The following is a 115,174-nucleotide window of genomic DNA, read 5'->3' on the forward strand; positions in this document are numbered from 1 at the left end:
TCTACGCACAGTGAGTTCTTTCCTAATCTTCATACAAATGAGCAGCAACATTTCTGATGTATGGAGCAAAGAAATAAACAGTCAAATTATCTTAGCAGGATTTAAAAAGAGAGACAAGTAACTGGAAAACCAAGGTGTCAATAATGTACATTACATATTGCTGAGCCTATCTGCTCACATCAATGTCAACTTATAAAAAAATTTTGTGGCAAAATAGACGTTACACATATTGACTCCCCAATAGTGATCAGAAGCAGAGATAGAACAAATATCCACAGAAGACAGAAGGTTCTAAAAAATCCCTTTCCTATAAAGTGCCGGGATCACACAGTTTAACAGGTAGATTCTTCCATTTTCCTAAGTATCTGAGAAGCCAATGCCACTTACTTAAGACCATTCAGTGGTGTGGCCAGCCGGGTGTGGCTCAGCAGATGAGCATCGACCTAGGATCCAGGAGATCAGGGTTCGATTCCCGGTCAGGGCACATGCCGGGGTTGCGGGCTGCAGTCGATCAATGACTCTCATCATTGATGTTTCTCTCTCTCCATCTCCTTTCCTCTCTCTGAAATCAATAAAGATATATTAAAAAAAAAAAAAAGACCATTCAATGGTCAACAGAGTCCTCTACATTTACTTTTTGGTAAAATTTTTAAATTGAGACGAAATGTTGGTTAAGTATTCAAGTGCAAGTGTGCAGAGTGTGCAGGGAGTTAAGGTAGGCAAGATACTGGGACTGAGGGAGATAATGGTGCAGTCATGGAAACAAAAGTTCTAATGGGGACAGGAAGTTCATGGGAAACAGTGAGGAAAGGTAAGTGGCAGGTGGGTTTAGAAAATATGGTGTGAGACATGTATTCTGACTTAGGCCTGTACCATTACAGACTTTTTAATATGATTTTTCATCAAAACATTAGGAAATTAGATGGCATTTTGTGTTTATGATTCTAAATGGTATCAAGATATGTAACATTCTGCAATATTTCGTAATTTAAAGGAAAATGTGTTAAACATCTGCGGTCACAAACAATAAGGCAGTAAATGCCTGGGGGGTGTGGAATGGGAGGGAGGAAGTTAATGGCGAAAAAAACAGCATATCTGCAATAGTTTCAACAATAAAGACAAATTTTAAAAAATAAATCAACAAACAAGTACTGGCAAGGATGTGGAGAAAAGGGAACCTTCGTGCACTGGGTGGGAATGCAGATTGGTGCAGTCACTGTGGAAAGCAGCATGGTTACCTCAAAAAAACCTAAAAATATTACTGCCTTATAACCCAGCAATTCTACTTAGTATTTTATCCAAAGAAACCTGAAACACTAATTTGAAAGAATATATACATCTCTATGTTCATTGCAGCGTTATTTATAATAACTAAGGTTTGGAAGCAGCCCAAGTGTCGATGAGTAGATAAAACAGCTGTGGTACATTTTCACAATAGAATAATACTTGGCTGTAAAAAAGAAGGGAATCTGCCGGGCCAGGTGTAGCTCAGCTGTTGAACATTGACCTGGGATCGAGAGATTGCGGTTTGACTCCCGGTCAGGGCACATGCCCGGGTTGTGGGCTTGATCCCCAGTTGAGGCCGTGCAGGAGGCAGCCGATCAATGACTCTCTCATCATTGATGTTTCTCTTTCTCCCTCTCCCGTCCTCTCTCTGAAATCAAGAAGTATATATATATATGTATATATATATATAAAAAGAAAATCTGCTGTGGCTGGTGTGGCTCTGTTGGTCGAGTGTTGTCCCATGAATTAAGGGGTCACCAGTTCGATTCCTGCTCAGGACAAATACCCAGGTTGTGGGCTCCAGACCCAATAGGCGGCATGCAGGAGGCAGCCAATCATCTCAGATAATCTCATATTGTTGTTTCTCTCTCTCTCCCTTTCCCTTCTTCTCTCTCTAAAAATCAATTAAAAATCTTAAAAAACAACAACACACCCACACAATGGTTTTCGCTGATCTCTATTAAGGCAGTTCGAGAGATAATAGAGATCATTACTTTGTAAAATGAATGTGAAAGGAAATAGCCAAGGAAACTGTGGAGGAATCCTGGAGGCAAAAAGCACAAAGTGCATCTTCTATGACACACACTAGATAATACCTAACTACTTTGTCAGGTAGATAATGACTAGAGTATTCACATGAGAAGACAAAAAGGGTTTTAATTAGTTCCTTGAGGAAGAGGTAAAACGGATTTTGACCAGTTGGAGGAAGGTATCATCTAGTTTGTTCTCAACAGTCAATATCTGAGCCTCAACCTACTGTCCTGGGTCCCGCGTCTCTGTAGGCATACACTGGCCTATCCAACAAACAAGCAAAACAACAAAAAATCTGATTCCAAACTAAATCTGAAACATGAACCAGAGACTTCCACTAACTGGCCCCCAGGATTCTCCCTACCAAAGCTCCCAGTAAACTGCCATTCTGGCAAAGACGCCGTGTTCCCTGACGCTGACCTACCAGTCCAGTTCTGAATCACTGAGCCCCAGAGCATCACCCAGGGGGACAACAAACCCCGTTGTTCGCATTTTCTTTCTTTTTAAAAAAAATTCAGTATTTAAAAAAAAATTGATTTCAGAGAGAGGGAGGGAGAGAGATAGAAACATCAATGATGAGGGTGGGTGGAGGGGGAGAGAATAACCAAAGAATTTATATGCATATATACACAACCCAAGGACAAGGACAATGGTGGGGGGAGGGGCTGGGGAGGGGGAGGGGTCATTGGGGAGAAAAGGGACATCTGTAATATTAAAAAAAAAGAAAGAAACATCAATGATGAGAGACACTGATCGGCTGCTTCCTGCAGGCCCCCCGCTGGGGATGGAGCCCCAAACCAGGGCATGTGCCCTGACCTGGAATTGAACCCGCAACCTCCTGGTTCATAGGTTGTGGCGCAACCACTGAGCCACGCTGGCCAGGCTGCGTTTTCTGTCATTAACGTCTCCATACGCTTTATAATAACACTGACCGCCAAAGGGAGGAGGGCTGAAGCCAAGACTCCCCAGTGACCGAACCAAAAGTCCCCCCAAACGGCCCTTCTCTCGCCCCATAGGCCCCCCCAGTCCGCAGCGCCCCCGCAGGCCCCACTCCACCTGATGCCGAGCTTCCCAAGACTCCACGCGGCTACCGAAGGCTCCCCTCACTTCCAAAGCGACTCGGGTCGCGGCGTCCCAGCTCCCCATCCTCGCTCCCGCGGTCGCTAGGGACGCTAACGGACGTTCCGGTTCCGACCGTGGGCGTGGCCCTACGACGCAATGTGACCACGCCCACCGCGCCGGGCTGGCCGCCGTCGCCTCGGCGCCTCAGCGCGGGAGGAGGAATTGGAGTCTCCTGTTGGACGTCTCTCAGCCTCCCTGAGGGTCATCAGCACTGTGCTGCACACGCTTGCAGAGGCCCAGCCTACTCAAGGCCAAGGTGGAGCTAGTTGTATTCCTTTTATGCTTTTGGCAAAACGGAAAGATGGCGGCGCCCGAGAGCCATTGCTGGGCAACACCAGGGGGCGGCCATCTTGCAGGAAGTGCAGTTCCCGGGATGGAGAAGACTCCTGGACCAGATGCCGTGAGAAGACCTTGGAGGAACAAGTGGACGTGTATGAGCCCAGACCTAAGAGGCAGCGGTCAGACCTTACGCAAAGCACAGGCGGCCGGCCTTTCAGTCGTGCTGAGATGTGGGGATGGGGCGGAGCGGGGTCGGGCTGAGGAAAGCGGGTCCGGATGACCCTGGTCAGGCGCCTGTTGTAGGGGCGGAGCCGAAGGTGATGGCAGGGCTCTGGAAGAGGCCCCACAGGCCTCCCCGGCAGAGTGGTCCTGGGGACCCAGGAGGCGGGAAGGAAGAGGGCTTCCTCCCTCACGAAGGCCGGCGATACTTGATTAATCGCCTGTTTGGCAGGCAGTGTTTTAACCACATGTACTTCTCACAACATACCCATGAGGGAGATATTTTAAAGAGACAATGAGACATAGGTAAGCTGAGTAACTTGCTGGGCCCTCATGAACCAGCAGCTCAGGGTTTGATTCCTGGTCAGAGCACATGCCTGGGTTTTGGGCCAGGAGGGGACCTGCAGGAGGCAGCTGATCCATGACTCTCTCATCACTGATGTGTATCTCGCTCCCTCTCCCTGAAATCATTAAACACTTTTTTTAAAAAGTAACTTGCTCAAAGGCACACAGCTTAGGCAGTGTGACTTCAGAACGCACCCGACCCATTATTCAAGGTGAAGGGTAGGCCTCATTGGAACATAAGGCCCCTGGGTGTGGTAGCAGGCTCAGGTGTGCATTAGGCTGCCTTCACCTGGAGTTGTCAGGCTTTGGAAGGTGAGTCAGAATGTGGACCTAAGGTCTCACAGCCGCCTGGCCAGCCCATCCTTGCTAGGGCCCTGACTGTTCAGTCCCATAGTGTTGGAAAAAACACTGTAGTAATTTTGCCAACATAAATACTAGATATTTACAACTATAGTCTACATATTCAAATGCAAGAGTCACGCATAAACAATGTTTGGCACATGATCACACCAAATTGTACAGGTAATTGGTTCTTTGGTGATTGGTTCCGTTGTTGTATGGCGTGACTTTCTGCAGCAGTTTTAATGAGTCACAGCTGATGTTCCAATGTACACAAGCCATGCCCCAGCTGTGTAGAAGTATTCAGTATAAATTTTAAATTATGTATGTATGGTAAAACACATCGTGGTAACCCTAACTTTAAAATATGGACAAACAGCAAAGAGTTAATTTAAAGCTAAGTCAAAAATTAGAAGTCATACAAAAATTGGAGTCAGGAGTGTCTGTCTCTCGTACATGTGAGCAATATGGCATAAGAAAGCAAACTATCAGAGGTTAAGACAAAATTTAAAAAATTGTGTTAATATGTGATGTAAGTGCAAACACCAATCCCAGAAAACATGAAATTGGCACGACACTTCAGTTGAAGCAGCACTGTTGAAGTGCTATGCACAACAACGTTCTTGGGGGGTTCCAGTTCAGGCAGTTGAATTGAAATATGCAGCAATTAAATTAGCAAATCATATGAACACACCATTCAAAGCAAGTGATGAATGGCTTTAGCATTTTCACAAAAGGCACAGAATTATAAACAAATAAATTTATGGTGAAGCTTTAGTTGCTCCAACAGAAGATACTGAACCATTTCAGCAAAAATTAATAGAATATATAAATAACAAAATGCTATTACAGTCTTAGATTTACAATGCTGATGAAACTGGTTTGTTCTGGCATTCTGCGCCTGAAAACACACAAGCCTCCAAATATGAAAAACCAACACCTGGAAGAAAAATCAGCAAAAACAAGACCTCGGCGCTGCTTTGTGCCAACGCCAATGGGTCGCATAAACTGAAACTTGTCATTGTTGACAAATCTTGTAAACCTGAAGTTAAAAAAAAAACCATAGTGAATCATCTGCCTGTTTTGTATAATTCTAAAAAGGCATGGTTCAACTTGGACATTTTCCAAGACTGTTTTTTTAAAGAATTTGTACCTGTAGTAAGGAAGTTCCAAGTCGAATAACTTGCAATACCAGCAGATGATAGGAAGTATTTATTGCTTTTAGACAACACTCCTGCTTATCCACCCCAAAATATTTCATGTTCAGAAGGTGGCAAATTTAGATGTATGTTTTTGCCAAAAAATACAACATCGCTTATCCAGCCCATTGACCTGGGGATGATTCTGGCAAGCGAACAAATATAGTGCAGAAAGTTTTTAGAGGAAGTAATGGTGGTACTGCAGAATGAAGATAATGAAGAAGACACGAGAGGGCAGTATACCTTACAAAAATTAGAGCTAGTTTAAAACTGGCAATTTTAAATTTTGCTGCAGTATTGAAAGAAGTGATTGTGCAAACACTGGAAAATGGTTGGAAGAATGATGACAAAGATGCAGACTTGGACTCAGAAGGGCTAGAGGTTACTGATTACTGTAGGACTATACAGAATATTGGTGGAGAAGTAGCTGAGAAAGATGGTTGACTGTGGTTAGGAAATGGTGACCCTGGGTATCACATCATGGCTGAAAGTGAAATAGCAGATGAGGTTATGACCTTGGAAGATGAGAATGGAAGTGAAGATAATGAGGAAGAAACAACATGCCTCACCCCAGCCAGGCGTGGCTCAGTGGTTGAGCGTCGACCTAGGATCCAGGAGATTGCAGTTCGATGCCCTGGCACATGTCTGGGTTGCAGGCTCGATCCCCAGTTGGGGGTGTACAGGAGGCAGCTGATCAATGACGACTCTCTCATCATTGATGTTTCTCTCTCTCTCTTCCTCTCCTTTCCTCTCTCTGAAACCAATAAAGACATATTAAAAAAACCCAACCAAACAAAAAAAGCCTCAAAATAAAGTTATCACTGATTAGATCTCATCTTGACAATCTAATAACATTGACAATTCATCAGATAATGAAATTCAGCTTTATTTATTACCCCCTTTTTTTGTAATTTTGGGGAATTATACTAAAACCCTAGCACACTTCAAAAGTTCAACTGACACTTGATACTTTTTTCAAAGCAGGATTCCCTAAAGCAAGCACCTGGACATTGAACATAAATGTCACACCACAATGGGAATGTCTGGATATATCACCCAAAGACAATTGAACAGAAAAAATTTTTTGTGTTTTTATAAAATTTAAATTTTATTGTTTTTAAGAACATTGTTAGTTAAATATAATTAAAGTGAATTTTCAGAAAAATGTTTATTTCTATTTAGATCATATACTTGTTTATTACAGTCTCAAAACTACCGTGAGTACATAAGGAATTATACATATAGAAAACTTCTCCATGAAATTAAACTTTTCATATATAACTAATTACAGAAACATGTCTAAGTAAGGAAAAACAGTAAACTAAATTGTCAATTTTTTTTAATCTTTACTCGAGACTATTTTATCCATTGCTTTTGAGAGAGTGGAAGGGGGAGAGAGAAACATCAATGGGAGAGACACACATCGACTGGTTGCCTCCTGCACCCTTCCCAACCAGGGCTGGGGGTGGAACCAGCAACTGAGGTACATGCCCTTGACAAGAACAGAACCCAAGACCCTTCAGTTCTCGGGCTGATGCTCTAACCACTGAGGCAAAATGACTAGGGCTAATTTGTCAATTTTTTGACAAATGAATTTGGAAAACCTACTTTATTATATAATGGACTTTTGACTTTAATGGACATGCCCTCTCCAAATGAGTCTGTTATATCTAGGTTTTACTGTATAAGTTTTCTCTTAAGTATGAGTTCGCTGATGTAAAATGAAACTGCTTTTCTTGGTAAAGCCTTTTTCACACACACTGCATACATAGGGCTTCTCTCCTGTATGTTTGCGCTGATGTCTGATGAGGTAACTCTTTGCTATGAAACCTTTCCCACATTCACTACATATATATGGTCTCTCTCCTGTATGAGACCGTTGATGTAAAATCAGCTGCACCTTTGAGGGGAAGCCTTTTCCACATTCACTGCATACATAGGGTTTTTCTCCTGTGTGAATTCGCTGATGCAAAACCAGAGAACTCTTCATAGTGAAACCCTTCCCACATTCACTGCATGCATAGGGTTTTTCTCCTGTGTGAGTTCGCTGATGTACAGTGAGACTACACTTCATAGTGAAGCCTTTTCCACATACACTACATACATAGGGCTTCTCCCCTGTATGTGTTCGCTGATGTCTGATGAGAAGACCCTTCCTGGTGAAACCTTTCTCACACTCATTACATATGTAGGGTTTCTCCCCTGTATGAGTTAGCAGATGTGTGGTAAGATGGGTCATTATGGTGAAGCCTTTTCCACACTCTTTACATATATATGGTTTCTCTCCTGTATGAGACCGGTGATGTACAATCAGTTGTATCTTCACTGGGAAGCCTTTCCCACATTCCCTGCATACATAAGGTTTTTCTCCTGTGTGAGTTCGCTGATGTAAAACCAGAGAACTCTTCATAGTGAAGCCTTTCCCACATTCACCACATACATAGGGTTTTTCTCCTGTGTGAGTCCGCTGATGTAAAATCAGATAACTCTTCACAGTGAAGCCTTTCCCACATTCACCACATACATAGGGTTTTTCTCCTGTGTGAGTTCGCTGATGTAAAATCAGAGAACTATTTACAGTGAAGCCTTTCCCACATTTATTGCACATATAGGGTTTCTCTAAAGTATGAATTCGCTGATGTATAGTGAGACTACCCTTCGTGGTGAGGCCTTTTCCACATGCACTACATATATAGGGCTTGTCCCCTGTATGTGTTCGCTGATGCTTAAAGAGAAGACTCTTCCTGCTGAAGCCTTCCCCACACTCATTACATATGTAGGGTTTCTTTCCTGTATGAGTTTGCTGATGTCTGGTAAGACTGTTCATCATGGCAAAGTCTTTCCCACACTCATTACATACATAGGGTTTCTCTCCTGTATGAGTTCGATTATGTGCAATAAGACGACACTTCTCGATAAAGCCTTTTCCACATTCACTGCATGTATGAGGTTTCTCTCTTGCATGAGTTTTCTCATGTTTATTGAGATTAGACTTTGTAGAGAATGTCTTCCCACACAGACTGCATCCATGGGGTCTCTCTCCTGTATGAGTTTGCTGATGTGTGGTAAGAGTGTTCATCGTGGCAAAGCCTTTACCACACTTATTACATATATACGGTTTCTCTCCTGTGTGAGTTCGATGATGTGCAAAAAGACGGCACTTTTCGATGAAGCCTTTTCCACACTCACTGCATATATAAGGCTTCTCTCCTGTATGAGTTTTTTTATGTTTATTGAGATTAGATTTTGTAGAGAAGGTCTTCCCACATAGACTACACCCATGGGGTTTCTCTCCTGTATGAGTTTGCTGATGATAAATGAGCTGCCACTTTTTTATGAACACTTTCCCACACTCACTACAAATATAAGACTTCTCTCCCATGTGAGTTTTCTGATGTATATTGAACTGTAATTTCTTGAGGAAAGTTTTGTCACATTCAGTGCATTCATATTGTTTCAGTCTTGTATGAACTCTCTGATGTTCAGTGAGCCTGAATTTTCTGGAGAAGGCTGTCCGACACAAACTGCATCCATAAGGTTTCTCTCTAGTATGAACTCTCTGATGATGAATGAGCTGAGACATCTTGATGAAGGCTTTCCCACATTCAATACATACATGGGCTTTCTCTACATTGTGAATTCTTTGATGCTTAATAACCTGGGAATTGTTATTGATGTTTTTCATGCTGACAGGCAATTTAATTTCGTTATAAAATTGTTCATGGTTGACATGCAGAATGCATGTCCCACCTCCATTCAACTCAACAGCGTTAGTTAAGTTAGAGCTGCTGTTTTGGTTTTCAAAACATAAATTTGATTTTGAAGGTTCTTCACGTACCTCAAACATACCATGATTTTGCTTAAATAGGAAATGACCTTCTCTCTGATTAACAACATTTGCAGACATATTATATTCACAGCATTGTTCCACACTCTTGTGAATATTTCGATTTTGCAAGTGATAATGCAGAAGATCAACTTTCTTAAGTTCTAGGAAAAAAGAGAACAGTAACTAATTCTGTAATCTCTCATAATCTTAGTTTGAAATAAAACTGTTTTTATAAAATGCCTTCATGTGAAGTAACCGTTTTGTGACAATCCTGTGTTATAGAATAAGAAATATATTTGGTCTTCCTCCACAGTTCTTGACACTGAGCTTATAAAACCCTTGTAAATTCCTAATTGATATGAGAATCTTTTGTTGAGCATAGCAGCTGAGTTTATGCTAATAAAATGACATAACACAGGTTTCCTACATACACACAGGATGGAGCTAGTCACCAGAAAGACAAATAGATGAGAAGGCTGGACTTTTAGCACCACCCAGTGACCTCTGGGAAAAGAGGGAGAGCCTAGGAATTAAAGCTCTATAAAAACTCTTTACCAGATCTGATCAGCTTCTGGTTTAATGAACACAAACATGTGCCCGGAGGGTGATTCACTCCAGTTCCATGGGAACAGAAGCTCCTGTATTCAGGAATCCTTCAGACCTTGCCCTATGTACCTATTCATCTGTATCCTTTATAACAGACAGGTAAACATAAGTATTTCTCTGAGCTGAGAGCTGCTCTAACAAATTAACTGAACCCCCAAAAAGCTCATGAGAACTTCCAATTTATAGCCAGTTGATCAGAAGCACAGGTAACAATTTGAACTTGCAATTGAAATCTGAAGTGGGTGCAGTCTTATGGAACTGGCCAGAGCAATTTTTTTCCTATCTTTTTTTGTAGTGCTGTTAACTTCAAAATTATTAGGATATCAAAATCCAAGTATTAAAGAAATAAAGTGATCACATCAGTGGCAGAAGGCGATCACAAGTATAGAACACATCACAGAGTGTTTAGGAAGACAGAAACTTTCTCACCAAGATGATAGTGCATCATGGAGATCACTGAAATAGAAACTGCAATTTCAAATGACAGGAAACTTGGTTACCTGGGATTAAGTGTCATAAGAATATGATGGGAAAGTAATCAACTTTATTTTTATATCCTAGGAAAGAATAATCTAAAAATGCAATCAAGAGAACAATTGTATTTACTAAATAATAAAAGAGAATCTCATATTTAGGAACAAATTTAAGAAAAGGAACCGTAAAGCTTTTATTCTGAAACTTATGTTGTTGGAAGAAATTAAAGACCAAATTATATAGTAAGACAACCAATGATCATGGATCAAGATGTTTAATATGCTTAAATTGAAATTACTACCCAATTGAGATACAGGTTCATTGTAATCCCTACCAAGATCCTAGCTGGGTTTTTTGCAGAAATTCACAAACTGATTCTAAAATTCAAAGAAAATAAAAGGATCCAAAAAGTCAAAATTGTCTTGGAAAAGAACAGAGTTGGAGGATTCACTCTTTCAAATTTTGAAACTTACTACAAAGCACAGGCATCAAGGCTATGATAATGTGTACATATAAAATGTTCCCAAATTGATTGTGGTGATAGTTACACAGCTATTCAAAATATTATAAACCAGTGAATTATATAATTTAAATAGGTAAATTCTAAGGTATGAAAATTCAATCTAAATAAAACCATTAAAAAATGACATGAAAACAAAAGCTTTAGGAAAATGAATGCAGCGATAACAACTAAGAATGAAGAAAAATATGAATTAGGAAAACTAGGAAGTTAAGTCATTTGAAGGAGACATAGTTCTGATGTAGTTTGGGCTGAAACTCATGTAGCACGTTAACAAGATCTTTTCTTCTTAATGGAATGAAATGGTAGAGACCTTTAAGAAGAGAGCTCAGCATGTAAAGAAAATCCCAGGTGATGCCAGGATGGACAGAATTTAAAATATCTAGTGCAGAAAAAGAAAAGAATGGAGGAAAGATGATTCCTGCTCTCACACACAAAAATGAGACGTCAGAGGCCAGTTGCCATGATGATGAGTAAAACACACAGGAAGAAAGCTTACATTAGACAATATTGAGGGAGAAGTCAATTTGGGAGTGCATTTCACTGAACAGAAGGAGGTTAACTCAGGGCAATAGAGGAAACATTTAATAGTGATGAGAACTGAGTAGGAAGAGCCTAACAGGACGGCGTCAAAAAAATGACATAAATGCACCGTGAAAACCAGGTTATCACAATCTAAGGTGGAGTTGGATGTTATGGAGGAAAAATCACTATTTTCAAACAGAGCAGGGAGGCCCAGTAGTAAGAAAAAAGTGATGAATCCAAAGTTCTGTTATTCCAGAGAGGCCTAGAAAGTGGAATTTCATAGCAAGAAAAGTGGTAAAACAGGCAGAGACACTGTGGCTATGGACAAAGGAAAAAAAAGATCTGCGAATCCTACGCAAACAAAAACAAAATGCAGATAAAATAAACGGGTCAGAGCTCAAAAGAGAAAAATGGGGTATGTTTTCATCTAAATTTCTACAAAGAAAAGGGGTTCTCATACCTGGAGAAGTGGCTTGAGTTTTCTCATTCATTGTCAGAGCTCTGACTAGAATACGAATTCCTGGCCGCCCACCTTGCTGGTTCTCACCCACTCACCTGGACAGACTAGACAGTAGAGTTCATCCTGTACTGTCCACAGTTCTTCCCCTTGTTCCAACTTGGAGAGCACATCTGGTTTGCTGGCTTGATACCCTGCTCGAGAAAAATGAAGAAGACTTTGATATATTGAATGGTTGGGATTTGTTGAGAAGGGAAAACGAACAGGTTTCACATCTTTAACACAATGACTTTTCTATCAGGAGAGGGGATATTATACTCTCCTGTCTGGGGAAAGAGAAGGATCTGAGATTGTACCATTTCAAAGAACTGCAGTTATTGTGATGCGTTAAACAGCTTAGAAAGAAAAAGACACTAACAGGGCAGTGTCTCAGTGACACAGGGGAGCTGTCCTCACCCAGGGACACCAGGTGGCTATAGTTCTCCAAAAGCACGTCCCTGTACAGGTTCTTCTGATCAGGGTCCAGGAGCTGCCACTCCTCTGAGGTGAAGTCCACAGCCACATCGTGAAATGTCAGGGATTCCTATAACAACACCATGTTGTTTAATGGCGCGATGTCCTTCAGATGATATGGAAGAAATGTTAGTTTTTCTGATCATTTTCACTTTATAGGCTGCATCCATATAGTGAGTGGGGTTTTATTTTATATACAGCTGAATAATCACATGCCTAGTAAAATACTATTTTCTAATTGTTCATTAAGTCATCCATGAATTCATCCAATTAGATATTACTATAATGTAAAGAAGTTCAATGTTCTTGTTAACTTAGAAACACCTTTCATATATTCAAATTTATATAGTTGAGAGACAAGAAATATATATATGTATACTTTCCAGAACCCACAAAGGTGGGTTCTTTAAAATCCAATCCTGAGGATTTTTTCATTTTAATTTTTATTGATTTATGGGAGAGAGAAATGGAGAGGGAAAAGGGGTGGGGGGTGGGGGGGGGAGGGAAAGAAAGAAAGAGAGAGAAGGACACATCACTGTGCAAGAGAAACATCAATTGGTCGCCTCCCATACCTGCCCCCAGGAATTGAACCCAAAATGTAGGTATGTGCCCTGACCGGAATCGAACCCACAACCTTTTTTGGCGAATGGGACGATAATCAACTGTGCCACCCAGGTGGACACAAAGGTGGTATTCTACAGGCTCTACCAACCCACTACCGAAGAAAGAGAAAGATAAAGACAAACCCAAAGTCACCTGAGCCTGCGGCATTTTCTCGTTCTCTGAAAAGAGACAGAAATGGGCGGCTCTGTCTTGCTGTGTCTGGGTCAGCTCTAAATTTCTGTTCAGAAATCTGTCCTCAGTCAGGTGTGTCCCCGGAATTACTGATACCCAGTCTTGCAGCTTTTCCTGCTTCACATGATTCTATTGTTCCTGGTGTCGTCGTAAGATATGTCCAAACCTGTAGAGAATTTTTATGAGTTTATTTGAGCCAAACTGACAATTGCGGGGAAGCAAAAGAACAGATTGAGACAATGCTTTAGACAATAACGGTTCTGTACCTCATTTTACACATTAGAATAAAAGAAAAAGGCCCAAGAGGGTTACATGAAATCCATCGGTGATGGATTAGGCAAGGGGGAGAAAGCAAAGCAGGGAAATCTCTGGGATTGGATAAAAAGTAAAAGGAATAGACATACGTCTACCTAGGTGGCAAGAGGATGATTAACAGTTAAGAATTCACACGATAACAATAACAATGAGGGGCTCTGTAATCTCTTGCTCTAGTGGGAGACTGTGCCGAGTGGTTTGAAAAAAAAATTTACCCTGACATTCCAAACGTGTTATTCTTGATGCAAAACAACAATGGACAGGCTTAGTTAAGGCACAGAGTGCCCTTTGTTAAGAAATATACCAGTCTAGGACATGACTGCCCACCATGACTTGCTTTTAGTTAGAACGTTTTAATTTTAGATCGTCCTTTCTGGTTGCTTTCCCCCTCTCAGTTTGTAAGGCCTACGGTGCAGACCTCTCCTGAGCTTGTCAGGTTTAGTATGTGGTCCCTTTTGTGACCACACTGAGGAAGTTACAACCTGTGGTGGGTTGAGGAGAAAATTCCATGAGTAGAACATTTCCTCTGGGACCCCATGCTACAGGGCTCCTAATCACCGTGTCCACAGTATCGATGGTGTTCCTTTATTTGGTCTCCTGGAAGTATTTACTATTCAGGTCAATGAATCCTTAGGTTCTAAATTTACTGGAGGAGTTCCTTTATTCTCTGGAATTAAGAGGAGTGATTGTGAAAAAAGATGAGAGAAAGGACATTGTAGGGGCAGAACAATTTCTTCTTTTCTAGGTACTTTGGCTGGTCTAATAATTAAACTAATATAACACAGATTAATAGGGGAAAAACAATCAAACAGGTTACTGCATACATGGAAGTGACCTAAGAAAATGTCCAAATTGGCAGACGCCATCACCTGAAATACCACCTTCACCTAAAGTCAAAAGATGTTGGGGGTGGTGAGTCACTCATGGGAGGTTGCCAAAAAAAAAGCACAGTAAAGAAGCTTAAGGTTGTGCTGGGCCAGCGTGGCTCAGTGGTTGAGAATCAACCCATGAACCAAGAGGTTAAGGGTTTGATTTCCTGGCCAAGCATAGGCCCGGGTTTCAGGCTCAATCCACAGTAGGGGGCATGCAGGAGGCAGCCGATCGATGATGTTTCTCTCATCTCATTGATGTTTCTATTTCTCTATTCCTCTCCCTTTCTCTCTCTCAAATCAATAAAAATATAATTAAAAAAAGAAAAAGTCTAAGTTGTTATGCAGATATGTCTTGTTTCCTCCACTGATAGCTAAGGTGGGTTGGGTACAGTGAGGAAGACACCCTTGCAGATGTCATTGCCGGTACAAATTTAAATATCCTTCAAAAGGGATAACTTCTACTAGATTTTCAGAGCTTTTCCCAGGGCTGTAGTTTCTTCAAATTAAGCAGCCTAAAATAACCAATATCTCAAAAAGGCATATTTTAGGGTGGCAAACTGCTCCCCTTCAGAGTCAAGGAAATATGTATTTAAAAGACAAAATTCTCTGCCAAAACGAACTGATTTTCGCATATATAGCTGGCTAGAACTGCCCACCGTACCTAACAGCGAGAACGGGAACCACCACAATCAACTAAAACAGACCACAACTTACTAGTACCCTGGGATACGGGTCACCCTGCCAGAGGGATGGATATTACATTTTCTGGAAGAGACAGATGGACATGTTCCCGTCTGCAGACCAAAACGTCTCTGTCACAACGACCCAATTCTGCCTTCGCAGCGCCAAAGGTGCCACAGAGGACACGTGACAACGGGCGCTGCCGGTCTAGTCCCGGCTCCGTGGGTGGAGAGCTGCTGGGTGACAGGTGAAAACGGAGGGGCTGGAACTAGCGCCCTGGGCCCCGCTGCCTCCGTCCAGACGCCGCCGAGGCCTCGGCCTTCACCGAGCCCCGGGGCCCGGGCGCCCCAACTCCGCCCCCACGATCCTGCGGGACCGGACCCCGGGCACACCTCCTGGTTCACGGGAAACCCGGGCGGGCGCCCCGCGACCCCGACCCCGCCGGCCCCGCGCCACTCGCCGCCTGTTACACCCCCAGCCTGAACCCCACGCCGCGGTCACCTTAAATGCCACGCGCGCCCCCTGCAAGTGGGTGACCCGCAGGACCCCGCGCCCGGACAGTCGGGACAAGGGCGTCACCTCCACAGACGCCTCAGCTGCGCCCTGGGCCCCGGGCCCCCGCGACCTCGCACACGCGCGCCCCGTTCCCCTCAAGTCCCGTTCGCACGTGGGTCCCCTCCGCCACCTCCACTCGGGAGTCCTGCCCTCCCCCGGCCCCGGGGACCATCCCACGCTCCACACACCAGCACGTCCACACGTCGCCCAGGGAGAAACAAAACTCCTCCTGTGACGAAAAAACTTCTGGGGACAAAGCCACACACTCACCTGAGTTTTTCGCGCAGACCTTACAAAGAGCGCAAAGGCGGTCTCTCAGGAGCCCCTCAACCTCGGCTCGGGCCCCTCCGTCTACGGTGGCCGACGAGGACCTGAGGCTTTTGGAAAAGAGGGGCTCGGGCTTCCGGCGTTTGGCGGCAATATGTCCGCGCCCCTCCCGCGGCGCCGCCGTGGGGGCCGCCATGTTGGGGCACGTGACCGCCGTACGGCCGGCGGGGCCGCGACTCTCTCCCGTCCCGGCTCGTCTGCACGTGGGCAAAGTGAGTGTATTTTTAGAGATTCGCGCTTCCCAGGGAAAATACGGGGCGAGGTAAATAGCGTTCAGTGGGCTGGGCGAAGCCGTCAGATGGCCTCAGTCTTTATTTTACAATTTGAATTAAAAAAAAAAAAAAATTTTTTTTTAAAGTTTCAAAACGGTCAGGAGTTCAGGTGTCACTGTAGCAGCAGAGAAAGAAATCCTGCAGAGAAACGGCACGCACCCGACGCTCGGACACCCACGGGAAGATCCTGGTGGAAAATTTATTGCAGGAAGTGCTTTGTTTTTGTTTTTGTTTTTGAATCCTCACCGGGGGATACGCCAATTGATTTTTACGGGGGGGAGGGGAGGGGCCGCGCCCCCGGCGAGCCCGCCGAGCCCCGGAGCCCACGGGCCGCTGTACGCGGGACGCTGCTCCACCCACTGAGCTGCAGCGGCCGGGGCGGGAAGTGCTTTTTGGGAAAAGAGAAAGATTTAGAAACGGACGCGGCGAGCCTGGCCCTCAGGGCGCCTTGAAACTGTTATTAGGATGGGAGGGCGCCCCAGGGAAAGACCACTGCAAGTGAGGCCGGGAGGGGTCTGTGGCCCGTGAGAGAGGCACAGCCAGACTGGAAATCCAAAAATGTTAAAAGTCTGTTGCTTTTTGACCAACGTCCCAAGATAAGCCAATGTGGTAAGTCTTTTCAACAAAAGACGCTGGGATAATTGTATATCTATTTGCAGAAAAATAAAGTGAGACCGCCAAGTCTAAGCATAAACAAAAATTAACTTAAGGTAAATTAACTTAAAATAGATCAGAGACCTAAGTATAAGGGGTGAAAGTATAAAACTGAGAGAAGCCTACGGGAGATAATCTTCCTGAACCTGAGTTAGCCAAAGAGTTATGAAAGAAGACAGTAAAGGATGAGCCATAAAAGAAAAAATAATAAATTGGACTTGATTAAAATTTAAAACATTTTTACTTCAAAGCACAACGCTTAAGTGAAGAGTGGAGCCAGGGATTGAGACAAAATATTTCCACATCATACATCTGACAAAGGACTTGTATTCAAAATATATAAAGAATTCACAAAACTTAATAATAAAACAACTATCCAATTAGTTTATGTATGAGTTCATGAAATTTTCCAAAAACTAAATTCTGGTAATTACAGCAAAACTCTAAACTTACTGTCAATAAGTTGTAAAATTACTATGTAAATGTTATATATACGTTATGGCCCTAAAGCTGTTAAAATGAATTGCCATTATGTAGTACAAAATGTACAGGGTATGATTTTTTTTTTTTTAAAGACACCAAATACAATTGCAAAATTATAAACAACCTAGGATTAAAAGTAAGTGTAGATGTATGGGACATACAAGAAAAAAGGTACCAACAAACCATGGAATAAGAAAGTAATAATTTGGACAATGAGAGGATCATAATATAAATTGAACATGGTATTTCAAGTATACCCCACTTCCCCTGCAAGAGCTGTGTTCCCACTGAGAAGTTAGAGGAACCACAGTCTAGACAAGACCACCCTCACTTCTGACACCAACAGCAAGGAGTTCCCTAAAGCCACCCCAACTTCTCTAATTCTCTAGGACTCACAGAGCTCACTGGGAACTGCTCTGCTCACTATTACAGGGAAGCGATACAGACAGCCAAGGAAACAGCTACACGGCGCAGAGTCCAGGAAAAGCGCCAAATGTGAAACTTCTAGTTGTCCCTTCCCACTGAAGTCAAGGAGGTGTCAATGAGGGACACTCACCCAATGCTTGGTGCCCAGAGTTTTTACTGCAACTCCATCACTTACTTTCTCGATGATGTCCTCTAGTCTCCTCTGTTCCCAGGTTGCCCTGTCACCCTAGCTAACCCCTCCCCAGCTGCAATACCCCATTGTCCCCACTCCCCCAGTTTGCTGTTACCCTTCTTCAGGTGGAAGCCCTGTGTGGCCCTGCCTGTCCCCATTCTGTCTCATGGAGCTGTATGTAATAAAGAGTCTTGTCTTTCATCTCTCTGAGTGTCACTGTATTGTGCTCCGCCACCAAAAGAATCTTTTCGTCTTCTCAAATACATACACCTCATCCTGCCATGTCCCCTAACACAGTGGACATGACCTCTCCTTCGCCTTTCACCCGCCCCTGCCCCGTGCTCACCTGTGCCCTCTCACCCTCCCCAGTATCTCAGGTTCCTGTGACCTCTGCATCCCTCCTTCCACACGCCCATGTGGGCTCCACCCTTCCTTTCCTTGCACCGTCCCCTGTGCCCTTAAGCCCAGCTGTGCACTTTAAACACTCTGGATACACTACCCCGGGGCACATTTCAGCCCTCTGCACTCCCCACCACCCCAGCCCCCCACTGTCTCAGCACCCCCATGTTACTCTTACAGGTCCTGGTTTCTATGGATTTGTTGTTTAGACTTCCTGTCACCGCCAAAGGGTATTTTCCTAGAAAATTTCCACATCATTTCCAAATTAATTTACATTTGGTTGTACAAGTGAGTCCTGAAAGTAAATTTCTGATGTCATGTGTTTGCTTTTACTCTGGACTCATTAGAAATCCTTTTCCCTTAGTTTGTCTGATACTAAATATCTTGAATGTTTAAGTAATTGTGCAGTTTAGGGTTTTGAGGATTAAGAATAAATTTGGGGATGGAAGGAAAGCTGAGGGAATCTAGTCAATACTGTAATGAATACACATGGTGTCAGGTGGGTACTAAACTTATCATATGAATCACTTCCTAAGTAGCATAAATGCCTGACCACTATGCTGTACACCTGAAACTAATACAATATCAAATCAGCTGTAATGAATAATCACAGGTTTTTAAATTAAATTAAATTTTTAAAAAGAATGAGTTTCATTTTGGTAGAATTCCTCAACAAAGCAGGGAATCCAGTGAAATGCAGGTGACTCGGCCCCCAGTCCCCCTGAATCACCTCAGCACTTCCTGCTGGTTTCATGCGAGACCCTGCCTGCCATCAGGGATTACGGAAAAGTAAGCGTCCCTCCCCATCAAGTCAATAGCCTATTTGAAGATACAAGCAAGGAACTTGTAATTATTTTTGATAAGCAACTGGGGAAAAAGGTCTTCAGTAATGTTCTCAGCGCCCCAGCCTGCACTGTCATTGCCCCGACCGGTGAAATGATAATTGCAGGTCTGACGGGAGGTGAGGTCACAGAATCACAGCCCATATCCCGGTCTGGCCGCCTCCCTCCCACACGAGCACCGGCTGCCGCGACCTCACTGAGCCCAGCATCCTCCCAACAGGCCACAGGCGGGTGAGTGTCTGCTTCAGCCTGACAGGCAGAGGAGGGAGGAAGGAGGTGAACGCAGTTTCAGGCCTGGAGAGGGCTGTGGGGCAGGGACTGAGCCGGAGGCCAACAGGTGGGGGAGGGAGAACTCCTCGGGGGTGAGCTGCGCTTGTAAAGGCAGCGAGCATCCTACCCCTGCACCACACCTGACGGCTCCCAGTACGATTTCCTGAAACCCTCCCTGGGGACCAGTATTCATAACAGTCAGTACCAGTGACCACAGATTTTGTCGATTTGGGCGCATAAAGGCTGCAATTATGAAATCAGCCTGCTGTTCACAGTAGCGTACCTGAGCCCCAGGTCGCATTCTCCGAAGTTAGAGCTGTGCTGCTGAGCCCTCATGCTGATGATAAAGGGCGAGATCTATCAGCATGACCTCACGTGGTGCAGAAAAAGATAACTGTATCTCTGGAATAAAGAGTGTTTTTGTGCAATCTAATTCTGGGTTTAGAATGTAGTGAGAACATCACTGTGTCGCTACTGAAAACACCTGTGCTCCAATGAGTAGGGCGAGACTGCTTTCCCTCTCCAAGTTAGGGACGTAGCATTTAAGGGGGGAAACTCTGTAATCAAGGGTTCCACTAACAGTTGTGAAGGCCAAATGAACGCTGTGTTATGTTCTCTGGTTTAGTGACATTCTAACATCAATCCCAAGCTAAACTCGATTATGGGTTCCAGAAAGCAATTGTAAATGCCAAGTATATGCTGTTATTTTCTCTGCTTTAATATCCCACTGAGGAATATCTGACTCCTTCTGCTATTGATGAGCACGTGGGTGGTTTCTGGTGTGGAACTGTTATGAGTAGTGCAGGTATGTGAATTTTGTATGTTGGTCTTTGGTGACACGTACAAATTAATGTTGGGTATATACTTAGAAATAAGCTTTTTGGATGCAGGTTTATATCTGTTCACTTCAAGTAGTTTCTATCAAAAATGTTCCCCAAGTGTTTGTACCAATTATAATACCCACCAGCACTGCATGAGATTCCTGGTTTATCGACATCATTGCCAAAACTTCATGTTTAATGTCTTTTTTTTTCCCTTTCTTTCTTTTTTTAAATGTCATTTTTATTTTACCTTTCTGATTTCTGCATGATAGTACCAGGTAAGAGTTTTGACTTTTCCTGATTATTAAGAATCCTGAACATTTTAGGATTAACTACTGTGAATTGAAGAACCTCTTTTTGAATTTACTGTCAAAATACTTGGTCCAGTTCCTTTAATTCTTTTGTGTCTCTGAATTCTTTCCGTTGGAAGCAAGTCATGTGTGAATGTGTAAAAGAGATATGGGGGTGAAAGAAGGTTTCTTTTAGGAGACTTAGGTCATGACTTCAAAATAATGTTTCACTTGATCTATATGGTCAATGTAGTTTGGGTGAATTATGAAATATTTTCTTATTCTAAGGCCACAGAAATATTTTTTCTTATATTTAAATCAGTAACCCATTCAGAATTTATTTATTCTAGGGTGCAGATAGTGACTGAGGTTGTGTCCTATTTCAAGTGTGAGCAAAAAATTTCAGTTTTCTGAAAATGTCGTATTAAGCACTGTTTCCATTCACTGTCACTTGTCATTGCTTCCCTCAGGCTCACAACACTTCGTCTTTAGCGCTGACTTTTCAGTGAAATATACTGGTAATTCACTCTATCTCTCTTGCCACTTAAGGTCTGTGGCTATTGTACAGAAGCAGACAACCAAAGTTACTCTTGATGTCCAAAATTTCCAATGAGTCTATTTGTTCACAGAAATGACTGTTGTCCTCCTGTAAAGGAAAACGTGCTGAATGACAACAGCCTCCAGGGATTTGGCAATAGGAATAATCTTGCTGTCACAGACTATAATTGGAATCCTGGGAAATTTCTCTCTTCTTTATGATTCTCTCTTTCATTTCCACACCGAGTCCAGGTTGAGAGCCACAAATTTAATTTTCAAGCACCTGACTGTAGCCAACTCCTTGCTCATCCTATCTAAAGGAGTACCCGAGACAATGGCAGCTTTTGGGTTAAAACATTTCATCAATGATTTTGGGTGCAAATCTCTTTTCTATGTTCAGAGAGTGGGCAGGGGCATGTCAATTAGCATCATCTGCCTCTTGAGTGTCTTCCAGACCATCATGATTAGTCCCATGAACTCCTGTTGGAAGGATGTTAAAGTAAAAGCTCCCAAGTACATCGGATGCATCATTTCCATCTGCTGGATCATTTACATGATGATAAATTTTATTATGTTGACATATGTGGCTGGGCAATGGAGTAGCAAAAACATCACAAAGAAATGGGATTTGGGATACTGTTCTGCTCCTGGTCAAGACACAATCACAGAGGTGCTGATGACAGTAATATTAGTATTCCCTGAAGTTTCACTTTCTGTGCTCATGCTCTGGGCCACTGGCTCCACGGTTCTCATCTTGTACCGGCACAAGCAGAGGGTCCAACACATTCACAAGAATAATGTCTCCCCCAGATTCTCTGCTGAGTCCAGAGCCATACACAGCATCCTTGTCCAGATAAGCACCTTTGTGTCCTTTTTTACCCTCTCTTCCATCTTTAACATTTTAACTTCTTTTTTAACTAATTGTAGTTGGTGGTTGGTGAACATTTCTGCCCTACTTTTGATGTGTTTTCCAGCTGTCAGCCCCTTTCTGCTCATGAACCATGACTCCACTGACTTCAGATTCTGCTTTGTGTGGATAAAGAATAGAAAATCCCCTAATGTTACCAGAAATAAGTATATTCTATGTTTTTTCACAATATTTGGTTATTTATTCACTCATCCGCCTCAAAAACTCAACACAGAATCTTAAGGAGAAGCTCCATGTCTTCCTAATATAGTCCGTAATGGGTACTGAGGTTTCTTCAATGGCTGAATGTAAAAACTAAATGTGCATAGAAGAGGTGAACAGAGCAGGTTAGCCTCATCCTGATATATAGGGTCCTGTTGATAGTATTCTTAATTGAATGTTGCTTGAGGTAAATCAAATGGACTTGGTCCCAGCCCTTTGTCAGATTACTGTATGAAGAAATTGTGTATTCATGGGGAAATTGTGTCAGGAGCTGATAAGGTCAAGAAGTGTGTTGAATATTGTTTGAAGACAATTTTCCGTGGGTTTCTAATGTATGTGCATGCCTTATGGACAGAGGTGTTTAAGACTGTTTCCTGAGATGTTTGTGTAAAAAGAACCTCAGAAGATAGGGACAGTGTCACCTTCTGGAACAGTAGACAGGCTTATTTGCTGTACATAAAAATAAAAATAATATCTTCAAAATGTGGAGCAGGTTTGTTAGCAATTCACTTAAAAAAAAAAAAAAGTTTTCCTTTACACAAGCTTTCTCATGAGCAATGCAAACCTACTGCCTGTGAATATTCACCTGGCCCTTTCTGCACTCCGTCGACTGGAACTGGGGTTGGGGGCGGGGGGGGGGGGCAGGGGAAACTTGCAATCAGGTTGTTCATCCTCCCTGCTGTGCAGTGAGTAATGAAGTCCCTCGGTTTTGCCCTGGCAGGTGCTAATCTATTGGCTGAGCATTGTCCTACACACCAAAAGGCTGAAGGTTCAATTCCCTGTCAGGGCACTTGCCTGGGTTGCTGGCTCCACCCCCAGTAGGGGGCATGGAAATTTGTTACCCAGTAACAGAAAACAAATACATTGATTGATACAGAAAAATTTAAATAACAAAACTAATAAGAAACAGCTAAATCAGTGCATGGAGAGAAATTTATATGCACTATATTTCAGATACATTAGTTCACTTAATTTCACAACATCCCTTGGAAAGCCTTGTTCAAGACACACAGCTAAGGGGGAAAGCACTATAAAAATGAAAGATTTGCTCATGCCACTCTCTCTTCAGCCAAAGTTATTTGAAAATGATAAGACTGCTCAGCTAGAAAATGTAAAGGAATCACTTTCAGTAATACCAAGAGCAATGCAATTGCTCTATCAGATTACAAAGTTTAGAAGCCAGGAATTTTTAAAAAGGCACCACTTATAATTGCTTAGAAGTATACCTAGGAATAAGTGTAACCAGAAATGTCTGAGATATACAGAAAAAGAGACACAACAAATCCTATAGGTGGGTGGGAAACCTGGATAAACAGAGAATCACAATGGGTTGCAAAAATCTATAAATGAATATAAGTCAAGCCTATTCAAATTAATGTACACATTGAAGGTGACTCTAGTGATCTTTTCACTAGTTCACCTGCCTGATGAGACACTATTGCAGACATAAGAAAATCTGTAATCATTTTATGCTATAAAAATATGTTTAGCCCTAGCCAGTTTGGCTCAGTGGTTAGAGCATCAACCCTCCGACTGAAGGGTCTCTGGTTCAATTCCCAGTCAGGGCACATACCCAGGGTGCGTTTAACTCCGGTCGGGGCAAGTACAGGAGGCAGCCCATCGATGTTTCTCCCTCTCTCTCCCTTCCCCTCTGTCTAAAAAACCTTTTTTTAATCTTTTTTTAAAAATTGAAAAAGGGCACACACCCAGTGTTCACTGATCAGAGCTTAGGGTAATAAAGATCATTACTTGTGTACAATGAGCATGAAAGGAAATATCCAAGACAATTGTGGAGGAAACCTGGAGGCAGGGAACAAGACATCTTTTATGACACACACTAGGTCATACCTCACTACTTTGTCAGAAAGATAACTAGAGTATTTACATAGTTACAAAAGAGGTCATAGAAGACTAAAAAGGTTTTAATGAATTCCTCGAGGAAGAAATGCACTGGATTTGGAAAAGCTGGATGAAGGTATCATGTAGTCAGTCAACATCTGAGTCTCAACCTCCCTGCTGTCCAGGGTCCCTGGGTCTGCAAAGCTCCAGCCTCATGCGTCTGTCTCTACGGAGATACACTGGGCCCCCCCAAGAAACAGAAAACAAAAACCTATTTCCAAGTTGTCTTAAATCTGAACCAGGGGCTCCCGTTCATTAACGTCCACAGCCCCCGGCTTCCGATATCTGGGCCCCCAGTAAACTGCGAGTCTGTCAAGGCCTCCGCGTTCACTGACACACCCGCCGCCCCAGTGCTCAACCACCGAGCCCCACAGCATCACACACTGGGCCCCAAACCCTGGCAGTCGAACCCTGAGCCATTAACGTGTCCATAGGCTTAACATTGCCCGCCAAGGGGAAGGTCACTAAACCAAGAACTCGAGGCCGCCCCCCACCCCCGTGAGCGAAACAAAAGTCCCCCAAACGGCCCTCCTCTCGCCTCACAGGCCCCCCCAGTCCGCAGACGCCGCCCCACCTGATGCTGAGCGTCTCAAGGCCCCAAGCAGCTACCAAACGCCCCACTCACGGCCAACTCAGCCAACCCGCCCGGCCAAGGCCAGCCCGGCTCCGGCTGTTGCTGGGGACGCTTCTGGAAATTCCAGTTCCGGTCCCGGCGGTGGGCGGGGCTTTGTGACGCACGTGGCCACGCCCACTCCCGGAGCCAGGCCCACGCAGTCAAGATGGCGCCCGTGGCTCACCAGCAGCGGCGGCAAGAAGAAATTGGAGTCACCATTTGGACCCTCGCAGTCTCTCTGTGGATCAAGAACGCTGTCCTGAATGAGTGTGCAGAGGCCGACGTGGAGCGTTCTGTATTCTACTTAGGCTTTTGGGCCAAACGGGAAGATGGCAGCGCGGGTGCACCGCTACTGGGCCGCAGGACGGGCGCGGCCATCTTCCTGGGGCGGAAAGCGCCGGGGAGCTAACGCCCTGAGGAGCCCTTGGACACACGACGAAGTTGGTGGAGGCCCGATGTTAGAAGCGGCGGTCAGACTGGGGACACAACACTGGTGGCTTTGAGTCCTTTTCTGTTCTATTCTAAGAATCATTTTCCTTTTCTGCTTTCCTTATAATCAGCTGATAAACCTCTCTCATCCCACGTGAAGGGTTTTGGGTTGACAGTTCTGTTCTTTAGAACTACTGCCCATCGGTGATAAAATACCCTGAGCCCGGGGGCCTGGCTCAGTGACTGAGCTTCGACCTGTGACCCAGGCGATCCCGGCTGGATCTAGAAGTAATTTCTGTCCTGGTCTCAGTTTAGCTCGTTTGAAGATAACGTAAGGACCTCAATGCTCGCTCCGGGAAAGCATGGGGCTCTGTGTGGCCAACGCTGCATGGGCGGCGCATGGGAAAGACCCAGGTACGAGAGGGAGTGTTTGACAAACACTCAACATAAAAGAACAAACTGCCTCGATCTGAACCTGTTCTTTCATAAATCCCTCTGCATAATATAAACTATAAGAGTTTATGGTAGACACACCAGTTTTCAATGAACTCTTTACCTTGGCCTAGGGAAACTAAACTGATATATACATGCCCATATCCCATCAATGGAGTATTAGCTCCTTTCTGTTGTTTTATTCATAGTAACATTCCAGATACAATTTATTAAATTGACTTTGAGAGGAAGAGAGAAAGGATGTGAGAGGGCAACATCAATGTGCTTCCTGCACGCCCCCTTCCGGGGACCAAGCCCGCAACCTGGGCATAGCTGTGACAGGAATTGAACCAGTAACCCACCTCAGTGCCCCCACCCGTGGCACAAATTATTTTTAAGAAAATTCACTTATTGGCTCCACTTCTACCATTCACTTGACACCACAGACCAACTGGTGTATGTGTTTGGGTTAACATCAGGTCATGCCTCTCTATCAGTGCATATATTTAATACGGTGAGACTATCACGACTTCTCTGTCTCAGCATTTATAGTTTCTCTCAGTATATAATTTTCAACAATAATCTGAGCTAGGAATTTTTAAAATTTATTTATTGATTGATTTGAGAGAGAAGGAAGAAATATCAGTTCGTTTTTCCACTTGTTTATGCATTTATTGGTTGCTTCTTCTATGTGCCCTGACTGGGGATTCAACCCACAACTCTGGTGTATTAGGATGATACTCTAACCAACTGAACTACCTGGTCAGAGCTGAGCTACACAGGTTTTGATCAAACATTTGCACATAGAATATCTCTTGACTTTTTTCCTATTGGTTTCCTGTGACATAAAATAAGACATAATTGATCACTGAAGGTGAGACCACACTAACTGCATTCATAAGGTTTCTGTCCTGGGCAAATCCTCCCGAGGGCACACATCTGGCCATAGGCTGACCCATTACGACTACATTCCTGTTTGCTAAGAGCCCACTGATGTTTAATGTTGCCTGAGGGACCAGAGAAGGCACCTGCATAGCCACCGTATTAGCAAAGTTTTTCTCCTGCAGGACCACACTGGTCTGGGATGAGCTGGGATTCTCCGCAAGAGGATGTAACACCTTGACTGAGTGAATTTTCTGATGTTCATTGAGGACTGACTTTGCTCTGAAGGCTTTCCCACATTCATTACAACCATATGGTCTTTCCCCTGTATGAATTCTCTGATGTACAACGAGCTGTGGCTTCCCAATAAAGGCTTTCCCACAGTCACTGCATTCAAAAGGTTTTTCTCCTGTGTGAATTCTTTCATGTTTAATGAGACCAGTCTTCTGGGAACAGGATTTTCCACATTCACTGCACACAAAGGGTGTCCTTCCTGTGTGAAATCTCTGATGTGTAGTGAGAGATGTCTTTTGGCTGAAGCCTTTTCCACATTCTTTGCATATATAAGGTTTCTCGCCTGTATGAGTCCGTAAATGTACCATGAGATTGCCCTTCTGGATAAAGCGTTTCCCACAGTCACTGCATGCAAAGGGTTTCTCCCCTGTATGTATTTTGTAATGTATATTGAGCCGTGACTTCTTAAGAAAGGCTTTGCCACACTCTGTGCATTCATGAGGTTTCTCTCCCGTATGCGATCTCCGGTGTTCATTCAGTGTGACCTTTCTGGAGAAGGCTTTCCCACACAGACTACAATGATGAGGCTTCTCTCCTGTATGAAGATTCTGGTGATCACTAAGCAAACACTTCTTCATGAAGGCTTTCCCACATTCACTGCATACATGTCGTTTCCTTATTTTTTGAGGTTTTTGATGCTTAATGAGTTGGGACTTAGTGTTGATGAATTTTTGGCTTTCTAGGAATTTAGTTTCAGTCTGAAATTGTTTACTCTTAACATGAAAGGAAGATTGCCCATCTCCAGGAAGTTCACCCGGCTTTTTGACTTCATAGTCTCTACTCTGGCTAAGTAAAGATAAATCTGATTTCATACTTTCTTCAAGTGAGTCAAGCATATCATGACTTTGCCGTAACGGAAAATGAATTTTACTCCAATGAACACAATTTTCAAATACGTTATTTTTGTGCCATTGTTCTAGCCTATTCTCCATGCTTTCATCTTGTACATGCTCCCACATATGGCCATCAAGTTTCCAGATATCTAGGAAAGAAAACGAATTCTTACATCATCTTGATTTGGAAGAAAGGTAATGAAAAATACACCTTGATGTGTGGTGTCTTTTTTGCTGATGATCCTATGATGTGAGTATAACTATGGTCTGGTTTAGGCTGGAACTGAGAATGTATATAATAAAAATAAATCTAGTTAAAAAACAACATGAACACCAGACTCCTTTAAAGAAGAGAGCTCTGTGGGTAGGGAACTGAGGTGATGGCTGGATGGCCAGGAGGGCAGATGCACAGGGGGTGAAGGAGAACCTAAGTTTACAGGGGTCTTCTGGAAGGAACAATAATTCTAGGTCTTTGCAGTGACTGGAAGCTCAGGAGAGTTGCCATCTAGATGAGTAAATTCTACAAAATAGAGTCTGTGATAGATCACATTGGGGAGACTGTACTAGGAGAGTTTCGTGCAGGGAACAAAAGCAGCTTAGCGGATTAGCATGAAGAAACTTTGAAGGGTTGGTGGACCAGATGAGAAAATGGAAACCGGAACCTTTGAAGAATCTCAAGTGAAGGACAGGCAAAGCTAAGAAAAAATAAAGCAAAAGCGCAGTGAACCAGTTTTCTTTGGGGGTAAAGCATCCAAGATGGGGTGGATGTTAGGAAGGAAATCAACATCACCAAGGGCAGAAGGGAGCAGTGGTCAGAAGACAGCACAGTTTTCTCTTTGGAGGGACGCCTTGGACGGTGGAGTCTCAGCAAAAGAGGTGAAAGAATAAGAATAATAAAGGAAATATTTAAGAAATCTAGCCCTAACTGGTTTGGCTCAGTGGTTAGAGCATCAGGCCACTGACTGAAGCGTACCGGGTTTGATTCTGGCCAAAGGCACCTACCTCTGTTTCAGGCTCGATCCCCAGCCCTGGTCGGGGAATGTGCAGGAAGCAAAAAATCGATGTCTCTCTCTCCCCCCCCCACCCCCCCCACTCTCTCTGAAAAGCAATGGAAAAAATATCCTCCAGTGAGCATTAAAAAAAAAAAAAAGTTTATGCCCTTGCCAGTTTTGCTCAGTGGTTAGAACATCAGCCCGCTGACTGAAGGGTCCCAGGTTCAATTCTGGCCAAGGGCACGTACCTCAGTTGCAGGCTCCATCCCCAGCCCCAGGTGGGGAGTATGGGAGGCAATCAATTGATGTGTCTCTCTCATATCCATGTTTCTCTCTCTCGCTCTTTCTCTCTGAAAAAGCAATGGAAAAAATATCCTTCGGTGAGAATTAAAAAAAAAAAATCTAAAAAACAGAACCAAACCAAAAAAATCAAGGTACAGATACAATAAAGAGGAATCAGACCCCAGAAGAGATAAAGGGATCTATTTTTCTCTCCACTCCTACAAAGAGAAAGAGTTCTCTTACTGGGAGAGACATGCATGGAGGCGCTGCTCACTCACCTATCCTCAGACCCCTTCACCTCTGAGCCTCTTCTCTAAACGACTAGACTGTCATTTTTACAGCTGCCTCTCACCTGAACCGTTCCGACAGTGGATTTCACCCGCTGTGGTCCATGGTGCTTCTCTGTGATCCAATCTGGAGAGTGTGTCTGGTTTGCTGGCTTCATAACCTGTTCACGGGGAATGATGGGAGACTTAGACACACTGAATAGGACTTGGGGTCTGTGATGACCACATGATGTTATATCTGAAGACAAACAATTTTCACACTTACAAAGTAAAGGGTTTTCTCTCAGGAAAAGAGAGAATATACCTGTCTAGGACCAGAGAGGGAACTAAGATTCCTCTACCACTTCAGAAAACCACAGACAGGCCAGAGCTTTCAGAAGCTGAGAATGGAAAGGCCACTGGCTGGGGACAATCTGAGTGACACAGGGGAGCTGTCCTCACCCACTGACACCAGGTGGCTGTAGTTCTCCAACATCACGTCCCTGTACAGATCCTTCTGATCGGGATCCAGGAGCTGCCACTCCTCCCAGGTGAAGTCCACAGCCACATCATGAAATGTCAGGGGTCCCAGTAACAACTCCATGCTTTTTAATGGTGTGATGTCCTTTAGATGATATGGAAGAAATGTTAGTCTTTCTGCTCATTTTCACTCTATAGGTTGTACCTATACAGCGAGTAGGGTTTTAGGTTAATATAAAGTTGAATAATCAAATGTCTAGTAAAATGCAGGGTGGGGGGAAATTCGGTTTACCATTGTTCCTATGGAAAATAGCACAATAATTAATAAACAATACAAGAGTCAACTCTTTTCATATACTCACAACTGTAAACCTACTTTTGCACCACCTTGCATTTTGTAATTGAGCATTCAATCATCCAATTAGGATTTTCTATGCTGTGAACAAGTTAAATGTTCTTGTGAACCTAAAAACACCAAATTTGTATATTTGAGAGACAAAAGATATGTGTGTGTATACACACACACACACACACTGTTCAGATTAAGAAAGGTTTTCCACAGGCCTCTAGAAATCCATTAATGAAGACAGAGAAGGCAAAGCCAAAGTCACCTGAGCCTGGAGCATTTTCTTCTGTTCCCTGAGAAGAGGTGACAACATGGAGGCTCTGTCTTGTGTGCTCTGGGTCAGCTCTAAATTTCTGTTATGAAATCTCTCTTCAGTCTGGTGTGTCCCTGGAAATGCTGATACTCAACTGTGCAGCTTCTCCTACTTCACATGATTCTATTGCTCCTGAGGAGTGAGAGCCTGTGGGTTGAAAAAATTCAGTGAGTAGTAGGTTTCCTCTGGGACCCCATGCTCCAGGGCTCCTGATGGCAAGGCCCACAGCATCACTGGTCTCCCTTTATTTGGTCTCCTTGCAAGTATTTATTTTTTTATCCTCACCTGAGTGAGGATATTTTTTCCATTGAATTTAGAGAGATTGGAAGGGGAGTGGAAGAAGAGAGAGAGAAACATCGATGTGACAGACACATCTGATTGGTTTGCTCCCACAGCGCCTGGACCAGGGGCAGGAACCGGACCTGTCAACCAGGTACCTGCCCTTGACCAGGAATCAAACCTGCCACTCTCCAGTGCTCAGGCCCATGCTCTAACCATGGAGCCACACAGGCCGGGCCGGGAAGCATTTATTCTTCGGGGCCAATAAAGCCTTAGGTTCTAAACGTGGCGGTGCTCTTCCTGTATTCTCTGGAGTGAAAGTGACACGCCGCGAAAGAAGATGAGGGAGATGACACTGTAGGGGAGAATAATTTTTCCTTCTTCTCTTCTAGGTTCTTTGGCTGGTCTAATAATTAAATTCATGCAACAAAGATTAACAGGAGAGAAACAATCAGAAGGGTTAATAACATGCATACCTCCTGAGTACTGGCCCACCGGCAAATGCCATCACCTGAAAAACCACCTTCACCTGGAGTCAAAAGATATTGGGGGTGGAGAGTCATGGGAGGTTACCAAGAAAAGCACAGTAGCCGGGCCCCTCGAGGCTCAGCAACTGAGCATCCATCTAGGATCCAGGAGATTTCGGTTCAATTCCTGATCAAGGCACATACCGGGGTTGGGGGCTCGATTCCCACTCCTGGGCGTGCAGGAGGCAGCCGATCAATGACTCATCATTGATGTTTCTCTCTCTCTCTCCCTCTCCTTGAAATCAATAAGGGGGGGGGGGTGTGGGGGGTGTGTGTGTGTGTGTGTGTGTGTGTGTGTGTCTATATATATATATATATATATAAAGCACAGTAAACAAGCTTAAGGCTGTTATGCAGATCTAAGTCCTGCTTCCTCCACCGACAGTTGCACAGTAAACAAGCTTAAGGCTGTTATGCAGATCTAAGTCCTGCTTCCTCCACCGACAGTTCAGGCCGGTTTGGTTTAGTGAGAGAGCCACCCTTATAGATGACAAATTGCCCTTACAAATGTAAATGTCCTTCACAAGGGGTGACTTCTATTAGGTTTTCTGAGCTGCTCCCAGGGCTGCAGCTCCTTCGAATCAACCAGCCTACAAAAGCTGATATCCCAAAGCAGCCTATTTCAGGGTGGCAAACTGCTCCCCTTCCTATTCCAGGAACTGCGTATTTAAAAGAGAAAATCCTCTCCCAGAAACTAAGATTTTCACCTATACAGGTGGTTAGAGCTACACAACGTCTCTCAGCTCATTTCATCATAATTCAGTCACTGGCGATGGGCCCCGGAACCACCACGCGTGACCGACAGACCCGGACTTCCTCGTATCTCTACAGACTCCGAGGCTGTGCACAGACCGCCCCCTCTCCCTGGGGCGCCCCGACCACAAGCAGACCCGTCTGCTCCCCGAGCACCTCAAGTCCCGAGGCCACCTCCGCCCCGGCGCTCCTGCCTCCCCCGCCGCCCCGGGGACAGTTCCGTGCTCCACACACCACCCCGTCCACACGTCGCCCTGTGAGAAACAAAACTTCTCCTGTGACGAAAAAACTTCCGGGGCCAAAACCACACACTCACCTGAGCTGCCCCCACACCCACCAGGAGAGCGCAAACGTGGTATTTCCGCGAACAGCTTAAACTTCTGCACGGGTACTGCTCCCTCTAGGGTGGCCGAGGAGGACAGACGGCTGAAGAAACTCCGGACGACGATTTCCGGTATTTGGCGCCAATATGTCCGCGCCCATCGGGCGGTAGCGCCGTGGGGGCCGCCATGTTGGGACATATAAGTGCCGTACAGAAGGCAGAGCGGGGCTCGCGGCCTATAGCCAGGGATGGCGGGAAGTTGAGGAGCTGCTGAAGATGGCTCCTTTTCTGGCACGTCCACCCTTGCGGAAAATGGATAAATTTTCAGGGCTTCGCGGTGCAAACACGTTGGGACCTAAGTTGCTTTCAGAACACTGGGCAGAGAAGTACTATGGCCGCAGGGCATATTCTCCACATTACACACACACACACACACACACACACACACACACACACACGCACGCACGCACGCACGCACGCACGCACGCACGCACGCACGCACGTTTCCAAGCGAACAGGCGCACCTGGAAGGGACAAAGTAATACAGGTGCTGAAAGGACACCCACCTATAGCTCTAGCCGGAAAGCAGTTAGTCAGAGGCATATTTTGAGAAGAGATTTCTAGAAACTGGTAGTGTGAGGCTGGCCAACTAGGAGGGCTCGTCTGCGAGGAGCTCAGTAGTCACTGGGGGTGGGGACTCGGGGAAATGCCACTAAAGTGAAGCCAGTAGAAGTGTGGAATCAGTGTTAAGGGCACAACCTGAATCCATCCCATTACAAGGAATACTGTAAGGGTGGTGATGAGGGTATAACCCAGGATTTAGGGCAAGGAATGTCAAAATGAGGGGTGCATCTGGCTGCTGTTAAAAATCAAACAGCCCGGCCTGCGTGGCTGGGATCCAGGAGATCCTGGTTCCATTCCCAGGCAGGGCACACGCCTGGGTTTCTGGCTCACCCCCAGTAGGGGGCGTGCAGGAGGCAGCTGATCAATGACTCGAATCCTTGATGTTTCTCTCTCTCACTCCCTCTCCCTTCCTCTATCTCTGAAACCAATGGAAATATATTTAAAAAAAGAAAAGAGAAAAAGAAAAAGGTGCTTTGTAACTTTTGGAAGTGAGTATAGTAAAAAGAAAATATTTGAGGTTTATTTTATTTGGCTATTTTTTGACTGTCAGCACCAAATTCAACAATGAAGCACACACAACTCTTGAAAAATATTTTTATATTCTTATGCAAATTGCTGATCCCTCAGTACATCGAAATTGTCCCCTAATTTATGAACTTTTCTCTTGCAGCCACAGGTAAACCCAAATGGGAGTAAATTCTTTGGCCCACTATAGTTTGCATTTTGTATACTTTTAGTTCTAGGGAGTTTTCATTTATGTGGCTGTTTTCACCTTCCTTTACTATTTACTTCCCAGTACTGTACATGCTGGCACCTTGAAGAGAATGGAAAAAAAGAAATCCCTCCTTGAATTTCACATTCCTTAATATCCTCACTCAATCGGCAGGCCCAAGACGTATGGTTAGCTTTTTAGTCAAGCCATTATGTTCTTCCTGACCCATTTCCTACCCTGTGTAGTGCTGGTGGGTGCCTTGCCAAGTGTGATGCAGTGAAGAAAATGGAAATAGACCGAACCAGGGATGTCTAGACGCTGACAAAGGAGGGCTAAGTACTGTTAATGCCATCAATGACCTAGAAAGAGGTGAGGGAGGAAGCATGGTTTCTTGATGGGTTTTATGGCCAGTATGTAAATTAAAATTGTGGTTTTTAATTTGAATATTTCTATTGGAGGCTTTGATTTGGAAGTAAGTTATTTTTGCATGTCTGTGAACTATAGATAAATTAAAATGGGAAATATACCATGATATTTTTAAAAATCCCTAAAATTTATATATTTATATTTAGGCTTTTGAAAGGAAAAAAAACTGTTTTAGAAATCATTGTTTCTGTTCTGAAACACGCTTGTGAGACCATAATCTCATTTTACATAGATATTAAAACATTTTAACAGTGAAAAAAATATAAAATGTAGAGTAAAAAATTTACCAAGGAATTTTCCATCTAGTTGGAGAGATAATATACAAACATTAAAAAAATACTTTACTGAGGTGCTTAAAGTCCATTAAGAGGAGTCCTTGCCCTCCCTCCAAATAATAAGCCCCTTGAACAGGAAATTACCATAACCCCTTGAAACAATTACTCCATGTTTGCTATGAAGTATTCATTTTCCCCCCAAATTCATTCATTGGAGCCTAACCCCAAATGTGATAGTATTTAGAGGTGAGACATTCCAGAGGTGCTTAGACCTAATGAATTAGACCCCAGCCCAGGATTGGAGTTTCTGGTTTAGGGGGTGTGAGATGTGACTGGGGAATTGGTATTCGTTTCTGTCAGACAATCATTAGAAACAGCCCTGTGCTGGACTTACCTGGTGATAATTTTGAGTAATATACATGCCTAATCACTATGTTGTACACCTGAAACTAATATAATGCTATACGTCAACTGTAATTGGAGCCCTCATGAATGGGATTGCTGCCCTTATAAAGGACATCCTAGAGAGCTCCTTTGCCCCTTCCTCCATGTGAGGACATGAAAAGTAACTGTCTTCTATGAGCCAGGAAGCAACCATTCAACAGGCACCAATGTGCTGGTGCCTTGACCTGGGACTTCAAAGCTTCCAGAACTGTAAGAAATAAATGTCTGCTTTTATAAGCCACCCAGGCTATGGTATTGTCTTACAGCAACGAGAACAAGCTAAGACCATGTCCATGTCACAAGTGTAGATACTGACATACTCTTACTCTATTAGCTGGTGTGTACAGGTGCCACTTAGAGATAAGATAACTCTACCTCAATGCTCTCTCCAGGATACCATGGCCTGCTTCTGTTTTGATCACTACCTTATCCTCAGCTCCTGGAACAGAACCAGGTACAAAGGAAGTGTTTGACAAAAACTCAGTATAAATAATCAACTCAATCTAAGCCTGCTGTTTCAAAAGTACCTCTGCATAATATAAACTTCTGAGAGTTTATGGTAGGCACTCCCATTTTCAGTTAACCCTTCACCTGGCCTGGGGAAACTGAATTGATAAATACATGCACATATCCCACCAATCCAGTATTAGCTCTTTAGTGGTTTTCACTCACATCAACATTTCAGATACAAATTATCTTTATGTTTCAAAAATTCACTATGCCTCCACATAGCTTCTTTGATTTCTTTAAATGACACAATAGACCAACTGATATATGTGTTTGGGTTAACACCAGAGTATGCCTTAGTATCAGTGCATATATTTAACAAGATGAGAATATCACTACTTCCCAGTTTCAGCATTTATAGAATTTCTCTCAGAATAGACTTTTCAACCATAATCTGAACTAGAAATTTTTTACCAAATTTTTGCATATAGAATGTCTCCTATTGGTTTCCTGTGACATAAAATAACACGTAATTGATCACTGAAGGTGAGACCACACTCACTGCATTCATAAGGTTTCTGTCCTGTGCAAATCCTCCTGAGGGTGCACATCTGGCCATAGGGTGGCCCACTATGACCACATTCCTGTTCGCTAGGAGCCCACCGATGTTTAGTGCTGTCTGAGGGGCCACAGAAGGCACCTGCATAGTCACCGTATTAACACGGTTTTTCTCCTGCAGGACCACACTGGTCTGTGATGAGCTGGGACTCTCTGTGAGAGAATTTTCCATCTTGACTGAACCACCATGTTTTTCTCTTGTGTGTATTCTTTTATGTTTCACAAGGCAAGACATGTAGGCAAAAGCTTTCCCACACTCGTTGCAAGTATAGGGTCTCTCTCCTGTATGAGTTCTTTGATGGACAATGAGCTTCTGCTTTGTGGTGAAGGCTTTCCCACAGTCGCTGCATTCAAAGGGTTTCTCTCCTGTGTGAATTCTTTGATGTTTAATGAGACCGGACTTCTGGGAACATGATTTTCCACATTCACTGCACACAAAGGGCGTCTTTCCTGTGTGAAATCGCTGATGTGCTATGAGGCATGTCTTCTGAATGAAGCCTTTTCCACATTCGCTGCATATATAAGGTTTCTCCCCTGTGTGAATTCGCCGATGTACAATGAGATTGCCCTTCTGGATAAAGCCTTTCCCACAGTCACTGCATATGAAGGGTTTCTCTCCTGTGTGTGTTTTCTGGTGTATATTGAGCCGTGATTTTTTGAGAAATGCTTTGCCACATTCAGAGCATTTATAAGGTTTCTCTCCTGTGTGCGTTCTCTGGTGTTCAGTAAGCATGAACTTTCTGGAAAAGGCTTTCCCACACACACTACATTGATGTGGCTTTTCACCTGTATGAATAATCTGATGATCAGTGAGCCAAGATTTCTTCACGAAGGCTTTCCCACATTCACTGCATACGTGAGCCCTCTCTCTTTTCTGAGGTTTCTGATGTTTGATGAGTTGGGACTTAGTGCTGATGAGTTTTTGGCTTTTGTGAAATTTCATTTCAGCCTGAAATTGCTCACTGTTAGCATGGAGAAAGGATTTTCCATCTTCAGAAATCTCAGTGGGCATCTTGATTTCATAACTTCTACTCTCGTGAAATAAAGATAAATTTGATTTCATGCTTTTTCCATGTGAGCCAGATATATGGTTCTGTGGTAACAGAGATTGGGTTGTGTTCTGATGGACAGTATTTTCAAATGTGTTACATTTGTACCATTGTTCTAAGCTCTCATTCTGTAAGTGTTCCAGCACATGGTCATCAAGTTTCCAGAGTTCTAGGAAAGAAAAGAACAATGAACTCATCCAGCATCTTGACTTGGAAGAAAGGTAATAAAGACAACAACACCCTGATGTGTCATTTTAGTGATGACTTTGTGATGGGAGTGTAAACAAAATTCTGTATTCAATGTTCCTTGCACATAGAAAACACAACAATATAAAGAAACCAAAGGTAAAAGTTGAGTGTAAAAACAGGTTCCATAATACATTATGATGAAATACAGATTTGTCTGCTTTCTAAGGTACTGACAAACATGCAGAATGTAAAATATAGGCAATTTACAGTATCAGCAGACACACAGAAAAGGGCCACCTCATCCAAATTTGTGAGGGACAGACTCACTCCTTCCACACACCTCACTGGTGACTACTATGTACCAAGATGGTTCCAGGTTGGGGACACACACACACAGTTCTCCTGTTCCCAGAGCCTACACTGTACTTTGCTGAAGCCACTTAAGGGGCAAAGACACACATAAGTAATAGATGTAGATTGTGAAAACAGGTGGGAAGGTGCAGTGCAGTGGAGATGGAGAGAGGTGGAGGAAAACAGGCTACATTTTGGAAGAAGCCAGGACTCGCTGTGGATTCATGATTCTCATGGGCATGCTGAGAATAAGATGATGACACAGCAGAGAGCTCCTAGCACCTCTGACTAACAACCTCCAGAGCAGAACCCCTGATTGCCCAACCCAAATCCTTCTCCACTTACTATCTCCATCACCATAAATGACAGGTCCACTCTTCTGTTTAACCAGAACCAAACTTTTCGGCATCACCCTTCATTTGTTTCTCTCACTCACACATAGCATCTACCTCAGTGATAAATCCTGCCTGCTCTCCCTAATGAATATGTCCAGAACTGGACTAACTCCACACATGAAAGCAAGTCACTCTCTTATTCTACAGCAGTAGCCTTCTGCCTGGGTTTCCTGTTCCTCCCCAGTCGGCAACTCTGTTTTCTATCCAGGAGCCAAAATGATCTTTCCACATAAATTATATAACAGTCCTCTAACTCAGGAGTCCTTAGAGGGTTATTATCTCATGAAGAATAAAACCAGGGTTTTTTAATCCTCAGCTGGGGATATTTTTTCTCACTGATAAAAATAGCAGCCCCCGCCCCAGCACCTACTATTCCGTTCTACTGACAAAATTTTTATCCCAGCACTTTTCACCCTCTAGACATATTAGTTGTGTGTTTTGATATGTTTTTTTGACTACTTCTCTTATAATGAAAGTTCTTGGTCTATTGGAATGGTTTTTCTCACTGCTATTACCCTCCAGCAGACACTAGGTTATCTGAAAATATTTTATAGAGAATGAATCAAGGAAGCAACATATGTGGAACACACTGGGCAGCATTTCGGAACAGAAGATGGAAATCTATCTCTTTGTGAACAACATATATCATGCAGACAACAGGAAGAAAAATTTTAGTGTTTCCCTGGCTGGCGAGCTCAGTGGTTAGAGCACTGGCCCCTGTACCCCAGGGTTGCAGGTTCGATTCCCAATCCTAGTAGGGGCTTACCTCTCTCACATCAACGTTTCTCTCTCTAGCTCTCTACCCCCACCCCCTTCCACTCTCTCTAAAAATCAATAGAAAAATATCCTTGGGTGAGAATTAACAAAAAAAAATTTAATGGGTAACGGATTTAACCATATTCTGAATGTCCTCAGAATATGGTGAGACGAAAAATGAGTTTTAGGGACGTGAATACTACAATGGTAATGTGACAGTAAATAAGAATAAAGTTCAAAATTAGCAAATACATAAAGGAATTAATTTTAAGTAGGCAAGAGCATTATGGTCTGGTTTAGACTGGAACTGAGAATGTACGTAGTGGAAATAAATCGTCTAGTTAAACCACATCATGAACAGCAGAATCCTTTAAAGAAGAGAGCTCTGTGGGTAAGGAACAATTGAGGTGATGGCTGGATGCCCAGGAGGGCAGATGCACAGGGGTGAAGGAGAATCTAAACTTACAGGGGTCTTTTGGAAGGAATGATAATTCTAGGTCCTTGCAGTGACTGGGAGCTCAGGAGAGTTGCCATCTAGATGAGTAAATTCTACAGAATAGAGCCTGTGGTGGATCACATTGGGGAGATGGTATTATGAGAGTTTCATGCAGGGAACAAAAGAAGCTTAGCTGATTAGTGTGAAGAAACTTTGAAGGATTAGTGGATTAGATGAGAAAATGGAAACGAGAACCTTTAAAGAACCTCAAGTGAAGAAAAAGAGAAGCTAAGATAAAAAGAGAAGCAAAAGCTCAGTGAACCAGTTTTCTTTGTGGGCACAGCATCCAAGATGGGGTGGATGCTAGGAAGGGAATCAATATCACCACGGGCAGAAAGGAGTTAGGTCAGAAGACAGTGAGCACAGCTTTCTCTTTGGAGAGGGGCCTTGGACAGTGGAGTATCAGCAAAAGAGATGAAAGAATATGAATAATAAAGGAAATATTTAAGAAATCTAAAAAAACAACCAACCAAACAAAAAACCAAGGTACAGATACAATAAAGAGAGTCAGACCCCAGAAGAGATAAAGGGATCTATTTTTCTCTCCACTCCTACAAAGAGAAAGAGTTCTCTTACTGGGAGAGACATGCATGGAGGCGCTGCTCACTCACCTATCCTCAGACCCCTTCACCTCTGAGCCTCTTCTCTAAACGACTAGACTGTCATTTTTACAGCTGCCTCTCACCTGAACCGTTCCGACAGTGGATTTCACCCGCTGTGGTCCATGGTGCTTCTCTGTGATCCAACCTGGAGAGTGTGTCTGGTTTGCTGGCTTCATAACCTGTTCACGGGGAATGATGGGAGACTTAGACACACTGAATAGGACTTGGGGTCTGTGATGACCACATGATGTTATATCTGAAGACAAACAATTTTCACACTTACAAAGTAAAGGGTTTTCTCTCAGGAAAAGAGAGAATATACCTGTCTAGGACCAGAGAGGGAACTAAGATTCCTCTACCACTTCAGAAAACCACAGACAGGCCAGAGCTTTCAGAAGCTGGGAATGGAAAGGCCACTGGCTGGGGACCATCTGAGTGACACAGGGGAGCTGTCCTCACCCACTGACACCAGGTGGCTGTAGTTCTCCAACATCACGTCCCTGTACAGATCCTTCTGATCCGGGTCCAGGAGCTGCCACTCCTCCCAGGTGAAGGCCACAGCCACATCATGAAATGTCAGGGGTCCCAGTAACAACTCCATGCTGTTTAATGGTGTGATGTCCTTCAGATGATATGGAAGAAATGTTAGTCTTTCTGCTCATTTTCACTTTATAGGCTGCATCTATATAGCGAGTGAGGATTTTAATATAGAGTTGAATAATCACAAGCCTAATAAGATACTATTTGTAATAGTACATTCAGTCAACCATGCATGTGCCCTAACCAGTAATCAAACCTGCAACCCAGAACTGGAACCACCACAGCTGACCAAGGCGGACCAGGGTTTATTAATACACAGGGGTACAGGTTACCTTAGCAGAGCGATAGATATCAATAAAATGGAGAGTCTGTTAGAAAAGAAAAAAAAAGTGCACCTGCTGCTACAAATTAAGTGATGAGAGCAGGTACTAGCAAACGTATTCTGCAAAGGCATAGATCTATATTTTCCGTTTTGAGGCCCATAATTCTGGGTCAGAAGAACGCAGTCCTGCCTCTGCAGCCGGACAGGAGTGACTGAGGGGCGCGGGTGGACCTGTGTCCCCTGCAGCGAGCCGGGCCCCGGACAAAGGCTGGAGCAGGGGCTCCTGGCCGCTGGCCCCGGGCCCGCCTCCCCTGAGGTTCCCATCTGCGCCCCACACGCCCCCAGGCCGGCGCGTCCGAACCGGAGGACACGACGGGGACCTCACAGCAGCGTCGTCCGCCACCGGCCGGACCGCAGCCCGCACGAGCTCACCGACGGCAGGAAACCCGCCGGGCGCCGGCGCCGCGGAAAGCCACGGACCCCGCTCCTCCCGCAGCCACAGGCCCGGGCCCGGGCGGCCGGAGCTTCGGCCTCGGGAGTCTCGGGGCCCCCGGGCTGACCACACGCCTTCCTTATCCCGGACCTGGGCCCGACGCCCTCGCCTGGACGCCATTCTCGGGGCCCGACACCCCCGAGCCCACGTCAGGGCCCGACCCTGAACCTGACCCGCGAGCACCCGAGACGCCACCTCCGTCCCTTAGAGGGACCCGCAAAGGCCACGACGGGCGGGACGCGGTCGTTGGTCTCTACAGGCCCTTAATCGCCCAAGGACCCCGAGGTACCCCGACCCCAGGCAGGGGCGTCTCGCCTGCTTCCTCCCAACACCTTGGCGACCCTGCCTCCCGACCCCGCCCACAATTCACGGGTCAGAACACGCCCCTTCCACCCGTGACGTCCCGGACCCTGCGAGACAAACCTCCCGCGAGCCCAAATTTATCCAAAATCTTCCAGGACACGAGCGCACTCACCTGTTTCCCCAGCCCATCGGGGGTCCAAACGCTACACTTCCGCGAACCGGACCAGCTTCTGGAACCGGCGCCCAGAGATTTCGTCTCCTATGGTGGCCGAATGGGATCTGAGGCATTCGCAGAGAGTCGAGCGACTTCCGCGTTTCCCCTCTGAGGCAATATGTCCGCGCCCTTGTCGAGGCGCGCTCATGGGGGCCGCCATGTTGGGACACGGGACTGCCGTACAGAAGGCAGAGCCTGGGCTTTAGGGTTAGCCAGGGATGGAGGGAAGCTGTGAAGCTACTAAAATTATCTCCTTTTCTGACACTTCGACTCTTGTGAAAAATGGGTATATTTTCAGAACTTCATGATGCAATCACGGCGCAAGCAAAATTGATTTCTGGAGGCTAGGCAGAGAAGTACTGCAGCTGTGAAGTCTATTTATGTATGTGAATAGACAGAAACATTTCTAAGCAATTAGTTCAGGTGTCATTTTAGCAAGGGAGGAGGCACTCCTAGAAAGGGACAATTTAACACTGTTGGTAAAGTGACACCCACAGAGCCCAGGCCTGGAAATAGTTGGCTGGAAGTGTTTTTTGTTAATCCTCATCTGACGGTAGTTTTCCCATTAATTTTTAAAGAGAGGGGAAAGGAAGGAGGGAGGCAGAGAGATACATGATGTCACAGAGACATCTGTGGGTTGCATCCCACAAGAGCCCAGACTACCACACTGCGCAGGGCCTAGAATCGTAGTTTTAAAAGGACAGATTTCCAGAAACTGGTACAGTGTGAGTATGGCCATCAGGATCAGATGAGCCTAAATTGTAATTGGGGATGGGCACTTTGAAAAATGCCACTAAACTGAGGCCAGTATAAGTAAAAAAATCAATGGCAAGAACACAACGTGACCACGTCATTACAAAGTATACTGTATGGGAGGTGAAAGGAGGTGTAATCCAGGATTTAGAGCAAAGAATGTGAAAATAAGGCACGCATCAGGTTGTTGTTAAAAAAGGCATAGTTTCTGGTTCAGAAGGTGTGGAATGTGACTGTGAATTTGCACTCATTTACCTTTCCAAGGCAGGAGAACTGTCACACACAGTCACTATAACGGGCCATGTGCTGGACTTACCTGGTGGGAGCTCTAGCAAGTCACCTGGAGATTTCCAGGTTAAGAACCCTCAGAGACCTCAGTGCCCACAGCACCTGACTCCCTGCAGGTGGGTCAGTGGGTAGTCAAGAAGAGTTGAAAAAAAGTAAAAACTTACCATAAATTATACAAGTTACTTCCAAATAATAATCTCGAGCACCCTGAAACTGGAAAAATGGCCATAGTGGTCTGACACTCTGGCACACTCCTGGCATGGGAACATTGTACATCATTTTCTTGTCCATGAAACATCTTCCCAATGCACTCAAATTCCCTTTTCCCCCCTACTTTAAATATGTGCTCTTAAAATCCTCAGGATCCACATGCTTGTTATTCCTGAATGCTGCTCATTTTATACAGGGGTGGGCAAAAGTAGGTTTACAGTTGTGAGTATGGAAAAAATGAAGTATTATTTATTATGGGGTTTTTTTGGTATTACAACTGTGAATCTTTTCCTCATTACCTAAAGCAAAAAAGGCACAACATGAGTAAAATCCAAATATGCATTTTTGTTGCTAAAAAAGGCAGTCCTGCAAGCTGCTAGCTGAACTCAGATGATGCTCTCTGGGGACAACAATACAGATCTCCTAAAGGCCCAGGCTATTCCTAATATCCTCTAACAAATCAGAGAACAGAGTTAGATTCCCGGAGCTCATTAGGATGATGGCTGATGCAATCTCTGGGGACCAGCTAAATGGTAGAGTTGAAATAGCTTTGACCACAGAAATTTGCAGTGACATAAATCTGAAGAGAGACTTGTGTAAATTAGAAAGTGCTCTGGGATGTTAGGGGAGTAAGCGGAAAATCATGGTAATTGCAACAATGGAAACAGCAGGTTCAGCTAAGCCTCCCTGCTCCTAACAGTGTACCTGTCCCACTGAGAGATTCTCAACAGTGGTAGATATTTTTCCTGGTCCTGGTGCCAGAATCCCAGTTGGAGCCCAGCCTTTAAAATCTGACACTTCACTGTTGTGTGAACTTGGAGAACCTACTTCATTTCTTTAATCCTGGGTGTTTCCAACAATTCAGTATTAGTTTCCGTTTCCTAGGTTATTGTACAAATTCAAAAAGAAAATGCCGCTCTGGCCACTGTGGCTCAATTGGCTGGAGCATCATCCCACACCCAAAAGGTCACCAGCTCGATTCCCGGTCAGGGCGTGTATGGTGGGAACCAATCAAGATGTGTTTTTCTCACCCTGGCTGGTGTGGCTCAGGTGATAGTGTTGGGAGGTGTAATCCCTGGCCCAATCCAGGTGCATGTGGGAGGCAACCAATCGATGTTTCTCTTTCTCTCTCCCTCCCTCCCCCTCCCTCCTGCCCACTCTCTCTAAACGTCAGTGGAAAAAAGAACCTCAAGTGAGGATTAACAGGAATAATAAAAAATATATATAAATCATATTTAATTTTATAAACCACTTGAAGCTACTTATAAATTTGGTTAAACAAATCCAAATATGCTGCTTTTGTTATGAAATGAATATACTGTTTCATTTTCAAGTACTTCAAATATTCTGAAATAACAAAGTATGAAGTAAAAAAATGCAAAAGTTAATTACATGATAAAATAGGCATAGACCACTCCTGTGTTGTATATATTAAAGTTTAATCCACAATGAGGGCAACTGCCAGTTTGAAACTTATAATATCAATGACAAGGCAACTAGAAATATGGCTGAAGGTATCCTGGCACCAATGGCTTGTGAGGTATATTATATGTTTAGTCATATGGCAGAATGGTTTTTCATTCAATTCTTCTTTCCTTGATTAAGTTACCTGAGGTTTTGCCACCAAATTGAATATTTATGAGTTATTTCTGAATGGATTTCCTGGCAAAAGATGAAGTAACATAAATTGCAAACCATGCCATATTCACTGCCAGAAAAAACTATTTCTCTAGTATGAACTGACATCTCTTGATGCCTTACTTTTTGGAAGACACTTTCCCACAATTAAAAATATTCATTCATGATCTCTGATGATCACATATGGAAGGATCTACTTCCCACTAAAGAGTTTCTTTAGTCCATCACATTCATAGGATTTATCACAGTATACACATTTTAGACATATAATGTTCTAAAATATTTTCACCAAGGCTCACTGTATCTGAGTTGTTTTGTAAATTTTTTCACCGATATAAAATGAGGTAATTGGACAGTAAATACAGCAATACATTCTTTGCATTAAATTATTCTTCACTGCACATTATCATCTTGAGGGCCTGCAACTGGCAACAGGTTTTCCCAAAAGTGTATTCTGTAATTCTCTTATGTTTAACAAGGATTAACAAGTGGGCAAAAGCTACCCCATAATCACTGCACCCATAGGGCCTCTTTCCTGTATGCTTTCTTTGATGAGCATTGAGTCCTGAATTCATAGTGAAGGCTTTCCCATATTTATTACATTCATAGGGTTTCTCTCCCATGTCAATTCTGATGGGTAATGAGATCATTTTATAACAATGAGAATTTTCCACATTCAGAACATGCAAAGGAAGGCTTTCCTTGATGAAATCTCTGCTGTTGTATGAGGCATGTCTTCTTCCTAAAGCCTTCACCACATTCATTGCATTTGTATGGCTTCTCTGCAGTGGAGTTTGTTGATGTACACCCAGAGTATTCTTCATGGTGAAGTCCATTCCACTGCATATTTACGGTTCATCTGCATATGAATTTGCAGATATGCAATGAGCATGCTTTTTCCAGTTTAGCCTTTGACACATTCATCACAAAACAGGGTTTCTCTCCCATATAAGTGAATGTACACTGAGACGAGTCTTCACAGTGAAGCCTTTTCCACATATACTACATATATAAGGCATCTCTCCTGTATGTGTTCAATGGTGTCAGATGAGAGGGTCTTCAAGGTGAAGTCATTCTCCTTTCACTACAGTATATAAGGTTTCCGTCCTGTATGAATCTGTTGATGTGCAATCAGCTTGCTCTTCACTGGGAAGCCTTTTCCACATTCACTGCATACATAAGGTTTCTCTCCTGTATGAGTACGCTGATGTACATTGAGTTTATACTTCTGAGTAAAGCCTTTCCCACATTCATTGCACATATATGGTTTCTCAGAAGTATGAGTTTGTTGATGTACGGTGAGACCACCCTTCATGCTGAAGCCTTTTCCACATATACTACACACATAGGGCTTCTCTCCAGTATGTCCTCGCTGATGTCTGATGAGAGGGCACATCCAGGGGAAGCCTTTCCCACACTCATTACATACATAAGGTTTATCTCCAGTATGAATTCGCTGATGTACAATAAGGCAGTGCTTCATTGAGAAGCCTTTCCCACACTCACTGCACAGATACGGTTTCTCTGAAGTATGAGTTCTTCGATGTACAGTGAGATCAGTCTTCATGGTGAAGCCTTTTCCACATACACTACATACATACGGCTTCTCTCCTGTATGTGCCCGCTGATGTCTGATGAGAGTGTTCTTCCAGGTGAAGTCTTTCCCACACTCATTACATACATAGGGTTTTTCTCCAGTATGAGTTCGCTGATGTAGGATAAGGCCGCGCTTCACTGAAAAGCTTTTTCCACATTCAGTGCATATATAAGGTTTCTCTCCTGTATGAGTTTGCTGATGGGTAGTGAGACTGAACTTTGTAGAGAAGGTCTTCCCACATAGACTGCATCCATGGGGTTTCTCTCCTGTATGAGTGTTCTGATGGTTAGTGAGACAAAACTTTGTAGAGAAGGTCTTTCCACATAGACTGCAACCATGGGGTTTCTCTCCTGTATGAGTTTTTTGATGGGTAGTGAGACTGAACTTTGTAGAGAAGGTCTTCCCACATAAACTGCATCCATGGGGTTTCTCTCCTGTATGAGTTCGCTGATGATAAATGAGCCGAGACTTTTTGGTGAACGCTTTCCCACATTCACTACAAGTATAATGTTTCTGTCCCATGTGAGTTTTCTGATGTATATTGAACTGTGATGTCTTGAGGAAGGTTTGATCACATTCAGTGCATTCATATTGTTTTGGTCCTATATGAATTCTTTGATTTTCAGTGGGCCTAGATTTTCTGGAGCTGGTTTTACTACATGGACTGCATCCATGAGGTTTTTCGCTAGTATGAACTCTCTGATGACCACTGAGCTGAGACATCTTCATGAAGGCTTCCCCACATTCAATGCGTATGTGGGCTTCCTCTATGTTGTGAGTGTTCTGTTGCTGAATAACCTGGGACTTATTATTGATAGGCTTGGCACTGACAGGCAATTTAATTTTAGTGTAAAATTGTTCATGCTTAGCATGCAGAATGGGTGTCCCATCTCCATTCCCATCAACAAAGTTCTTTAAGTTACAGCTACTGTTTTGGTTTTCAAAACTTAAATTTGATATTAGAAGTTTTTCACGTATCTCAAACATATTGCAATTTTGCTTTAAAAGGCAATGGCCTTCTCTCTGATTAACAATATTTGCAAACATATTATGTTCACAGCATCGTTTCACACTCTTCTGACTTTGCAAGTGACACTGAGGATCATCAACGTTACCAACTACTAGGACAGAAGAAAACAGTGATTCATTCTATAATCTCTCATAACCTTAGTTTGAAATAAAACTGTTTTTACAAAATGCCTTCATGTAAAGTAACCATTTAGGACAATCTAAATGTTGCAGAATAAGAACTATATTTGGGCCCAACTGGCGTGACTCAGTGTGTTAATATTCCTTATAGCAATTTATACCCTAGGACATGTTTATATAATACCTCTGCTGAGAATGAAAGTAATATGCAGAGTAGAGACAAGGTCTACTTTTTTTTTTAATCCTCACCTGAGGACATTTTTTTCATTGCTTTTCAGAGAGTAGAAGGGAGAGAGAGAGAGAAACATCAATGTGAGAGAGATACATCGATTGGTTGCCTCCAGCATGCACCCTGACTGGGGCCAGGGATTGAGACTGCAACCGAGGTACCTGCCCTTGGCAGGAATCGAACCTGGGATCCTTCAGTCCATGCGACGAAACCCAAACTGGCTAGGAAAAGGTCTACTTTTTAAAATCTTTTTTTAATACTACTGTTAGCTTTAAAAAATATCAGGCTATCAAAATGCAACTTTAAAAAATATATAGCAATCATATCAATTGCAGGAGGCAATCACAGGTACAGAACACATTAAGGAGTGTTTAGGAAGAGGACAGACTTTCTATGCAAGATGATAGCGTATCACAGAGATCACTGAGAGAGAAACTGCAGTTCCATATGACAGGAAACTCGGTTACCTGGGCATAAGTGTCATCAGAATATGATGGGAAAGCAATCAATTTTATTTTTATATCCTAGCAATATATAACCAGAAAATGCAAACAAGAAAACAATTCCACTTACTTCATCATAAAAAAGAATATCACATTTAGGAAGAAATTTAAGGAAAGACAGTGTAAAACTTTTATTCTGAAACTTATAAAACGTTGTGGAAAGAAAGTAAAGACCAAATTAGAGAAAAACATCCAATGATTCTGGGTTAGGATGTAGCATATGATTAAGATGAAACTCCTACCTAACTGAGATACAGATTCAGTGTAATCCCTATCAAAAACTAAGCTGTTTCCCCCCCAGAAATTCACAAGCTGATTCTAAAATACAAAGGGAAATTAAAGGATCCAGAAATCAAAAGTGTCTGAAACATAATACAAAGCTATAGGAATCAAGGCAATGATGAGAATATGCATGTATAAAATGTTCCAAAACTGACTGAGGTGATGATTGCACAACTATATGAATATACTAAGAACTAATTAACTATATCATTTAAATGGATAAGTTGTATGGTATGTGAATTAAATCTAAGTAAAACCATTAAAAATATGATGTGAAAACAAAACCTATTGTAGAATAAATGCATTGATAACATCTAAGAATGAAGCAAAATCTGAATTAGGAAAACTAGGAAAGCAGACATAAGTTATAACCTAGTTTAGGCAAGAACTGATAAAGCATGTTAAAAAAATCTTTTCTTGTTCATTAAATGAAATAGTAGAGAGCTCAGCATGTAGGGGACATCCCAGGTGATACCAAGATGAAGAGAATTTAAAATGTCTAGTGCAGAAAGATAAACTAAATTTTAAAAAGAATGAGAAAAAGAGGCCAGCTGACAATGAGTAAAATACACAGGAAGAAAGCGTACAGTAGACAATATTGATGGAGAAGTCAATTTGGGAGTCCATTTCACAGAACAGAAAGAGGTTAACTCATAGGAATAGAGGAGACATTTAAGAGTGATGAACTGAGTATTAAGAACCTTGGAGGGAGAGGGACAAAGAATGACATAAACACACCGTGAAAACCAGGTTATCACGGGGATAAGGCATCCAAGGCAGGTTGGATGTTATGGAGGAAAAACACTATTTCCAAACAGAGCGGGGAGACCCAGTAGTAAAAAAGTGATGAATCCAAAGTTCTGTCTTTCCAGAGAGGCCTGGAAAATGGAATTTTATAGTAAAAGAAGTGGTAACACAAGTCAGAAACAGTGTGGCTGTGGACAGAAAGGAGGAAGACCTGAGAATCCTAGGGGGGAAAAGCCAATGTAAACATAAACAAGATGTAAATAAAATAAACAGGGGTCAGAGCTGAGAAGAGAAAAAAGGGGTATATTTTCTTCTGAACTTCTACAAAGAAAAAGTGTTCTCATACGTGGAGGGGTGGTGTTAGTTCCTCCAATCACTGTCACAGCTCTGACAAGTTCTCTAACTAAAATGTGAATTCCCTGCTGCCATCTTGCTGGTTCTCACCCACTCACCTGGAGAGACCAGACCATGAAGCTCATCCTGTACTGTACATGGTTCTTCCCCTCGTTCCAACTTGGAGAGCGTATCTGGTTTCCTGACTCCATACCCTGCTCATAAAAAAATGAAAAAGACTTAGACATATGGAATAGGGCTGGGATCTGTGAAGAAGGGAGAATGGTACATTTCAGGGAATGAACAGGTTTCACATGTGTAACATACAGCATTTTTTCTCAGGAGAGAGAACATTATACTCTCTTGTCTGGGGCAGCAGAACGATCTGAGATTCTACCATTTCAGAGAACTGTAGTAATTCTGAAGAGATAAGCAGCTTATAAAGGAAAAGTCACTAACGGGGCAGTGTCTGAGTGACACAGGGGTGCTATCCTCACCCACTGACACCAGGTGGCTGTAGTTCTCCAACATCACGTCCTGGTACAGTTTCCTTTGATTGGGGTCCAGGAGCTGCCACTCCTCCCAGGTGAAGTTCACGGCCACATCATGAAATGTCAAGGATTCCTGTAATAACAACATGCTGTTTCATGGGCAATGTCCTTTAGATGATATATAACAATGTAAGAAGCATTCAAACCTGTAAAGAATTTTTGTGAGATTATATGAGCCAAACTGACAACAGTTCCTGGAAGGAAAATCTCAATGGATTGAGAAAATGCTCTAGAAAATGGCAGGTCTGCACCTTATTTTATATATTACAATAAAAAGGAAAGACATAAGTGAGTCACATGAAATCCATTGGTGACAGATTAGGGAGGTGGGAGAAAGCAAGGGGGTACCTCTGGGAGTGGATAAAGGGTAAAATGAGACGCATACTTCTTTAACATAAGCGGGTACAGAATAATTAAAGTCACCAATTAAGTCAACAGCGAGGGAACTGTGGTCCCCTCTGGTGCGGTGCCTGTGCTTTGAGGGGTCTGGGAAAAGGATATTACTCTGACATTCCAAAGGTGTGCTGTCAGAGGCGAAAAGAGAACAGGCTCAGTTAAGGTAAAGACTAGGTTTGTCAGGGACGACCTAGCCTAGGACATGATGACCCGCCGTGACTCACTTTTAGTTACAGTTTTAATTGCAGACCATTTTTTGTGGCTACTTTAGGTCCCGGAGTTTGTAAGGTCGCCACACAGTTCTCCTCTGAGCTTGTCAGGTTTAGTATGTGGCCCCTTTTCATCCACGTATGTAAGAGATATTAGTCTTTCTGCTCATTTTCACTTTACAAGCTGCATCTATACAGCAAGTGGGGTTTTATTTCTATACACAGTTGAATAATTAATTACATGCCTAGTAAAATACAAAGTGGGGCAAAATTAGGTTTTCTGTTGTTCATATGGAAAGTAATATAACAATTCATAGATAAACGGTGTCTCTGTCATACTCAGAACTGTAAACCTGCGTTTGCCATACCCTTTACTTTGTAGTGGTGCATCCAGTCACCTACGCACTCATCCAATTAGAAATGTCTGCACTGAAGAAGTTGGATGTTCTTGCTCACCTAGCGAGCGCGCGCACACACACACACACACATGCACTTTTCAGATTAATGGATGTGGTCTTTCATAGGCCTCAACAAATCCATTACTGAAGAAAGGAGGGGATAAAGCAAACCCAAAGTCACCTGAGCCTGGAGCATTTTCTTCTGTTCCTTGGAAGGAGCTGGCGATGCAGAGGCTCTGTCTTGGTGTGTCTGGGTCAGCTCTAAGTTTCCGTTCAGAAATCTTTCTTCAAAAATAAAATAAAATATCTATCTTCAGGCAAGTGTGCCCCCAGAAATGCTGATACACAAACCCTGCAACTTTTTCACGCTTCACAGGTTCTATTGTGACTAATGTCGACCTAAAAAAGGTCCAAGTGTATAGAGAAATTTTATGATTTTAGTTGAGCCAAATGATGACGATTGCAGAAAAGCAAAATAGTAACGAATTGAGAAAATTCTCTGGAGATTGGCAGTTTTGCACCTTATTTTACACATTAGAGTCAAAGGAGAAGATATAAGGGGGTTACATGAAATCCACTGGTGATAGATTAGGGAGGTGGGAGAAAGAAAACTGTGAAAATCCCTACGATTGGATAAAAAGTAAAATGAGTAGACACTCATTTTAAAACAACACACTGAGTTGTTTTAAGTAGGTGGGTTTAGGACAGTAAACAAACAATGACCACAAAAACAGTAACAATGAGGGGCTCTGTGGTCTCTTGCTCTGGGTGGGAGATTGTGCCCTGAGTGGTCTGGAAAAGAGGAAATTACCTTGACATTCCAAAGGTATGTTATTCTAGATGCAAAAAGACAATAGAGAGGTTAAGTTATGGTAAAAATTGACTTTTAGCTAGGAAGTTTAAATTTTACACCATCATCCTATGTGGTTACTTTAGGCCTCTTTGTAAGGTTGGCATGAAGGCCCTTCCCTGCGGCCCCTTTTCGACCACCCTGGAGAGTCAGAGCCTGTGGGGTGAGAAAATTCAATGAGCGGTACGTTTCCTCCAGGACCCCATGCTCCAGGGCTCCTGATCGCAATGCCCACAGTATCTCTGGTCTCCCTTTATTTAGTCTCCTGGAAGTATTTATTCTTCAGGCCAACAAAGCCTTATGTTTTAAATGTGCTGGAGCTAACTGTTCCTTTATTCTCTGGAGTTTAAGTGGACTGACTGTGAAAAGAGATGAGAGAAATGACATTGTAGGGGCAGAATAAATTTTCCTTCATCTCTTCTAGGTTCTTTATCTGGTCTAATCATTAAATTGATATAACACAGATTAACAGGGAGAAATAATAAAAAAGTTTAACAACATGTATACCTCCTGTATACACTGAAGCAACCCAGCAAGCTGGATTAACGGGCCAAAATAGTTGCAGCATCACCTGAAATATGACTTTCACCAAAAGTGAAACCATGTTGGGGGTGGCAAGTCAGCTATGAGAGGTTCCCAGAAAAAGGACAGTGATCAAAGGTAAGGATGTTCCGCAGATACATGTCCTGCTTCCTCCTCTGACAGTGAAGGCCGGTTGGGTATGGTCAGAGCCGCCCTCACAGATGAACCTGCCCATACAAATGTAAATGCCCTTCACAACCGGGAACTTCTACTAGGTTTTCTCCCAGGGCTGCAGTTTCTTCAAACTGACCTGCCTAAAATGACCAGTGTCCCAAAGAGACATATTTTAGGGTGGCAAGCTGCTCCCCTTCAAACTCAAGGAATTAAGTATTTAAAAAAGAATATTCTCTCCCAGAACCGACTACTAGATGTTCACACATACAACTGGTTAGAACTGCACCATGTACCTACGCTCATTCCATAGAAGCTCAATCACTAGCGATGGGAGCTGGAACCAGCACGGTTGACTAAGACGGGCCAGGGCTTCCTAATACCCTGGGATTCGGGTCACCCTGCAGAGGGATGGATATTAAGTAAAAAGGCGATTCCCTCCGCAAAGAAATACCTATGAACGTATGTCGGGCAAATAAGCAATATGTCCCTGCTACCTACATACTAAGAGCTGAGAGCAGGCGCTGGCAAACACTTTCTGAAAGAGACAGATGGACATGTTCCCGTCTGCAGACCAAACCGTCTCTGTCACAACGACCCAATTCTGCCTTCGCAGCGACAAGGGTGTCACAGAGGACACGTGACAACGGGCGCTGCTGGTCTAGTCCCGGCTCCGTGGGTGGAGAGCTGCTGGGTGACAGCTGAAAACGGAGGGGCTGGAACTAGCGCCCTGGGCCCCGCTGCCTCCGTCCAGACGCCGCCGAGGCCTCGGCCTTCACCAAGCCCGGGGCCCGGGCGCCCCAACTCCGCCCCCACGATCCTGCGGGACCGGACCCCGGTCACACCTCCTGGTTCACGGGAAACCCGGGCGGGCGCCCCGCGACCCCGCCGGCCCGGCGCCTCTCGCCGCCTGTTACACCCCCGACCTGAACCCCACGCCGCGGTCACCTTAAATGCCACGCGCACCCCCTGCAAGTGGGGTGACCCGCAGGACCCCGCACCCGGACAGTCGGGACAAGGGCGTCACCTCCACAGACGCCTCAGCTGCGCCCCGGGCCCCGGGCCCCCGCGACCTCGCACACGCGCGCCCCGTTCCCCTCAGTGCCTCTAGTCCGGCTTCCAGCAGGTCCCATTAACTAGCTCCGCCCGGGCGCGGCTGCCCCCCTGCGGCCCCGGGACCGTCCCACGCTCCGCACACCAGCACGCCCACCCGTCACCGAGAGAAACAAAACTTTTACTGGGCCGAAGAAACTTCTGGGCACAAGACCACACACTCACCTGAGTTTTCCCCACACCCACCAGGAGAGCGCCGGCGTTGTGGGTGCGCGAACCGCTTCAACTTCTGCCCAGGTCCGGCGCCCTCTACGGTGGCCGAGGAGGATCTCAGCCGGGTGAGGAAACGCGGCGGGCAATTTCCGGTGTTCGTTAGCAATATGTCCGCGCCCTAGTCGCGTCGGCTCCGTGGGGGCCGCCATGTTGGGGCACGTGCCGCCGTACAGCCGGCCGAGCCGGGCTTGGCGAGCAGCCGCCAGTGAGAGCGGAGGAATGAAAAGGTGGGGAAATTTTCTCCTTTTCTGGCACTTCCACGCTTGTGAAAATGCGTCAATTGTCAGGGCTTCCCGATGCAAACACCGGCGCCCTAAGGTGCTTTCAGAGCGCCGGGCAGAGCAGGACTCTGACCTCGGAGTACATTCTCCGCTTTATGCGCAAAACAAAAAACTTCCAAACCAACAGTGAGGAGGTCAGCTGTCGGTTGAGCAGCGGGGCAGGCGCTCCTAGAAGGGGCCAGTACGAGATAATACCCCCGGTAAGCAGATGCCCACGGACAGCTCTGGCCAGAATATAGTTTGTCAGAAGAGTGTTTTTAAAAAAAAATATGTAACTACAGAAAAAGGCCTTTCCGTTTCTTGGCTGTGGCCTTCCGCAGTTTATGAGATACACCTGGTGATTAAACCCCAAGAATGTTGACTCCTCTGATTCAAACAGCCCCTCCGTTCAAACTACAAGACAAACTATAAACTACTCTCTCCTCCCTACTGTTCTCACAACTCAGGAATAATTCCCTCCAAGGAATCTAAATAATTCCCTTCCTCCCTCCCCTTCAAACAAGCCTCTTTGAAACTCTTCATAACTTTTACTCTAAACATATTTTACAGACTTTAAAAAAATACTAATAAAACACTTCCCTAAAACATCTATCAAACTATCTCCTAAAAAACAAACAAAATATAACTTTTCAAAACAACCTTCCTAATATCTACTAAACTTTCAGACAACCAAAACCCTCCATTCCTTGTCACCTAGCAACAATACCTACTTTAAAAAAACAGTCTGGCCCTTTGTTGCTTGCCCTTGCAATAATTAACATTACATTAACCCTTTCCCTTTGTGGGGAAAATGAAATAAACTTTCTTTCTACATCACTTCTCTCAAATGTAAATCTTCACAGCCTTGCTTCACCAACTAAAATCCTAACAAAACAGATTTTCAGAAATTGGTCCAGTGTGAGGCTGGCCCTAACTAAGTAGGAAAAAGCTTCTGGGAGAATCCTAAGTTGTCACTGGGGGTGGGGACTCAGAAACAGGCCACTAGAGGCAGGCCAGTAAAAGTCTGGAATCAACAGCAAGGGCACAACCTGAATCCATCCAATTTTAAGGTACACTGTAAGGGTGGTGATGTAGGTGTAATTCAGGATTTAGGGCAAAGAATGTCAAAATGAGGTGTGCATCAGTCCTGGACCCCAGCCCAGGACTGGGGTTTCTGGTTTGGGGGTGTGAGATGTGCCCGGGGAATTTGCATTCATTTATGGTTTCTGAGGCAGGAAGCCTGTCAGACAATCATTATAAACAGGCCTATTCTAAACTTACTTGATCAACTCATAAGTTATATACATGCCTCATTACTATAGTGATATATCTTTATTGATTTCAGAGAGAGGAAGGGGGAGAGACACAGAAACATCAATGATGAGAGAGTGGTCACTGATCGGCTGCCTCCTGCACGCCTCCAACTGGGGATCAAGCCCACAACCCCGGCATGTGCTCTGACCCGGAATTGAACCGCTGTCTGCTGGGTCCTAGGACAATGCTCAACACCTGAGCCATGCCTGGCTGGGCTGAAAAAAATTTTTAATTAAATAATTAAAAAGGAAAAGAAACAGGCATGGGATGTTCTCTCAATACAAGTATTATGATCAGTGACTCTCCTCAGTTCCTCAGTCGTGTTATATCCAGAAATTATATCCAGAAAAGCCTAGGGAGGCAGGGAAGAAATAACCCCCTCCCATTACAACCTCCATTACTATAAGTTACTATATTACTAAGCTTTTTCTCCATAGGATTTAATGACATCCTGAGAGTACATAACCCATTTACTGTCTTCCTTACTAGATTGTAATGTTCATAAAGGCTGTTCGTCTGTTTTATTCACCGATGTAACTTTAGTCGGTCATACAGCGCCTGGCACAATGGTGGTGCCTGAAAATATATCTGAAGGAGTGAATTACCAAAAAGCCAGCATTTGAGATTGAATTCTAAAATACCAACCACATGGCAAAGCAAATTTCCATTTCTATTCTGATGAGCAATACTCACTGTTTATCACTTGAATAAGTGGAAAACTATGGAACAGTTGAGATTAAGGCAAAGTACTCCGAATAGTGGATATCGAGAGATCAAAAGGCCTAGTCCCAAAAGACAGAGAAGGAAAAATGAAGGCGAAGTACATGTCTCACTTCAGCAGGTAACAGTGGAGCTGGATCTTTAAATGGTGGCAGCTCTCAAGGGTGATAGTCCTGTCAAATGCAAAGGCTCTTCTCCAGGATATCCCTCAAGGATCCCACCTCCCATCTCCCATATTCTCCATTCCTTGAGACTAAAATTGTTGTCATCCTTTTTATTCTATTTATTCTGAGGATCCTTTTTCTTTCCTGCTCTACCAAATTTATATTCAGTTAAAGTCTCTAATCACATATAATAAAAGAGACAATTGTATTTTTAAAAATAGATTTTTCAGAGAGAAGTGAGGTAGAGAGAGAAAAACATTGATTTTTGTATGTGTACTGACTGGAGAACAAACCCACAGCCTTGGCATATCGGGACGATGCTCTAATCAACCGAGCTCCCTGGCCAGGACAGGAGACAACTGTAGTTTATAACTGCCATCCCTTCAGTGACAAAATCATCTTAGTCATTTTTGCTTTCATTCACTTTCCAAATAAATGTAATTTTTTATTTTTCTGTGCTTGGAAATATAAAATTATGTCAACCAGCGCTCTCTAGTGTAACTTTCTGGGATGATAAAAATTATGATAGATTTCTCTGAATAGCCATATAGTCAGAAACAGAGAGACATGCCTTGAGAGATAAAGAAGGGAGTGGTGAATGGCACCAGTGTGCTCCAGTGAGAACCACCAAGTATACTCCATCTTAATGCATACCTTTTATGTGACTCTAGTCACCACCCTAGTCTTTCACCCATGATTTTATTACAGCCACTTAGTATTAATTACAAATATATACACATTTTATAGTATGGAAACATGTTTGAGAAATTAAAATTAGACCATACCTGTTTTTCCCCTCCAGCTTTATTGAAATATAATTGACATAGATAAGAGCTATTTTAATAAAATTTTTACCTTGGAAAAATTTTATATTTACACAAGTCACAAGGTACTACTACAAAGAGTTCACATATACCTTCATTTGACTTCCACCATCTGGATATCTTATATATATAAGTATGGTACATTTACCAAATTGAAACATTAACATTGGTATAATATGCAACTAAACTATAGATTCTACTCAAGTTTCACAAGTTTTCCATTACCATTTTTTTTTTTTCTGTCCCAAGAGTCAACCCAAAATACAATACTGCAATTAGAAATCATGTTCCCTACATTTTCTGTCCCGTGACTAATTCTTGGTCTTTTTCCTTTTATGTCCTCAATTTTTTTGAAGAGTACTAATCAGGTATTTTGTATATTAACCTATTTTTTAAGATGGAACTGAAGAAATGCAAGTTAATTACATAATGAAACAGGCATAGAACACTTTTGTGTTGTGTATATTAAAATGTGATCCATGATGAGAGTAACTGCTACTACTTAAAACTTAAATCAATGGCAAGGCAACTAGAAATACCATGAAGATATCCTGTCCCCAACTGCCTGTGAAGTGTACTATCTGCTTAGACTTGTGACAGAATGCTTTTTCATTCAAGGTTTCCTTCCTTCGTTGTTATCTGAGGTTTTGATAAAGACCACTAAATTGAATGTGCTCATCAGTTATTTCTACATGGACTTCCTGGCAAATGCTGAGGGAACATAAATTACTGCAAATTACGCCATATACTCTGCAAAACAAAACTATTTTCTAGTGTGAATTGAGATTGAGGTGTTTTTTTTTGGGCAGATGCTTTCCCACAATTAGAAATATTTACTCATGATCTCTGATGATCATAGGGTTTACTTCCCACTAAAGGGTTTCCAAATCTGTCACATTCATAGGGTTTATCTCAATAAATACTTTTTAGACAAATAATATTGTACTAAAATATTTTGTATCTCATTTGTTTTGTAAATGTTTTTATTGATAGAAAACATGACATAATTGATCAGTAAACACAGTCCCAGAATATTTGCATTAAGTCATACTTCATTGCAATACAATTTTCTTGAGGGCCTACAACTCCCAACAGGCTTTCCCAAAGCAAGTATCTGTAAATTTTCTTATGTTTAACAAGGACTGACAAGTGGACAAAAGCTTTCCTACAACTGCTGCACCCATCTGGCTTCTCTCCTGTATGTTTTCTTTCATTAACATTGAATACTGAATTTGTAGTGACTACATTCCGAAATTCTTGACACTTATAGGGTTTCTCTCCTGTGTGAATTTTCTGATGGGTAATGAGATCATTTTTGCTCAGTGAGAATTTTCCACAATCTGTGCAAGAAAAAGAGATGTTTCCTGAGTGAAATCTCTGATGTTGAGGAGGCATGTCATTTTTCTAAAGCCTTCACCACATTTATGTCATTGGTATGGCTTTTCTCCAGTATGAGTTTGCTAATGTATTCTTTGAGTTCTGTTCATGGTGAAGCCTTTTCCACATTCATTGCATATATATGGTTTTTATACATATGAAGTAACAAATGGGCAATGAGCATGACTTTTCCCAATTTAGCTTATACCACTTTTCTTGCATAGGTGTACTTCTCTCTTGTATGAATGTGCTGATGTACACTGAGATGACTGTTCATGAAGCCTTTTCCACATATACTACAAAAGGTTTCTCTCCTGTATGTTTTCGCTGATGTCTAATTAGGTTAAATTTCTCTGTGAAGCCTTTCCCACATTCATTGCATATGTAAGGTTTCTCTCCTGTATGAATCCGTTGATGTGCAATCAGCTTGCTCTTTGCTGGGAAACCTTTTCCACATACACTGCATAAATAGGGCTTCTCTCCTGTGTGTATTCCCTGATGTACAATCAGACGACTCTTTACAGCAAAGCCTTTCCCACATTCATTGCATATATAAGGTTTCTCTGAAGTATGGCTTAGCTGATGTACAGTGAGATTAGTCTTCATAGTGAAGCCTTTGCCACACACACTACACACAAAGGGTTTTTCTCTTGTATGTGTTCGCAGATGTCTGATGAGATGACTGTGTGCTTTGAAACCTTTCCCACATTCACTACATATATAAGGTCTCTCTCCTGTATGAGTCCGTTGATGTAAAATGAGCTGCATTTTTCCTGGGAAGCCTTTTCCACATTCACTGCATACATACGGTTTCTCTCCTGTGTGAGTTCGTTGATGTACAATCAGATAACTCTTCCCAGTGAAGCCTTTCCCACATTCATTGCAAATAAACGGTTTCTCTAAAGTATGAGTTCGCTGATGTACAGTGAGATTACTCTTCATGGTGAAGCCTTTTCCACATACACTACATACATACTGTTTCTCGCCTGTATGTGTTCGCTGGTGTTTGATGAGAAGACTCTTCCTGGTGAAGCCTTTTCCACACTCATTACATATATAGGGTTTCTCTCCTGTATGAGTTCGCTCATGCGTGGTAAGACTGTTCATCAAAGTGAAACCTTTCCCACATTCTTTGCATATAAATGGTTTCTCTCCAGTATGAGTTCGATGATGTGCAATCAGACGACACTTCACAATGAAGCCTTTTCCACATTCACTGCATATATAAGGTTTCTCTCCTGTATGTGTTTTCTGATGTTTAGTGAGATAAGACTTTGTAGAGAAGGTCTTCCCACACAGACTGCATCCATGGGGTTTTTCTCCTGTATGAGTTTGCTGATGATAAATGAGCTGCCACTTTTTTATGAAAACTTTCCCGCATTCACTACATGTATACGGCTTCTCTCCCATGTGAGTTTTCTTATGTATATTGAACTGTGATTTCTTGAGGAAGGTTTTTTCACATTCAGTGCATTCATATTGTTTCAGTCTTGTATGAATTCTCTGATGTTTAGTGAGCTTGGATTTTCTGGTGAAGGCTTTTCCACAAAGACTGCATCCATAACGTTTCTCCCTAGTATGAACTCTCCAATGATCAGTGAGCTGAGACATCTTGATGAAGGCTTTCCCACATTCAAGGCATATGTGGGCTTTCTCTATGTTGTGAGTTCTCTGTTGCTTATTAACCGAGGAATTGATGTTTTGCTTATTGACAGGAAGTTTAATTTCAGTTTGTTTATTGTTAGCATGCAGAATGCATGTCCCATCTCCATTCAACTCATCAGAGTTAGATAAGTTACAACTTCTATTTTGGTTTTCAAAATTTAAATTCAGTTTTAAAGGTTTTTCATGTATCTCAAACATATCATGATTTTGCTTTAATAGGAAATGAACTTCGCTCTGATAAACAATATTTGCAAACAAAATATGTTCACAGCATTTTCCCACATTCTTCTGAATTCTTCGACTTTGCAAGTGACAATTTAGAGGATCACCAACTCTCTTGAATTCTAGAAAAGAAGAGAGAATAGTAAATCATTCTGTAATCTCATAATTTTTCTTGAAATAAAACTGTTTTTACAAAATGCTTTCATGTGCAGTATTTGTTTTTTAAATACATTTATTGATTTAAAAACAATTTTTTTTAGATCCTTGCCCAAGGATATATTTTTTTATTGATTTTAGAGAAAGAGAGGAGAGAAAGAGAGGGAGAGAAACATCAAAGGGGGTGAGAAACAGCGATTGGTTGCCTCCCATATGTACCCGGACCTGGGACTGAACCCACAACCAAGGTATGTGTACTGACCAGGAATCAAACCCACAACCTTTTTGGTGTATGGGATGACGGTCCAACCAACTGAGCCACCTGGTCAGGGCTATTGAATTTTTTTTTAGAGAGGAAGAGAGAGAGAGCAAGAGAGAGACACAGACAGAGAAATATCAATGTGAGAGATAAACATTGATCACTTGCCTCCGGTTACAAATTAGTTACATAAAGCCACTTCTACTCAAAAGCTTCTACCGGTTTCTCAAATTTAATGGCATGAAAGCAAGGTCTTAAATGGCCTAAAGAGGGAATATGTGATCTATGTCTCAGAATTTCCAGCTGCCACCACATTGTACTTATCTGCAGTAAATTTCTCTCCTGCTCATTTCACTATCCAAACTTCCTGGAAGTTCCTCAAACACATTCCAGATTCAGCTCTTTGAATTTCCCACAGTCTCACATTTCAAATATTCTAGGGAACTCATATCCCTCATCTGTGTTCTCAAAGGAACCATATCAAAGAGCCATTCCCACTCCTAAAAGCACAGTTCTGGGATCAACACCCACTGTTCCACTGGCGGCTTTAATTTTCCTTACAGGAATATTTACCCTAAGATATGTTTATTATTGATTATATAGGACTTCTACTGAGAATGAAAGTAATGTGCAGAGTAGAGACAAGATACTTTTTTTTTAAAACTTTTTTTGTACTGCTGTTAACTTCAAAATAGTAGGTTACCAAAATGCAACTTTTAGCCCAGCAAGGGATGGCTCAGTGGTTGAGCATCGACCTAGGATCCAGGAGATCGCGGTTCAATTCCCAGCCAGGGCACATGCCCAGGCTAGGGGCTGGATCCCCAGTCGGGGTCATGCAGAAGGAAACTGATCAATGACCATTCTCTCATCACTGATGTTTCAACTCTCTCCCTCCCTCTCTGCAGTTAATAAAGATATATTTTTTAAAAATATATAGCAAGCACATCAATTGGAGGAGGCAATCACAGGTACAGAACTCATTAAGGAGCATTTAGGAAGATGAGAGAAGCTTTCTAAGCTAGATGATAGCGTATCACAGAAATCACTGAGAGAGAAACTGCAGTTCCATATGACAGGAAACTTGGTTACCTGGGAGCAAGCGTCATCAGAATATGATGGGAAAGTACCCTGGCCGGTATGGTTCAGTGGTCAGAGCACTGGCCTGTGGACTCAAGGGTCCAGAGTTTGATTCCGGCCAAGGGCACATATCTTGGTTTCAGAATCAATCCCTGGCCTTGGTTGGGGCTTGTGCAGGAGGCAACCAATCGATGTGACACATTGATATTTTCTCTCTCTCCCCCTTCTACTCTCTCTGAAAAACAATGGAAAAAATATTCTCAGGTGAGGATTAAAAAAAAAAAGATATGACAAAGTAATCAACTTTATTTTTATATCCTAGCAATGAATAATCTGAAAATACAATCAAGGAAACAACATTTACTAAATAATAAAAGAGAATATCATACTTAGGAATAAATTTAAGAAAGGAAACTGTAAAACTTTTATTCTGAAACTTATAATACATGGTTGGAAGAAAGTAAAGACCGAATTAGATAGAAAAATACCCAATGATCATGGATCAGGATGTTTAATATGGTTAAGATGGAATTACTACCCAATCGAGATAAAGATTCCATGTAATCCCTACCAAGATCCTAGCTGCATTTTTTTGCAGAAATTCACAAGCTGATTCTAAAATACATATGAAAATTGAAGGTGCCAAAAATCAAAATCATCTTGAAAAAGAACAAAGTTGGATAATTCACTCCTTCCAATTTTGAAACGTGGTAAAAAGCTGTAAGAATCAAGGCCCCTATAGGAATATGTAAATAATCCTGGCCAGTGTGGCTCAGTTGAGTGGAGCTCTGGCCCTCACATCAAAGGGTCACTGGTTTGAGTCCTGGTCGAGGCACATGCAGGAGGCAATTTGATGTTTTTCCCTCTCTCTTTGCCCCCTTTCTTCTCTCAAAAAATCAATAAATATATTTAAAAACAAAAAAGAATGTGTAAATATAAAATGTTCTGAAATTGATTGTGGTGATGGTTGTTGCACAACTATAGCAATATACTATAAACCAGTGAATTATATAATATAAATTGTATGGAACGTGAATTAAATCTAAGTAACACCATTAGAACTATGATGTGAAAACAAAGCTTTAAGGAAATGAATGCAGCCATGGCTAAATAGCTCACTTCTTTGAAGCATCATCCCGATACGTGAAGGTTGCACTTTCCTACTCAGGTCACTTATGAAAATCAACCAATAAATGCATGAATAGGTAGAACAACAAATCAATCTCTCTCAATAATAAAATTTTTAAAAAAGAAATGGATGAATGAATGAATGAATGAATGCAGCAATATCTTAGAATAAACAAAAATCTGAATTAGGAAAACTAGGAAGTTATTTGAAGCAGATATAAGATATGATGTAATTTAGATTCAGACTCATGTAGAACTTTTTTAAGATCTTTTCTGGTTCATCAAATGAAAGAGTAGAGACCTTTAAGAAGAGAGCTCAGCATTTGGGGAACATCCCAGGTGGTGCCAGGACAGATAGAATTTAAAACGTCCAGTGTGGAAAGAGAAACTAAATTTAAAAAGAATAAAGGGAAGATGATTCCTGCTCTCACACACAAAATAAGAAGCTGCCTTGACCATGAGTAAGATATACAGGAAGAAAGTGTACGTTACACAATATCGAGAGAGAAGTCAATTTGTGAGTCCATTTTACAGACCAGAAAGAGGTTAACTCATAGGAATTGAGGAAAATTTTAAGACTGATGAGAACTGAGTATAAAGAACCTTTTGGAGATGGGGGGGGAAACACCATAAATGTGCCATGAAAACCAGGTTATCATGGGAAAACAGCATCTAAAGTGGGGTTCGATGTTATGGAGGAAAATCACTATTTCCTAACAAGACAGGGAGGCCCAGTAGTAAAAGTGATGAATTCAAAGTTCTGTCTTTACAGAGACCTGAAAAGGGGAATTTCATAGCAAGAGAGGTGATAACACAGGCCCAGAAACTGTGATAGGGGAAAAAGAAAAATCTGAGGATTCTAGGGCAAAGAAAACTACACAAACAAAATCAAGATGTAGATAAAACAAACAGGGTCAGAGCTCAGAAAACACCAGGGTATACTATCCTCTAAACTTCTACAAAGAAATAGGGTTCATGTACGTGAAGGGGTGCTGTGAGTCTCCTCATTCACTGCCACAGCTGACGCCTTCTCTGACTAGAATTTGACTTCCTGGCCGCCCATCTTGCTGGTTCTCACCCACTCACCTTGACAGATTAAATTGTGGAGCTCATCCTGTACTTTCCATGGTTCTAGTCCTCGTTCCAACTTGGAGAGCGCATCTGGTTTGCTGGCTTGATACCCTGCTCGAGAAACATGACAGAAGATTTACATACATACTGAATTGGGCTGGGATCAGTCAAGGGAGAGTGAACAGCTTTCACATCTGTAACACAATGACTTTTCTATCAGGAGAGAGAACATTATACTCTCTTGTCTCAGGCAAGAGAAGGATCTGAGATTCTACCACTTTAAAGAACTGTAGTTATTCTGAAGAGTTAAGTAGCTTATAAAGGAAAGGTCACTAACAGGGCAGTGTCTGAGTGACACAGGGGAGCTGTCCTCACCCACTGACACCAGGTTGCTGTAGTTCTCCAACATCACGTCCCTGTACAGGTTCTTCTGCTCCGAGTCCAGGAGCTGCCATTCCCCCCAGGTGAAGTCCACAGCCACATCGTGAAACGTCAGGGGTTCCTGCAACAACTCCATGTTGTTTAATGATGTGATGTCCTTTAAGTAATATGAAAGAAATGTTAGTTTATCTACTCATTTTCACTTTATAGGCAGCATCTATATAGCAAGTGAGGTTTTATTTATTATTTATTGTTTAAAAATATCTTTACTGATATCAGAGAGAGGGAGAGAGAGATAGAAACATCAATGATGAGAGTCATTGATTGCCTGCCTCTTGCATGTCCCCTGCTGGGGATGAAGCCCACAACCCAGGCATGTGCCCTGACAGGGAATTGAACCTTGATCCCCTGGATCCTAGGTCAATGCTCAACCGCTAAGCCAGGCCAGCCGGGCTATTTTAAATAATCACATGCCTATATTTAAATAATCACATGCCTAGTAAAATACTACTTGTAATTGTACATTCAGTCATCCATGCATTCATCCAATTAGATGTTAATATGATCGGAAAAAGTTAAATGTTCTTTTTAACTGAAAAACACCTTTCAAATATTCAAATTCATGTATTTGAGAGAGAAAACAAATATACACGTATACTTTCCAGATTCACGAAGGTGGTCCTTTATAGGCATTTACAAATCCAATACTGAAGAAAGTAAACGATAAAATAGAGCCAATCACCTGAGCCTGTGGCATTTTCTTTTGTTCTCTGAAAAAAAGGTGGGATCAGGGAGGCTCTGTCTTGTGTGCTCTGGGACTGCTCTAAATTTCTGTTCAGAAATCTCTCTTCAGTCAGATGTGTCCCCGGAAATGCTGATACTCAACCCTGCAGCTTCTCCTGCTTCACATGATTCACTGGTTCCTGGTGTCATCATAAGATAAGTCCAAACCTGTAGAGAATTTTTATGAGTTTATTTGAGCCAAACTGATGAGTGCCTGAAAGCAAAATAACAATGAATTAAGAAAATGCTTTAGAGAATGGCAATTTTACACCTAATTTTATACATTAGAATCAAAGAAGACACAAAAGGGTTACATAAAATCCCCTGGTGATAGATTAGGGAAGGGGAAGAAAGCAAAGTGGGGACATCTCTGGGACTGGATTAAAAGTAAAACAAATAGACACAGACTTCTCCAGCAGTGGAAATAGGATAATTAAACTTAACAATTAACATGATAACAACAACACTGAGGGGACTCTGTGGCCTCTTGCTCTGGTGGGAGATTGTGCCCTGAGGAGTCTGGAAAAAAAAGAACTTACCCCAACATTTCAAAGTCATGTCATCCTAGATACAAAAAGACAATTGACAGGGTCGGTTAAGTTAAAGAAGGACCTTTGTCAAGGAAGAGACTAGTCTAGGACACGACTACCTCCCTAGACTCACCTTCAGTTAGTAGAATTTAATTTCAGGATATCCAATGTGGTTTTCTGGTGCTGAGTTCGTAAGGCCTACCATGCAGGCCTCCCCTGAGCCTGTCAGGTTTAGTATGTGGTTCCTTTTAGGTCCACACGGGGAGTTACAACCTGTAGATTAGGAGAAAATTCAATGAGTGGTACATTTCTCCTAGTATCCATTGCTAACTTGCTCCTAATCACGGTGTCCACAGTATATATGGTATTCTTTTATTTGGTCTCCTGGAAGTAATTACAGTTCAGGCCATTAAATATTTAGGTTCTAAATGTGCTGGAGGAGTTCCTTTATTCTCTGGAGTTTTGTGCAGTGACTGTGAAAAAAGATGAGGGGAATGATATTGTAGGGGCAAAACAATTTTTCCTTCTTTTCTAGGTACTTTGGCTGGCCTAATAATTAAATTGATATAACACAGAATAACGGGAAAACAATAAAAAAAGGTTAATACTATGCATACCTCCTGTATACATAGAAGCAACCCAGGAAAATGGAGTAATGGGCCAAACTGGCAGAAGACATCACTTGAAATACGACCTTCAGCCAAAGCAAACCATGTGGGGGCTGAAAAGTAAGTTATGAGAGGTTACCAGGAAAAGCACAGTAAACATGGGTAAGGTTATTGTGCACATATAAGTCTTGCTTCCTCCACTGACTTAAGGTAGGTATGGTATAGTGACAGAGACACCCTTACAGATGAACCTGCCCATACAAATGTAAATGTTCTTCACAATGGGTAACTTCTACTAGGTTTTCTCCCAGGGCTGCAGTTTCTTCAAACTGACCTGCCTAAAATGACCAGTGTCCCAAAGAGACATATTTTAGGGTGGCAAGCTGCTCCCCTTCAAACTCAAGGAATTATGTATTTAAAAAAGAATATTCTCTCCCAGAACCGACTACTAGATGTTCACATATATAGCTGGTTAGAACTGCACCATGTACCTACGCTCATTCCATAGAAGCTCAATCACTAGCGATGGGAGCTGGAACCAGCACGGTTGACTAAGACGGGCCAGGGCTTCCTAATACCCTGGGATTCGGGTCACCCTGCAGAGGGATGGATATTAAGTAAAAAGGCGATTCCCTCCGCAAAGAAATACCTATGAACGTATGTCGGGCAAATAAGCAATATGTCCCTGCTACCTACATACTAAGAGCTGAGAGCAGGCGCTGGCAAACACTTTCTGAAAGAGACAGATGGACATGTTCCCGTCTGCAGACCAAACCGTCTCTGTCACAACGACCCAATTCTGCCTTCGCAGCGACAAGGGTGTCACAGAGGACACGTGACAACGGGCGCTGCTGGTCTAGTCCCGGCTCCGTGGGTGGAGAGCTGCTGGGTGACAGGTGAAAACGGAGGGGCTGGAACTAGCGCCCTGGGCCCCGCTGCCTCCGTCCAGACGCCGCCGAGGCCTCGGCCTTCACCAAGCCCGGGGCCCGGGCGCCCCAACTCCGCCCCCACGATCCTGCGGGACCGGACCCCGGTCACACCTCCTGGTTCACGGGAAACCCGAGCGGGCGCCCCGCGACCCCGCCGGCCCGGCGCCTCTCGCCGCCTGTTACACCCCCGACCTGAACCCCACGCCGCGGTCACCTTAAATGCCACGCGCGCCCCCTGCAAGTGGGGTGACCCGCAGGACCCCGCACCCGGACAGTCGGGACAAGGGCGTCACCTCCACAGACGCCTCAGCTGCGCCCCGGGCCCCGGGCCCCCGCGACCTCGCACACGCGCGCCCCGTTCCCCTCAGTGCCTCTAGTCCGGCTTCCAGCAGGTCCCATTAACTAGCTCCGCCCGGGCGCGGCTGCCCCCCCCGCGGCCCCGGGACCGTCCCACGCTCCGCACACCAGCACGCCCACTCGTCACCGAGAGAAACAAAACTTTTACTGGGCCGAAGAAACTTCTGGGCACAAGACCACACACTCACCTGAGTTTTCCCCACACCCACCAGTCGGGCGCAGACGTGGTATTTCCGCGAACCGCTTCAAGTTCTGCACAGGTCCTGCTCCCTCTACAGTGGCCGAGGAGGATCTCAGGCGTGGGAAGAAACGCCGAGAATTTCCGGTGTTTGGCGGCAATATGTCCGCGCCCGTCTCGCGGCGCGGGCATGGGGGCCGCCATGTTGGGACACGTGACCGCCGTACGGACGGCAGAGCCGGGCTTTGGGGCCAGCACCGGGGCTGGCGGGAGGGGAGGGGAGAAGCTATTGAAATCTTCTCGGTTTCCCGCACTTCGACTCATACCAAAAACAGGTAAACTTTCAGAGCTTCGCGGTGCACACACAGTGCGACCTAAGTTACTCTCAGCCGGCTGGGCAGAGAAGCACTATCGCCGCGGAACTCGGACGGACAGGCACAGCTAGAAAGGGCCACAGTAACCATCTGGCCGACGGACACCCGCCCATAGCTCTGGCGGGAAAGTAAGTGGCCTGAAGCGTTGGTTTTTATTTTAGGAATAAAAAGATTTCCAGAAACGGGTAGTGTGAGGCTGGCCGTTACCAACTAGGAGAGAGCGTGTGGGAGGATCCTGTTTTCACTGGGGGCGGGGACTCGGGAAAAGGCCCGTCAAGCGAGGGAAGTGAAAGTCCGAAATCCACGGCCAGGGCCCCTGAGTCCATCCCCTTGCAGGGTACAGTGTCAGGGTGGCGGCGGGGCCGTAACGCGGGATTCGGGGCATAACCCCTAGGCCTGGACCCCAGCCCAGAACAGGTGCTTCTGGTTCGGGGCGTGTGAGATGCCACTTGGGAATTTTCATTTCTTTAAGTTTCTGAGGCAGGAAGCCTGTCAGACAAGGATTATAAGCAGCTCTGTTCTGGACTTACCTCATGATCATTGTTAGTTATATACATGCCTAATCACTACATCGTACGTCTGAAATTAATATAATGCTGTATATCAGCTGTAATTAACAAGATTTTTAAAAATTAAACATTAAAAAAGGAAAAGAAACAGCCCTGGAATGTTCTCTTGATACAAATATTAGGACGGGTGACACCACTCAGTACCTAAGTCTTGGTTCAAATTATATTTAGAAAGTACTAAAAGGGGCAATAACCCCACCCACCACTACCACCAATTACAACCTATACATTACTGAAGACATATCTATATCTTACAACAAATTACTATCCATTACTATGCACTAGTTTTCTTCATAGGATTTATCACATCCTGAGATTACATAATCAACCAGGTGCCCACTTTCAACACCTTCATGGAAGCCAGTATTGTAGCCATCCTGGTAGCAAATGTAAATTTACTATGTAACCACATTCCCAGATACATGTTATATCCTTAGAAAAAATAAGCGATATCTTAAAAATACATTAAGAAATGTTGAAGAGAACAAATATTTTCTGGGGTTGGAACACAAATATCGACAGAGAGCCAGATGGGATATATTCTGAGGAACTAAAACGCATGGTGCAACCACACCCACCTGCTTTAGGGCTGCCTATCATCTCCCCTCCGTGTTTCCTCTACACCTGTCTAAAGTAGTCTTGCTCTCATCACTGTGGGAACACAGTGGGCCTTCTGATTTTCACTCTAAAAGCTTGGCTCCCCATGAACTTAAGAGTACGAAGACTGTTTTATCAAGTGTTTGAGTGAATTTTAGTGTCTTTATAGCAAATGTTGGATATACATTTTTTACCATGAGTTACAAATGGTATCTGTATTATTTTACTAACATGACTTTGATGAACGTGGGTGTTAACTTTCTGCTGCATTTAGTAAAAGGGAACACTCTTCAAAAACATGCTAATAAAACAATGTAAAATGCAAATAGCGAGAATCAGGCACCTAAAAAATCTCAAAGCTAAAGAAAAACAATGTAGAATCCAATGAGTAGAGTTTGAAAGGTGCCTGCAACAGTCCTGATACTTGGAGAGTGTACTTGTATCTCCCTGCTAACTGGAATCTAGAGTAAGGATCTGGGTTGTGGCCCTGTGTGCTGTGCACTGTGGTGATAGCTTGTGTTCCAACCCAAAAGTCCATGATGCAGACACAGGAGCCTGGAAGGGAGAACGAAGGTCCATAACATGGCCAGTGCTTCAGGGAGACTGTGGGGGAGCCAGTGTTTCATACAACCAGTAGGGATATAGACAGAATCACATGGGCAGCAGGTCCTTTGCATGGGAAAGAGGTGAGCATTCGCCACTGAGACCAGGATCCGGTAGGTCTCCAGCACTGCTTTTGAATATTATGTCCAGAATTCACATCCAGTTGTCCCCTCGCCTGCAGGGTGAATGTCAGTGCCAATTATGAACATCTCCTAAAGAGTCAAACTGAGGCATCAAGTTCGCCACAGTAGATGAGATCACTGCCTGCCACCCCAAACCTGGGTGAAGGTGCAGAGACTCAGCCCAAATTACAGAGGTCTCCCGAGGGTCACTCTGTGCAGGGATCAAAGGGGAGGCATACAAATTGTAGCTAAGTCTCAAAGAAGGTTCCACTGGAGAAACTGCTGGATCTGACAAATTACAGCTTTCCCCTCAACACTGGGTGTCTGAGGATAAGTGCTTTGATGTTTCAGGGAAAATGGGGGAGAATTCATAATTGCACAAATGAGAACATCTTCAGCTGAGCCTCCCTGGTCCTCACAGTGTACTTGCCCCAGTGGGCTTCACAAGCAGGGGTAGAGATTGTTTCTGGCTCTGGGGCCAGAACCATGGGTTAAAATGCAGCTCTTGAATCTGACTTGTCTGTTCAGTAAACTTGGAGAACCTACTTCACTTCAGTAATCCTGGATATTTCCAGCAATTTGTTACTAGTTTCCACTTCCAAGGTGGTAGTAAGAATTAAGAGAGAAAATGCTCAAAAGGTAATGCTGGAATCCTGGCAACAGTATCCAGTATGTTAATTTAATTGATCTTGAAAGGCCAATGTAAGCACCATCATCACCTGCAAGTCACATTCAGCCAACTGAGATGCAGGTTCTAGGAGTCACCTGGGACTTCTTGGGTAGAGACCCCAGTGAGACTTCAGTGCCCACAGTACCTGCCTCCCTGCAGGCGGGTCAGTAGGTTGATAAAAGCCCCATTTCTTTCTCAAAGGGACCCAAAACCCAAGGTGCTTGTAGGCAATGGAGTGAGAAGTGCCTGGTCCAAAATGTCTCTGCAGGCAGAGGCTGGAGTTGCTGGAGCCAAGGCAGGCTTCACGCACAGCTGCCTTACTGCAAATGGACACTTCAGCTCTTGACCTCCTCTAACAGATCAGGTATGGAGACATGCCTTATATTTGTTTTATGCAGGAGAAAACTGAAGCCTACACCAGAGGAAGGGGTTATTTCATTGCAAGTCCCAATGCTATTTGAGAATCTGAAATTCAAACCCAGGGTGCCTGTCACAGGGCATGGGGAGTCTGCACACTGCCATCCTATTCTGCTCTAGACTGGCTTTGGGACTCCAAATCACCCTGTCCATACTGATGCCATCTGGTCTCCCTGTTCCAACACAAGAACTCTCATGATAGGAGACCAGGAAAATGAGAGAACACTACAAAGCAAGAGCTTACTGTATTATCAAATGATTGGACTTCTGTAAGTAAAGGAGAATGTTAATAGTGCAGATTAAAATGAAGTGTCCATTACATTATGCATAGCACAAAATATTGTAAGGAAATTAGAACATATTTTTCCAATACAAAAAACCTTTATTCCAAAGCAAAAAAAGCACCAAACGAGTGAAATTCTAACACCCATCTCTGTTCTTTCACTGTCTTTTTGTTAAATTGCCAAAAACAGCAGATTAGGCAGAACATATGATCAGATGTTTTAACAAAGACACAGAGATAGCAAATACACATCTGAGAAAAGGCTCTCCATAAATCCTTAGAAAAATACAATCAAATGCTTGGCCGGGCGTGGCTCAGCGGTTGAGCGTCGACCTGGGATCCAGGTGATCAGGGTTCGATTCCCGGTCAGGGCACATGCCCAGGTTGTGGGCTCGATCAATGACTCTCTCATCATTGATGTTTCTACCTCTCTCTCCCCCTCTTCTTTCCTCTGTCTGAAATCAATAATAAAGATATATTTAAAAAAAAGAAAAAGAAAAATACAATCAAACAACAGTGAGGTAGCATGACAACATTATAAAAGTTTAAAGAAAGAATGACTGACGAACCCAAAACTTCTCTAGGATGCGGAGGAACTGAATCCCTCATACACTGCTGGGAAAATGCAAAAAAGTAGTTTAGATCATAATTTGCTAATCTCTCTAAATTTAGCTTGCACCTACCCAATGACTCAGACTATGCACTGAGGTATTAACAAAGGTAAATGAACATTATGTCCATATAGAAAATTATGCACCAACTTTAAATAATCAAAAGTTAGAAGTGACTAAATTGAATAAGTAAAATAATGGTGATATATTCAAAGACAAGAATATTTGCAGGCCAAAAAAAAAAAAAAGCTACAAACATATCATGAATAAACCTCCAAATACTTATGCAGTGTAAATGAAAGCAGAGAAACTGTTATTCTGATCATACAAAATTTAGAAATTGCTGGTTTGATTCCCAGGTCAGGGCACATGCCCCGGTTTTGAGCTTGATCCCTGGTAGGGGATGTGCAGAAGGCAGCCAATAGATGTTTCTCTCTCTCTCCCCCACTCCCTCTAAAAATCAATGGAGAAAATATCCTCACGTGAGGATTAACAAAAAATAAGTTTTAAAAATAGGTTTGGTAACAATGAAGGATGTTTACCCAAACCAACAGGAATGCTGGCTGGGACACAAAAACCACATCCCTGGCTGCACTCTTTTGTTTTTCTTTTTCTGCCAGGACACCAATGGCTCTGACTTGAACCTTTGAGAGGCTACAGGAACCCACAAAACCTTTAAAAATTGTTATTTATTAAATTGAAAGTGAGGGGGAGGGAGAGAAACATGGACTTGTTCCACTTAGTTGTACATTCACTGGTTGATTCTTGTATGTGCCTCAACTTCAGATTGAACCTGCAACCTTGGTGTACCAACATGATGCCCTGACCAACTGAGCTACTGGGCATCAGTAGCCATAAATCCTTTTGATTAAATCCATCAGGGCCATAAATCCTTTTGATTATATTCAATGACAATGACTACATCCTCAGAAGATAAACAAACCTGGAGATACTCTGATTAGTGTACACACAGATCCTGCAGTCTTCTTCTCAGAAACATATCTGGGTGCACAGAGAAGAGGCACATTTTATCTAGTGGGCTTCAGTCTCCTCTGGCAAGTATTAGGCCAGTGTTTCTGTTGCAGTCATGCTTTCCCCTAACCCCTGTGGTCCTACAACCAGTGACCACAACCCATGGAATTGCAGAAATTAGGGTACATGGCCCTTTGCAAGACCTGCGCAAGAGATCCTCTTCCTTTCAAAAGTACTGCATCCTTTGTATACACACGAAAAATTCATGCTGCTCCCAAACGTACTTGAAGTAGTCATACCTACTCCCTCTTTGGAGTGATCTGTGTCTCACAGCATACAGGCTTCACATGAGGACTACAGACTCCATAGTCTTTCCTACAGAAATAGGAGCAATTGAAATTTGGCAAAAACTGCTGAGCTAATTTCTGCACCATATCTCCTAGGAGACAGAGAACCTTTGAGATCCCACAAAAGTTGTTGACCTCTTCCTGCTTTTAGAGCCCAGATCTCCTTATCAACTAGCCAACACAGTAAATAGAACACCCAAGATTAAAGATGACTTAGAAAAAAGTCCTGAATTATTTTAGTAACCTAATGGTCAAGAGCCTGGCAGTTCTTGCATGAGTGACTTGGACACTCAAATTTTCATCACTGGCATCTAGGGAAAGCATGTCTCTGAAAAAGGCAGGTATTCTGCAAGCTGCTAGCTAAGCTCAGGTGATGTTCTCTGGGGACAATACAGAGTCAGATCCATGGGCCAATTACTTAGAGCAAAAGAAATAAAGACCTCTTAAAAATACAGGCTACTAATTTTCTCCAAATAATCAGAGAACAGAGCCAGCTTCTCTGAGCACAATGGGATGGTAACTGATGCAATCTGGATAGCTTATAGGTGGTACATGTGAAATAGCTTATGTAACAAAAATATGCAATAACACAGATCTATTAAGACACCTGGGTAAATCAGAAAATTCAACATAGACAAATATGCTTCCCACATAAAATAAACTTATGGGGAAGCCCCTTAGTGATATTTGGATGTACGAGATTAAATTCAGACAAACGAGGCCTCAGTGTTTACTAAAGTATTGTTAAGACTGAACTATCAGCCGGTGTGGCTAAGTGGTTGAGTGTTGACCCATAAACCTGGAGATCACAGTTGCAGGCTTGATCCCCCATATAGGGTATGCAGGAGGCAGATGACCGATGTTTCTCTCTCTGCTTCACCCTTTCACTGTCTGAAATCAATAAAAACATATTAAAAAAAACACTACCACAAATATTACATATATCACACACTGTGGCAGCATAAAAAAAAAAAAAGACAACTTAAATACTGAATATTTCCTACAAATCTGAGACCTCCTTCCCACGCAAACTCTTGTGGAGGGAGGTTAAAAGTTTGGTTAAAAGATTTTCCACATTAACTACACTCCTAAGTCCTTTGTCTTGTGTACTCTCTGATGATAATGAAGGCTATGGATCCTAGAAAAAGATTTCCCACATTCACAGCACTCATAAGGTCTTTCCCCAGTGTGAACTCTCAGATGACATACAAGGCCATTGCTACTGGTAAAAGATTTCTTGCATTCACGGCACTCAAAAGGCCTTTCTCCAGTGTAAGCTCTCTGATGATGTAAAAGGCCCTCTCTACTGGTAAAACATTTCCCACATTTATTGCACTCATAAGGCTTTTCTCCAGTGTGAAATCTCTGATGATAACGGAGGCCAGTGCGGCCGGTAAAAGATTTTCCACATTCAGGGCACGCATAAGGCTTTTCTCCAGTGTGAACTCTGTGATGATAAAGAAGGGAACTGATTCTGGTAAAACATTTCCCACATTGACTGCACTCATAAGGCTTTTCTCCAGTGTGAACTATCTGATGAAAACGAAGGGAACTGATTCTGGTAAAAGATTTCCCACATTCACTGCACTTATAAGGCCTTTCTCCAGTGTGAACACTCTGATGATTATGGAGGCCACTGCTAGTGGTAAAAGATTTCCCACATTCACTGCACTTAAAAGGCCTTTCTCCAGCGTGAACTCTCTGATGATAACGAAGGCCACTGCTACAGGCAAAAGCTCTCCCACATTCATTGCATGCATAAGGCCTTTCTCCTGTGTGAACTCTCTGATGAGAACGGAGGCCACTGCTACAGGTAAAAGCTTTCCCACATTCAATGCATTTATAAGGCCTTTCTCCTGTGTGAAATCTCTGATGATAACGGAGGCCAGTGCTACTGGTAAAAGCTTTCCCACATTCAATGCATTTATAAGGCCTTTCTCCAGTGTGAACTCTCTGATGACAACGAAGGTGATAGATACTGGTAAAAAATTTCCCACAATGACTGCACTCATAAGGCCTTTCTCCTGTGCGAATTCTGTGATGATTACGAAGGCCAACGATAGTGGTAAAAGGTTTCCCACAGTCACTGCAATCATAAGGCCTTTCTCCAGTGTGAACTCTCTGATGACAACGAAGGTAATAGATCCTGGTAAAAGATTTCCCACATTCACTGCACTCATGTGGCCTTTCTCCAGTGTGAACTCTCTGATGATAATGGAGGGCACTGCTATAGGTAAAAGATTTCCCACAGTCACTGCACTCATAAGGCCTTTTTCTTGTGCAAAATCTCTGATGATGACAGAGGCCATTGCTAGTAGTAAAATATTTTCCACATTCATGGCACACAAAACACTGTTTTCCAGTATGAACACCCTTATCCTGCACAACTGTGTGGATGCAGCCAATGGCTCTTTTATATTCTTTCCTGGTGTAATTATTATTTCTTCTTTGAAAAGTCACCCCAGATGCCATGATTCGATTTTGCCTGTCCCTGGTGTGAGCAGACAGTTGTTGCAGATGTCCTGACCCAGTAAACATGTCTTGCCCAACCTCCCTGCAGGTAAACGGCTTCTGTGATACACTGACATTGCAGCCCTTAGTGAGTGAGATTCTGTCCACACCTCTGAGAGGCTTCTCTCTGACATGCTGTTCCTGGTGCTGGTAAAATTTTGCACTGAAATAAAATTGTTTTGCACATGCCCCACAACTCAAGAGTATCTGGCTGTGCTGTGTTTCCTGCTGTTCAGTCAGCTGGAAAATCTCTTTCAAGACTGGTCCACAACTCCTGCAGGGGTGGCTCTTCTGAGGGAAAAAAGCTACCTTGGGATTCTTTGCCAGTGACACTCTTACAGAACCATTCTGTTCACCATTCTGTTCAGTTGGTGCCTCTACATCCTCTGCTCCACAGCAGCAACCTGAACAAAAGGAAATGCTGGTGAAGAACTTGTTCACCTTATAGGGAAGGGGTAATCACATCTGAAATATCCATTTGTCACAGGTAGGCATCATTTTATGGGATGATTTTCAAGACAAGTGAGATACTAAGAAATCACTGCTATAACGTTACTTGGTCCCCAAAGGGCAGCAGCAAGTGGTGCAAACCAAATCGAAGAAAGCACATGAGCATAAGATGGAACACAAAAAAAGAGAGGCAGGGTCCACTAGTTGTTCCTCCACAAATCGCTTTCTGTAGGACATTTTTTGCTGATGACATGAGTCTGTGTAGAATAATTTGAATGTGCCCAAACGCATAAAAATCTATTATATTAGAGCACATGATCTTCAAATTACTATAATGATACATGAACACTACAAAGCTCTGCAGGCATGGACCAAGTTAGGAGTTCAGTAAAGAGAAACCTATAAGGGAAATGTTTGAGGTGCAAAGTTTAGAAAGATAAAGATTACCCATGGGCTGGGAATCCAAGTAGAAATTATAAATATTAGAACTGAGTAGTTGGCAAAGTGTCAACGATAAGCAAGCACAAGTAGAATGGGGTGAGAAACTGCCAATGCTGAACAAAATGGGTTCCTGGTTAAAGCCCTGGTGTCAATCCCTCTCCAATAGCCCTTCAACAAGGCAAGATGGCCTCTGGGCCCACTCTCCATGGATGGAGTTATGTTTCTGATGTAATGCACAAATGATTCTTCCCTGCAAATCCCAGTTGAGCCATTACATGGGGTACAGGTGATATAAATCCTAAAAGAAAAACTGAAGAGATGAATGGCCAGCAGTGTGGTAGAACAATGCAACACAAAGGAGACCACCAGAAAAAGATCTATGTGAGTGACATCAGCAAGATGGGAGAACAGGGGATACAAGTATTCATCCCTTTTCCGGACAGCTATTGATGAACAAAAATAACCACAAGGGGAGTAAGAGTCCAGTGAAGAAAAACAGCAATAGAGAAGAGCAAAAAAGGAAGAACTGCAAAGAAAGGATGTCTGGGAAGAGTGTGGCACCAAACATATTTTGAAGATAGCTCAGGTCAAAAACAAAGGTCACAGTCACCTCTCATCCACTGTGCCGGCAGTAACTTTGACCCTTGTGGCCTGTTCTATAATAAACACTGGAAATTTTTGTTTTTAGAAACCACAGAAGCCCCTGCAACATCTACGAACATCCCACAGTTAACACATCAAATGACACTATAGAGTTGTCAGCATGAATTCCAAAAAAAATCCCCTTGGCCACAAACTACCCCAGGAAAGAAAAAAAAAAAATCAGTATGTTCTCAGCAGTATTTGCTAACACAAGACACATAAGAAAGGAAAGATAGTTTCTTCAATGAATGGTGCTGGTAAAAATGAATATTCACTTGTAAAACAACAAAACTGGACACCACTGATAAAATTTAACTCAAACTGCATGAAAGAATTAAATGAAAATTCTAAAACTTAAAACTCCTTCAAGGCAACCTAGAGAAAAAGCTTTGGTGATCTGTTTTAGAATTTTCTGGATGTGACACTGACCACCAGGTCAAAAAATAAAAATAAACAGTCTGGACGACAACAAATGAAAAAGCTTGTTCACATCAAAAGAGCAATTAACAAAATGAAATGACCCGGCCGGCATGTCTCAGCAGTTGAGCATAGACCTAGGATATAGGAGATCCAGGTTTGATTCCCGGTCTAGGCACATGCCTGGGTTGTGGGCTCGATCCCCAATGCCAATCAATGACTCTCATCATTGATGTTTTTGTCTCTCTGTCTCTCTCTCTCTCTCTCCCCCCCTTCCTCTCTCTGAAATCAATAAACATGTATTAAAAAAAAAAGAAAGAAAAGGCAATCTACCAGACAGGAGAAAATACCAGTTAAGTGATATGAACGTATCACTTGGAGATATTGTGGATTCGGCTCATATCCACAAAGAAAGCAAACAATGTGACACAGAAAGAAAGTCATACAAATATTTCGAGTGCCTAGTGATTAATAAAGATATGATAACACTATACTCCAGGCTAATAACACCACAATAGCACTGTCTGAAAAAGCTCTACATAACTGAATTAAAAATGCTTTATAGCCCTGGCCAGTGTGGCTAGTGGTTAGTGCATTGGACTGCCCACCAAAGGGTCTCTGATTCGACTCCAGGTCAAGGGCAAGTACTTTGGTTGCAGGTTCAACCCCTGCCCCAGTCAGGACCAATCTTTCTCATGTGGATCTCTCTCTCTCTCTTCTTTCTCTTCTCCCTCTCCATTAAAAAAAATAATAATAATAAAAAAATAAATGGGGACAATATCCTTGGTTGAGGATTAAACACAACAACAACAAAAACTTTTTAGGCCCCAGCCCGTTTGGCAAAGTAGTTAGAGCGTCAGCCTGCTGACTGAAGGGTCCCGGGTTCAATAGATCAAGGGCATATATCTCAGTTGCAGGCTCGATCCTGGCCCCAGTTGGGGCACATGTGGGAGGCAACCAATCAAGTGTCTCTCTTGCATCAACGTTTCTCTCTCTCTCCCTTCCACTCTCTCTGAAAAGTAATGGGGGGAAAAAACCAAAAAACTTTTTAGGTAAACACTGGTGTGGATGAAAATGTGCCACATGCTAACCTGACAAGCTCAGGGAACGCCTGTGTAGTAACCTTGTAAATTCAGACACCAAAAGTAACCACAAAAGATGGTATGAGATTAAAACTTTTTAACAAAAAGCAGGTTACGGCAGGTAGTCAAGTCCTAGGCTAGAATCTTCCCTGACAAGTCAATCTTTACCTTAACTGAGCCAATGAATTGTCTTTTGCATCTATGAGAACACAAGGTTGGAATGTAAGGGTAACTTCCTAACTTCCCTTTTTCTGGACCCCTCAGGGTACAACCAATGCACCACAGCAGAGACTACAAATCCTCTCATTGTTATTTTTATCCTGCTAATTGTTGACTATTAACTACCCTGTCCCCACCTAAGATGTATCCTTTTACTTTTTATCCAATCTCAGAGGTTTCCCAGCTTTGCTTCCCCCACCCCCACCCCCGACTGCCTAATCTATCACCACTTAATTTCATGTATCAAACTTACATTTTCTTTTGATTGTAATGTATAAAATAAGGTGCCAAACTGCCATTCTCTGCAGCATTATCTCAATGCCTTGAGATTTTGCTTCCTGGCAATTTTCGACAGTTTGGCTCAAATAAACTCACAAAAATTCTTTACAGGTTTGAGTATTTCTTAAATTGACACTAATAACTGGCATCTGAGTCTGCTAGAAAAATAGAGACACTAAGACTTTCTGAACGAAAGGTGACCAATACAGTGAATTTGTAAAAAGAAACAAACAAAACATCTTACATAGCTGAAGCACAATTAAGCACATTCAAAAAGTCATGTACCTGTATGTAAAAAGGAATTAATATATAGAATATAGATGATACCAACCACACATCCTTCCCTATGAGTCCCAAAAAGCATGTATTGTGATTGCAGGGAGGGAAAGGGCAGTGAAACCAGCCCTACCAATGACAGTAAGGACCCGGAAAACGGGAAATCAAGCAGTGCCCACAACCACGAGTAAGGACAGAGCACACCCTGGGGAGAGGGGCATGGGAAATGCAAAGCCAAGTCTAGGTCACTGGCGAGAGCCAGGGTCTTACCCAGCGAGGATACAAGTTCAAAGTTCTCCTGCATCACATTCAGGTACAGGCGTCTCTGACCCTCATCAAGGAGCCTCCATTCCTTCCTGGAGAAGTACAGGGCAATGTCCTCAAGGGCCACCCCAACCTGTCAGAATTGAAACCAGAGCAGTCATTCTGAGAACCCGAAATTCTACTCCTTACCCACCTTCCCCACGCTCAGCCTCTTCCAGGGCTCCCCAGTTCAGAGTGGACACCAGGCCCTAAGGCCAGTGCAGGCTGCTCTTTCGCCACAGTCCCATTAATCACGGTTACCACCCTCAGCAACAGCAGCTGGGTGGGGGGCACAGCATGTAAATGCCACCTAAGCTCCGGGCCATCCCTGCACGACCCCCTCCTGCCCGCCAAGCAACACCACTGCAGTCCCCCTGATCGTGCCTCCAACACAAAGCCGAACCTGGGCTCAAGCCTCACCCTTCGGTCCCCGCACCTGGGCCCCAGCACCCTCGGCTCACACTCCTCTGGATGTGCACCCCACTGGGCAACGGCTACCTCCTTCACACCTCCAGGCCCCGGCTTCACTCACCCGGCGCTGCCCCTTCCTGCTCCGTATCTCAGGGATCTCTCCGGACTCACCCAGGAGCTTGGCACCTGGCACCCAGAGGGAGCCTCCAGCACTCCACCGGGCCCGCCGCAGCCCCAGCCCTCTGGGGGATCCCGCAGCCGGCAACCCCCGACCAGGCCGTGGCGTCCTCCCGCCCGCCTCTGAGCTTCGCTTCAATCCTCCGCACCCAGACGCGCGTGGGCACTTCAGGCACAACCCCCCCGTCCACTCTGCCCTGCACTTGCTGTGCCCTCAGCGCACACAGCTCCCCCCTCTCCTCTCAGCCTCCCTCACCGTCCCCCACGCGGGGCTGGGCTGCGGGACGGGACAGGGCCCCGCACCCCGCTGCAGGGTCGCAGGAGGAGGCCGTGAGGGCCCCGGGATGCGCGCTCACCTCAGCCCCGCGCCTCCGCGCAGCCGCCTCCGCGGGACCCTGAGGGCCGAGCCGGGCGGGAGCCGCGGGAGGAGAGGCCGCCCCGGGCATGGCCGGGCCCGTCTTGGCCCTGGCGCGGGTCACCCGGGCGGCGTCGCCGAGCTTCACGCCCGCCTTCGTGCTGTGTGCACCCCGACTCCCGCGCCTTCTCGTTCCCGGCATCTTCACCGGGACGCAACGCTGAGAACCCTCCGCCCGAGTCCAGGAGCGAATTCTGGCAGACGAAACGCCCGCGGAGTGGAAGACGCCGGAAGTCCCGCCCCTGCGCAAGTCCCAACGGAAACGCCGATTCTGACCCTCCATTGGCTGAACTGGCGGCCTCCCTGCAAGGTCTTCTGGGTAATGTAGGTGATGTGGGTCCACGACGGCGATCTAGGGTTTTACGACATCGCTCCGGGAGAAAGGACCTAGATTCTCGCTGGAGGTGAGGGGAAAATATATGTCTTCCTACAAGAGACATCTTGAAAATGGCAAAAGAAAGTTGGCATCCTCGTGAAGGGCCTGGATTCTGTGTTAAAATACACATTATTTGTGATGCCAATATAGCCAGTCATAATAAAAGAGGTATTTCCGCCCCAGAGGGTTTGTCTCAGTGGTTAGAGCGTTGGCCGAAGGACTGAAGGGCCCTGGGTTCAAATGCGGCCAAGGGCACGTACCTCATTTGCAGGCTCTCCCTGGCGGAGGTAGGGGTGGGGCCAACCAAGCGATGTGTGTCACATCTATCTTTCTCTCTCACCCCTCCACTCTCTGAAAAAGCAATGGGAAAAAATATCCTCAAAAAAACCAAGGCATTGCCTGTATTACAGTCTGGAATATTTTATGACATAAATGACTGACTTACACCAGCATATATGTATGTGGCAAATATAACACAACAATGTAGGACAGGCCTTGAAATAAAAAATAAGATGCATAATATAAGCATAAAATGGAAGTCTACTTTTTAGTTATAATTTGAACATCAAGTAACATAAATTTCTGAAAAAGTGGGAGAATTGAATTATGACAAAGTTACTGGTTTTTTTATTAAAGTGAAATGCAATTGTAATTATCAGAGTGAAAGAAAATTTGTTCTTTATGGACATATCTAAGATGTCATTGAGGTAATATTTCAGACATTGTCAATGTGATAAAATTACAAACCTATTTATAAATTGTACGTGGAGTAAATGAAGTATATATTCAGTATATTCATATATTCATTAAAGTTGACCTATGTAGAGTCAGAAACTTAAAAATCACAGGAAATATAAATAATAAGTATGGGTATGCATATGTGCAGTGAATATTAAAAATTAATACTAATTCTGTAAGAAGCTTATTTAAAAATTCAGAGCAAATATAGATTTAGTGAAATATAAACCAAAATTTGAAAAACATTAAAACTAAGTAATGTAACAGAGAAGTAGAAGAGAATCTAAACACTTACCTGAAATTACAGAAATCACTTCTAAATGCAAATAACCCCCAGCATCCTGAAACTGGCAGAATGATCATAGGAGTGATCTGGTACTCTCTGCAAACTTCTGGCATAGGACAACTATACAACGTTTTCTAGTCCATGAAACATCTTCCAGATGAAATAAAGTTTCTTTCCCACCTCCTTTACACCTGTGCTGTTAAAAATCCTGAGGATCCATGTTAGTCATTCCTGAGTGCTGCTCATTTTATATTTCCACAGCACCTGTCACCTAATAATTTACTATAACAGCATATTTTCTTTTTGAATTAATGGATACTCCAATAAAGCCTTTGAACAAGCCTGGTTGCGAAAACATTTCTTTATTAACTGCTGTATAACACAGACCAGTTCAGTCTCTGAAGCAGATGAGATAATTAGTACATGATTGTTGAAGCAGTGAAACACGATGCCATCACCTTTCTTCCACAATTCTAATTTTCCTGGCTTACATCATACTTTATCTTTCTTACTCATTTTTTTTTTTTTAAATCTTCACCCAAGGACATTTTTCCCATTGCTTTTTAAGAGAAAATGTGAGACACATAGATTGGTTGCCTCCCGCATGTGTCAGGTATTGAGCCTGCAACCGAGGCTCATGCCCTTGGCCAGAATAGAACACAGGATCCTTCAGTTCTCCTGCTGACGCTCTAACCACTGAGCAAACTGGCTAGGGTTCACTATTTTTTACTCAGGTTCTCATGAATGAAAAAGACTTATCACACTTTGTAGAAACAAGAATTTCAGGGTAGCCAAGATTTCAGCATAGCCATAGCTCAAGTAATTCTCTCACCTTTTTTGGTTTGTTTTTGTGTTTTGTAATCCTCACCTAAGATTATTTTTTCCAGTAACTTTTTTAAAAGAGAAAATGGAAGGGAGGAAGGCAGAGATAGGGAGAGGGAGAGAGAGAAACATTGATGTGAGAGACCGGATGCCTCCCGCACTAACCCTCACTGGGACTCAGAATTGAACCTGCAACACAGGTACGTGCCCTTGACCCAGAATCAAACCCTCAACCCTTCAATGCAATGGGCCAGTGCTCTAACCACTGTGCAACACTAGCCACGACACAATTCTCTCATCTTTTAGAACTCAATGTCTTTTAATTACCACCCATTGAGACTAACCTGTTCTCAGGCTTCATAGAGCCATTTATATTCTAGCTATTTCAGTAATGGTCATTTTATAACTAAATCAAACAACCTTTCCATCTTTTGCTAACTTCATAATTCTCTTCCAGAAATAATTTGCAGATCCATGCACACACTGTCACTTCATTTAGGTGAGATGATCATTTCCCAGCACAGTGGTGAAATCCTTGAATCCAAAACCTTTATCTTGCCTTCAGATTCCCTTTCCAAAACTTCAGAGGTGCCAACATTGCAGCCATCCTGGCACCCAATGTAATTTAGTACATAATCATTACTTCCAGATACGTGTCATATTCTGAGAATTTCAAACACATCATATCTCAGCAAATTCAGTAAGAAATGTCATGTAGAAAAACAGGTGAAAGGATCATTATTTCCCAGGGAGGAAATGAAATCTTTGACTGCAAATCCTTTCCTCAGAGTCAGATGCACACTTTCAACACCTTAATGGATGCCAACATTGTAGCCATCCTGGTAACCAATGTATATTTACTATATAACCATATCCCCAGACATATGTCATATCCTTAGACATATGTAATGTATTCTTAAAAATAGATTTAGAAATGTTGGAGAACAAATATTTTCTGGGGTTGGAACACTAATACTGATGAAATATATTCTGAGCAACTAAAAGGCTGGTATGATCATATCCACTTGCTTTATTTTTTGAGAGCTGCCTAACATCTTCTCACTCCATTTTTCCTCTACACCTATCTAAGTTTTTTATTGTTGCCCAGCCCAGTGTGGCTCAGCAATTGAGCATCGACCTAGGATCCAGGAGATTGGGGTTCAATTCCCCATCAGGACATCGGCCCAGGTTGTGGGCTCGATCCCCAGTGGGGGGCAAGCAGGAGGCAGCCGATCAGTGACTTTCATCATTGATGTTTCTCTCTCTCCCTCTCGTTTCCTCTCTCTGAAATCAATAAAGATATATTTTAAAATATCTTTATACTTATAGTTGTAAAACTATAGTTTTTTGTTGTTAATCTTCACCTGAGGATATTTTTTTCCATTGATCTTTAGAGAGTGTGGGAGGGAGGGAGGGAGGGAGGGAGGGAAACAGTAATGTGAGAGACACATGGATTGGTTGCCTCCCATACGTGACAGAAATGGGGCTGGGGATCAAACCTGCAACCTAAGTATGTGTCCTTGATCAGGACTCAAACCCAGGACCCTTGGTTGCAGTGCCTGACACTCTAACCACTGAGCAATACCAGCCAGTTCTAAAGTACTGTAAAACAAATCGCTGTGTGAAACACTAGACTTTCTGCTTTTTCCTCTAAAAGCTGTGCTCTCAAAATGACTATAAAGATTGTGTTTTATTCAGTGAACCTTAGCATCTTTACAGCAAATGCTGAATATGCAATTTATATCTTTATATATCATGAGTTACAAATGAAAACTTTAGGAGTATTTTACTAACATGTCTTTGATGGAGGTGAGTGTTAAATCTCCCTGCTGGTTTTAGAGAAAGCAAGACAGTCTTAAAAACCATGCTAATAAAGTCCTATAAAATACAAATAGTGAGAGAATATGCACCTAAAGAACTTCAAAGCTAAAGAATAATGGTGTTGGAATTCAATGAGTAGAGTTTGAACAGTGCCTGCAATAGTCCTGAGACCTAGTCTTTGCTTAGGGGAACTTGGCTATGACCATGGTTATTACTCTTTAAAAAATTACCTACGTTGGGCCGTCGGGCCTGGCTCAGCAGTTGAACATCGACCTAGGATCCAGGAGATTGTGATTCAATTCCCAATCAGGGCACATGCCGGGGTTGTGGGCTTGATCCCCGGTCAGGAGCGTGCAGGAGGCAGCCAATCAATGACGCCTCTCTCATCATTGATGTTCCTCTCTCCCCTTACCTCCCTGAAATCAATATTAATATATATTAAAATGACCTCCATTTAATTTTTCTTATAGATTGTATCTTAAAAGTGTACTTGTATCTCTGCTACTGGAACCTGGAGTAAGGATCTCAGTTGTGACCCAGTGTGTTGTGCACTGAGGTGATGGTTTGTGTTCAGGATTATGTTCCAACCCCAAAAATCCTTGATGCAGACACAGAAGAATGGAAGGTAGGACATGGGTGAAGAACATGGTCAGGGCTGCATGGAAAACATGGTGATGACCATTGTCTCATACAGCCAGTAGGGATATAGGGGACAGAATTACATGGGCAGTGGGCCCTCTGCATGGAAGAGAGGTGAGCACTTGCAGTGAGACCAGGATCCTGTAGGTCTCCAACATCACTTCCAAATATTTGGCCCCAGAATTCACGTCCAGTTGTCCCCTCCCCTGCAGGGTGAATGTCAGTGCTACATACGAACATCAACTGAAGAGTTAAACTGACACATGAATTTCATCACAGTAGGTGGGATCACAACTTGACACCCAAAATGAGGGTGAAGGTGCAGAGACCCAGCCCAAATTACTGAGGTCTCCCAAGGGTCACTCTATGCTGGGATCAAAGGGGAGGCATACAAATTGTAGCTAAGTCCCAGGTAAGTGCTGCGAGATGTTAGGGGAATGGGAGGAAATCATAACAGCAACAATGGGAACAGCAGCTTCAGCTGAACCAGCCTGGTCCTTAGATTGTATCTGCCCTAGTTAGGGCTTCACATCTGTGGTACAGATTGTTTCTGGCCCTGGAGAAAATACTGGGTCAAAATCCAGCCCCTTGAATCTGACATCTTTCTGTTGTGTAAACTTGGGGAACCTACTTCATTTCTCTAATTCCCATTTTTTATCAACAATTTGATATTAGTTTCCACTTCTTAGGTTGTTGTGAGAATTAAGAGAAAATACTCAAAAAGCTAACCCTGGAATCTGGGTAATCAAAAGTACTCAGTTTGTTACTTTTATTGATCTTCAGAGGCCAAGGTAAGTGCCATCATCACCCTTATTTCACATTCAGCAAAATGAGTTTCAGGGATCGCTAGTGAGTCACCTGGAGATTCCCAGGCTGAAATCCAGAAGAGATCTCAGGGTCCACAGCACCTGCTTATTTGGAGGTGGGTCATTCGGATCTTATAAGCCACATTTCTTTCTAAAACACACCCCAAAACAAAGGTGCTTGTGGGCATTGGGGGAGTGAGGGGTGCCTAGCATGGGAATGTCCCTGCAGGCAGAAGTAAGTGTTGCTCAAGTCAAGGCAGGCTGAAGGCACAGAGCTGCCTTACTGCAAAAGTAAACTTTAGCGCTTGACCTCCAACAGCTCAGGGATGGAAACATACCTTATACGTGTTTTACACAGGAGAAAACTGAAGCCCAGACCAAAGGAAGGGGTCATTTCCCTGTAAGTCCCAATGATATTCAAATCCAGGATGCCCAACACAGGGCATGGGGAGTCTGATCACTGCTATCCAATTTCCCTCTGCACTGGCTTTGAGACTCCCAAACACCCTGCCCATCCTGATGCCATTTGGTCATTGCATTGTGCATAGCATTAAAAAGCTAACAAATATTAGAAAATATTCCAATACAAAAAAACATTTATTTTATAAAGCAAAAAAGGCACAAAATGAGTGAAATTCCAATATCCACCTTTGTTCTTTCACTGCCCTTTTGTTAAAGAAAACTGACCAACCTCATACTAGAATAGGCAGAACACCTGACCAGACATTTTACTACAGATACAGAGGAACCAAATACATATCTGAGTAAAGGCTGCTCCTAACTTTGTTCAACAAGTCAGAGTTAGCTTTCCTGAGCCTAAGGATGGTGAGTGATGCAACCTGTGGACACTTTATAGGTAACACAGGTGACACTACTTCAGCAACAGAAATATTCAGTGAGACAGATCTGGAAAAACATCTGGGTAGATTAAAAAATGCAACATATGCACATATGCTTTTCAAACAAAATTGATGGGAAACCTCCCTACTGTTGACATTTCAATGTATGAGATTCAATTCAGACAAATTATGCTTCACAGGGTTTACTATACTATTGAAAAATTGTACATTTCCTATACATCAAACACCTTCCTCCCAGGTTAACTGTTATGTGTGGAGGAAGGTTAGGATTTTGGATACATTAACTACACTCCTAAGTCCTTTCTCTAGTGTGAACTCTCTGATGATTACGAAGGCTTTGGATCCTGGTAAAAGATTTCCCACATTCACCGCACACATAAGGCCTTGTCCCAGTGTGAATTGTCTCATGATAACGAAGGCCAGTTCTACTGGCATAAGATTTCCCACATTTAGAGCACTCATAATGCTTTTCTCCAGTGTGATCTCTCTGATGAAAACGAAGGGAACTGATGCTGATGTAAGATTTTTCACATACACTGCACTTATAAGGCTTTTCTCCAGTATGTAATCTCTGATGATCACGAAGGCTATACAGTGAGGCAAAGGATTTCCGACATTCACTGCACTCATATGGTTTTTCTCTCGTGTGAACTCTCTGATGATAACGAAGGCTTTGGATCCTGGTAAAAGTTTTTCCACATTCACTGCACTCATAAGGCCTAGACCCAGCGTGAACTGTCTCATGATAGCGAAGACCACTTCTACTGGTATAAGATTTCCCACATTCAGAGCACTCATAATGGCTTTCTCTAGTGTGATCTCTCTGATGAAAACGAAGGGAACTGATACTGTTATAAGATTTTTCACATTCACTGCACTTATAAGGCTTTTCTCCAGTGTGTAATCTCTGATGATCACGAAGGCTATATATCGAGACAAAGGATTTCCCACATTCACTACACTCATAAGGTCTTTCTCTTGTGTGAACAGTCTGATGACGACGAAGGTAATAGATCATAGTAAAAGATTTCCCACATTCAGTGCACTCATAAGGCCTTTCTCCTGAGTGAACTCTCTGATGACGATGAAGGCATTTGATCATAGTAAAAGATTTCCCACATTCAGTGCACTCATAAGGCCTTTCTCCTGTGTGATATCTCTGATGATCACGAAGGCCAGTGCTAGTGGTAAAAGATTTCCCACATTCATTGCATGCATAAGGCCTTTCTCCTGTGTGAAATCTCTGATGATAACAAAGATTAGTGCTAGTGGTAAAACATTTTCCACATTCATTGCATTCATAAGGCTTTTCTCCTGTGTGAAATCTCTCATGAATACGAAGATTAGTGCTAGTGGTAAAAGATTTCCCACATTGACTGCACTCATAAGGCCTCTCTCCAGTGTGAACTCTCTGATGACAACGAAGGGAATCGATCCTGCCAAAAGATTTTCCGCATTCATTGCACTCATAAGGCTTTTCTCCAGTGTGAACTATCTGATGACTACGGAGGCCACTGTTACAGGTAAAAGATTTCCCACATTCACTGCACTCATAAGGCCTTTCTCCAGTGTGAACTCTCTGATGACAACGGAGGCCACTGCTACAGCTAAAAGATTTCCCACATTCATTGCATTCATAAGGCCTTTCTCCTGTGTGAAATGTCTGATGATAACGGAGGCCAGTGTTACTTGTAAAAGATTTCCCACATTCATGGCACATATAAGGCCTTTCTCCAGTGTGAATTCTCTGATGATAACGAAGAAAACAGATCCTTGTAAAAGATTTCCCACAATGACTGCATTCATAAGGCCTTTCTCCAGTGTGAACTCTCTGATGATAAAGAAAAGTAGACATTTTGGTAAAATACTTACCACATTCACGGCACACAAAACACTGTCTTCCAGTATGAACTCGCTTGTCTTGAACAAATGTGAGCTTGTGGCCAATGGCTTTCTTACATTCTTTCCTGGTACGATAATTTTTTCTACTTTGAAAAGTAATGGCAGATGTCGAGATTTCCTTTGGCCTATCCCTGGTCTGAGTAGCCCTTTGGTAGAGACGTCCTGACCTGGTAAGGATCCCCTGCCCAACCGTGCCATTGGTAAAATTTTTCTGAAACACATTGAAATTGTAGCCCTTTGCAAGCGAGATCCTCTCCAGACCTCTAATAAAGGGCTTCTCTCTCACATGCTGCTGCTGGTGAAGTTTTGTAGTGAAATAAAATTGTTTTGCACATGCCCCACACCTCAAAAGCATCTGGCTGTGTTGTGTTCCCTGTAGGTCAATCAAGTGGAAAATGTTTCTCAAGACCAACCCACAACCCTCACAGGGGTGGCTCTTCTGGGAAGACAAAGGTAACTTTAGATTCTTTGCCCGTGTTACTCTTACAGACATGCTCTGTTCAGTTGGTGCCTCCACATTCTCCGCTCCACAGCAGCAACCTGTACAAAAGGAAATGTTGATGAAGTACATGTTGACCTTAGAGGGAAGGAATATCCTCATCACAAATGTCCAGCTGTCATAGCTAGACATGATTTTCAAGACAAGTGAGTTAGACTCTGAGGAAATGCATGTTACACATTACTTGATCACAAAGGTCAGCCAATGGTGGAGTCCTCACCAAGGGATGGATAGAAGCATAGAATGGGACACTAAGAAGAGAGGCAGCATTCACCAGTTGTTCCTTCAGAAAGACTTCTGGTGGTAGTTTTCATGCTGGTGATGTGAGTCTGTGTAGAATAATTTGAATATGCTCAAACCTATAAATATCAATTGTATCAGAGCACAGGATATTTAAGGTCAATATACTCCAAGGGTCTGTAGGCATGGACCAAGGCAGGAGTGCAGTAAAGAGGAACCTGTGAGGGAAATGGTTGAGGTGCAAAGTTTAGAGAGGTGAAGATTATCCATGAGCTGGGAATCCGAGTAGAAAGATAAATATTAGAACTGAGTAGTTGGCAAAGTGTCAACAATAAGCAAGCACAAGCAGAATGGGGTTAGAAACTGGCAATGATAAAATCCTGTTGAACAAAGTGGATTCCAAGTCATGACCTTTAAAAATCCCTGGCTTCAATCCTTCTCCAATAGCCCTTCACCAATCCAAGACCTCCTCTGGGCACAACCTGCCATGGATGGAGTCATGTTTCTCCAGTGATACAGAAATCCCAGGTTGAGCAATTACATGGGATACAGATGATGAAAAACTGAAGAGATGGATGGCCAGCACTGTGTAGAGCAACAAATCACAAAAGCAACCACAGTAAAAAAGAAAAAAAAAAAGGTGAGTGACACCAGCAATATGGCATAAGAATTCATCTCCCTCCCAGTACAAGTAGTGAGCTATCCACAAAGAAAACACAGGAAATGGGAATTAGCACCCATAAAGACAAACAGCAAAGAGCAAAAAAGGGGAGAATTGCATAGAAATGATGACTGAGAAGACTCGGTGAGTAAACATACTTGAAGATGGCTAGGGTCAAAAACAAAAGAGTCAGAGTTACCTCTATCAGCCACAGTGCTTGTGCTACCATTGACCTTAGTGGCCTGTTCCATAAAAAACACTCGAAAATTCTGTTTTGAAAAACCTCAGAAGGCCCTTGTAACATCAGTGAACTCCCCACAATATACACATCAAAATACCCTATAGAGTTTCTTGGCATAAATTACCAAAAAAAATCCTTTTGGATATAACCTACCATAGAAAAGAGACAAAAATCAGTATGTCCCTGGCAGTATTTTCCACCACAGATCTCAAAACCCGTATTGAAAAAAATTGCTGCCAAAACCATTGTGGATCGTACATTGTTACTCTGACTTCAGCTCATTGAGCATCAAGGAGGCTAGGCTGTTGAAGCTTTTCTCAAGATCAAAACACAACACTCCTCCCAGCCAACACTTTTGATTCCACATGCAGATTAATCTATTTCTCAGGCCAGAATTGGTCCATAAGGTTGAAAGGAGTAAAGGATTAACTGCTTCATCAAATGTGTAGACATCAACACAGGACTAGAAGAAATACTAATAACATAGACACCATCAAGAGAACATAATAATTTTTCTACTAATAAATATGAAACAAATGGAGATCAACATACAGCCTGATAAGTAATCCAAAATACTTACTTTTAAAAACAGCAATGAGTTATAAGAAAATACAAATGGAACCAATATAATGAAAAAACCAACACAGGAACAAAAGAATATCAGATAGACAGAAATCATAAAAAAGAATGTAACAGAAGTGCTGGAGTTGACAAATAAACAATGAAGGAAATGAAAAATGCAATAATGACTATCAAAATCAGACATGAAAGAATATGTGATGTCAAAGACACATCATTTGAAGTCATCCAGGTAGAGAGGAAAAAAGAAGAAAAATAAATTTAGCCTGGCCAGGCATGGCTTGGCGGTTGAGCATCGACGTAGGATCTAGGAGATCAAGGTTGAATTCCCGGTCAGGGCACATGCCCGGGTTGTGGGCTCAATCCCCAGTCAGGGGCGTGCAGGAGGCTGCCAATCGATGACTCTCTCACCATTGATGTCTCAATTCTCTCTCTCCCTCTCCCTTCCTCTCTCTCTAAAATCAGTAAAGATATATTTAAAAAATAAGTAAACAAACAAACAAATTTAAAGAATACAGCAATGTGAATTAAGTAACACCATCAAGATATCCAACATTTGCATTATGGGAATCCAAGGAAACACCTTGGTGGGGTGGTTAGTGGAAGAAAGAGAAAGAGACTAAGAACAAAAAGAGAAAAAGTGGTAAAAAATTTATTTAAAAAAATAAGCTGAAGCCCCGCCGGGCGTGGCTCAGCGGTTGAGCATCAACCTAGGATCCAGGCAATTGGAGTTAGATTCTCCGTCAGGGCACATGCCCAGATTGCAGGCTCGATCCCCAGTTGGGAGCGTGCAGGAGGCAGCCAATTGATGACTCTCTCATCATTGATGTTTCTACCTCTCTTTCTCCTTCTCCCTCTCCTTTCCTCTCTTTGAAATCAATAAAGATATATTTTTTAATAAATAAATAAATAAATAATAAATAAAATAAAAAATAAGCTGAAGACTGACCTCCTAAATTTGAGAAAGAGATGTGAATAATCAAGTGCATGCATTCTCAAAGGTCCCTGTACAGATTCTATGCAAACTGGACGTCACCAAGACACACTGTAAATAAAAGTAACAAAAATCAAAGGCAAAGAGAATTGTGAAAGCACAAAGAAAATAGAAACCTCTTGTACAAAGGGAAATGCCCAAACAAGGGTATCAAATGATTTGTCCAAAAAAAGTTCAGGAAGCACAGAAAGTTCCAAGGAAGAACAACCCAAAGGCCCATGTCCGGACACATCATAATTAAAATGCCAAAAATTCAAGACAAAGAGAGAATCTTAAAGGCAGCAAGAACAAAACAATTTGTCACCTACACAGAAGCTCCCATAAGGCTGTCAGATGATTTCTCATCAGAAACTCTACAGGCCAGAAGGGAATGGCATGAAGTATCCCAGGTAATGAAAAATAGGGAAGTGAAGCCAAGACTACTTTATCCAGCAAGGCTATCATTCAAAATAGACGGTGAAATAGTGTCCCAGACAAAATAAAAGGCTAAACGAGTTTATCACTACCAAACCAGCACTGCTAAAAATGTTAAATAAGAAGTAGAAATAGAGAAACATAGGCATAAAAAATTTAAATGGCACCCAGTCGGACGTGGCTCAGCAGTTGAGCATCAACCTAGGATGCAGGAGATCGCGGTTCAATTCCTGTTTGGGGCACATGCCCGGGTTGCACGTTCGATCCCTGTTGGGGGGGCATGCTGGAATAAACACACATAGACCAACAGAACAGAGAACACAGAAATAAACCCAGGCACATATGTTCAAGTACTCTTTGACAAAAACACAAGACACATAAGAAAGGAAAGATAGTTTCTTCAATGAATGGTGCTGGTAAAAATGAGTATTCACACGTAAAACAACAAAACTGGAAACCTCTCGTAAAATTTAACTCAAACTGCATGAAAGAATTAAATGACAATCCTAAAATGTAAAACTCCTTCAAAACAATCTAGAGAAAAAACTTTGGAGATTTGTTTTGGAAATGATTTTCTGGGTGTGACACCAACCACCAGATTAAAAAGCAAAAATAAACAGTCTGGACTACAACAAATGAAAAAGCTTCTTCACATCAAAACAGCCTATTAACAAATGAAGTGAAAAGACAATCTATGAGTTGGGAGAAAACACCTGCAAATGATATGAACATATCAATTGGAGATATTGTGGATTTGGTTCAGATCCCCACAATAAAGCGAGTATCGGCATACAGAAAGTCACACAAATATTTGGAATTCTCAGTGAGTAATGAACATGTTAACACTATATTGCAGGCTAATAAAAACCCAATAGCTGTGTGAAAAAAAAACTACATAACTTAAATAAAAATACTTTATTGGTCAACACTGACAAGCTCAGGAAAGGCCTGTGTTGTGGCCTTGCAAACTCAAAAGACCTAAAGTAACCACAAAGGATGATCTGAAATTAAAGCTTTTTAACTAAAAGCAGTTTACGGTGGGTAGTCATGTCCTAGGCCAGAATCTTCCCTGACAAAAGTCAACCTTTACCTTAACTGAGCCTGTCAACTGTCTTTTGCATCCATGATAACATACCTTTAGAATGTCAGGGTAACTTCCCTTTTTCTGGACTCCTCAGGGCACAACCAATGCACCACTGCAGAGACTACAAATCCTCTCACTGTTATTTTATTTTTTAATATAACTTTATTGATTCCAGAAAGGAAGGGAGGAGGGGGAAATAGAAACACCAATGATGAGAGATTCGTCATTGACTGGCTGCCTCCTGCACGCCCGACGGGGGATCGAGCCACCAACTGGGAATTAAGGCCAGGCCTGTGCCCTGACCAGGAATCGAACCCTGACCTCCTGGATCCTAAGTCAATGTTCAACTGCTGAGCCATGCCCAGCTGTGCTCACTGTTACATTTATCATATTAATATTGACTAGTAACCATCCGTATCCACACAAAGACTTATCACTGTACTTTTTATCCAATTCTAGATGTATCCCCACTTTGCTCTCTCCCACCTCCCCTAATCACTAATGAATTTCATGTATGCCACTTATATCATCTCTTTTGATTGTAATGTATAAAATAAGATGCAAAACTGCCATTCTCTGGAGCATTTTCTCAATGCCTTGAGATTTTGCTTCCTGGCAATTGTTGACAGTTTCCCTCAAACTCACAAAAATTCTTCTTTTTTTTAATAACCCTAAATACTTTTTGTTCTTTTTTAAAAAATATGTCTTTATTATAGATTTCAGAGACAGGAAGGGAGAGGAAGCAAGAGAGATAGAAACAAAATGATGAGAGAGTCATTGATGCCCCACTGGGGATCTAGCCTGCAACCCAGGCATGTGCCCTGACTGGATCGAACCTCCATCTCCTGGATCACAATCAATGCTCAACCACTGAACCATGCCTGGCCAGGCACAAATATTCTTTACAGGGTTGATTGTTTCTTAAACTGACATTGGTAAAAAGCATCTGAGCCTGCTGGAAAAATCAGGACACTAGACTTCATGAATGCAGGGTCGCAAAAAACACAGAATTTGTAAAAAAACAAAACGCAGTATCTGTGAAGCACAATTAAGTCCATGCAAAAAGACAAGTACCTGTATATAATACGGAATTAATACATAAAATATAGAAGGTATTCAAAACACTTGCTAGCCAAAAAATCCAGTTACACAATGGGTTAAGAATGTGAAGGCAATATTCCAAAAAATGTACAATTCACCAACAGGAATATAAAAAATGGTTTTCCTCACTAATCGAGGTAGAATCATTAGGTTCCTGTAACATTACCAACAACAAATTCCTCCCTATGAGTTTAGTACAGCAGGTATTGTGACTGCAGGGAAAGAAAAGGGCAAAGCAAACAAATCGCCCTTACAAAGGACAGCAGCTACCTGGAAAACTCTGAAACTAAGAGTGCCACAGTCCACAAATGAAGACAGAGCACACCCTGGCAACAGAGGCAGGAGGAAACCCAAAACCAAGTCCAGGTCAATGAGGGTCTTACCCAGAGAGGATACAAGTTCAAAGTTCTCCTGCATCACATTCAGGTACAGGCGTCTCTGACCCTCATCAAGGAGCCTCCATTCCTTCCTGGAGAAGTACAGGGCAATGTCCTCAAAGGTCACCCCAACCTGTGAGAATTGAGACAATTGAAACCAGAGCAGTCATTCTGAGAACCCGAAATTCTCCTCCTTCCCCACCTTCCCCACGCTCAGCCTCTTCCAGGGCTCCCCAGTTCAGAGTGGACACCAGGCCCTAAGGCCAGTGCAGGCTGCTCTCTCGCCACAGTCCCATTAATCACGGTTACCACCCTCAGCAACAGCAGCTGGGTGGGGGGCACAGCATGTAAATGCCACCTAAGCTCCGGGCCATCCCTGCACGACCCCCTCCTGCCCGCCAAGCAACACCACTGCAGCCCCCCTGATCGTGCCTCCAACACAAAGCCGAACCTGGGCTCAAGCCTCACCCTTCGGTCCCCGCACCTGGGCCCCAGCACCCTCGGCTCACACTCCTCTGGATGTGCACCCCACTGGGCAACGGCTACCTCCTTCACACCTCCAGGCCCCGGCTTCACTCACCCGGCGCTGCCCCTTCCTGCTCCGTATCTCAGGGATCTCTCCGGACTCACCCAGGAGCTTGGCACCTGGCACCCAGAGGGAGCCTCCAGCACTCCACCGGGCCCGCCGCAGCCCCAGCCCTCTGGGGGATCCCGCAGCCGGCAACCCCCGACCAGGCCGTGGCGTCCTCCCGCCCGCCTCTGAGCTTCGCTTCAATCCTCCGCACCCAGACGCGCGTGGGCACTTCAGGCACAACCCCCCCCCCGTCCACTCTGCCCTGCACTTGCTGTGCCCTCAGCGCACACAGCTCCCCCCTCTCCTCTCAGCCTCCCTCACCGTCCCCCACGCGGGGCTGGGCTGCGGGACGGGACAGGGCCCCGCACCCCGCTGCAGGGTCGCAGGAGGAGGCCGTGAGGGCCCCGGGATGCGCGCTCACCTCAGTCCCCCGCCTCCGCGCAGCCGCCCCCGCGGGACCCTGAGGGCCGAGCCGGGCGGGAGGAGAGGCCGCCCCGGGCATGGCCGGGCCCGTCTTGGCCCTGGCGCGGGTCACCCGGGCGGCGTCGCCGAGCTTCACGCCCGCCTTCGTGCTGTGTGCACCCCGACTCCCGCGCCTTCTCGTCCCCGGCATCTTCACCAGGACCCAGGGCTCTGGACCTTCGAACCAAGCAGGCGAGCGGCTCCTAGGTGAAGATGAAATGCCGCCCTCAAGGAAGAGGCCGGAAGTCCCGCCCCTCCGAGTCGTGCCCCAAAGGAACCGCCTTTTCTGACTCTTCATTGGCTAAGATGGCGGCGTTCCACACGCGGCCTTCTGGGTAATGTAGTTCCGAGAGTCCAAGGGTCTGATGAAGGGTTTTGCCACGTCGCTCCTGGGAGAAAAGACCAAGGTTCGCCGCTGGAGGGGGGTGGAAATGACAGTTCTTATGAGAGCGGCATCTTAAAAATGCATAAGGACAGCCCTGGCCGTTGTGCCTCAGTGGGTCCAGCGTTTGCCCTCGCACCCCAAGAGTCGTGGGTACGATTCAAGAGGATGTACTTGGGTTGCAAGTTCCTGCCCCAGGGGCGTGTGGGAGGTTATTTCACATCAGATGTTTTCACTCCCCCCCTCCCACCCCGCTCCTTTCCAGTCTTCCAAGCTCTCTAAAATCAGTGCTGGGGAAAATCCTGGGGTAAGCATTAACAACACCAAACCCCAATATCCTGGGGTGAGAATTAAAACGACAACAAAAGTTGCCAAGGAAAGTTGTCATCTTTTCCTGGTGAAGGGACTTGAGTCCAGTGTTGACTAAAACACATTCCCTATGACCCAAATATAGCAGTCATAATTAAAGAGGTATTGCCTGCATTAAAGAGCCTGGAACGTTTTAGCACATAAATGACCTGCTTACACCATCATTTATGTATGTGACAAATAAAACACAAAAATGTAGGACAAGCCTTTGAAATTAAAACAAACGAAACTAAGCTGCATAATAGAAAGTTTAAATGAAACTCTTTACAATTTGAACTTCAATTAGGATAAATTTTGGAAAAAGTGGGAGAATTTGTGGACAAAAAAGAGCCACATCTTAAACTCGACACGCTCTGTGGAGGCCTGAGCCGGTGGCCTTGCAAATTCAGAAACCGAAAGTAAGTAACCATATAGGACGGTTTAAAATTAAAGCTTTCAATCTAAAAGCAATTAGTAGCAAGTAGTCATGTCCTTGGGCAGTATTTTTCCATAACAAAGGTCAATCTTACCCTTAACTAAGCCTGTCTCCAGCCTTTTTGCATCTTGGATAACAGGCCTTTGGAATAACAAAGTAATTTCTTTTTTCCTCCCAGATGCGTTAAAGCAAAACCAGCACACCAGTGCCCTCTCGTTATCATGTTAATTGTTGACTGTTAACTATCCTACACCCACCTAAGTGAAAGAAGTATGTCTATCATTTTACTTTTTATCCAATTCCAGAGTTTTCTCTGCTTTGCTTTCTCCCACCTTCTTAGTCTATCACCAACAGATTTCATGTAACCCACTTATGTCTCCTCTTTTGATTGTAATGTATGAAATAAGTTGCAACACTTGCATTCTCAGGAGCATTATCTCAACCCCTTGAGTTTTTGCTTCCTGGCAATTGTCCACAGTTTGGCTCAAATAAACTCACACAAATTCTTCACAGGTTTGAATGTTAGTGTTAACGTACACTAATAAAAAATTCTTACAGGTTTGGATGCTTTGATAAATTGAATTCTTCCAAAATTACTGGTGTTTTTGCTCATGTGAAAGTGCTATTGTAATCATCGTAGTGAAAGAGAATTTGTCCTTTACAGACATATTTAAGATGTAAGGTGAGATGATGTTTTAGACATTCTCAATATAAGATTATAAACACATTTATATTTAGAGTAAATGAAGTACATATTCATAATGAAAGCTGACCTATGTGTTAGATGGTGCAGAAACCCAGGTGCAGAAACTTACCAGAGCAGGAAACCCCAGATGCCTAGCAAGTGGCAAAACTGGGAAAACGAGAATGTTGTCCCCAGGGTAACCTATCCTCCCCCAGCATATAGCTGATCCTCCCTAAAGATAACATCTAGGCCTCAACTGTATTTCAGCTGCAGGCCTAGAAAAGCAGCAAAACCAGACCAGTGGCTTCTTGGCTGCCTCAAGAGCAGCTACACTGACTAATGACCCCCTGCCCTGGCACAGACCAATCAGTGGAGGCCAGAACTCTGAAAGAGCACACCTGGAAAGTTGATGAATATTCTGTGGAGACACTCCCGAGACCTCCCCTAAGATTTCCACCAGCAAGAAAGAGATAAATACAGGGCTAAAGACAGAGGACCCAGTGGGTGTTCCCCACTAGTCCGTGCCATCTCCATCCCCCTTCTTCCCCTCTGAAGGGACCCCAGGAGACTTGCAACTAGGGGAGCAATGGGCAGTGGCAGCTCCTCCCAGGCTTACCCCTGAACCTGTCTCTAGGGCCCCCTTCTCTCTCTCTCTCTGACTTCTCAGTGAGCCAACCCAGCCCAGCCTGGGCTCTCCTGTTGCCTCTTTTATGCTTTTCCTTGTTTCACTGTCCCAAGTATACTTTTGCTGCCATCATGGACCCAATACCCACTGACTCAGTGCTGTGTAGCCCTTCCCTTTGGATATCCCTCATCCCCTTTCCTTAAATAAATTCCATTTTTCTTTTTAAATATGTTTTTGATTTTTATTGTTCTGTTTAATTGATGCCTCCACATTCTCTGCTCCACAGCAGCAACCTGAACAAAAGGAAACGGTGATAAAGTACATGTTGACCTTATAAAAAAAAAAAAAAAAAATCTTCATCACAAATGTTTATCTGTCATAGCTAGGCATGATTCTATAGAATGATTTTCAAGACAAGTGAGTTAGGCTCTGAGAAAATAGCTGTTATATGTTACTTGACCCCAAAAGTCAGTCAATAGTGGAGACCTCACCAAGGAAAATGACAGGACCACAGAATGGGATACGAAGAAGAGAGGCAGGGTCTACTAGTTGTGCCTCTGCAAATGGCTTCCTATAGGACATTTCCTGCTGGTGACGTGAATCTGTGTAGAAAAATTTGACAGTTCTCACACCCATAAAAATGTACTGCAACGGATTACAAAATGTTCCAGGTTCATATAAGAATATGTGCACACGCCAAGGCTCTGCAGGCAGGGACCAAGGTTGGAGAGCAGTAAAGAAACCTGTGAAAGATACGGTTGAGGTTCAAAATTTATAGAGGTGAAGATTATCCCTGGGCTGAAAGTCTCCGTGCAAATGCTATTAGAACTGAGTAGCTGGCAAATGGTCAACAATAAGCATGGCAAGTAAATTAAGGTGTGGGAATGGCAACAGTAACAAAACACTGTTAAACAAAATGGGCTCCCAGTTATGACCTTAAAGCTTTGGCATCAAACACTCACCAAGTACCATTCACCAATATAAGACACCTCTGGTTCCATACTTCCATGGACGGAATCATGTCACCTCTGTGATGCACAAAATGCCTCTTCCCCTTAACTCCCAGTTGAGCCATCACATGGGATACAGATTAGACACGTCCTAGCAGAGCAACTGAAGAGATGGACGGCGAGCAGTATAATAGCACAGCAGAGCACAAAACAGAACACAGGAAAGAAACAAATCAGCAAGAGGGCAGAATAGGAGATACAAGAACTCATTCCCCTTTCCAGAACAATTTTTAGACAGCTATCCAGGAACTAAATCAGGCCCCAGGGAGGGGAATACTAGTCCAATTAAAACATGCACCAACAAAGGGGAGAAGAAGAGAACATCACAGAAGGATGACTGGGAAGCCTGTGGTGGGGCATATTTAAAGATGGCTAGAGTAAAAAAATAAGGGTTGGAGGAACCCCTTTCTACCACAGAGTTTATGCTAGCATTGACCCTAGTGGCCTGTTCTGTGAAAAACCCTAGGAAATTTGCTGTTACGGACCATAGAACCCCTGCAACATCTGTGAACTTTCGAGTTCATACCTCAGAGAACCCTATAGAGTTTGTCAGCATGAATTCCAAAATATCCTCGGTGAGTATTAAAAAAATAAAATGATCTACATTTAATATTTGTTATATGGCATGTCCTATAAATATATTTCTATCTGTTCTTTAACTAGGAAAACCAGTTTGACTTGCGACAAGTGATAGGTTACTTTGGAAATACAATGACATCAAAATAATGTTTTCAAGTCCCTCAGGGGCTGCTCCCTCTGTCAAAATGGAAAATCACTAACACTTAGAAGGGCTTTAAGAGATTCAGTACTAATCCAAGACATTCTGACAGCAGTGAGGTGGAATGACAAAGAAAAGGGAGTTGGTTTTCAGAGGGTGTCCATACATGCATATGGTGCCTTTAAAAATTATTTATTTATTTAAAATATATTTTTATTGATTTCGGAGAGATAAAGGGAGAGGGAGATAGAAACATCAATGGTGAGTTACTGACCGGCTGCCTCTTGAGCGCCCACCACTGGGGATCGAGCCTGCAACCCGGGCATGTGCCCTGGACTGGGAATCAAACTGGTGATCTCCTGGTGCATGGATCGACACTCAACCACTGAGCCACACACCACCTGGGCAAAAAAGAAAATATTTTTTTAATCCTCTCCTGAAGATGTTTTTATTCATTTCTTAGAGAAGGGAGAGAGAAACATCAATGTGACAGAGAAACATTGATCAGCTGCCTCCCGTACGGTCCCCTAGCGGGGATCGAACCCACAACCTAGCTATGTGCGCTACCTGGGAATCAAACCCCGCAACCTTCGGTGTACAGGATATTCCAACCGAGCCACCCAGGCAGAGCCACCTGGTGCCTTTTAAATGGATCGTGTTGTTTAGGGAGACACTTGGAGCCCACTGATGGCAAATGTCTCATCGGGGATGTTCTGGACTCACCCTTTACTCTGAGAAAAGGCTAGCACCTACAACCCTGGCAACTGGGCTGAGAAATATTGACTTGCTCAATCTGCTCCTATCTTGGGGATACTGGAGTAAAGATCTCAGTTGTGACCAAAGTGTGCTGAGCACTAGAGCCAGGTTTTGTGTCCCTAAGTACTATGTTCTTACCTGAAGATCCCTGGCCAGAGACCAGGAGCCTAGAAAGGAGGATGTGGGTCTAGAACACAGTCAGGGCTGCAGGGAAGGCCTGGTCTCATCCCGCCAGTACGGGCAGAGACAGAACTGAAACCACACGAGCAGCGTGTCCCCTGTGACATAGCAGTGAGGACTCAACCAAGAAGATGAGGATCCTGCAGGTCTCCAGCGTCACTTCTGAATGTCTCAGTGTAGATGCCCCGTTGTCCCATTCCTGCAGAATGGTTAGAACCATGTACCAACAACACTTAAAGAGTCAAATTGAGGCATCCCATTCAACACAGTGGATGGTATCTGAGCCTGTCACGCACGAGGTGGGTGGAGGTAAAAACCAGGCCTAGACCACAGGGTCTTCTTAGCACTGAGCTCTGTGCTAAGCCCAAAGTTGAGACAAAGTGCTGCTAAGACTCAAAGAAGTTTTCTCTGTAGAAACCACTGGAGATGATGCAGATGGTGTTCCCATGAAGACTGTGGGGCAGACTAGGAGTGCTATGGGACATCACAGGAATTAGTGGAAAATCATTATTATAATTCCAACAATGTAAGCAACAGCAGCAGCTGAGCGACACTGGTCCTCCCCAGCTATCTGCCCAGGGCTGAGGGCTTCACATATAGAGAGATTGTCCCCAGCTCTTAGGCCACACTCCCCAGTTTAAACTCAGCCTCTTATATCTAACTTTCCTGTTGTGTGACCTTGAAAGACCCACTTCATCTTTCTGATCCTTAATTTCCCCCCAAATTCCCAAGGTGCTGTAAGAATTAAAGAAAAGATACTCAAAAAGCAAACCCTAGCATACAGTAAATGTTCAGTATGTTTTATTACCTCTGTGGGTTCTCACAGTAGCCATGTAGCATCCTCATTACCGGTATATCATCAGCGCAGTGAGTTTCAAAAAGCTCTAGAGATTCATTGCTGGCGAGTCCACATTGAGACCTCAGTGCCCTGAATATACCGCCTCCATGTGGTGGGGTCTGTTTGGACTGCAGATCATCAGGGTGCTCTGAAAAACCCCATTTATTTTTCACAAGCAGCCCGGGCAGAAGGTCCCAGAAATGTATGGCTTGTGGACAGCACCCACAGGTGATGGCAAGTGGTGTACCCAATGCAGATAGAATGGACACTAAGGATTGGAGCAAGGCTGATCTTTACCACGTTTTCCACAGGAAATATGTGAGTTCCAGAGGGTGGATCCTTTGCCTGTTGTCATGGCAATTGTTGGAGATCTGGGATTTAAACCCAGCTTGTGTGGCATAAGGTATAGTCTGATCACTGATCTTTTCTCTTTGGCTTTCAGGAGGACTTTAGGGTTCAACAAATACCTATTCATCCTCATATTATCCTGCTCCAAACAACCAACCCCAGATGATAGACCACAAAAATGGGTGAACACTAAAAGGCAAGGCATTATTATATTAAATGTTTGAACTTACGAAAGTGATGAAGTGTATTAATGATGCTGATTCTCTCTTTTAAAAACGTTTTTATTGATTTGAGAGAGAGAAGAAGGGGGAGGGAGAGAGAAGGATATGGATTGGTACCCTCCCCTTGTACCCCAACTGGGGGACTGAACCTGCAACCTGGGCATGTACCCCGACTGGGCATCGAACCAATGTCAGTGCACTGGACGATGCTCACCCAACAAAGCCACACGGGCAGGGAGAAGCGGCTCTTTCAAGTGTATGATATGTGCCTGTAACACTGTGTATACCAAAAAAATTTTTAAAGATTTTTGAAGTATTGAAAACAATTATTCTAGAAAGTAAAAGTTACGTCTGTTACACAAGGAATAAAAATGAGTGACATTGCAACGTATCTCTGTTGTTTCACTGCCCTATTTGTTAAAGGAGAATAGCCCAAATTCATAAAAGAATAGGTAAATCATGTGAGCACACATTTTACTAAAAACTTATCAGTACTAAATACACATCTGCAAAAATGCTTGTCATGAATTCTTACAAAAATGCTACTAAAACAGCAAAGAGAGAGCACAACAAACTTATTTAAAAAGCTAAAGTTAATAAAACTTAAACAAATTTTATTTGTTTGCTAGTCTGGCATAAATAGAACCTTCATATACCACTGGTAAGAAAGCAAAATGTTACAATCACTTTATAATTTGTTAAGATTCTTTAAAAATTAAACATTAAATTTCTGAAAAATGTCTGCCTGTGAACATTTGTATGAAGTTCAACTCGGATGGCAACTCAGTTTTCTTGTCATTACACTGAACAAGACAATAACACATTCCCTAAAATCTAAGGACTTCCAGAGTGTGAACTATCCAATGTGAAGAGGCATAATTTTATGGCTAAATAATTTCCCACATTCACTGCACACTTGAAGCCTTTAACCAGCATGAACTGATAACAGAAGCCATAGATACTGGTAAAAGTTTCCCACATTCATTGTACTCACAGGCCTTTCTCTTGTGTGATCTCACTAATATAAAACAATATGGCTACGAGGTAAAAGATTTCCTACATTTTTGCCCTCAAAAGGCCTTACTACTGTATGAACTTTCTGATGACAACAAAGGCCACGGCTATTGGTAGAAGATTTTTCTATTCACGGCAATCATGAGGCATTTCTACAGTGTGATATCTCTCATGATAATGAAGGTTGCCCATATGGACAAAAGATTTTCCACAATCACTACAGACATAAGGCCTTTCTCCCTTATGAGCTCTCTCATGATAAAGAAGACCAGCACTACTGGTAAAAGACTTCCCACATTCATTGCAGTCATAAGGCCTTTCTCCCTTATGAACTCTCTCATGATATCGGAGGCCAGTGCTAGTGGTAAAAGATTTCTCACACTCACTGCACTCATAAGGCCTTTCTCCAGTGTGTACTCTCTGATGAACATGAAGGTCAGCGTTCCTTTGAAAAGACCTTCCACACTCACTGCACTCATAGGGCCTTTCTCCAGTGTGAACTCTGTGATGAACACGAAGGTCAGAGTTCCTTTGAAAGGATTTCCCACACTCACTGCACACATGGGGCCTTTTTCCTGTGTGAACTTTCCGATGACAAAAGAGGCCACTACTACTGGCAAAAGATTTCCCACATTCATGGCACTTATAAGGCCTTTCTCCTGTGTGGAATCTCTCATGATAACGGAGGCGACATCTAAAGGAAAATGATTTCCCACATTCACGGCACACATAAGGCCTTTCTGCGGTGTGAACACTCTCATGATAACAGAGCTTACCACTACTGGTAAAAGATTTCCCGCATTTATTACACTCATAAAGCCTTTCTCCTGTGTGAACTCTCTGATGATAATGGAGGCCAGGGTTACTTGTAAAACATTTCCCACAGTCACTGCATTTATAAGGCCTTTCTCCAGGATGAACTCTCCTATGTCTTCCAAGGTTACTGCTTGTAATAAAACACTTTCCACATTCACTGCACTCATAAGGCCTTTCACCTGTGTGTATTCTCTCATGACAACGGAGGCCATCAATTCTGGTAAAATATTTTCCACATTCCCCACACACAAAACACTGTCTTTCATTACGGACACCCTGGTCCTGTACGGGGGTGTGCTTGCGGATAGTGGCTTTCTTGCACTCTCTCCAGGTGTGATGATTTCTTCTTCTTTGACAAGTCACTCCAGACACAGAAATTTCATTTGACCTCTCCCTGATTTGAGCTGCCTTTTGCTGAAGATTTTCTGAGATGTTCAGGAAGTTCTTCCTAAAGTCCCTGGCAATAAAAGTTTTCCTTGATTCATGGAAATTGCTGTTCTTCGCAAGAGAGACCCTGTACAATCTGCATATAAGAGGTTTCTCTCTCATGTGCTGCTCCTGGTGCTGGTGATAATTTGCACTGAAACAAAACTGTTTTGCACATGCTCCACACCTCAACAGTTTCTGGCTGTGGTGTGTTCCCTGCTGCTCAATCAAGTGAAAAATGTCTCTCAAAACTGGTCCACAACTCTCACAGGGGTGGCATTTCTGGGAAGACAAAGCTACCTTGGGATTCTTTGCCTGTGACAATCTTAAAGAAATGTTCTGTTCAATGGGTGCCTCCACATCCTCTGCTCCACAGCAGCAGCCTAAATACAAAGAAATGTTAATGAAGTACATTTTGATCTTATAGGGAAGGGTTAACCTTTAAAAGATGGCAGATAAATAGAGATAAATAAATAAATAGAGATAAATAAATAAATAAATAAATAAATAAATAAATAAATAGAGATAAATAGTCCTGACATCATTATGCACTCCAACCATCATCATAGAAGGAGCGAGAAATAACTCAAATAAATGGGAACAAAAGTTCCCATTCGGCCAGCGGGACCCACTCCTTGCCGGGAACTAAAGTTCCCTTTTGTCCGATAAAGGTTAATCGCATCATAAATGTCCACCTGTCACATATAGGCAGATAATACAGAATGATTTCAAGACAAGTGAGTTAGGCTCTGAGGCAATAGCTGTTGTACTCAACCCTTAATGTCAGTAAGTGGTGGAGAACTCACCAATGGTAGGACATAAGCATAGGATGGGGCACAAGAAAGAGAGGCAGAGTTTACAAGTGACTCCTCTGATAATGGCTTCCTGCTCGACTGTTCTTGCTGATGACATGAGGCTGTGTAGAAGAGTGTGAATGTGCTTGAAACCATGAAAGTCAATTGCAGCAGATCAGATGCTGTTCAAGGTCAATATAAGGATATGGGCACACTCTAATGAGCAGTTGGCATGGATCATGGTTGGAGAGCAGTACAGAAAAACCTGTGAGAGAAATGGCTGAGGTGCAGAGTTTAGAGGTAAAGATTATCCATGAGCTCGAAAGCTAAGCAGAAATGATAATTCCTAGAACTGAGTAGTTGGCAAAGTTTCAACAATGAGGAAAAACAAGTAGGTTGAGGTGTGGGCACTGGCAACGGTAACAAGACACTGTTGTTACAGCCTGGGTACCCAGTTATGACTTTAACAAAGTGCTAGCATCATACCTTTACCAACTCTCACTGACCAAGGCAAGACTCCCTCTGAGCCCACTCTACCATGGATGGAGTCATGTCCCTCCTGTGATGCTCAAAGGTCTTTTCCCCTTCACTCCCAATTGAGTCATTACATCAGATACAAATAATACACTTTCTAAGGGAGAAGCAGAATAGATGGATGGCCAGTACTATGGTAGAACAAAGCAGCACAAAACAGACTACAGGAAAAAGAGCTATATGATGTCAGAAAAATGGCAGAATAGGAGATGCCAAAATTCATACCCTTTCCAAGAGAAAGCAGACAGCTATCCACCAACATATACAGCCATGAAGTAGGGAAAGGAGTCCAATTACGACAAACAGCAATGCAGGGGAGAAAAAAAGGGAGAACTACACAGAAAGGATGACTGTGGCGACTAGGTGAGCAAAAATGTGTAGAGATGTCTAGGATCAAAAGACAAGGGTAGGCCGGGATGGTTCAGTGGTTGAGCATCAACCTATGATCAAGGAGATGGTGGTTCAATTCCCAGTCAGGGCACATGCCCGGGTTTCGGGCTCCATCCCCAGTAGGGGGTAGGCAGGAGGCAAGCTGATCAATGACTCTCATCATTGTATTTCTATCTCTCTCTTCCTTTCCCTTCTCTCTGAAATTAATACAATATTTTTTTAAAAAAAGACAATGGTAGAGACTAGCTCTTTCAGCCAGTTTGCTTGCACTAGAGTGGACACTAATGACCTGTTCTGTGGAAAACCCTGGAAAACTCTGTTGCTAGAATTTTCAGGAGGCCTTGCAACATCTAAAAACTCTCCAGTTTGCAGATCAGAAGACACTGTAAAGTTCATAGGCATGTATTCCAAGAAATAACTCCTTGGCCACAACCTTCCCAGCAGTAGAAAATAATGAGTACCAATCAGTATTTTCCCCAAAGTGTTTGCACCTAAAACTCCAGAAGCCAATGCTGCCATTGAGGAAAAATGCTGCTAAAGCCACTGAGAACCCCTACATTCTTTGTGACTCTGATCTCAGTTCACGGAGTAGCAAAATGAATAACCTGCTGAGACTGATCTCAAGCCCAAAACACAAAATCCCACCGAGTCAGAACCCTTGCATCTACGTGCATGTGGAGCTTTTTCTCTAACCAAACCAGAGTTAGTTCCTACAGTTGAAAGGAGTAATTGGTTCATCAAATGTGTAGACATCAAAATTAGACTAAAAGAGGCCCTAGCTAGTGTTGGTCAGTGGTTAGAACATTAGCCCACTCACCAAAGGATCATCAGTTTGATTCCCAGTAAAGGGCTTGTAACTGGGTCGCAGGTCTGATCCCTGACTCTGTTTGGGGTGCATGCAGGAGGCAACCGATCGATTTGTCTCTCTCACATCAATGTTCCTCTCTTTCACTCTCTCCCCGCCTTGCTGCCATACTCTAAGAGAAAAATCAATGGAAAAAATATATTCAGGTGAGGATTAACAAAAAATAGTAATAAAATAAATATAAATTAGACTAAAAGAAATATGCCAAACAAGGATACCACCAAAACAAAATCATAACTTTTCAATAATGAGTACCAAACAAAATGGAAATCTACTAAGAACAAGACAAAACATTCAAAATACTTAATAACCTCAGTGAGCTATAAGAGAACCCGAATGTAACTCAACAAAATAAAAAACCAATACAGGAACAAAAGGAGAAGTTCAGAGAAGCAGGAATTGTAAAAAGGAATCAAACAAATTCATGAGTTGAAGAATATAATGAATAAAGTGAAAAAATGCAATGAAAAGTTTCAAAATCACACATGATCAAGTAGCAGAAAGGTGATCTCTAAGACAGGTCATTTGAAATCATGTATGTAGGAAAGAAAAAAGAAGAAAAAAAAGAGTGAAGACAGCCTAGTTGAATTATTAAACATGGGAGTCCCAGAGGGAGGGGAGAGAGCGAGAGAGAGGGCAAGAGAGAAGGGAAGCAGGGAAGAAAACAGCAAGGGAGGTAAAAGGATAAAAAATTTATTTAAAGAAATAAACTGAAGACTGACTTCTGAAATCTAATTAGAGATGTGATTATCCAACTTCATGATTCTCATAGGCCCCTGTACAGATTAAACACATAGAGGCATTTACCATGACACATTATAATGAAAGTGTGAAAAATCAAAGTCAAAGAGAATTGTGAAAGCATAAAGAAAATAGAAACTACTTGCACACAGGGAAACACTAGAATAAGGGTAGTACTAGGTTTCTTTGAGGAAACCTTGCAGGCTAGGAAAAGATAAAATAATATATTCAAAAACAGTAGATGAAAGGCAATACTTTATCCAGAAAACCTGTTCTTCACAAAGAAGAAATACTTTCCCAGACAAACAACAGACAAGGAAGTTCATTGCCACTCAATTTGACTTATTAGAAGTGCCAAGAAAAGTTCTTCAAGTTGAGAAAAAAAAAAGAAACACGAATACATAGCAGAGTGTAAATCACACTGGTAACGGTGAGAACAGAATCAAATGCACAATACTGTACCACTGATTGATGGAATATACATTATGTAGTTCTATTATAAAGGATAAAAATTAAAACTAGTGAAAATACAAAAGCTAACCTGTACCTTAACAGATACACAATATGCAAAGATGTGAATAGTGACATCAAAAACCAATAAAGGGCTGTGTGGTGGAGAGTAAAGGGGTAGGATTTTTGTATACAATTGAAGGTGTTATTGGAAAGAATAGATTGTAAAGAGTATGACTGGTTTTATGTAAGTCTCTTGGAAACCAAAAACAAAACATTTTAAAGAATACGCCCTGACTGGTGTGGCTCAGCTGGTTTGGCGTCCTTCAGAGCAACAAAAGTTTGCTGGTTTGATTCCGAATTAGGGCACATGCCCAGGTTGCAGGTTTCATTCCCCATTGGGGTGCATATGGGAGGCAGCCAGATTGATGATTCTCTCTCACAATGGTGTTTCTCTCTCTCCCTCCTCTCTCTAAAAATCAATAAAAATATTAAAAGAAAAATTTTAAAGAATAAATAAATTCAGAAAAGTTACAGGATACAAAACAACATACAAACATCAGTACCATTTCTGGACACTAACAATAAATTCTATGATAGAGCAATGAAGAAAGAAGTCAATTTACAATAGCATCAAAAACTCTGGAATAAATTCAACCAAAAAGGTGAAATGTGTATACATTGAATACTGTAAGACAGTGGTGAAAGAAATTGAAGAAAACACAAATAAATGGAAAGACATCCTGTGTTCATGGATTTGAAAATGTAATATTGTTAAGATGTCTATAGTACACAAAGTACCTACAGATTAAATGCAATCCCAATGATAATTCCAATGGCATTTTCCACAGAACTAAACAAAGAACCCAGAAATGTATAAAACCTCAAGAGATCTTGAATAGCAAAAGCAATCTTGAGCAAGAACAAACCTGGTGGCATCACATTTCCTGACTTCAATCTATTACAAAGCCAAAGCAACCAAACAGCGTGTTACTGAAATAAAAACAGAAACATAGACCAATAGAACGGAACAGAGAACACATAAATGAACCCAGGCCTAGATATCCAACTAATCTTTGACCAAAAACACAAGACCTTTAAGAAAAAAGGGAGAATTTCTTCAATGAACGGTGCTGGGGAAAATAGATATTCACATGTAAAAAAAAACTGGGCACCACTGATAAAAATAAGCTCAAACTGTATAAAAGAATCAAATGTCAGTCCTACAATTTAAAAATCTTCAAGAAAACCTAGAGAAAAAGCTTTGGAGATTTGTTTTGGAAATGATTTTCTGGATGTGACACCAATCACCAGGCAAAAAAGCAAAAATAAACAGTCTGAACTACAACAAATGAAACAGCTTCTTCACATCACAACAGAAATTAACAAAATGAAATGAAAAGACAATCTACCAGATAGGAAAAAATACTTGCAAATCACAGAAATATATTTTGAGACAGTGCGAGTTCGGTTCAGACCCCCACAATAAAGCAAATATTACAACACAGAAAGAAAGTCACACAAATATTTGCAGTGCCCAATGAATAATAAAGATATAATACTATACTACAGGCTAATAACAACACAATACCTCTATCTAAAAAACTCTACATAACTTAATTAAAAATATTTTAGCCCTGCCAGCATACCTTAGCAGTTGAGCATCTACCTATGATCCAGGAGATCGATGCTAGATTACCGGTCAGGGCACATGATCAGGTTATGGGTTCCATCCCCAGTAGGGGGCAAGCAGGAGGCAGCTGATCAATGACTCTCTCTCATCATTGATGTTTTTATCTCTCTTTCCGTCTCCCTTTCTCTCTCTGAAATCAATAAAAATATATTTAAAAAAAAAATACTTCATTGCTAAACACTGGTAAGCCTGCTGGAAAAATGGCAGCACTACACTTGCTGGGTTGACAAAAACATTGAATTGATTAAAAAAGAAAGAAAGAAAAACACGAAATATCTGTGAAGCACAAGTAAGCTAATGCAAAAAGATGTGTACCTGTGTGTGAAAAGGAAATAATATATAAAATATACAAGGTATTCAAACAACTCATTAGTTAAAACTACGGTTAATAAAAGTGCTAAGGGCCCTGGCTGGTTTGGGTCAGTGGTTAGGGCTTGTGCCTGTGGACTGAGGGGTCCTGGGTTAGATTCAGACCAAGAACACCTACTCAGGTTGCAGGTAAGATTCCAGGCCTGGTAGGGATGCAGGAGGCAGCCAATGCTAAGTGTCTCTCTCACATCAATGTCTCTCTCTCTCTCTCTCCTTTTCACTCTCTCTGAAAAGCAATGAAAAAAATATCCTCAGGTGAGGATTAAAAAAAAAAGTACTAAGGATGTACAGATAATTTTCCAAAAAATATGTACAAATAACAGAAATATAAAATCTTCTTTTCCTCGCTAGTCAAGGTGGAATCCATTGGACTGCCTGCAAGAGTACCAACCACACACCCTTCCCTATGAGTTCAGTACAGCAGGTGTTGTGACTGCAAGGAGGGAAAACGGCACTGCAAACAAACCAACCCTACCAAGGACAGCAACCACCCAGAAAACTGGGAAATCAAGCAGTGCCCACAGTCCACGAGTGACGACAGAGCACACCCTGGGGAGAGGGGCATGGGAAATGCAAAGCCAAGTCCCGGTCACTGGCGAGAGCCAGGGTCTTACCCAGCGAGGATACAAGTTCAAAGTTCTCCTGCATCACATTCAGGTACAGGCCTCTCTGACCCTCATCAAGGAGCCTCCATTCCTTCCTGGAGAAGTACAGGGCAATGTCCTCAAGGGCCACCCCAACCTGTCAGAATTGAAACCAGAGCAGTCATTCTGAGAACCCGAAATTCTACTCCTTCCCCACCTTCCCCACGCTCAGCCTCCTCCAGGGCTCCCCCGTTCAGAGTGGACACCAGGCCCTAAGGCCAGTGCAGGCTGCACTCTCGCCACAGTCCCATTAGGCACTGTTACCGCCCTCAGCACAGCAGCTGGCGTCCTCCCGCCCGCCTGAGCTTCGCTTCAATCCTCGGCACCCAGACGCGCGTGGGCACTTCAGGCACAACCCCCCCGTCCACTCTGCCCTGCACTTGCTGTGCCCTCAGCGCACACAGCTCCCCTCTCAACCTCCCTCACCGTCCCCCACGCGGGGCTGGGCTGCGGGACGGGACAGGGCCCCGCACCCCGCTGCAGGGTCGGAGGGGGAGGCCGTGCGGGCCCCGGGACGCGCGCTCACCTCAGCCCCGCGCCTCCGCGCAGCCGCCCCCGCGGGACCCTGAGGGCCGAGCCAGGCGGGAGCCGCGGGAGGGGAGGCCGCCCCGGGCATGGCGGGGACAGGCCCCGGGCTGGGTCACCCAGGGGCGACTTCGAGACTCAGACCACTGGCTGCGTGGCGGGAAACACCACTCTCGGGCCTTCCCACTGGACCCTGCGACCCCCTCAGACAGAACTGAGACTCCGAAATCCCGCCACTACCGACTGCCCGCCCTGCGGAAGTGGCCTCCCGGAAATGCCCTTTCTGAGCCCTCATTGGCTCAGCGTGGTGGCAATCCGCGCCGAGCCTTCTGGGTAATGCAGTTCCTTCCTTCCTGGATCTGGAGCCTGTATTTCCTCAGCTGACTGGAGGAGTGGGTTTGGGGGCATCTGGGGCAACGATACACCAAGTATACTAAGTGCCCTCCAGCGCCTTCTGTGGAGGACATCTGCGGGGCAAGTTTGTCTCCAGTGCACCTGCGAGGCGTCCTTTAGCTGCTGGTTTTGCGCGTCTTTCTTCAGGATCTGCTCTTTCGGAATGCCAGCCGTTGCGTTTCTTCACGCAGGCCACCTGGCATCTGTCCCTTCAGGCCGAATCTAGCTGGGGAGGTGGCTCAGGTCTCTAACAGGATCTACCCGACCTCCGTTGAATCCACTAAGTTCATGTCACAAAATACACTGTTAAGAGTATCTGCTCCTGATGCAATCAGAAGTGTAGCTCTGCCTGCGCAGGGGTGTGGCTAGAGGAAAGCTGGATTCAGGTCAGATGCCTCTGGCTCTCATTATACATTAATTGCAAACAATGGAGAACATGTGAAGAACATCAAATACATGCAATTACAGGCATTCCACCGAGACAATGAGGGTTGGGTTCCAGACCAAACAAGTGAATGTGTCAATAAAGCTACTCACAAGAATTTTTTGGTTTCCCAGTGCAGGTAAAATTTATGTTTACACTACACACTACTGTAGTCTGTTAACTGTGCCAAAGCGTTATGCCAAAAAATAATGTACATACCCTACTTTTAAAATTATTAATAGCCCTGACCTGTGTTGCTCCATGGTTAGAGCATCATCCTATACACCAAAGGGTCATGTGTTTGACTCCACTGTCAGGGCACAGACCCAAGTTCAGTCAAGGCAGTGCATGAGACAATCAATGGATGCTTCTCTCCCACATTGATGTTTCTCTAACTCTCTCCCACTTCTTCTGTCTCTACAGGCAAAAAACGGATCCTTAGGTGAGGATAACAATATGCATGGTAGGGTGAATGAAATAAGATTAGGAACATATTCATGAACTATAGAGTAAATGAGGTTCACATTCATACTGATAATTGACCTATGTATATAACTCAAAATTTTTTACATCACAAGGAATATTATATTTAAAAAGATTTATGGGGCCCGGCTGGGCATAGCTCAGCGGTTGAGCATTGATCTAGGATCCAGAAGATCAGGGTTCGATCCCCAGTCAGGGCACATGCCTGGGTTGCAGGCTCGATCCCCAGTCGGTGGTGTGCAGGAGGCAGCTGATTAATGACTCTCTCATCATTGATGTTTCTCTCTCCCCACTCTCCTTTCCTCTCTCTGAAATCAATAAAGATATATTTTAAAAACATAAAATAAAATAAAAATAGTAATCCAATAAATATCTGTTTAAAAATGGAAAGCGCTTTTTACTCATGTTTGTCAGATTTCAGCCAGTGCTGAGTTATCATTCTCGGAACTTTTCGAAGAATGAGTTGCAAATGGAATCTGTAGGAAGATATTACTAACATGGTTTTGATGAAGGTGGGTATTAAGTTTCCGGCTGAATTTAGTGAAAGCCAGACAAACATTAAAAAGCATGCCAATAAAACAGTGTAACATACAAACAGGAAGATAATCAGGCATGTTAAGAATTTGAAAGCTAAACTATAAAAGTGTTAGAATTCAACGTGCAGAGTTTGAACTGGTCAACTTACCTCTAACCTGCTTTGTGCTTAGGGGAACCCTAGCTGTGACCATCATTATTACTCTCTTTAAAATAAACTGCAATTTTTCTTATATAGGTTGTGTCCTAAAAAGTGTACTTGTGTCTCTCCAGAAACTGGAATCTGGAGTAATGATCTCATTTGCGATCAGTGTGCTGAGCACTGCAGTTAGTGTTTGTGCTAAAAAAAAAACCCACAACTGTTTTCAAACCAAAGGTCTCTGGTGTACACACAAGAAGACCAGAAAGGAGGATGCAGGCCCAGAATAAGGTCAGGGCTTAAGGGAAGAAATGTCTCATACAGCCAGTATGTCCTATAGAGGACAGAATCACATAGGCAGTTGGTCCCTTGCATAGAAAAGAGGCGAGCACTCTCCCAACGAAACCCAAATTCTGTAGATCTTCAGAATCAGTTCTGAATATTAGGTCCTAGAATTCATGTACAGGTTCCCTTTCTCCAGGGTGAATGTCACTGGCATATAAGAACATCACTTGAAGGGTTAAGCTGAGACCGCAAATGCATCAGAGTACATGGGATCACAGGCAGACACCCAAAGTGAGGGTGAAGGTGGAGAAACCCAGCCCAAATTACTGAGGTCTCCTGAGGGTCAAACTCTATGCTGGGATAAAAGGGGAGGCAGACAAATGGCAGTTCAGACTCAAAGGTTCCCCCGGGAGAAACCACTGTAGCTGACAGATAATGCTGTTCCAGTAAAGACTGAGGGACAGAGGGGAAGTGCTCTGACATTTTAGAACAGGGGAGAATCATAATTGCAACAATGGAAACAGCAGCTTCAGCTGAGCCTCCCTGGTCCTCAGAGTGTACATGCCCCAGTGAGGGCCTCACAGTAGTGGTAGTGTCCCTAGTTCTGGAGCCAGAGTCCCAAAGTTGGAATCCAGTTTCTTACACTTGACTCGTCTGTTGAGTAAACTTGGAGAACCTACTTTATTTCTCTAATCATGGATGTTCCCAGCAATTCGATATTGGTTTCGACTTCCCAGGTTGTTGTGAGAATTAAGAGAAAATGCTAACAAAGCTAACCCTGAAATCC

General features: G+C 43.3%; 8 protein-coding genes across 14 annotated transcripts in view; 1 reads left to right on the forward strand and 7 right to left on the reverse strand.

Moving 5' to 3' along the window:
- LOC308547640 (vomeronasal type-1 receptor 4-like) overlaps window positions 1-3,629 on the reverse strand; it is a 6,474-nt gene extending 2,845 nt beyond the window's left edge. For both annotated transcript variants that reach the window (XM_081118345.1, XM_081118344.1), the window contains exons 1-2: window positions 3,094-3,629; window positions 1-53 (exon numbers count right to left, since the gene is read on the reverse strand). The exon at window positions 1-53 is cut by the window's left edge. The gene's annotated coding sequence lies outside the window, so the exon portion shown is untranslated. The remainder of the gene's footprint in view (window positions 54-3,093) is intronic.
- A 1,458-nt stretch (window positions 3,630-5,087) lies between these two features.
- Window positions 5,088-16,061, reverse strand: LOC308547616 (zinc finger protein 615-like). 4 transcript variants are annotated; one of them, XM_081118277.1, is made up of 6 exons: window positions 15,953-16,047; window positions 13,221-13,425; window positions 12,408-12,534; window positions 12,050-12,145; window positions 9,379-9,530; window positions 5,088-6,294 (listed from the first exon to the last, which is right to left on the reverse strand). In XM_081118277.1, exons 2-6 carry the CDS (start codon window positions 13,233-13,235, stop codon window positions 6,253-6,255), a joined length of 432 nt encoding a protein of 143 aa, XP_080974403.1. In that variant the 5' UTR covers window positions 13,236-13,425; window positions 15,953-16,047; the 3' UTR covers window positions 5,088-6,252. The 4 variants fall into 4 exon arrangements, with proteins under 4 accessions (XP_080974403.1, XP_080974400.1, XP_080974402.1 ...); XM_081118276.1 differs by lacking the exon at window positions 5,088-6,294 and adding an exon at window positions 6,641-8,042 and having other exon boundaries at window positions 8,463-9,530; window positions 15,953-16,061; XM_081118274.1 differs by lacking the exon at window positions 5,088-6,294 and having other exon boundaries at window positions 6,635-9,530; window positions 15,953-16,061.
- A 5,244-nt stretch (window positions 16,062-21,305) lies between these two features.
- Window positions 21,306-22,353, forward strand: LOC308547993 (vomeronasal type-1 receptor 4-like; the record flags this gene model as incomplete). The annotated part of the gene is made up of 2 exons (XM_081119014.1): window positions 21,306-22,205; window positions 22,318-22,353. 2 exons carry the CDS (start codon window positions 21,306-21,308, stop codon window positions 22,351-22,353), a joined length of 936 nt encoding a protein of 311 aa, XP_080975140.1.
- Window positions 22,354-26,266: 3,913 nt separating this feature from the next.
- LOC308547631 (zinc finger protein 350-like) lies at window positions 26,267-32,370 on the reverse strand. Its single transcript, XM_081118318.1, has 5 exons — window positions 32,241-32,370; window positions 30,318-30,512; window positions 29,689-29,851; window positions 29,313-29,408; window positions 26,267-27,835 (listed from the first exon to the last, which is right to left on the reverse strand). The coding sequence occupies exons 2-5, from the start codon at window positions 30,363-30,365 to the stop codon at window positions 26,505-26,507; spliced, it is 1,638 nt and encodes a 545-aa protein (XP_080974444.1). The 5' UTR covers window positions 30,366-30,512; window positions 32,241-32,370; the 3' UTR covers window positions 26,267-26,504.
- Window positions 32,371-33,377: 1,007 nt separating this feature from the next.
- Window positions 33,378-41,558, reverse strand: ZNF350 (zinc finger protein 350). The gene is made up of 4 exons (XM_081118327.1): window positions 41,461-41,558; window positions 40,090-40,252; window positions 39,714-39,809; window positions 33,378-37,010 (listed from the first exon to the last, which is right to left on the reverse strand). Exons 2-4 carry the CDS (start codon window positions 40,229-40,231, stop codon window positions 35,674-35,676), a joined length of 1,575 nt encoding a protein of 524 aa, XP_080974453.1. The 5' UTR covers window positions 40,232-40,252; window positions 41,461-41,558; the 3' UTR covers window positions 33,378-35,673.
- Window positions 41,559-44,056: 2,498 nt separating this feature from the next.
- Window positions 44,057-53,707, reverse strand: LOC308547625 (uncharacterized protein). Its single transcript, XM_081118304.1, has 5 exons — window positions 53,607-53,707; window positions 50,967-51,070; window positions 49,729-49,855; window positions 49,351-49,446; window positions 44,057-47,109 (listed from the first exon to the last, which is right to left on the reverse strand). The coding sequence occupies exons 2-5, from the start codon at window positions 50,979-50,981 to the stop codon at window positions 45,476-45,478; spliced, it is 1,872 nt and encodes a 623-aa protein (XP_080974430.1). The 5' UTR covers window positions 50,982-51,070; window positions 53,607-53,707; the 3' UTR covers window positions 44,057-45,475.
- A 3,304-nt stretch (window positions 53,708-57,011) lies between these two features.
- Window positions 57,012-79,892, reverse strand: LOC308547622 (uncharacterized protein). The gene is given in 5 exon segments (XM_081118293.1): window positions 57,012-58,616; window positions 58,619-60,322; window positions 63,907-64,002; window positions 64,267-64,429; window positions 79,810-79,892. Coding segments are annotated over 4 exon segments (2,043 nt in total). The 5' UTR covers window positions 64,409-64,429; window positions 79,810-79,892; the 3' UTR covers window positions 57,012-58,515.
- A 7,021-nt stretch (window positions 79,893-86,913) lies between these two features.
- LOC308547617 (uncharacterized protein) lies at window positions 86,914-112,374 on the reverse strand. 3 transcript variants are annotated; one of them, XM_081118278.1, is made up of 3 exons: window positions 96,281-96,565; window positions 95,292-95,418; window positions 86,914-89,635 (listed from the first exon to the last, which is right to left on the reverse strand). In XM_081118278.1, the coding sequence occupies exons 1-3, from the start codon at window positions 96,470-96,472 to the stop codon at window positions 87,486-87,488; spliced, it is 2,469 nt and encodes an 822-aa protein (XP_080974404.1). In that variant the 5' UTR covers window positions 96,473-96,565; the 3' UTR covers window positions 86,914-87,485. The 3 variants fall into 3 exon arrangements, with proteins under 3 accessions (XP_080974404.1, XP_080974406.1, XP_080974405.1); XM_081118280.1 differs by lacking the exons at window positions 95,292-95,418; window positions 96,281-96,565 and adding exons at window positions 111,575-111,701; window positions 112,131-112,374 and having other exon boundaries at window positions 86,920-89,635; XM_081118279.1 differs by lacking the exon at window positions 96,281-96,565 and adding an exon at window positions 112,131-112,331 and having other exon boundaries at window positions 86,920-89,635.
- Between the last annotated feature and the right edge of the window lie 2,800 nt (window positions 112,375-115,174).

This window comes from Miniopterus schreibersii (genome assembly GCF_964146895.1).
Source record: "Miniopterus schreibersii genome assembly, chromosome: 18".
Lineage (NCBI taxonomy): Eukaryota > Metazoa > Chordata > Mammalia > Chiroptera > Miniopteridae > Miniopterus > Miniopterus schreibersii.

Coding starts and splice junctions, on each gene's coding strand:
- LOC308547631 (XM_081118318.1), bottom strand. CDS start 30,365: ATGTTGTCACCTCTTCTCAGGGAACAGAAGAAAATGCTCCAGGCTCAG. Junction 29,852..30,317: donor AGAAAATGCTCCAGGCTCAG/GTGACTTTGGCT, acceptor TATCATCTAAAG/GACATCACACCATTAAAAAG. Junction 29,409..29,688: donor CAGCCACCTGGTGTCAGTGG/GTGAGGACAGCT, acceptor CCCCGTGAACAG/GTTATGAAGCCAGCAAACCA.
- LOC308547617 (XM_081118278.1), bottom strand. CDS start 96,472: ATGCCGGGGACGAGAAGGCGCGGGAGTCGGGGTGCACACAGCACGAAG. Junction 95,419..96,280: donor CGCGGAGGCGGGGGACTGAG/GTGAGCGCGCAT, acceptor CAATTCTCACAG/GTTGGGGTGACCTTTGAGGA. Junction 89,636..95,291: donor TGAACTTGTATCCTCTCTGG/GTAAGACCCTCA, acceptor CCTTTTGTACAG/GTTGCTGCTGTGGAGCGGAG.
- ZNF350 (XM_081118327.1), bottom strand. CDS start 40,231: ATGGAGTTGTTACTGGGACCCCTGACATTTCATGATGTGGCTGTGGCC. Junction 39,810..40,089: donor CAGCCACCTGGTGTCAGTGG/GTGAGGACAGCT, acceptor CCCCGTGAACAG/GTTATGAAGCCAGCAAACCA. Junction 37,011..39,713: donor CCACTGTCGGAACGGTTCAG/GTGAGAGGCAGC, acceptor TTTCTTTCCTAG/AACTCTGGAAACTTGATGAC.
- LOC308547616 (XM_081118274.1), bottom strand. Junction 12,146..12,407: donor TAGCCACCTGGTGTCCCTGG/GTGAGGACAGCT, acceptor TTTCTCGAGCAG/GGTATCAAGCCAGCAAACCA. Junction 9,531..12,049: donor CTACTGTCTAGTCTGTCCAG/GTGAGTGGGTGA, acceptor CTTTTTTCCTAG/AACTTAAGAAAGTTGATCTT.
- LOC308547625 (XM_081118304.1), bottom strand. Junction 49,447..49,728: donor CAGCCACCTGGTGTCAGTGG/GTGAGGATAGCA, acceptor TTTTATGAGCAG/GGTATGGAGTCAGGAAACCA. Junction 47,110..49,350: donor TCATGGTCTGGTCTCTCCAG/GTGAGTGGGTGA, acceptor CTTCTGTCCTAG/TAGTTGGTAACGTTGATGAT.